General features: G+C 38.7%; 2 long non-coding RNA genes across 8 annotated transcripts; both read left to right on the top strand.

Annotated features, from left to right (window-relative positions):
• The first annotated feature begins 15,325 nt into the window (after positions 1–15,325).
• On the top strand, positions 15,326–75,593 carry LOC147366276 (uncharacterized). Of its 4 annotated transcripts, XR_015132466.1 has the most exons (8): positions 15,870–16,006; positions 18,399–18,454; positions 24,897–24,989; positions 28,822–28,955; positions 54,158–54,290; positions 58,006–58,136; positions 64,629–64,741; positions 75,372–75,593. It is a non-coding gene; the product is annotated as an uncharacterized LOC147366276 (long non-coding RNA). The 4 variants fall into 4 exon arrangements; XR_015132469.1 differs by lacking the exon at positions 54,158–54,290; XR_015132468.1 differs by lacking the exons at positions 24,897–24,989; positions 54,158–54,290 and having other exon boundaries at positions 15,326–16,006.
• Positions 75,594–79,128: 3,535 nt separating this feature from the next.
• On the top strand, positions 79,129–93,256 carry LOC147366275 (uncharacterized). Of its 4 annotated transcripts, none has more exons than XR_015132465.1 (3): positions 79,129–79,820; positions 87,431–87,563; positions 92,205–93,256. It is a non-coding gene; the product is annotated as an uncharacterized LOC147366275 (long non-coding RNA). The 4 variants fall into 4 exon arrangements; XR_015132464.1 differs by lacking the exon at positions 92,205–93,256 and adding an exon at positions 89,455–92,186 and having other exon boundaries at positions 79,175–79,766; XR_015132462.1 differs by lacking the exon at positions 92,205–93,256 and adding an exon at positions 89,455–92,185 and having other exon boundaries at positions 79,183–79,820.
• The last annotated feature ends 38,820 nt before the right edge of the window (positions 93,257–132,076 follow it).

Raw genomic sequence — 132,076 nt, 5'->3', positions numbered from 1 at the left:
CTTTTTCGATGATCCAATGGATGTTGACAATTTGGTCTCTGGTTCCTCTGCCTTTTCTACATCCAGCTTGAACATCTGGAAGTTCGCAGTTCACATACTGTAGAAACCTGGCTTGGAGAATTTTGAGAATTACTTTACTAGCATGTGAGATGAGTGCAATTGTTCAGTAGTTTGAGCATTCTTTGGCATTGCCGTTCTTTGGGATTGGAATGAAAACTGACCTTTTTCAGTCCTGTGGCCACTGCTGAGTTTTCCAAATTTGCTGGCATATTGAGTGCAGCACTTTCACAGTGTCATCTTTCAGGATTTGAAATAGCTCAACTGGAATTCCATCACCTCCACTAGCTTTGTTCATAGTGATGTTTCCTAAGGCTTACTTGACTTCACATTCCAGGATGTGTGGCTCTAGGTGAGTGATCACACCATCATGATTATCTGGGTTGTGAAGATCTTTTTTGTATAGTTTTTTTGTCTATTCTTGCCACCTTTTCTTAATATCTTCTGCTTCTGTTAGGTCCGTACCATTTCTGTCCTTTATTGTGCCCATCTTTGCATGAAATCTTCCCTTGTTATCTCTAATTTTCTTGAAGAGATCTCTAGTCTTTCCCATTCTATTGTTTTCCTCTATTTCTTTGCATTGATCACTGAGGAAGGCTTTCTTATCTCTCCTTGCTGTTCTTTGGAACTCTGAATTCAAATGGGTATCTTTCCTTTTCTCTTTTGCCTTTTGCTTCTCTTCTTTTCACAGCTGTTTGTCAGGCCTTCTCATGTACAGTGTCATGAATTTCCATCCATAGTTCTTCAAGCACTCTGTCTATCAGATCTAATCCCTTGAATCTATTTGTCACTTCCACTGTAAAATTGTAAAGGATTTGATTTAGGTCATACCTGAATGGTCTAGTGGTTTTCCCTACTTTCTTCAATTTAAGTCTGAATTTGGCAATGAGGAGTTCATGATCTGAGCCACAGTCAGCTCCTGGTCTTGTTTTTGTTGACTGTATAGAGCTTCTCCATCTTTGGCTGCAAAGTATATGGGATATGGCATATCCCTTCTTGGAGGAGATTGCTATTAACCCACCATACTTCAGCCAGAACTTACACAGGACTGGGAAACCTACTCTGGGAGGGCACAAACAGAACCTTGTGTGCACCAGGATCCAGGAGAAAGGAGTACTGACCCCACAAGAGACTAACCCAGACTTGCCCGTGAGTGTCCAGGAGTCTCTGGTGGAGGCGTGGGTTGGCGGTGGCCTGCTGCAGGGTTGGGAGGCTGAATGTAGCAGTGTGTGCATGGGACCTTTTGAAGGAGGTCGCCATTATCTTCATTACCTCCACCATAGTTTGGCCTCAGGTCAAATAACAGGGAGAGAACACAGCCCTGCCCTTCAACAGAAAATTGGATTAAAGATTTACTGAGCATGGCCCCGCCCATCAGAACAAGACCCAGTTTTCCCCTCAGTCAGTCTCTCCCTTCAGGAAGCTTCCATAAGCCTCTTATCCTTCTTCATCAGAGGGCAGACAGACTGAACACAACAATCACAGAAAACTAACCAATCTGATCACATGGACCACAGCCTTGTCTAACTCAATGAAACTATGAGCCATGCCTTGTAGGGCCACCCAAGATGGACATGTCATGGTGGAAAGTTCTGACTAAATGTGGCCCACTGGAGAAGGGAATGGCAAACCACTTCAGTATTCTTGCCTTGAGAACCCCATGAACAGTATGAAAAGGCAAAAAGATAGGACACCGAAAGAGGAACTCCCTGGGTCGGTAGGTGCCCAATGTGCTATTGGAGATCAGTGGAGAAATAACTCCAGAAAGAATGAAGAGATGGAGTCAAAGCAAAAACAGCCCCCAGTTGTGGATGTGACTGGTGATGGAAGTAAAGTCCGATGCTGTAAAGAACAATATTGCATAGGAACCTGAAATGTTAGGTCTAGGCAACGTGAATCAAGGCAAATTGGAAGTGGTCAAAGAGGAGATGGCAAGAGTGAACGTTGACATTTTAGGAATCAGTGAACTCAAATGGATTGGAATGGGTGAATTTAACTCAGATGACCATTATATCTACTACTGTGGGCAAGAATCCCTTAGAAGAAATGGAATAGACATCATAGTCAAAAGGAGTCCAAAATGCAGTACTTGGATGCAATCTCAGAAGCAACAGAATGATCTCTGTTCATTTCCAAGGCAAACCATTCAATATGACGGTAATCCAAGTCTATGCCTTGACCAGTAATGCTGAAGAAGCTGAAGTTGAATAGTTCTATGAAGACCTACAAGATCTTCTAGAACTAACACCCCCAAAAGATGTCGTTTTCATTAGAGGGGACTAGAATGCAAAAGTAGGATGCCAAGAAATACCTGGAGTAACGGGCGAATTTGGCCTTGTCGTACAAAATGAATCAGGGCAAAGGCTAATAAAGTTTTGCCAAGAAAATGCACTGGTCATAACAAACATCCTCTTCCAACAACACAAGAGAAGATCTTGATAGTTACCAGTGGTGAAAGTTCTTTGGTTGCAGTTATAAAAATGTTCATTGTACCAATATTTTGTAGCAGAAATATAGTACTGAACATGTTCTGAATTCTTTTCCATCTCTTTTTACTTTTTAATTACTAAGGATATTTGGATGAAAATAATTTCCTTGTTGTTCAAGAGTCCCTCTTGTCAGCTTGTTTCTCTCACCTAAAATAGAAATGTATTTTTAATTGCTAAAATATGCACTTTTAAGCACATTGTCATTATACTTGAAAACTGGAAACTTACAATAGAGGTAACAACACTCAAATTAACCCTGGGAAAAAATGCATAAGAAAACTGTGATGTAATTTGAATTTTACTTCTATCAAATAAGCCACAATATAGGGTAACTTTTATATACCCTCATAACTTATATAGATCAATTTAATAAATACTATTAAGTGCAGGCATTATATCAGTAACAGTAATCAAAACGGTTTCCCGTTGAAAGTTTACACTTGGATCTCCACTCTCTGCCTCTGAAATCCAACATATTATCTCTCCCCAAGAAAACTGACATGATTCTCCTTTTATCAGATTATTCCACCCCTTTCTACTAACCCTTCCAGGAGATTTCTTTTATATTGCTAGTTCTCCTAGTCCCAGAAATGCAAACTTATAATTCTACATAAAAGTTTTGTGTCCTCACTGAAGTTTTTCTTAGTAGTTTGGGAGGGAGGTGGCTGTTTCTCTCTGTTTAATTTTGCCTGCAATTCTCTGAGCTCCCCATTCTTCAAACTACATCCTTCCATATTTATGTATTTGTTCATTTAAACCCTTTAAACCTGAGGGTTGCATTTCTGTTTGCCATTTTTGTATTTGAAGTTTTGTTCTCTGGAATCTCTGGGATGATGGACAATGTTTAATAATTTTATGGAATGCCTACCAGAGGGCTTCATTCAGTAATATTGTTAATAATAAATGTGTGTCTTGATGCTCATATAGCAAGATAGATAAAAAAGTGGTTTATTTGTTTTTCTTCATTTGTATCATTTGCACGAATGAAGACACTAGCTAAGCACCCACCCTGAGCTGAGAGGTGATGCATGCTTTGTCCTGCCAGCATGCTCCAGAATAGCAGCCCGGCAGCAAAAGAATAATGCCTTAGAAGAGAGGAAATTGTTGACCTTGGTTCAGGGCCGGCGTCAGTCTTTCCCTGATCCTGGGGTGAACATCATCTCTGAGCTAACAGTACCACCTCCCTCTGCACGGTCCTCTCGTGTGTCCGCATAGCAAATAGAGAGGATCCTGAAGGCAATGGTTTTTCCATGTCAGTGGAACAGAAATTATCCAAATATCCTTGTCAGCAGAACATTTCTATGTGGATACCACACAGGCATCCTTTTTTTTTTAAAATTAATTCATTTATTTTAATTGCAGACTAATTACAATATTGTAGTGGTTTTTGCCATACACTGACATGAATCAGCCATGGGTGTGCATGTGTCCCCCATCCTGAACCCCTTCCCACCTCCCTCCCCCTCCCATCCCTCAGGGTTGTCCCAGTGCACTGCTTTGAGCGCCCTGTTTCATGCATCAAACTTGGACTGGTGATTTATTTCACATATGGTAATATTCATGTTTTGATGCCATTCTCTCAAATCATCCCACACTCACCTTTTCCCACAGAGTCCAAAAGTCTGTTCTTTATATCTGTGTCTCTTTTGCTGCCTCACATATAGGATCATTGTTACCATCTTTCTAAATTTCATATATATGCGTTAATATACTGTATTGGTGTTTTTCTTTCTGATTTACTTCACTCTGTATAATAGGCTCCAGTTTCATCCACCTCATTAGAACTGATTCAAATGTGTTCTTTTTATTAGCTGAGTAATACTCCATTGTGTGTATGTTGTGTATACCACAGCTTTCTTATCCATTCATCTGCTGATGGACATCAAGTTTGCTTCCATGTCCTGGCTATTGTAAACAGCACTGCGGTGAACATTGGGGTACATGTGTCTCTTTCAGTTCTGGTTTCCTTGGTGTGTATGCCCAGCAGTAGGACTGCTGGGTCGTATGACAATTCTATTTCTGGTTTTTTAAGGAATCTCCACACTGTTCTCCATAGTGGCTATACTAGTTTGCATTCCCACCAACAGTATAAGAGGGTTCCCTACTTTGGATAGCAGTCATTCTGACAGATGTGAGATGGTACCTCATTGTGGTTTTTGCATTTCTCTGATAATGACTGATGTTGAGTATCTTTTCATGTATTTGTTAGCCATCTGTATGTCTTCTTTGGACAAATGTCTGTTTAGTTCTTTGGCCCATTTTTTGATTGGGTCATTTATTTTTCTGATATTGAGCTGCATGAGCTGCTTGTATATTTTTGAGTTTAATTCTTTGTCAGTTGCTTTGTTTGCTATTATTTTCTCCCATTCTCAAGGCTGTCTTTTCAGCTTACTTATAGTTTCCTTCATTGTGCAAAAGCTTTTAAGTTTAATTAGGTCCCATTTATTTATTTTTTATTTCCATTACTCTGGGAGGTGGGTCATAGATTCAACATTCTCATTTCTTCCCTTGATCATGATTCCTTCCTTATGTTCTTCTCCTCAGAAAAGACTATCATTGCTCATCCAGTGACTAAGCCAGGTGGCCAGGGCAGTCATTGGAAGATGTTATATATGTGGAGACAGAATATATGGGAACTCTCTGTATTTTCCACTTAAATTTACTGTGAACCTAAAGCTAGTCTAAGAAATAAAGTTTACTAAGTAAAAAATAAAATTAAAAAAAATGGAATTTGCTTATAAATCCAACTTTCTATGAAACCACTGAAGGAGATTTAATTGGGTTGATTTAATTTGAATTGATTTAATCTTGTTGCATTTACTTGAATTTAAATTATAATATGTGCCTCTGTATTTTATGCCTACATTCCTTAGAAAGTGGGAAAATTATTTTTTGGGTGAGTGTGTACATGTGTGCATGTGCAAGTGGGTGGGCTTACATGTGGATACATAGATGATAGAGCTAGCTACTAGAGATAACAATGTTTCAAGGCAAATGTTTGCCCTTTAAGAAGGTGTAGAGTCTAGCAGAGAGGCAGACATGCAGTCAGGGCCACCTCTACTGATATACATGCTGTGTACTGCATTAACTCCAGGGTGCTATCGACAGAGCTGACAGGGAAATGACTGTTATAACTTGCAATTGCTTGTTTGTCCTATATAAAGTTACAAAACAAAAAGAAAGATGGGCCATGCGGGCATACACAACGAGGCACCCATTTCTTGGAGGCAGTGATGGAGGCTTCGTAGGCCAAGTGACAGAGGACTTGAGACTAACACGATGAAAGATGGAGGGCATCTGCCGAGCATTAGTCAAAGCAAAACTGGGCAAGAGAAGATAGTGCTCCATGTTTCTGGAAAGTAAAATGAAAGATGAGTAGAAACAAGATATACCGGAGAATTAATAAGGGACAACGTGAGGAGGAGTGAAAATTTTATACTGGAGGCAGGGAGTGAAGAGATATGAAGAGCTTTGAATAAGGACATGATAAGATTAGATTTTTATTTTAGAAATTTCCTAGCAAGAAGGGGTTCCATATTAAAAGCAGGAAGCCAGTGAACTCAACACTGCAATAAAATAAGGGCAAATAATGAAGATCCAAAGTAGGGTGAGTGGTGTGACAGGGAGGAGAGGAGGAAACAGATAAAGGGCGATTGAGAAGGGAGAATCCTGGGTATCTAACTGAAGGTGGTGGTGAAAGAGAAGACAAACTCTCCTGGCCATATGTCCAGAGAAGACCATAATTCAAAAAGATACATACACCCTCTGCTAAGTCGCTTCAGTCGTGTCCGACTCTGTGACCCCATAGACGGCAGCCCACCAGGCTCCCCTGTCCCTGGGATTCTCCAGGTAAGAACACTGGAGTGGGTTGCCATTTCCTTCTCCAATGCATAAAAGTGAAAAAATAAAGTGAAGTCGCTCAGTCGTGTCTGACTCCTAGCGACCCCATGGACTGCAGCCCACCAGGCCCCTCCATCCATGGGGTTTTCCAGGCAAGAGTACTGGGGGTGCCATTTCCTTCTCCAAGGGATCTTCTCAACCCAGGGATCCTGGTGGACCACAGTTCATGGGTTTGCAGTCAGACATGGCTGAGCGACTAACACTTTCTTACACAAATGTAAACCTATGAAACCTGCAATACTCATGATAAAAATTTATTTCCTTCTAGCCTTTTTCCTATGTATGTGTATACACACACACACACACACACACAGATATATATATATATATATATATATACACAAAAGATTAGGTCTGTATATGTGAATCATACTGTTCAAATAATTCTGTACACTTTTTTAAAATAATCATTCTATGGCATTCATTTTCTTATGATCATTAGCATTTTCTGAAAATGTTATATTTCATTGTATCTACTGTGATTCATTTAAGCAATTTCTATTGTTGGACATTTAGCTTGCTTCGAATGTATTTTTGCCAGTATGAATAACATTTTTGGACACTCTTGGGTGAGAGGATAGCTGTGCTGACTCTATATAGCTTTTCTTCTACTTACCATGCCTGAGCAAAGTCTCTCTTAGAACATGTGTGTCTTTAGAGTCTTTTTTTTCTCTTAAAGGTAAAGTTTAACAATCTTTTCCATCTCTCCTAGCATTTTTGATTTTCTGTCTCTTCTTGTATCAGTTTTGCTCATTTATATTTTGAAAGACAGTCATTCATATTGTTTTTAAATTTTGGCTGTACCTCGAGGCATGTGGGATCTTAGACCACTGACCAGGGGTGGAACCCACTCCTGCTTTGAAAGGTGGAGTCTTAACCACTGGACCCTTGGAGTCTTTCTATGTCAGTGACATAGAGGTAGAGATGAGAAGGAAGAAATGGTAACATCTTTTGTGGTGCTACAGTGCTTGAGTCCCAGGTCAAGTTCTTACAGACCAGATGAACTTTGGAAAGCTAGTCAACATCTCTTTGTTTAAGCTTCTTTATTTGTAAAAGTGGGATAATAGTATTTTATTCATAGGGTCCTTGTTAGGAATACAAATATACTAAAATATGTAAGTGGTATCTTTTTAAAATTCATCTAGTAGCTAGTGACATTGAATTATAACAGGGTAAAGCACTCTGGGAAGAATTTTCTTTTGAGCATTCAATGTTGCTTCTAGCAGACACATGCTAAAGATGAAAATGCCCACATGTGACACCTTTGGCATATTTTTACATTGAGATCTCTTAGTACCCTAAAACGTAGTCTTTTACATCTAGTTTTATACTTTTCTTAGTTTTTGAAATTCCATTATTGAAAGCTGACTACTCTGATGATTGCTGGATGATGATATGATTTCCCTGGTACAGGGTATGTTTTAATAGGTGTATTGAACAACATGTAAACCAGAGGCTTTATATACTGTTCCATTTTTTTTTTCTTTGTACATAGCAGATGGAATCTCCCTCCTAGATTGCTTTGGAAATATTTATCACATTTAGAAAACGATCTATTGCTAATAACTTGAGTCAGATTCAGAAGTTTACCTTTTTAGTTTCTAATTTTGAGACAATTCCTTACTCACTGAAAGTTGGAAAGCATATTACAAAGAACTCTTATTATATCCTCTACCCAGATTCAACAATTCTTACTATTTTGCCCCATTTACTTCAGTATTGTTCTTTCCCTCTGTCTTCTTTTTTATGCACAAATACTTTAATAGGTATTTCCTAAGGACTTTCTCTTACATAACCAAAGTTCCTCTATCAGAATCAGGAAATGTAACATTTGTACAATGTTATATCTAATTCTTACTTTTTTGTTCCAAGTTCACAACTTATTCAAATAATATGTAGCTTTTTTTCTCACCCAGGATACAATCCAGGATCACTTGTTGTATTGTCATGTTTCTTTCCTTTTCTTTAATCCTAAACAGTTCCTCAACCTTTCTTTTTCTTTCATGATCTTAATGTGTTTTGAGATCTTTTTTTTTTTTTTTTTTTCGTTTTTTGGCCACATGTGGCTTGTGGGCTTTTAGTTCCCCCTCTGCAGGTTTAATCCTGCAGCCTTGGCAGTGAAAGCACCCAGTCCTAACCACTGGACCACCAGGGAATTCCCATGATCTTAACGTTTTCAAAAAGTAAAGCCAATAACTTTGCAGAATATTCTCAGTTTGGGTTTCTTTGGCGTTTCCTCATACCAGCTTCAGATTTCGTATTTTTGATTGTAATAGCATAGCAGTTATGTTGTGCCTTTCTCAGGGTATCATATCAGGAAGCACATAGTATTATTTTGCCTTTGTTATGAGTGACATTAATCTTGATAACTTAAATAAATTTGTATTTTTAGGTTAATTTACTATAAAGTTAATATTTTTTCCTCTTTGTAATTAATAAGTAACTTGTGGCAATTACTCTCAAACTGTGTATTTTCATGCTTGTCAAACTTTCATCCCTTCTTTTTAATATTCATTAGGCTGGATCCTCTGTCTTTTTTGACATGTCCCTATTTTAATAGTTTCGTACTTTCTGGTACAATGAAAAGTTCTAGACTTATTTTATGGTTTTCCTGCCCTACCCTGTTTATTTATACCTCTTCCTGTAAAATTATATACTGTGCATTATGTGTATACATGTCTGTATTTATATAAATGAGTTCAGACTCATTATCTCCAATTCCAATTCAATATCCTAACGATCAAAAAATATTTAAAATGTAGAATAGGTGGGACCTGATATTAATTGACCCTGATGCTGGGAAAGATAGAAGGTGGGAGGCGAAGGAGATGACAGATGAGATGGTTGGATGGCATCACCGACTCTATGGGCATGAGTTTGAGTAAGCTCCGGGAGTTGGTGATGGACAGGGAAGCCTGGTGTGCTGTCGTCCATGGAATCACAAAGAGTTGGATATGACTGAGCGACTGAACTGAGCTGAACTGATACTAATTGAATATAAGCGGAAGGGAGAGGAGGAATTCAAGGTGAATATACATTGTAAGTGCTAGCATGGCACTCCCAATTGCACAGTGTAAAATGTTTTATGTACCAACATTTTTTGTTGTGTGTGCCAAACCAGCTAATGAAGCCTAAGATTGCTTTACTTTTTTAAGCAGCTGTAGCACAGTGTTCCTGCATATTGATCTTGTAGTCAAAGAAGACTTGAGGTCTTTATGTTAACTGTTGTCAAGCAAGATCTGATACTGCTTTTCATATAAGCTTAATTTTTTGAAACTGTGTTGTATGTTTGCCTGTGAAATTTTATCTGATCATCAGATAAATTTCATTTGACCACCATTCCTCCCCTTTAAGCCCCTTTAACCCTGGTGTAGGTAATATATTAATTGTCCTACAAATCATCTGTTATACAAATGTTTTATAAAATGCTTTCTATATGCTTTGGTTGATCTCTGCAGATAAAGCAGATGGTTGAGAGTACAGCATGCTGTTGGTGGTGAGGGTGATAAACCTGAAATTGTGGCAGGAAATGGGGTCATTTCTTGCCATCGTATTTTATGTTATGAAATAAATAAGAGTCAGGTAATCAAGTGCTCAAAAAGCAGGGGGCCAAGATATAAGAAATGTGACTCGAGATTTACAAAAAGAAAGGAAATCTCTCTGACAGCTCTCGCATAGACTGAAAAGGATTATTAATCTGTCCATCCCATTCTTGGCCTTCTTTTCCTCTCACTGTAAACATTCTTCCTAGGTAATCTAACTCACTTCCATGGTGCTAAACTCTCCAACTACTTCTATAGCTGTTCTTTCTTCCACAATTGTAGAATTTTAACTGCTTTGTGTCCACTAAACTAAAGATAGCATTTCCTAGCCCTATTGCAATAGGTATGGGCATGTCATGGTTCTAGCATTGGGGAAGATGATTAAAAGTTACATATTCAACTTCCTCCTTGCTTAAGAGGAAATATCTGGCCTCAACCTTCCACTATTTTCTCTAAGCAGAGAGACTAGAGAAACCACAAGTTGAACATGAAACAGCTGCCATCAGCCAGGGCCCCTGAATAATTGCATGAGGAAGAGCCATCCACCAGCCTGAAATACTTGTCCTAGAATTTCATGTGAGTTAGAAATATTTTCCAATTGCTTGAGCCAATTACCTTTTTTTTGGTGCCTCTCCTGAGCACCCTTCTTGTGTATTCAAGTGTTCACTAGATATTTCTGCCTTAGTATCTCACAGATGTCTCAAGTCTAACGTATTTCTTTTCAAATTTACTTCTTTCTGGCGTCATTGCCATCCCAGATGACTTATCCATTACACGTCGAGTTCTTATCCGATACTTCCTTTTCCTTTTACCCACATAGAATCTGAACGACTTCTTGGTTCTGACTCCCTTAGCACTTGCCTCTCCAGCCCTTCTTCTCCTTACACTTTTCTGTTGCTTTGGATTGAGTCCCAGTCATCTAAGGTTAGGATTCATGCAGCAACCCTATACCTTCTTTTTCTATCTCTATTCTTGCTCCTCTCATATTCATACTAGGCTATGATTTTATTGAGCTGGTAAATACTATCTCAATAGTTTCATCTGAAAAATGCAGATACTCATAGTATCCTTATGGAGTTCTTATGATAATTAGTTGATACGGTAGCATTTAGCATTTAGCATGGTTCCTGAAATATATCAGTACTAAAAAAAGTTAGCCATTGTTAACATTATTATTAGCATTTCCATATCATAACTCTTTCCATATCATAACCTATCTCAATAGTTTCATCTGAAAAATGCAGATACTCATAGTATCCTTATGGAGTTCTTCTGATAATTAGTTGATATGGTAGCATTAAGCATTTACATGGTTCCTGAAATATATCAGTACTCAAAAAGTTAGCCATTGTTAACATTATTATTAGCATTTCCATATCATAACCCTTCTTAAAATTCCTTAAAGGATTATTATTCCTTTAATAATTAATCCTGTAATTCCTTAAAGGATTCCTTAAGAGAGTATTATTGCTTCTAGGATAAAATCACTCCCCTTAATGAGCCTGACTAATATTCTCTAATCTAGTCCCTATTAAACCCTCCAGATTTATTTCTTGTTATTCTCCCCTTCTAACCCTCTGCTTTATTCATATTGCAATACCTACAGTTCTTTAAGATGTCAAAGTCTACAATACATCTTATTTTTGTACATGTCGATTCCATTGCTTTAAACACACAACTTCCTTATCTTTACTGAACTCTTATTGACCATTCATCCTTCAAATCTCAGCTCATATATTACCCCACTAGGAACTTTTCGTTATGCTTTCTGGTCTAGTTTAAGTGTTATTCCATGTACATCCATAATGCTGTATGTTTTCCTTTATTGTAGCAACTAGGATAATGTTCTATAAACATTTATTAACATATAGTAGACGTGTTTTGCATGTTTGCCTGGCCCATCCTCTATCCTGACTTGGTGGGCTTCAGTGGTATTACATATATATATATAAATATTTTAATTTATATATTAACCCTATTTATCATTATCTGATTGAAAGATGCCCAAAGACAGGACTGAGTATATTTGTCATATCTAATGAAAATTTGGATTAAGAGACAAAACTATGGGTGGTTAATATCGGTGCTAGAATAGTAAAATATGAAAATTTAGGACCTTAGAAAGGAAAAAAGAAATAGATACAAAACCACAGACAGAAAACAGAAAAACAAGGATTTTAATAAGCAAAAAAAGAGGCATCTTCAAAGAGGAAAATAAATTTTTTGACAGCTCAAATCCAATATTCCAAAAAATATTTTTATGACTGTTTATGATAGGTTTGGAATTTATTACATCTTTGCTTTGTATTGCCATGCCTTTTTTTGTTCAGCTTAATTTTGTATTCTACATAAAGTTGCTTATTTCCAGAAAATTTATCAAATCCCTAAATGTTGTGAGCTATAAAGGCTGAATAGTCAGAGAATTAAATGTTATTTGAGGGACAGTCTACTGGAAATACATTGAATGAGTCATTAGAAGGCCAAGGTTCTAGACAAAATTCTGCCATTATTTAACTATATGATCTTGAGTAAATCAGTTGACTAGAGAGCCTCTCCTTTCAGTTATCTCATCTCTAAAGTAAAGATCATAATCTCTTTGCTGCTTACCTTGGAGTTGGAATCGTCAAATGTCCACTTGGAGAATGTTAAGAGTTTATAGACAACAAGCCCTTACTAATGTTCGGCAGTAGAAGAATACTGGGTAGGATTGACTGGAATGCTTTCTCAGTCCAAAGATATTACACTCCTAGTCACTAGTGTTGTTTACATAAGAAAGGATGCTGGGAAAGATTGAGGGCAGGAGGACAAGAGGGTGAAAGAGGATGAGTTGGTTGGATGGCATCATTGACTCAATGGACATGAGTCTGACCAAACTCCAGGAGATAGTGAAGGACAGGGAAGCCTGGCATGCTGCAGTCCATGATGTTGCAAAGACTCAGACCCAATTTAGCGACTGAACAACAACAACAAGAAAGCATACTTTCCATTGCCAGAGACATACAAATGTTTACATTTGGAACCTAAGAGAGATATATTACATTATTTATCTGCAGTATGGTAGCATATATTTATGTCTATTCACCTAGGTAGTATTTTTAGCAAAAGAAAAAGAATTGCAACCAAATATAAACGGATAAAAAATAAAACACTTACAAAAAATGATTCTTCCAATTATGTGCTAGAGTTATTAAGGGCACAGACTCTTAGTTTTCTCAACTGTAAAATGGGATTTATACTTAAACAAGCTAATAGGATTATAAAGAATTTAGTACAACTCCTGGAACAAAATAAGGGCCCACAGAATGGTACGTGTAGCAGTAAATGTTAGCTTTGATCTCTAATCTGGAATGAACTTTGGAGAGATTACTGATTAGAAGTGTGAGGCTGACCAGGTGCAGAAATGTGGTCCCAGGTGTAGAATTTCACAGCAAGTCATCCATCTCTTTGTATTAATGTAACAATTCAGATATGGAAGGATTTGGACCCTTGCATTTTGGTTTAATATTGGTCTTAATTCTTCTAAATGGCAGCCAATCAGATGGAATTCCTCTGCCCCTCATTTCCCAATAAAATTTTAGATATGCATGTGTGTGCACTCAATCATGTCTGACTCTTTACAACCCCATGGACTACAGCTCGCCTGGCTTCTCTGTCCTTCAGTATCTCCTGGAGTTTGTTCAAATTCATGCCCATTGAGTTGGTGATGCTGTCCAACCATCTCATCCTTGTTGCCCCCTTCTCCTTTCGCCCTCAGTCCTCCCCAGTATATCAGGGTCTTTTCCAGTGAGTTAGCTCTTCATATCAGGTAGCCAAAGTATTGGAGCTTCAGCTTCAGCATCAGTCTTTCCAATGAATATTCAGGGTTGATTTCCTTTAGGGTTGACTGGTTTGATCTCCTTGTTGTCCAAGGGACTTTCAAGAGTCTTCTCCGGCACCACAGTTGGAAAGCATTAATTCTTTGGTGCCCAACCTTCTTTATGGTCCAACTCTCACATCTGTACATGACTACTAGAAAATCCATAACCTTGACTAAACAGCCTTTTGTTGGCAAAATTATGTCTCTGCTTTTTAATACACCATCTAGGTTTGCCATAGCTTTCCTTCCAAGGAGCAAGTGTCTTTTAATTTTGTGGCTGCAGTCACTGTCTGCAGTGATTTTGGAGCCCAGGAAAATAAACTGTCACTGTTTCCACATTTTCCCCATCTCTTTGCTATGAAGTGATGAGACTGGATGCCATGACCTTAGCTTTTTGAATGTTGAGTTGTAAGCCAACTTCTTCACTCTCCTCTTTCCCCCTCAATCAAGAGGCTCTTTAGTTCCTCTTTGGTTTCTGCCATTAAAGTGGTATCATCTGCATATTTGAGGTTGTTGATGTTTCTCCAGGCAATCTTGATTCCATCTTGTGAGTCATCTAGCCTGACATTATGCATGATGTACTCTGCATAGAAGTTAAATAAACAAGGTGAAAATATACAGCCTTGACATACTCCTTTCCCAATTTGGAACCAGTCCGTTGTTCCATGTCCAGTTATAATTATCACAGTATTACAGATGACTATAGCTTTATATGACAACATAAAAGCAATGTATGGAAAAAGTGATGAAAATTATGCACAATGAACCCTACTTTATAGATAGTCATCATATCCAATGGACTGGTGACAGTAGTTCAGAAAGATAATTTTCACTTTCTTCATCTTTCTAGATGGTTGTTAAATTAGTTTTGACTATTGTTCTAAATATGTTTGTTTCCTAAAAGATATAAATATCAGGGGTATAAGAGTGCTGAGTATCTAGTTGTCTAAATGGAATAGCTGTCATCAAGAAAACAGCTCAAGTTTAATGTGGAAATAATAAAAATGAACTATGCATCCTAGAAATGTAGTGAACAGAGAGATTTTACCATAATAAGAATACCAAAACAATGTAATATTATATTTGTTTTCAGAAAACAAGGAAAAATATCTCCTTTATAATGAAACACTAAGCATACATCCTTGGGATTTTCCAATCATTATTGTTTTAAATGAAAACAAAATTTATTTATTTTTGGTCTTAGAACGTAAAACAAAAAAACAAAAAACACTCTAATTCACCCATAGAGTGCCAAGTCTGTTCTGAATGATACTGACGGGAATAGTGGCTGAGTGACAAAGAAGAGAGCCAAATTTAAGTTCAAATTCTCAAAGTTGGTCTGTGGATCTTCTGTATTTGAAATGCCGCTTGCTGATTTAATGTGTTTTAAAAGTTGTCATGTTTCTGAATTTGATGTACAATTTAAACTCTAACCTGTGTTAATGTTTAATTTTAATTACAGTATTTCTTTTTACATTAAGGACTGAATTAAAAAGAAAAGTGGGCTTTCCTGGTGACTCCTTCAGTAAAGAATCTGACTGCAATGCAGGAGACCCAGGTTCAATCCCTGGGTCAGGAAGATCCCCTGGAGAAGGGAATGGCAATCCACTCCAGTATTCTCACCTGGAGAATTCCACAGACAGAGGAGCCTGGCGGGCTACAGTCCATGGAGTTGCAAAGCCTTGGACATGACTGAGCAACTAACACTTTCACTTAAAAAGAAAAGCAGTGTGTTACAAAAGCATTATCTTTACATGATAGTTCCTTTGCCATTCTTTGAGTTTGAAATGCTCTGGCCTGTATGTACACTCTACTTTCAGAAACAGTATTACATTCGAGCTGTAGGTCTGTTTTAAGGCAGAAAAATACAACTCCTTAACCTAACCTAGGGCTTCCCAGATGGCGCAGTAGTGAAGAACCTGCCGCAGTTTGTTCCCTGAGTCAGGAAGATTTCCCTGGAGGAAGAAATGGCAACCCACTCCAGTATTCTTGCCTGGAAAATCCTATGGACAGAGAAGCCCGGCTGGCTACAGTCCATGGGGTCTCAAAGAGTTGGGCACAACTGAGCACCCCGGCATGCAACCTAATATATGCCAAATGCTTTCATTGACTTTTGAGTAAGAAGACTCATTTTGGGGTCCCTCCCCAGAATTCAAAGCCAGGTGAGCAAGTGACTATGAAAAAATCACTGAGTACACACAGGCGAGAGCACATTTAGAATTTATAAAGCAGACTCAAGTTTGAGATTTTAAAGTATATTAATTTTTTGAATAAATTAAGTAGGAATGTTTTTCCTTATTCTGACAATCCCACCTGAATTATGTACATCACAGATCACAGACATCAGCGATTCTCAAACTTTATTTTTTATAACAGTCCCCTGAGATGTGTACTGAAAGTTCACGTAGCCAATCTCCTCATCACCCAGGAGGTCTGGAGTGAGCTGGGGGATCTGGAGTTTCTATAGACATCAGGTGATTTTCATACAAGTGATTCAGCCATCATATTTGAGAAAAACTGAGAATTTTCAAGTAGTTTTGAGAGGAAAAACAGTTAATGTTGTACGTTATGCATCTCTAATTTCAATACACTTCTAGAAACATGTAGACACAGTATAGGATAGAAAAAATATTTTAATCAATTGGCAATATTAGGTTTGTTTGCCAGCCCCCAGATGTCTAGCTGCACGTTTGTAAATCACATCTCTCTTTGGGCATTGGTACTTCATTGTTAAGTGCAGGGTGAGGTGGTGTGTGGAGCCTGTTAATTCTAATGTGCCTTCCCGTCTTATAATGTGACTCTGTGCTTTGGCACGTCTGCTTTTCTTGGCTCCTGAGTTGGGTTTCACATGAGCATCAGGCCACTGCCTAGCAGCACTTGACAAGATCAGAGTGGAAATAGATGTTCTCAGTCTTGATAAATTTGGCCAGCATCGTTTTTGAGAGTTCACACTTGTCCCTCCTGCCTTTGGAAGAAAGAATTTGGTAGCATGAAAAACATGGTGGGCCTGGCAATTTTAATTTCTTTGCAGGAATATGGGAAATAAAAAGCCAAGTTATGGAATCTTTAAAGGGTAGTGTACCTTCAATTTCTTTGGTGAGCAAATGTGCTTGTGCCACAGAAAATGAGTTTTGTGTCACAATTTGCTATTCAAAAACATATGATTAGGACTTCCCCAGTGGTTCAGTGGCTGAGACTCCATGCTCCCAATGCAGAGGCTTGGGGTTCAATCCCTGGTCGGGAAACTAGATTCCACATGCCATAGCTAAGAGCTCACACACACAACTAAAGATCCAGCATGCTGCAACCAAGACCTGGTGCAGCCAAATAAATTAAAGAAATGTTTTAAAAAATATATGATTGATTCAGTAACATGGATACGATGTCATGTGACCTTCTGTTTCCTCTATTTCTAGACATTCCAAAAAATTGGGAGGGTACCCTTTAAAAAGACAAAAACCTCCAGAATGTGAAAATCATCTTGAGTGAATTAGCATGATAACTTCTATCCAACTCAAGCATCTGTCATAAGTTTCATGCTTCAATCACCTGAAAGAGGAAAATAAAGTCCTTTGATTTTTCGCCTTTCAACTCTGGAACAGAATAGAAAATCTCTGACTTTAAAATGGGTGATCTCCAAAAAAAAAAAGGGAAAAGTGAAAAGATAACTTAACATATTATTAACTCCTAGTATTTTTGGTTCTTCAAAAGTTTTCTTCCTCTCATTAAAATATGCGGTTGTGACATTTCCAAGAAGTGGTGGCATCTGGTGTTAAGGACAAAATAGTGGGAATTTACCACAAGCAGCCTGATTCTCACACCTGTTCTGTCTGAAGAAGAAAGTTTCCTGAGGCCACTTGTGGAGTCAGCAGTTGTCTAATGTGACATAGACCTGTAAATATTTGTTACTTTTCAACAGTGCTATGATTTGTGATTCATAGGTAATAGCAAATAATTAGATAGCACTAACTTAGATTTTGGGCTTCCCGGGTGGCGCTGGTGGTAAAGAACCCACCTCCCAATGCAGGAGATCCCTGGGTAGGAAGGTCCCCTGGAGGAGGTCATGGCAACCCACTCCAGTATTCTTGCCTGGAGAATCCCATGGACAGAGGAGCCTGGCGGGCTACAGTTCATCGGGTCACAAAGAATTGGACACAACTGAAGTGACTGATGGAGAAGGCAATGGCAACCCACTCCAGTACTCTTGCCTGGAAAATCCCATGGACAGAGGAGCCTGGTAGCCTGCAGTCCGTGGGGTCGCAAAGAGTTGGGCACAACAGAGCGACTTCACTTTCACTGTTCACTTTCATGCATTGGATAAGGAAATGACAACCCACTCCAGTGTTCTTGCCTAGAGAATCCCAGGGATGGCAGCGCCTAGTGGGCTGCCATCTATGGGGTCGCACAGAGTTGGACACGACTGAAGTGACTTAGCAGCAGCAGCAGAAGCTACTGGGCATGTACTCTCGCAACTTAGATTTTAAGTACTCTGTGTGTGTGTGTGTGTATTCATATAACTGTCATGATAACTGTCATTAATTATCTCCATCTTAGAGATAAGAAACTGAGCCGTGGAGAAATTACATCTCTTGCCCAAGGTTTCATGGCTGGTAAGTCAAAGATCCCAGACAGCTGGATCCAGAGTTTATATACTTAACTAGCACACAACACTACCTCTCAACTTCAAATGTGTTTTCCTACTGTGTGTTCATCCTGGGAGGCTGTGCAAGTCCATCTATGTTGGCATTACTGAAAAAATTCCTGTGCTTTCTTTAATTTATTGCCAATAAATTAGAAGCCAATCTAAACCGAAAGCAAAATACCCCCAGCAGCTCCATCTGGCAATATAAAAAGGAAGTGAGCTGTCCCTCTAGCTAGATGCAGCCCACAGACATGCTTAGTTTGGTCTGTGGTTTTGGCCTGGACAGTGTTTTACATTTTAATTAGTTCCCAAAATAAACACAATGAAATTGAAAAGCCTTGTACACAAATCTGAATTTCTGCCCTCTCTTAGAAAATTGGATCCTCAACATTGGGTTTGAATCTCTAACTTCTCAGAGTTCTCATCATCTTCATCTCCCAGAAATCGGGGCTCAGGGTCGCTCACCACTGGTCACATCACTTCATTTATGTGCTTTACCTGCCTGGGCCCTGTATACATTTAATTTTGTCATGCTTGAAACAACACTGTTTTCCAGGAGCGGAAATAAAATAATTAATGACGCTTATAAAAGGGAATTTCAGAAAGGTGGCTTTTAGATTAGATGGGTATTTATTCCTCAGAATTAAAGGATTAGTGCTGAGCTTTATTCTGAGCAAAAGAATTTAGGGTCAGATTAAAATCTTGGGACACATAATTTTGTCCTTTCTCTACTCTTCTATGTACCTTCAAGCAAGTTCCTCAACTTTCACGTAGAATATAGCATGTTTTCCAAATTCTAGGTACCATTCACACCATAAAATGGTGAAAAATATTTTCATGCTATGTTTGGAGTTGGTGATAGACAGGGAAGCCTGGTGTGCTACAGTCCATGGTTTCTCAGAGTCAGACATGACTGAGCTACTGAACTGAACTGATGCTTGATGTATATTATTCCAAAGAAGATCAAAATGTTACCTAAATGAAGAGAAGAAAGATTCCATAGCAATATCACAATCCCTTTCTTTCCAAGGAGAAATCACTGATTTTTTTTAATACACAGGATCTATCAAACAGTAATGATAAGAATAGACACTAATTTGGTAAAGTCTGCTGGATGAGAAATAAATGAATGTTTTTCTCTAATGTGCTGCTGATATTTTTATCACGATTAAAAATGTGTTCACCAAGAACCCTCCCATATAGAATTCTACAAACGAATCTGCTTGGACCTCATCTGTAAAATATTTACCATTATCTGTGATACATACAAACTCTTTTAGGCTTTGTTTTGTCTGTACTGGCAGGATTTGTGCAGCCATACACCGGGACCTCCAGTTATTTAGCTAGTAGTTCATCCATACATTTGTTTGAAAGATATTTACCAAGTGCCTAGTACATGCCATGTTCTCAGCTTCCTTATTGTAATTTATAGCCCAGACATGATTCAAACAATGAAGGATATTCAGTTGTTATGAAGGTGGAGGATGCTTAATGTATCCATTGTTATAATTTGTGTTTTGAGTGGGATTACTGAGATGACTGAACAAGTATTTCCTTACATCTGAGTTCCAAAATTAGTAGCAAAGTACCAAACATCTTGGATCTATGTCATCCTCTGTTTGTGAGTCAAGCTAGGAGAACTGTTTCCAAAGCAGTTTGGCATCTCTACATTGTCAGTCGGCTGGCATTGTGGGGGAAGAGATGTTGAAAGTTTAATCTTTATTATAATTTCTGAAAAATTGCCAGTTTGTTTTTCTGGCCTATCACTCCTTAAAGTCTGTCTCAGAGCCTTAGGCATTCTGTTGTGTTCCATTTGTCAAATCCTTCAGCCCATGTAGCGCACTTTGTTTCCATTTTTTCCAACTTTACTCTTACTTGGTCACATTAGAGAAATATATTGGTGTCAAATGTACCAAGCCTTCCTATATTCATTATATAGCTGATGTCGTTGAAGAAAGTTCGAGACGGTCTTCAGTGATCTTGTCTTAGACTAAAAAGGTATATAATCTATGATTCTGTTTTGATCCCTTAAGGTTCCAGAATTTCCATTCAGACAGACATTTTCAGCAATCGTTTATAAGCCTGCATCTCTTCCTTCCCAATGTTAAACCACAGTTAACAGCATCCTGATCACTTATGTACTGAACCCCTACAACAGGTTCCATTTGAGACTACAGCCAGAAGCCCGTTAATACCCTAATGAAGGCAATTTGTATCAACTAAGTCACAATGAAGACACAAAAGGGAAAAGGTTAACCCTGCCAAATGGGTGTCTTATTGAATTAAATGAAAACTGCAGCTCACTCTTCCCTCAGAATCCTGGGTGAAATTCAGAGACACAAGCTACAGCGGCCTGAAGTATTTTTGGATTTTGTTTTCTTTTCATTCTACATCTTTAGTGCATGCTCATTTGAAAGCTCCTCTACTTTCATTTCACTGTCAAGAAGTTTTCTTTCTGATTTTGAATACAGGAGAATAGAATGATTGAAGAGTGTGTGTGTGTGTGTGTGTGTTAGGGGGTGGCTGGAGTCCCAAAGAAAGGAAATTAAGACAGAGCTTAAAGGTCTCTTTTCATCAACTCTTCAGCCATAGAACACATGTTCTATTGGATACTTTCCAAATTCCCAGACTGTGCTATTCATCTGAAAGTTTCAGCTCCATCAAAGTCTGTCTTGTTGGAATTCTTATAATTTGAAATATATTTTTGGGGGAAGATTTATTTTCCTTCCTATGAGAAAAAAGTACAAGTAATGTCCAGGAGATCATTATCACCGTCAACATTCATGAGCATGGTGGATAAGAACCTCATTCCAGGTCTTAGAAATACAAGAAAATGAAAGAGGGTACAGCAGTTTCCCTTAAAAAAAGAAAAACACTAGGAGCTTTACAGTTAATTTGAAAAATTGGTCTTTTGCATGTAAATATGCAACAGTTAGAACTGGACCTGGAACAACAGACTGGTTCCAAATAGGAAAAGGAGTACATCAAGGCTGTTTATTGTCACTCTGCTTATTTAACTTATATGCAGAGTACCTCATGAGAAACGCTGGGCTGGAGGAAGCACAAGCTGGAATCAGGATTGCCGGGAGAAATATCAATAACCTCAGATATGCAGATGACACCACCCTTATGGCAGAAAGTGAAGAAGAGCTAAAGAACCTCTTGATGAGAGTGAAAGAGAAGAGTGAAAAAGTTGGCATAAAACTCAGCATTCAGAAAACGAAGATCATGGCATCTGGTCCCATTACTTCATTACTTCATGGCAAATAGATGGGGAAACAGTGGAAACAGTGACAGACTTTATTTTTGGGGGCTCCAAAATCACTGCAGATGGTGACTGCAGCCATGAAATTAAAAGACGCTTACTCCTTATAAGAAAAGTTATGACCAACCTAGACAGCATATTAAAAAGCAAAGATATTACTTTGCCAACAAAGTCCATCTAGTCAAAGCTATGGTTTTTCCAGTAGTCATGTGTGGATGTGAGAGTTGGACTATAAAGAAGACTGAGCACGGAAAATTGCTTTTTAACTGTGGTGTTGGAGAAGACTCTTGAGAGTCTCTTGGACTGCAAGGAGATCCAACCAGTCCATCCTAAAGGAAATCAGTCCTGAATATTCATTGGAAGGACTGATGCTGAAGCTGAAACTCCAATCCTTTGGCCACCTGATGCAAAGAACTGACTCAATTGAAAAGACCCTGATGCTGGGAAAGATAGAAGGTGGGAGGAGAAGGGGACGATAGAGGATGAGATGGTTGGATGGCATCACTGACTTGATGCCCTTGGACATGAGTTTGAGCAAGTGCTGGGAGTTTGTGATGGACAGGGAAGGCTGTTGTGCTGCAGTCATGGGGTTGCAAAGAGTCGGCCATGACTGAGTAACTGAACTGAACTGATGCAGATAATTTAAGATATATTAAGTGGTATAGACAGTAATGATATGGAGAGAGTGAAATGGGGAGCTCACATGGCGAGTTCCATGGAGAAATATTAATGATTTAAATTTGCTCAGGGTTAATGCTGTGTGGGTAGAAGGCAATGGAAACCCACTCCAGTACTCTTGCCTGGAAAATCCCATGGATGGAGGAGCCTGGTAGGCTGCAGTCCATGGGGTTGCAAAGAGTTGGGCACGACTGAGCCACTTCATTTTCACTTTTCACTTTCATGCATTGGAGAAGGAAATGGCAACCCACTCCAGTGTTCTTGCCTGGAGAATCTCAGGGACGGCGGAGCCTGGTGGGCTGCCGTCTATGGGGTTGCACAGAGTCGGACACGACTGAAACGACTTAGCAGCAGCAGCAGCAGCAATGCTGTGTGGTGCTGGAGAAGACTCCTGAGAGTCCCTTGGATAGTTAAGGAGATCAAACCAGTCTATCTTAAGGGAAATCAACCCTGAACACTCATTGGAAAGACTGATGCTGAAGCTGAAGCTCCAGTATTTTGGTCATCTTATGTGAACAGCTGACTTACTGGAAAACTCCCTGACGCTAGCAAAGATTGAGGGCAGAAGGAGAAAAGGGCATCAGAGGATGATATGACTGGATGGCATCACTGATGCAATAGACATGAACTTGGGCAAACTTCAGGAGATGGTGAGGGGCAGGGAGGCCTGGCATGCTGCAGTCTATGGGGTCACAAAGAGTTGGACATGACTGGGTGACTGAACAACAACAATGCTCTGTGACTTAATATTAACCAGAAGAATGATGACTACCAGAAATCATTGAAGAAAAAACTTGAGGCAGAAAACACGTTTAATTTATTTCCTCCCAGTTTCTCTACTTCTGATCTATTTCTTTATCTAGATTACCTGGGCTCAATCCTCATACCTGAGGCTCTTCACATTGCCCCAACTAGTTATTCTAGGAAAAGGGTCAGTAAATATTTTTTTCTGTAAAAAGAGTCAGATAGTACATAGCTGAGGCTTTGTAAGCCACGCAGTTTTTGTCACAACTACTCAGTTACACAGTTGTAACATAACAGCAGCCACAGATAATATGTAAAAATTGAACATTGTAATATTTCAATAAAACTTTACAAATGATAAAATTACGCTAAAGAATGCTAACGTTCATGTAATTTTTCTGCATCATGAAATAGTATTCCCTGGTGGCTCAGAGGGTAAAGTGTCTGCCTGCAATGAGGGAGACCTGGGTTTGATCCCTGGGTGGGGAAGATACCCTGGAGAAGTAAATGGCAACCCATGCCAGTACTCTTGCCTGGAGAATCCCATGGACAGAGAAGCCTGGTAGGCTACAGTCCATGGAGTCGCAAAGAGTCGGACACGACTGAGCCAACGTAGCACACACACACACACTTAGCACAGAGAATTATTTATTTGTTGGATTCTCATGCTAGTTCAACTGTAAGCATATCAAGGCAAGGATCAGGTTGTTTTGTTTTGTTTTGTTTTTGTTGCTAAGTCATGACCAGCTCTGTGCAGTTGTGTTGACTGTAGCCCACCAGCTTCCTCTGTCCATGGAGTTTCCTAGGCAAGAATATTACAGTGGGTTGCTGTTTCCTTCTCAGGGGTCAGGTCTGATCGTTTATATCACCACTTCCTAGCATATAGCAGGTGCTCAGGTAATAGTAATTGACTTAAAGATAAAATCTGGCTAGTCAGATGTTTAGTGAAAGAAGAAGATACATGATTGGTGACAAATTTGATTTATAGTGTGAGGACAAAGGCCAAAGATGATTTTTTTAAAATACTTTTTGGGCCATACTGAATGCCATGTGGGATCTCAGTTCCTCAACCAGGAGTTGAATTCATGCCCCTTGAATTGGAAGTGCAGAATCTTAATCATTGGACTTTCAGGGATGTCCTAAGGTGACTCTTATTTTTAAATGTTTAAATAGTTGGTAACTAGGAGACTGATAAAAAGAAGCCAAGGAGATTCTTTTGTGGCAAATATGACAAATTTGGTTTTATTTTTCTTGAGCTGAAATGTTTCTTATCAGAAGTTAGAGAAACAAATTGAATTTAAAAAATGAGTCTAAGGTTAATATATATATATATGTTATATATATGTATAATATATATGTATTATGTTTATATATATATTATGTTGTCATTATCATATTAGACCATCTGTGAATCCAAGAGATTTGATGAGATTTCTGAGGTAGACATTGCTTTAAACAGTAACCCCTAGGCCAGATGTGCAATGGGATAACCTGGTGAAAGTGAAAGTCGCTCAGTCATGTCCGACTCTTTGTCACCCCATGGACTGTACAGTCTGTGGAATTCTCCAGGCCAGAATACTGGAGTGGGTAGCCTTATCCCTTCTCCAGGGGATCTTCCCACGCACCTGGAGAGCTGGTGAAAATGCACATTCTTCTGCCCCTACTCCCTGAGACTCTGGTTTGGTTGGCCTGGGTTGGAGCCCAGGAATCTTTATTTTGACAGGCACCTTCTGATGATTCTGATGGAAAATCTCACATCCTCACCTTGAGAAGTTACTGGATACTGGGAGAAGGAAAAGGTTGAAGAAATTACTTCGTGAGTGTTTTGGGAGACTGGAGAAAGATGTATACTCAGTGAAGGGGAGAGGAATAGACGGCTGCAATTTGGAAATGCTTTGCTACTATCTGCAGAAAACAGAAAAACCAGAGTTAGAGTTTACCAGTTACTTTATCTGTCTTCAAAATGACTACTTCTGATTTATGGTCTGAATTTTAAAATAGCTTCATGTCACAGACCTCATAAACAGCTTACTATAAGGACTGAGAAGATATCTGGGAACTCATGTTAATTTTCAACCTGTGATGAGTTAGAATTCTACTGCTCTAAATATCACACTGTTTTCTTCCTCTTACCAAATGCTTTTGAAATAACAAAATCAATTATATATTCAGATTTAACATCCTTTTTTAAAGCAAATTATGTAAAAAGTCTTTATAGATATAAGCATTGTTTTTCACTATATGATACATCCTTTGGTGATGACTCATCCTTATGTGTAGAACTCAAAGAATCTGTCATTCACTGGGTAAATTACTGTTGAGAAGTTTGCTTTTATTGCTAACTCTGGAAATGAATAAAACCTTGCGAATATTTTCCTTAAGCCGTCTAAATTCCATTTTTACTAGAGCCACCGCTAGCTCTATAAAGGAAACAAGCCAACTGAAATTTTGATGGTAAAATATGAAATAATTATTTGTTAAATTCTTTACTTAATTCAGTAAATTAAAAATAAATAAATATTAACCAACATGTGCTAGAGTTAAATTTGCCAACTGCTTCATTACAATAAATAATATTAAGCATGAAAGCTATCATTGCCTGCTATGTGTGGAAATAAAGACTAACCAAATGAGAACAAGCAAAGATTATTTATTCAGAGCTTGTTATAGCAAAGGAGTCGGCTACCAATACTTGTGTCTGGCAGAGACTCAAAGACAAGCAGAGGAGCCAGAAAGATTTATACTGAATAAAAGGGAAGACTTAGGTGTGCTCTGATGGAAGACTGTTGGTATAGGAAAGCTGTAGATGGGTTAAGAAGAATAGGAAATCCTATACAATTGGTTGTGCTGTGCTTAGTTGCTTAGTCATGTTCGACTCTTTGCAACCCCATGGACTGTAGCCCACCAGACTCCTCTGTCCATGAGGATTCTCCAGGCAAGAATACTAGACGGGATTGCCATGCCCTCCTCCAGAGGATCTTCCCAACCCAGGGATCAAACCCAGGTCTCCCACAATGCAGGCAGATTCTTTACCATCTAAGTCACCAGTGAGGCCCAAGAATACTGGAGTGGGTAGCCTATCCCTTCTCCAGGGAAACTTGCTGAACCAGGGATCCACCTGGGGTCCCCTGTATTGCAGGTGGATTCTTCACCCTCTGGGCTACCCAGGAAGCCCATGTGATTGTTCAGGGGTGCCCATTTGCTTTTTCTAGTTGGCCCTAAGTTGGCAACCGGGATAACAGGGAAGCTATCAGTTATGAATCAAGTTCTTGCCATTTAGGGCTGTTTTAGAGATTGTTTTTTGACTCCCTGGGACAGTTGATTGCTGGTTCCTACAAGTCTGACTTTCCTGGAGAAGGGAATGGCTACCCTCTCCAGTATGCTTACCTGGGAAATCCCATGGACTGAAGAGTCTGGTGGGTTACTGTGCATGGAATGGCAAAATAGTCAGACACGACTTAGCAGCTCAACAACAAATAACAACAAACAAGGTTGACTTACAGATACCAGGACTGGTTACTGTAGCTAAGAGCTTGGTTTCCTGAGCTGGTTGTTTCAGATTGTGTGTCAGAGTTCCATTTATATGGCCTGTTGTACATTCAATCTGACACACACAATAATATCTATGGTTTTTAAGGACAAAATCATAGTAAAGTTGGATAGATCTCCAAAACTTATTCTAGAGCAACAAAACAAATTCAAGACTGATACGTTATTATTTATATTACATAAAAAGAAAAGAAATAAAATCCTACGTAACCACAGCTATTGGTGAGTGCGTGCTCAGTCATGTCTGACTTTGCAGCCCCATGCATGGTAGCCTGCCAGGCTCCTCTGTCCATGAAAATTTCCAGCCAACAATAGTGGAGTGGGTTGCCATTTCCTCCTCCAGAGGATCTTCCTGACTCAGGGATTGAACCCGTATCTCCTGTGTCTCCTGCATTGGCAGGCAGATTCTTTACAACTGGCACCACCCGAGAAGCCGAAACAAAACGATAGATGTTTAGTAAACAATTTTAGCAAATACTAGATGTGAAGGTATATGTTCATCAAAAATCCTGGAATGTTATAAAACATCAGGTGATGGAAATCTGAAGAGAATCACTGAGAGACAGGAATTCTACAGTTTATTCCTAGACGCCAGGGATGGCGGACAAGGGAGGAGCTGTTTGTGGAGATGCCCACATGTGTGCGAGGAACAGCCTGTACATGTGCGTGGGACCCTGAGGTGGGAAGAGAATGGGTGTGGGTCATTCTGCCTTGAACTAGGGATTCTAGGGAGGAATTCTAAGAAGTTGCAATTCTGAATTTTTATTTATAAATTCTAAACATACCTTCTTGATGTCCATGAAAGTATACTGAGAAGAACAAAAATGTCTTTTTTTTTTTTTAATGTATTGTGAGTCTTAAGCTTTCTAGTGACATTTCATTGAACTCCATACATTTAACTGAGAAACTGCAAATACTGAGTCTGAATCACAGCAAATAGTAAGAGAATTTGATTTATTCAACTCGAGAATAGAGAAGGGCTAATTTCATTCTTACAGTATTTGTGGTCATTGGGTGTGTAATAAGAGGCTCTTCTCTGGTATAAAGATGCATCTCGATGGATGTAGAATTTGTACTTAAAGTGTCTAATAATCCTTTGAAGAAGACTAAATTATAAAACTCATAAGAATGCATCTATTGATGAGTTTTGTAAATAAAATACTTGTTTTCAGTCATATAAAACAAGTTGCAAGTTGCTAAGTTGGAAAAGAGCTTTTCCACTCTACCCCCAAAGATAAAAGAGGTGAGTCACTAGTTTCCACTGTATTATACAGTCATCACAATATAGTCACAAAAACTCTCAGTGCTCATACACAATTCTTTTTTAGCTAAATCTTGTGTACTTCTTCACTTTGGCTGACACTTCACTTTTGGCTGACTACTAAAATTAAAGCGTAAGTGTTAAGTGTGTGTTTTATACAAATATGCCTTGAAAAGTGGTCTTCTCTATTTTTTCCTCCACAGAAATAAACTGAGTCCATTTAGTGCAATGAACAGGTACTAGTGTTTAATGTGAGCCATATATAATTTTTAAAAATTTAACCAGCCTAATTAAAATAAGTTTAAAAAGGTGAAATTAATTTTAATAATGTATTTTATTCATCCTACTGTATCCTAGATGTTATCATTTCAACATGTAATGAATGAAAAAAATCATTGAGATATTTTACATTCTTTTTTTCTGGAGGAAGGAGGAGGAAGTTGCATATGGTTCCTTCAAAGCAGTAAGAATATTTTTTCAGAAGTAAAAAGTAAGCATTAGTTATAATTAAATGCTCAAAGCAAAAAGGAACTGTATAAACTTTGGTTTCCTACCAGCATCTTGGGTGTCTCCAAAAAAACATGAAGTGCTTAAGGACAGGAACTTTTCTTATTCATCTCATTATCATTATCAGCAACTTTTTAAAAACTTGGCCCTCAGGTAGAATTTCATCATTTCACTTAACTTCAGAGGATCATAGCCAAGTCTTCAAACTAAAACACTTGGTTAAATACTTCATAATGAAAATTTTTATTGAAAGAAATACTTTGTATGCAACTGTATCTCTAGTTCATATATTATTTTTATAATTTCTTTTTCTCTTTCCCTTTCTTTTCAGCTAGTGTATCACTTAAATTCTGGAAAGGATTGAATTCCCCAAAGTGAAAAACTGTTAGGTGCTCAATGTGTCCAACTTTTTGCAACCCCATGAATTATGGCTTGCCAGGCTGTTCTGTCGATGGGATTTTCCAGGTGAGAATATAGGAGTGGGTAGCCATTCCCTTGAGGGGATCTTCCCAACCCAGGGATCAAACCCAGGTCTACACTGTAGGCAGATTCTTTACTATTGGAGCCACCAGGGCAGCCACAAGGAGAAATCAAATCCACAGTGTCTCAAGGAATCAAATGGCTTAAGTTTCAAGGACAAATGAAGTATGTATTAATATTTCACATTTAAAGGAAAACTTTCTTTCTGTAACTCTAACTTATCAGATATTACCTTAATATAAAAACAATTTTACTGAGTATGACCCTGAGTCATCTTTAAATATGTTACATTTTTTTCCTGATATTAAAAATATTCTTCATATGATAAAATATCTACTGAAGAAAGTAATAATCACATACAATTTCACTGTCCAGATACTTTACATATTTTATTGTATTTTTCTGATGTTTTTTTTAAGGCTATAAATGTATACAACTTTTATATAAATTATTGTATCACACATATATCCTTATGCCTCATTTATCATATCATAAGCATTTTGTATTTATAAATGTTATTTGAAAATAAGATCTTATTGACTGCATAAGATCCCTAAGTTATTTGCAATGAAGTGAAAATATGATATGCACATTTTAATTTAAATAGAAGAAAACATTGACAATTATTGGTAGAAAGTCAGTCTCCACAACTCTCCCCTCATTCTATATATATCCAGGGGCTTAATTATTGCTGGTGCAGAGGTTTCGGAGGCATTGCTAAGATCAAACAGGAAGACAGGAAAATAGATTTTGTGTTTAAGTCCTGAAAAGAAAGAGAAGAGAAGATGGAATGAGGCCAGTAAAAGGCAGAAATAATTTGAAGTGGATTTCTGTCTCTTCATTCGTTCTCCTGTCAGTCATCCTTGATGGTTTAGATGATCAGTAGATTTCTATTCAACTCAGAAATGTTCAAGGTGAGTGTCATTTTTTTATGAAAGTTGATGATAATTCTTGATACTGATGGCTCCAGATTAAGTTGACATGAGGTAAAATAAATAGTTTGAGTAGATGCAGGGACTGGGGACAAAGAATCATGAGAAGGTAGACTCCTGGGAATTTGAAGATATGCTAAGAAGGGTTTGGCCATATAGTAGATGGGATCATTGTCTTTGGTCCCAGGAATTTCTCTTTGGAATGGATATATTTATCTCTTTTTTGACCATTTAAAAATATTTACTTCAAACTTTATTTCTTTTTTATTTTTAAGAAAAATAAAATATTTTAATATCAAAGTTGATATTATACTCTAAGTTTATTCTTTCTTTTTAATGTTATACCACAATAATTCCTGAGGTCATTGAAATACTCTATGCAGACATTAAACATCTTAAATATTCCATCTTATTAGTGTTTCATAATTTAATTAATATTTCCCTTCTTTGTACAAGATTGTTTTCTGTTTTTTTAATGAAAGTAACTCTTATGAATTAATTCAAAGTTAGCAGTATTCCTTTATTATACACTCCTATAAGTACAATTACCATGTCAAAGTATCTGTTTTTAAAACTCTTGAAGTATGGTAAAATGAATATATTTCTCTGATTTTCTTCTATCTTCTCATTCTCTCTCACACCCTCTTTGTATTACTGTCTCTTATATCCATCATCTTTGAGTTTTCTATTTTAGTTGTTTTTTTGTACTCTTTTCTTCTTGTACCAGTACTTTCAAAACTTGAAAAAAACCTTCCTCTGGATGTTTTTGGTCCATACCTGTCTGGTCAAAAACTTTTAACGTGACCAGTTTCTGACTATAACATGATAACTTTGTTTCCTTCCTGGCCTTACAGCATATAGCACATCCACTTAAACAAATTAAAAATAGACAAACAATGGTTTCCAGACCTTGTGTCTATATTATCATTTTAATTCAGTTTTGTCATTTGTATCTACCATGTCCCCTAAAGTTATAATGATGTTCAAGTAGAAAATTCTTCTCGGGTTATAGCACTTTGTAGGGAGATGGGAAGAAAATGAAAGAATTTCAGTATCATTGGACGAATCAGTTCCACAATCAGTATACTTAGTCTCAACTTTACATTTTGTTTAGAAAATGAAATTTCAGGGTTTATTGTTCAGTGCTTATGTTGAAGAGTTGGACAGAAATTAGAAAGTGTCTCTTATACAAACACTAACAGAATATAAAATAACTTGCTTTGAGAAATGGTTGCATGTTCAATTTATTCTTCCTTGGTGATTGTTGACTCCTGCAAACCATGTTGTAAGAAGCAATTGTATACAGAGTGGTCTGGGATAAGAGACTATTGTGCAGGCTCAGGTTACTTCATATTCTTTTCAAAAGCTGCGGTCTGTCTTATCAACATGCTTTCTAACCACCATGAACAGTGACTTTTTCTATGCATCCTTTTAAAGATACTTATAGTTACTTGGAAATTTGCTGTAAGGGAGTTGCTGGTGTGAATTACCAATAAAGAATATACTTTTGCCTTCTTCTAGAAAAAAAGGAAAAACATAGCAAAGAGGAAAACTTACCATAATCTTTATTTCCAGCTATTTTCTCTGGCTATTTCTATTTTACCAGACTATGTTAAACATATTTATTGAATGGTTACTAGGATCAGACACTGTGCTAGAAGCTAGAAATAAATAAGACAAATAGCCTCCTTATGGTAAAAATCACAGGAGTTGTGTTTATAATATTTGCCTGGTGACTGGGTGTGACCAGCTCAGCATTTAATTTTTTTAAAACTGCATTTTCATTGCTGTTCATGCCAGCTACCAGTGATCAAATCACTCATAATACGATGTGACTTGGTGGAGTGTTTATCTATTTTCTTGGGCAGTCTGCAAAGAACATATGAAAGAAATCTTTTAGAAAACTCATCCGCTCTGTACTACCTTAATGAACTTGTCTTCAATATGTAGACCAAAAAAAAGTTTTCAGCCTTTTTTAATTTTGTAAAAATATGCTACAAAATAAGTAGTTCTGTCTGAGAATATAAGCATCACATTAAAAAAAATAGCAACACAGAATAAAGGGTGTTATATGGTGGTTTTTTGATAATAAATGTAAGGGTTTACTGTATGAGATAAAAGGATATATTGATGAGATGTAAGACTTACATGATTATGCTGTGATACAGGAACAAAGTCCTAAGCACTTGAGTAAGAATCTTATTCTCTTGTAAGTGACTTCAGTGCTATGAAATCCTGAGGTATGAACTAAGCTCCGTGCACAGAAAAAAATGAGTAGAATCTACCTTCTCATATCCACTCTGAGCCCAAGTTATTCAATCAATTATGTTTCCTACACTGATGTAGGATGTTAGTCTGTTAGTCATAGCCAGTTGGTCTTTTGGTTATGTCATACCTTACTTCTAAATAGTTCTAAGAAATAATTGATCAAATTGTCTGGAGAGAAGAGGTGCACTTCAGTTTTTGATTTGGACATTTATGCCAAGTACGGAGAAGGCAATGGCACCCCACTCCAGTACTTTTGCCTGGAGAATCCCATGGATGGAGAAGCCTGGTAGGCTGCAGTCCATAGAGTCGCTAAGAGTCAGACACGACTGAGCGACTTCACTTTCACTTTTCACTTGCATGCACTGGAAAAGGAAATGGCAACCCACTCCAGTGTTCTTGCCTGGAGAATCCCAGGGACAGGGGAGCCTGGTGGGCTGCCATCTATGGGGTCTCACAGAGTCGGACACGACTGAAGCGACTTAGCAGCAGCAGCAGCCAAGTAACGAAAACCACAGGCTTCCCTGGTGTCTCAGTCACTAAAGAATCTGCCTACAATGCAAGAGACCTCAGTTCCATCCCTGGATTGGGAAGATCCTCTGCAGAAGGAAATGGCAACCCACTCCAGTCTTCTTGCCAGGGAAATCCCATGGACAGAAGAGCTTGGTGGGCTACAGTCTATGGGGTCACAAAGTGTTGGACACAGCTGAGCGATTAAACCACAATGAACAACAAAGAACATATTCTAGCACCTACTGGGTTAAATTTACTTATAGATGCAATCCACATGGTAGCAGAGGACGTCTGTACTTAGTCTCTCAGTCGTGTTTGACTCGTTGTGACCCCATGGATTGTAGCCTGCCAGGCTCCTTTGTCCATGGGGATTCTCCAGGCAAGAATACCAGAGTGGGTTGCCATGCCCTCCTCCAGGGGTTCTTACCAACCCAGGGATCGAACCCAGGTCTCTCTCATTGCAGGCAGATTCTTTACTGTGTGAGCCACCAGGGAAGCCCTTTAGACTTCTTAAAGAAGCACTTAAGATTCAGAAACTCTCCCCTACTCCAACAGTCTTTTAAAGTATTTAGAGAAAATAGACAATTCTAGCAAAAAGAAGTCTCATGTGTTTTTTTCATATAGGCTTTGCATTTATCTTCTTGTTTTAGTAACTTCTTTAAATATGACACCTTATTTTTACACCACATATTATATTTTGTCAACCTACTTTTACATATCATCTAATAGGCTCCTCAGGACAACCTCATGAGAGAGACAGGTCAATGTTTCCCAAAATTTGCACAGCAAGTAGTTTATTAATAGAGTAAGAATTGGAGCCTTGGCTCTAAATTTGAGGTTCCTGAAATAGTTATACAGGCTAGAACTTTAGTTTGTTTTAATTCTATACATTTCTCCTAGAAAAGCAAGGTAAATAAAGGAAGAACTGATAAGCTGTGGGGAATGTACCACTAAAATATAGTACGTAACATTTTCTTTCCCAATGTAACAAACCAAACTCTTTAAGTCCCTTAAAATAGCCCAAAATAACAGAATCAAGGCTTAAAAATAGCTGAGGAAGGATTATAATGGACCATAGAAAACCCCTGGCTCAAAAACTATATAAAGGCTTTCCTCAGGAGTGCCTGAGGTGATGCCCAGAAACTTCCGAAGAAGGCAAATATAAGTCCTTGATCAACTCCTTCTCAAACTGACTCATTGAAAATGATTTCTCAAAAATTTATGAACTATTTCCTGTTGTTGTCCTATTAGCTCAGTTTAGTCACTCAGTCGTGTCTGACTCTTTGCAACCCCATGAATCGCAGCATGCCAGGCCTCCCTGTCCATCACCAACTCCCGGAGTTCACTGAGACTCACATCCATCGAGTCAGTGATGCCACCCAGCCATCTCATCCTCTGTCGTCCCCTTTCCTTCTGCCCCCAATCCCTCCGAGCATCAGGGTCTTTTCCAATGAGTCAACTCTTTGCATGAGGTGGCCAAAGTACTGAAGTTTCAGCTTTAGCATCATTCTTTCCAAAGAAATCCCAGGGCTGATGTCCTTCAGAATGGACTGGTTGGATCTCCTTGCAGTCCAAGGGACTCTCAAGAGTCTTCTCCAACACCACAGTTCAAAAGCATCAATTCTTCGGCACTCAGCCTTCTTCACAGTCCAACTCTCACATCCATACACGACCACAGGAAAAACCATAGCCTTGACTAGATGGACCTTTGTTGGCAAAGTAATGTCTCTGCTTTTGAATATGCTATCTAGGTTGGTCATAACTTTCCTTCCAAGGAGTAAGCGTCTTTTAATTTCATGGCTGCAGTCACCATCTGCAGTGATTTTGGAGCCCCCAAAATAAAGTCTGACACTGTTTCCACTGTTTCCCCATCTATTTCCCATGAAGGGATGGGACCGGATGCCATGATCTTCGTTTTCTGAATGTTGAGCTTTAAGCCAACTTTTTAACTCTCCACCTTACTTTCATCAACAGGCTTTTGAGTTCCTCTTCACTTTCTGCCATAAGGGTGGTGTCATCTGCATATCTGAGGTGATTGATATTTCTCCCGGAATTCTTGATTCCAGCTTGTGTTTCTTCCAGCCCAGCGTTTCTCATGATGTACTCTGCATATAAGTTAAATAAGCAGGGTGCCAATATACAGCCTTGATGTACTCCTTTTCCTATTTGGAACCAGTCTGTTGTTCCATGTCCAGTTCTAACTGTTGCTTCCTGACCTGCATACAGATTTCTCAAGAGGCAGATCAGGTGGTCTGGTATTCCCATCTCTTTCAGAATTTTCCACAGTTTATTGGATCCACACAGTCAAAGGCTTTGGCATAGTCAATAAAGCAGAAATAGATGTTTTTCTGAAACTCTTGCTTTTACGAGGATCCAGCGGATGTTGGCAATTGGATCTCTGGTTCCTCTGCCTTTTCTAAAACCAGCTTGACCATCAGGAAGTTCACGGTTCATGTATTGCTGACTCCTGGCTTGGAGAATTTTGAGCATTACTTTACTAGCATGTGGGATGAGTGCAATTGTGTGGTAGTTTGAGCATTCTTTGGCATTGCCTTTCTTTGGGATTGGAATGAAAACTGACCTTTTCCAGTCCTGTGGCCACTGCTGAGTTTTCCAAATTGGCTGGCATATTGAGTGCAGCACTTTCACAGCATCATCTTTCAGGATTTGAAATAGCTCAACTGGAGTTCCATCACCTCCACTAGCTTTGTTAGTAGTGATGCTTTCTCAGGCCCACTTGACTTCACATTCCAGGATGTCTGGCTCTAGGTCAGTGATCACACCATCGTGATTATCTGGGTCATGAAGATCTTTTTTGGATAGTTTTTTGTCTATTCTTGCCACCTTTTCTTAATATCTTCTGCTTCTGTTAGGTCCATACCATTTCTATCCTTTATCGAGCCCATCTTTGCATGAAATGTTCCCTTGGTATCTCTAATTTTCTTGAAGAGATCTCTAGTCTTTCCCATTCTGTTGTTTTCCTCTCTTTCTTTGCATTGATCCCTGAAGAAGGCTTTCTTATCTCTTCTTGCTATTCTTTGGAACTCTGCATTCAGATGCTTATATCTTTCCTTTTCTCCTTTGCTTTTCACTTCTCTTCTTTTCAGCCATGACATTAAAAGACGCTTACTCCTTGGAAGGAAAGTTATGACCAACCTAGATAGCATATTCAAAAGCAGAGACATTACTTTGCCAACAAAGATTCGTCTAGTCAAGGCTATGGTTTTTCCTGTGGTCATGTATGGATGTGAGAGTTGGATTGTGAAGAAGGCTGAGCGCCGAAGAATTGATGCTTTTGAACTGTGGTGTTGGAGAAGACTCTTGAGAGTCCCTTGGACTGCAAGGAGATCCAACCAGTCCATTCTGAAGGACATCAGCCCTGGGATTTCTTTGGAAAGAATGATGCTAAAGCTGAAACTTCAGTACTTTGGCCACCTCATGTGAAGAGTTGACTCATTGGAAAAGACTCTGATGCTGGGAGGGATTGGGGGCAAGAGGAGAAGGGGACGACAGAGGATGAGATGGCTGGGTGGCATCACTGACTCGATGGACGTGAGTCTCAGTGAACTCCGGGAGTTGGTGATGGACAGGGAGGCCTGGCATGCTGCGATTCATGGGGTCGCAAGGAGTCGGACAGGACTGAGCGACTGATCTGATCTCTTCTTTTCACAGCTATTTGTAAGGCCTCCCCAGACAGCCATTTTGCTTTTTTGCATTTCTTTTCCATGGGAATGGTCTTGATCCCTGTCTCCTGTACAATGTCACAAACCTCATTCCATAGTTCATCAGGCACTCTATCTATCAGATCTAGGTCCTGAAATCTATTTCTCACTTTCACTGTATAATCATAAGGGATTTGATTTAGGTCATACCTGAATGGTCTAGTGGTTTTCCCTACTTTCCTCAATTTCAGTCTGAATTTGGCAATAAGGAGTTCATGATCATGAGCCACAGTCAGCTCCTGGTCTTGTTTTTGCTGACTGTATAAAACTTCTCCATCTTTGGTTGCAAAGAATATAATCAATCTGTTTTCAGTGTTGACCATCTGGTGATGTCCATGTATAAAGTCTTCTCTTGTGTTGTTGGAAGAGGGTGTTTGTTATGACCAGTGCATTTTCTTCACAAAACTCTATTAGTCTTTGCCCTGCTTCATTCCATATTCCAAGGCCAAATTTGCCTGTTACTCCAGGTGTTTCTTGACCTCCTACTTTTGCATTCCAGTCCCCTATAATGAATAGGACATCTTTTTTGGGTGTTAGTTCTAAAAGGTCTTGTAGGTCTTCATAGAACCGTTCAACTTCAGCTTCTTCAGCATTACTGGTTGGGACATAGACTTGGATTACTGTGATATTGAATGGTTTGCCTTGGAAACGAACAGAGATCATTCTGTTGTTTTTGAGATTGCATCCAAGTACTGCATTTTGGACTCTTTTGTTGACCATGATGGCAACTCCATTTCTCCTGAGGGATTCCTGCCCTCAGTAGTAGATATAATGGTCATCTGAGTTAAACTCACCCATTCCAGTCCATTTCAGTTCGCTGATTCCTAGAATGTCGACGTTCACTCTTGCCATCTCTTGTTTGACCACTTCCAATTTGCCTTGATTCATGGACCTGACATTCCAGGTTCCTATGCAATATTGCTTTTTACAGCATCGGACCTTGTTTCTATCACCAGTCACATCCACAGCTGGGTATTGTTTTTGCTTTGGCTCCATCCCTTCATTCTTTCTGGAGTTATTTCTCCATGGATCTCCAGTAGCATATTGGACACCTACTGACCTGGGGAGTTCCTCTTTCAGTATCCTATCATTTTGCCTTTTCATGCTGTTCATGGGATTCTCAAGGCAAGAATACTGAAGTGGTTTGCCATTCCCTTCTCCAGTGGACCACATTCTGTCAGATCTCTCCACCATGACCCACCCATCTTGGGTTGCCCCATGGTCATGGCTTGGTTTCATTGAGTTAGACAAGGCTGTGGTCCTAGTGTGATTAGATTGACTAGTTTTCTGTGAGTATGGTTTCAGTGTGTCTGCCCTCTGATGCCCTGTTGCAACACCTACCGTCTTATTTGGGTTTCTCTTACCTTGGGCATGGGGTATCTCTTCACGGCTTCTCCAGCAAAGTGCAGCCACTGCTCCTTACCTTGGAGGAGGGATATCCCCTCACCGCAGCCGTTCCTGACCTTCAGCGTGGGATAGCTCCTCTAGGCCTCGCGCAGCCACAGCTCCTTTGTCGTGGGGTTGTTCCTCCCGGCCGCCGACCCTGGCCTCTGGCTTGGGGGCGTGGGGTAGCTTAATGGAGAACTAGTCTGTGATTACATGGGGATCTGGGATTGATGTTAATAGAAGTCAAGGGGGAGGGAGAGGTACACTTCTGATGAATCAAAATTTGAAGTCGCATGAATATTCTCAGCTTCCACTTTCTTCCTGGTTTCATCTCTGTGTCTCTCTCCCTTTCTTTTACGCCTTTCTCTAAGGAGGGTTTATTTAGCTTTTGTGAGGTAAGAAGAAGAGTGAGAAGGGCTCAGGCAGTTCAGTCATTTGGGAAAAGCATACGAGTAACTCTTATGTGTGGTGAAAGTGGGTAGAAGAGAAAAGAAGATTCAAGAACTGAGATTCACTGAGAGTTTGCAGATGAATTTGGAAAGATGAGATATAGTTGTATCATCGTTTTTCCACCTAATGACAATATCCAGCCCATCCACCCATCCTGCTCAGAGCTATAGTTGGCACTGGGACAAGCAGGTGGCCATGTACTGGGGGACTCCAGGCTCTTGAGGTGGCTTGACAGGACCTTGCACCTTTCCTCTTGCACCGGACCATGGTTTAGGGTCCAGCACTGGAGGGTGCTGAGCTAAGGAATATGGAGGATTCTGAGAAGACGTCAATTCAGAGATCCGTAGGCCCCCAGGAAGAAGATCAACATCAGCTTGAGTGAGCCCGCTCACTCTTGCTCTATGATACTGAAAAGGACCTGAACAGGTGGCCTGATACTTCAGTTGCATGGGACAGAAGATCAGGCATTACAGAGGCTTTTCTCTGTTCTCCAAGAGTGAAAGATGAAGAAATGAGCTTGGGTTAGGAGTGCAAAAAGCTGTGGTGAAAGAGGGGAGTCTTTAACCTTCTCTTCTTCTTCCTTTTCTGCCATCACCAGTTTCTTTTTACCTGTCCCCTGCGTTCCTAGACCCTGACTTACCCCAGCCTGAGAGACGCAAAGAGAGCTGGGAGGAATCCTTCTAGTGCGGGTGTTTCCATGGCCATGATCACATTTCATCCTGTTTCCAGGCTCGGTAGTGGGTGCGCCAGTCCTGGATTTATTCAAGTGGAAATACACTCAGGGAAGTAAGGAAAACTGCTGTCACCACAAAGTACATCTCCCCGGCTCCTGAAAAATGAACTTTCCCAAACAACGGCAGTGAAATTTGCCTGTTTGTGGAGTGGGGTTGCTGGGAGAGAATGGCATTCTGTTACAAGTCAGTGGACAGAGAAGGTGAGATGAAAAATTCCAAGTCTTATAGTGTGAGGGAGAGAAGGAGACTTTGTACATGTTTTGTCTGTATGTATTAAAGAGTTCAGTCATGTTTATCATCTCCCTCTTCTAACTACAAGCATCTTGAGGAACTGTATTCCTCTCACCACCTAGCATACTCCACAATTTTGGAGTAAACTTGAGCTGTTCATGAATCTATTATCACAGTGTTATTGGTAGATATGTAAAGAGCTACTGAGAAAGTGGCAGGCATTAAGATTCCCAAGTTGTTATACTAGGTAAGGTTTGTGATTGCTGCTCTTAGAGGGGGCAGGAAATACTTCTTAATGATGGGGGGACAGTGGGAAGGGTGGTAATTGTACTTGTTGCCCCATTTAAAGATTGTGTGTGTACTCAGTCATGTCCAGCTCTTTGTTACCCTGTGGACTGCAGCCTGGCAGGCTCCTCTGTCCATACGACTTTCCTGGAGAGAATATTGGAATACGTTGCCATTTCCTCCTCCAGGGAATCTTCCCAACTCAGGGATTGAACCTGGCCCTCTTGAGTCTCCTGCATTGGCAGGTGGATTCTTTACTACTGAGCCACCTGAGAAGCACATTTAAAAATTAGCCATACTCAAAATGTATTAATTTGAGTTAATCTGAGAGATAATAATAAACTGTTTTGGAGATGAGTTAGATAGAGATGATGTCCTCAAAATGGTGAATCATTTACCTTTTATGTTATTTAAGACTATTTATTTATTGATTTGGCTGCACTGGGTCTCACTTGCAGCCTGTGGAATCTTTAGTTGTAGCATGAGAACTCTTAGTTGTGGTATGTGGGATGTAGTTCCCTGACAAGGGATTGAACCCAGACCCTCTGCATTGGGAGAGTGGAGTCTTAGCTACTTGACTGCCAGAGAAGTCCCGCATTTACCTTTTAAAATTAAATTAGCATAAATTAAAAACCAGTATTAGAATAATGTGAAGCCACCAAGAAAGCCCCTGCTCCTTTAATGGAGGAGAATGGAATGGAATTGGATCCAGCTCACAGTGACTTGGGTCTCAACCTCCATAAAGCTTCAAGAAGGAGTATTAGGATCAATGTTATTGGTGGAGAAAATATAAAGAACCGTTGTTCTTGTGTGATATTTGGTCCTTATGGAATTGCGTTTTGTATTTTCCGTCATCTTACATGCATCTGATATCTGTCCTGTTAGGCTATAAGCAACCTGGGACAATTTTTGTTCTTTTTAGTCTGCACCTCACCATTTTTTTGCATGTGGTAGATGTGCAAGATAACCATAATACAACAATCAAAATCAGGACATTAACAATGATACATTACCTTCCGCTCATCTTCATACTGCACTCAAAATTTTGCCAAATGTTCTGATAACGTCCTTTTTAGTAAAAATGAAGGATCTAGAAGGACACTCATGATCTCGCATCTGTCAATCTCATTTAACTACCTCTATCTCAATTTCTATTCTATGTGAAAACTAAACACTCTCCACAAAATAAACTGCAGCTTCTAACCAGGTGTTAGTCTTTATAAAGAGGGTGTCTACAATATGTTTAACCAGGCACACACCCTTAAAAATCAGCCCTGTTTACGTTTGCAATGAACAAAGAAGGTTGAGTCACTACCCATTAAGATGAATTTCTGTAATGTAGGGCAAACAATCTTCAGGATGTTCTTTTCTCAGGAACTTTAATTTTGAGGCTCTGAGTCTGCTCATTACAGTGCTGACTAGAAAAAAATTCATCAGTGTCAAGAATAGATTGTTCCAGTAGGCTGCCAGGCATCTGCGCACTTTTTCTCCGGGGCAGCCGCTGCCTGGTTAAGGAACCAGGAGTGATGGCAGGCCGGCCCTGGGGTCTGTCCTTCACCTTGTCCTTCTCGCTGCTCTATCGTATGTGGTCTTGTCACCAGAGAATATTGAATGGGGTCAAGATGCCTGCCTGTGCAGAAAATGAGAGGCTGCATACAGGCTGCCCCAGGGTGAAGAAAGTGGATTGAGGCATAAGAGAGGGCTACTCCAAGGTCACAGGGGCCAGGCGTGGTAGCAAAATGAAATTTGGCTGGACTACGGACAGGGTGACAGTTATGTAAATCTCTCTGCCTCAGAGAATTGGCGATGAAAGAATCGAGGACAACTTAACTTTTTCATTTCAATTCTGAAATGGTCGCACTAGCATCTGGTCAGACAGATTAAAGCTCAAGTTCAAAATTATGCAACCAAATTTCTCTTTAAACTATCTTGCTGAGACGGAAGAGACCTTTCATGAAAATATTGGATTATATGCACAACAGCTTTCTCTCTTTTTTTTTTTTTTTTGAGTACCATTATGTCAGTAACTGTTCTCAATGATGGGCATCCAGGGATGAAAAACAGTCCTTGTGCTCAAGAGTTCACAGAATTTGTCATATGCCATAGAGCCAGACAGATTAGCCACTGAGCTATGTGCCATTGTCAGGAGTGGCCTGGAGATGGGCTTTGTGAATAGCTGGAGTTTTCATTTTTGTATTTCAGAATATTTTTTTGTTTTTCTATTCGCTTTACTAATTTATCAAGCCTAAAAAGTCTGTCAACACTTATTTTTCCTCTTAGAACCTAGTGTTTTCAGAGTTTGGATTGGGACAGATGACTTAAATACTTGAAAGGATAGCCCTTTCTCTCCAATATATGCCCAGTCTTACCTGTGTAGTGAAAAGCATCACTGGCCAGTCATTCCCCAGAGAGTGGAGAAGAGCTACCTGAGTGAACTGGGAATGGGACCAGTGACAGGTTTTGCACCCATCTGGCAAACTGCAATTAAGCCTCTTCTCACAGGCCACTGGATGTATGCTGCTGGGGGTGGGGAGGGTTGACAATAGAAGAATTAAAATCTCAGGCAAGGGAGGTGGAGAAGGGGTGATTTTCTAGAGGAAAATCAGGCATTGTCATACTGTTATCGGAAGAAGGAGGAATGGAGGGAGAATTCTAGGATTAGATTCCTTTTGGGTCCAAATCCTGCTTTTTCATTGCTCACTGCCTCCTGCAGTGAATTACCTGGTCTCTTTGAACCTAATTTTCCTTATGGCAAAATATGGCAGTTAGAACATTAAATATGTAAGGCCCTTAGCTTACTGTCTGTTTGCCAGATGAGGAGAAGGAAGACGACATAATGAACATGATGAAGAAGATGAGGATGAGGATAATGACAATGTGGTCCTAAGCATTATGTGAGGGATTATGAGGCAGATGAGATAGACATGGTCCCTGATCTCTGAAAGTGTGCTAATGAGGAAAGAGGTCACTACAAGGCAATAAAAAACATGCTGTCGGAGGTGAAGCAAAGAGTTTTGTGTGAGCTTGCAGGAGGTGTCTCAGACCCACACTTGGGAGATCATAGAAAAATTTTTTGAGAAAGAAATATCTGAACACAACCTTTAATTCAAAATAAATAAGTGCAATGCAAGTAGAGAAGGGCCCAGGGTGGAAGAGAACAGAAGAGCCTATGAAACAGAAGAGCACAGTGAACTCAAGACACTGTGGAACTAGAGACATTATGGAAAGCCGTTGTGGGCAAGTGTAAGATGCAGAGTGACCAGGAGCAAGTCTGTGCAATGTGCGGCCAAGGACTGTGGTTCAAGGTACTGGAAGGCCTGGGGAGCCTCTGTGAAGCTTTAAGCAAATGAGACACGACAGAATTTGCATTTTTGAAAACTTACCCTGATGGTGGTGAACTGCTAAAGGGGACAGAGTGGTGGGACTAGAAGCCAGTTCAAGTACTGCACTAATCCAAGGGAGAGATTGAACTAGAAAATGATGTTCACCATGGAGAAATCCTGCAAATATGGGAAATATTTAGAAAGTAGAATGAATAACATTTTGGGAGAGGTTGTATGTGTGGAGAAAAGAAGAGAGCTTCAAATGAGACACAGGGTTCTGATTTTGACAGTGAAGTGCATAGCTTTATCCATTAAACCGTGTTTGGCTGCACATGGTAGGAAACGTGGGTCAGTGATTTTAAATCAGTGGTTCTTAAAGTGCATTTCTTGAACAAACAGTACTAACATCACCTGGGAGCATGTTCAAGATGTGAATTCTTGAGTCCCACTTATATACCTACTTAATCAAAATCTCTGGAATTGGAATTGAGCAGTATCTATTTCAGAAGTTTTTGCAGGTTACGTTTGAGAACCACTGGTTTGAATCACCAAAACCACTGATTTGAATCACCATTCGAGAGAAGAGCAACCTTAATATTATGTGGCAGCCTGGATGGGAAGGGAGTTCGGGGGAGAATGGATATGTGTGTGTGGCTGAGTCACTGCTGTGCACCTAAAACTCACAACATTATCCATTGGCTATACTCCAATATAAAATAAAAAGTTTAAGAAAAAGAGAGAGAGAGAAGAACATCTGAGGAATGGGGCTCTAGTTCTGCTTCTTTGCATTCTTTTTTTTTAAATTTTTTAATTTGTTTTTACTTTACAATATTGTATTGGTTCTGCCACACATCAACATGAATCTGCCACGGGCGTACGCGTGTTCCCCATCCTGAACCCCCCTCCCACCTCCCTCCCCATACCATCCCTCCAAATCATCCCAGTGCACCAGCCCCAAGCATCCTGTATCGAACCTGGACTGGCGATTCGTTTCTTATATGATATTATACATGTTTCAGTGCCATTCCCCCAAATCGTCCCACCCACTCCCTCTCCCATAGAGTCCAAAAGACTGTTCTATACATCTGTGTCTCTTTTGCTGCCTCGCATACAGGGTTATCGTTACCATCTTTCTAAATTCCATATATATGCATTAGTATACTGTATTGGTGTTTTTCTTTCTGGCTTCCTTCACTCTGTATAATAGGCTTTGCATTCTTTTGATTCTGTCTTCTGTTGTTTCATGTGCTTTGTCCTCAGGCAAATTCTCAGGCAAATTCTGGCTGGAAACACAGGATGCCTAACAGTTTTAGGTAACAATCCATGGCAACAAAGTTAAAAGGGCAACCAAGGGGGGAGTTTCTTCCTGTGTCTTTTATTAAATGAGAACCCTTTTTCCAGAAACAAAGTGCATTTCAGTTCTTGTCTCATTGGCCAGAATTTTATCACATGCTCACGCAAACCTACTTACTGGCGAGGGGAATGATTCTATCATTATTGACTTAAAGTAGTTGTAACCAATCAAGACACACCAGGGCTAGAGCTCAGGGGTCTTGTGGAGGAGGGTGAAAATCTGGAACAGACTTGTGTTTCTGTTGAGAGGAGGGAAAGGGCAAGGATGGACTCGGTGAGGCATCCAGGTGCATTTGCTGGCCAGTGGCAGCCTTCACTGGGATACAGACACCGGGAAGAGAAGCAGAAATGATGGGAATAGAAGTGAGTTCAGTTTTCAGTGGATTACATTTTGGATCTTATCAAACATAGAAATGGAGACATTCGGAAGGCAGTTGATTAGGGAGATGTGAAGCCCTAGAGAAAATTCCTGGCTAAAGATTACTTGGGAATCATGAATTTAAAGCTAGAAATTTTTGCCAAGGGAGATATGAAATCACCCATGAAAAGTATAGTATATACAGTAAAAACAGAAGAGTCTCTAGGAGATCAGAGAAGAAAACAAGCACTGAGCATATGAGGTGGGTCTGAGGAGGAGGCTGAGAAAAATGAAGGCAATTTAGTATCATGGAAGCCAAAGGGAAAAAAAATGTTTAATAAGGCGAGTGTGGTCAGTTTCAAGTTTATCTAACTGGAAATTGCTACAGCAATTTCCAGTTAGATAAAGTCTTTAAAGTGTGAAGTGTTGCAGTGGCATAGTTGAGATAGAATCTATATTTCAGTGAGGTCTAGGGACGGTAAAACAGGCAACCCTCTATTGACACACGACTGGACAATGAGTTTTTGAAAATGAGGAATAAAATAGGAGGCAGTCTCAAAATCATATTTAGACAGGACAAAAACATTGTAAAGCTGAAATGTTTCTTTCAGTTAATTAGGTAAGATTTTAGGGTTTCAAAACTGTTTGAATGAATTGCTCTACTTGAGAGAAACACTGGGGCACTTTTTGCCCAGCAAAGAGCTGGCATGGAATGGAATAAGGAGACCTTATGAGTAAAAGAAGAGAGAAGAGGAGGAAAGAGAAGGTGACATAGAAATGTAAGAACTCCTGGAACATATTATTTAAATATGAAGACAATGTTAAAACACAGAAAACTAATAATGGACAATAAATTGTTCATGTTGTAGACGTGACTGTAATTGCTGTGGGAGGTCAGATAAGTGAGATTAAAAATTAATCCACTCTCATGAGAGACGGAGGAGCCTGGTGGGCTGCAGTCCATGGGGTCGCTAAGAGTCGGACACGACTGAGCAACTTCACTTTCATTTTCACTTTCATGCATTGGAGAAGGAAATGGCAACCCACTCCCGTGTTCTTGCCTGGAGAATCCCAGGGACGGGGGAGCCTGGTGGGCTGCCATCTAGGGGTTGCACAGAGTCGGACACGACTGAAGCGACTTAGCATGAGAGACAAGTCAAACTCTCAGAGGGACATTAGCTATTTAAAGCCAAATGATACAATTTAAAGGGTGATCGCAGTCCTCTTGGTTAATCTAGGTGTTTGGGATGACTTTATAGGTACGATTTAGCTCTGTATACACTTCTAGATTGTCTTCTATAATGATGCACTGTCATTAACCAAGTGTCTTTGTTGTCTGTGCCCCCAGTGGTATCAAATTAAAGCGGCCTCTTAAATACTGATCCAACTGAAAGAGCACTTAGTCCTCGTCATTTTAAGACATATTTTATCATTTAATTTAGAATTCTGTGTCTCCCAGAATAGTTCTATTTATCTCATCTACCTCATCGATTGCTGTGAGGACAAATGTGAAATATATGATTTTTAAAAACCTCATTTCAATCAGGGGAGATTGAATTTAAAAATAAACCTCTAGCTGAAAGAAAATGCAAAATTGCCAATACGATGATTAGCAAACAACTTGTTTTCATGTAGAGCATTTTCAGAGTTGGTTTTTGACTTAGTATAGTATACAGTCAAATTTAGATGCTTCAGTGTTTTTCCATTCTGAACTCATTCTTTGTGTAGTAAAGATTTGGTTTTTCTGTAGTGTCAGCAAATAGGAGTGCAGTCACCAAAATATGTTTCTTCTTGGTTTTTTCTTCTATCATCAATCATCCTTGATGAGAGTTTAAGTACAATGTGAATTTAATGTTCTTATGCATGCAGTTTCTAATAAAAAGCCTTTACTTTCATTTTGTTAACTCTACAAGTAGAATTTACTGTAAATTTATTAACTGCTTCTTATAATTTGTTGTCCTAATTTTAAAAATTCTGACTGATTCCTAAAGATCCTGGAGCTGCCATTGGATAGTGATTTTTCTTAAGTAGTCACCCGAGTAGCTTATATTTAATTGTTCTTCATATTTGCAGAAGATATTCCTGTGTCACTATCTGCAGTCATGTTTCACAGTTTAGGCCCTGATTCACACTAGCATATTTTTACTTATTTTAATTAATTAATTAATTACTTATAGTATGTTTTTCCCTTTGTTAATGTGCAAGATTGGATTGTTGTAAAATAACTGGTGAACTGCCTGTATTATATTAGTTCAGTTTTGATAGGGTTAATTTAATGGTGATGTGCAGTGAAAATGACATTCAAAAATGTATCCCTCCATAAATGCAACAACAGCAACAACAACAGACTGATGAAATAGAATCAATTTTTTTTTTTAATTTTTTTTAGAACTCTGGAAATTAACTAAAGGCTTGTAGCAAGCTAGGAAGTATTTATTCAAGAAAAATTACCAAATATTGGTAAGGATAGCAACTCCAACCTCCCACTCCTCAACTCAGCAGTGGCCTTGAAGAAGAAGAACTTGCATTCTCAACAGTTGAGAAAGCAGGACAGAGCTGGGCTCTTTCAAAGCTGCATTTCCAAAGAATTGATCTTATTTGATGTGTTAGATGGTTTTCTGACTGGAAAAGCTTGTCTGTATTTGATCTGACTCAAGCTTGCCCAGTGCTAAAACCCTCTCCTTAAGGGGCATTTATGGAAAACATTTACAGGCAAATGTTTCAAAACCATAATGCCTGAGGTGATAGTTAACAGTTGGCACAAACAACAGATTAACCAAAAAAGCCTGAAAAGAAAATGAGGTGTCCACAGGGGCTTTGAAAAGTGTGGATGGATTCCTGGGAATCTAAAAGTTCGTGCACATGTGTAGAGCTGTGTGCATTCTCAGAAGGAACCTGAGAAAGTCCTAAGCTCTCACCTCTGGCTGACCTTGAAGCAGCCAACCAGGAAGTAGAAGCTAAGACAGTTGTTAACTCAGTGTTGGAGGTTATTTTAACGTGCATACAAAGCTCCTCAGTAAAGAATAGTAGATTTATTGGTTCCAGGAATTTAAAAAATTACTCAATCATAACTGATTCCTAAAGTAAATGAACAGAGATTTTAGTAGCCACACATGACAAAGAACAGAGCCTTTACAGAATTAGCTCAGTCATATCAAGCAAACTGGTGAATTCTACCAAACATTTAAAATATTGCTTACACCAATTATTTACATAATCCCCCCTCAAAAAAAAAAAAAAAGAAGAAGAAGAGAGATTCCATCTCATTCTATGAGACCAGTATTACAAAGATACCAAAACCAAAATATCACAGAAAAGCAAATTACAGACCAATGTCCTTTATGAATAAATATACCATCATCTTCAACAAAAACCTACAAATTAATCCAAAACATATAAAAAGTGAACACCATGGCCATGTGACATTTATCCCAAGAACACAAGGTTGTTTCAACATATGAAAATCAGTATAATATACCATATGAAGAGAATAAATAAAAAAATGATCATGATAATAGATAAAAATTCAAGATGAACATTTGACAAAATGCTACACTATTTCAGGATCAAGCGTTCAGCAAACTAGAAATTGAAGGGAACTTCCTCAGTCTTACTAAGGGCATCTACAAAACCCTACAGCTAGTATCATGGTTAAGGTGAAAGATAAAGAACAGGACAAGGATGTCTACTCTCATCCATTCTATCCAACGATGTACTAGATGTATGAACCTAGGCAGCTAGACAGGAAAAAGAAACAAAAAGCCTCCTGATTGGAAAGAAAGAAGTGAAAGTATCTCCATTTGCAGATGACATTATCATAAATATATAAGATAAGGTATATCATATAAAACACTAAGTATACACACACACGCACAAACACACAAAGTATTAGAACAAATAAGAGTTTGGTGAAGCTGAAGCTTACAATAAAAGATGAATATACAAAATTTAATTGTATTTTTGTACACTAGCAATAAAAAAAACCAAATGAAATTAAGAAAATGATTCTATTTCAATTGTATCAGGAAGAATAAAATACTTATAAATAAATTTATCCAAAGAAGTACAGGACTTATACACTGAAAACCACAAATTATTGTTGAAAGTAATTCAAGAAGACCTAATAAATAGAAAGACATCTCATGCTCATGTTGGGAAGACTTACTATTGTTAAACTGGCAGTATTCCTCAGGGTGATCTATCTACATAATCCCTATTAAAATTCCAACTCCCTTTTCTGCAATAATGTACAAGAAAATCCTAAGATTCATATGGAAACGTGCAAGACCTAGAATAGCCCAAACAATCTTGAAAAAAATAGAACAATGTTGGAGGACTCACACTTCCTGATTTCAAAATTTACTACAGAGCTATAGTAAAAAAGACAGTGTGGTATTTGCATAAGGATGGACACATAGATCACGTAGCATTTAACCTGAGAGTCCAGAGGTAAACGCACACATCTGTGGTCATTTGACTTTTCACAAGAAAATTCAACGAGGGAAAGAATAGTGTTTTCAACATATGAAGCTGGTACATCTTCATATTCACATACAGAAGAATGAGATTGGACTGTGGCTCACACTATCTCCAAATATTAACTCAAAATGAATAAAACCTTTAAGAACTAAAGTAATAGAATTCTTAGAAGAAAACATCAGAGTAAATGTTCATGATCTTAGTTTAAGCAATCAATAGTTTTAAAAATGTAATACAAAAAGCATGAACAACACGAAAAATAGATTGGAATTCCTCAACATTAAAAATTTTTGTGCCTCAAAAAATCAAGAAAATGAAAAAATGATTCACAGTATGGAATAAAATACAGGGCTTCTCTGTTGCTCAAATGGTAAAGAATATGCCTGCAATGCAGGAGACCAGGGTTCGATCCCTGGGTTGGGAAGATCCTCTGGAGAAGGGTATGGCAATCCACTCGGTATTCTTGCCTGGAGAATCCCATGGACAGAGGAGCCTGGTGGGCTACAGTCTGTGAAGTCGCAACGAGTTGAACATGACTGAGTGACTAACACACACACATGGAATTAAACATTCACACACCATGTATCTGATAAGAATGTTACATCTAGTATATATAAGAAACTCTTGCAACTCTAGGATAAAAACAAAAATATCCTAATGAAAATATGAGCAAATAATTTGAATAGATATTTCTCTAATGAGGACATGCAGATGGAAGATTAGCATATGAATGATGTTCAACATCATTAGTTATCAGGGGATAGGAACTCAAAATCAAAATGAGATATAATTTCACATCAACTAGGATGGTTATAATAAAAATATAAAAAGGAAAAAAACAAATGTTAAGGATGAAGAAACATAAGAACCCTCATACATTCTTGACCAGAATGAAAAATAGTGCAGACACTGTGGAAAACAGTTTGGAAATTCTTCAAAATGTTGAAAATACAACTGACATATAACCCAGCATTTTCACTTCTAGGTTTATATTCAAGAGAATTGAAAAAATATATATTCATATTAAAAGTTGTGTACAAATGTTTATAGCAGTATCATTTGTAATACTAAAAAATGGAAATGACCTAATGCCCATGATGAATGGATAAGCAAAATACAGCATATCCATATAGGAGAATAGTATTTGGCAATAAAAAGAAATAAAGTACTGATAAAGGCTACCGCATGAATGAACTTAAACACAAGGCTGAGTGAAAGAAGCTAGATGTAAAAGGCCACATATGGTAGGATTCCATTTGTGTAAAATGTCCAAAATATGCAAATCTATAGAGACAGAAAGTAGATTAGGAGTTGCCAGGGACTCAGGGAGAAAAGGACAGTGACTACTAACTGGTACAGGGTTTCTCCTTGGGGTGACATATTATGGTATTTAGTAGTAGCAATGCTTGCACAACTCTAATATTTTAGAATTCACTGAATGGTACACTTCAGTGAATTTTATAGAATAAGAGTTATATTACAAAATCTTTTACTATTTGATATTGAAGGTGCTTGAAGTTAATGTTTATGTCATTATTTTAGAACTGAAATGGTATTTCCAGCATTTTTAATATTCACCTGAAATTTAATTTGCTTCTTGCAATTTTTTGTAACTTAATCTTGGGATTCATTTTATGTGTGTACTTAACTATGAATTTTTAAAAGTTTGATCTGTTATTTTAAAAAACTATAAATCATTTGATGCTAATAACAAAGAACGAAAATAGTTTTACATATTTCAAAAGTTCTGTGTCCAAGCAGTAAGTATAGATTAGAATTTTCTGTCTCAGACTGAAATTTATTAAGCACAGATTATAATATGGCCTTGGTTTTAAGTGTGACATCAGCTTTTATTAATAAAATTGTGTCCAGTTAGCAATTTGATTTGCTTTTGCTGTATAAAAATCTATCTCAAGACCTAATAGTTTAAATTTCAAGCGATTATTGTTTGTCATGCTTGTGCAGGCCAGTCTGTTTTGGTTTTGTTGAGGGGGATCTCATTCATGTACCTGGGACCTTAGCTGAGACAGGTAGCCTAGCAGTCCCTTCATGTGGTCCTCAGCCTCCGGCAGGCTTACCTGGGTTTGTTTACCTGATGGAGAAAGAGTCCAGCAGCAAAAGAGGGTTAGCTCTCTGATGAACACTGATGGTTAGCTTTATGTGTCAACATGATGGGGCCACGGGTGCCCAGATATTTGGTTAAACATTTTTGTAGGTGTGTCTGTGAGGGTATTTGAGATGAGACTGACCTTTGAATTGTTAATCTGAATAAAGAAGATTACCCTCCCCAGTGTGGATGGGCCTCATCCAATTCCTTGGAGGCCTGACTAGAACAAAAGATGGCGTTAAGAGCGAATTTGCTCTCTTTGCCTGACTGGTTTCAAGTCAGGATATCAGTCTTCTGTACTCAGACTGTGACTGGCACCACCAGCCCTTCTGGGTAGTTAGTTTTCATGTGGCAGATCATGAAATGTCTCAGCCTCCATAATCACCTGAGCCAATTCCTTAGAATAAATAAATCTCTCTCTCTTTCCCTCTCTCTCTTTTTTTCTGTTAAGAGATAGAAAGAGTGTAAGAGAAATGTGATGCAGTCAGAGGAATGAAAGATTCTTATATTAGTAGGATTCCCCCAGTTAACAGAACCAACAGGTTTTATATATACAAATAATATATATTTGTATTATATATATTACAAATATTGGGCTTTATATTATATATATTACAAACATTGGGCTTCCCAGGTGATGTTAGCAGTAAAGAACCTGCCTGCTAATGAGGAGATGTAAGACACATGGGTTTCGTCCCCAGCTTGGGAAGATCCCCTGGAGGAGGGCACAGCAATGCACTCCAGCATTCTTGAGAATCTTATGGATAGAGGAGCCTGGCGGGCTACAGTCCTTTGGGTTTCAAAGAGTTGGACATGACTGAAGCGACTTAACACACATATTATAAACATTATCATTATGGTATACATAATGTATTGAATTATATAAACCTATATATTATTGAATAGTATACCTTAATATGATAATGTGTTTTAGTATAATAATATAATATTTTATATAAAATGATAATTTTTAAATTCTTTTTTTTCTTGGGAGCCTTGACCAACACGAGCACCTTTCATTCTGTGGCTTGTACCAAATTTGCTGTTATCCTGTTGGCCACAGCAGGTCTCATATCCAGACCCAGAGTCAACATAGGACAGGACTCTCCATGGTACAGAGAGGGATATTAGGTCAGCCATTTTTGCAAACACTTAACCAAGATGGGCAAAGTCCTCCTTAATCTGTTCTATGTGGTAAAGTCCATAGTTTCCAAATGACTCTCCTACAGATGACAGTGGTCTCTTACGTTGGTTGTTTCCCTGAAAACTAGGAGCAAAATTTGAATTTGTTTTCTCTATTCCTTAAAACATTTTCAGGCATACTTGCCTAAAATATATTAAATAAAGTTAGACTTATAAGGCTTTCTTTCTAGGTAATTAGAAAGATGAGTTTAATTATGAAATATATCTGACAAGGATCTTAGAAAAAGATGGTAAACTTGGATGTTTCTAGCATCTAGGCTGCATATATGTTTCTGATTTACAAATTCTTTTAAGTCCCACAACTGCACAAGTACTACCATATCTGCATTTCATACTATTAACTACCATAATAACAGCAGCAGTGGCAGCAAGGATAATAGTTACCACTAATTGAATGATAAATATGTTTCACGTAAGATTCTAAATATTTTAACTGAATTAACTAACTCAATCCCCATAACAATACTATGGGATTTATCCTGTTCTCATTTTCAAACTGAGAAAAAGGAAGCAGAGAGCAATTATGTCAGAAGAGTGAAGTGGAAAGGACTTAATAGGTATTTTGCTTGAGAATATGATGAAAAACTCTTTTGTTTAACACTTCAATCTGTCCTAGACTATTGGTGTTCTGGTGCAGATTGAAGCAAAACGCCCGGCAGAAGATGCCTCACATTCCTGCCTCATGCCTAGGGCTCTACAGGTGCTCTTGTCTCACTGAGGTCCCTCACACTACAGTTTTCTCTTTGAAATATTTTGCTTTCTGGAAGATGGGCCTGCCTTTCCTTAAAAGCAGAAGACAAAAGTATAATCCCTTTTTGTAAATTTGAGTAAAAAGTTCCTGTTTAAGCTGTGAGGCCAGACTATAACTTCCCAGGCCAAAGCTGGCAGCAAGATGGGACACTGTGTGAGCATGCCAAGGAAGGGTTATTGGCCCGGGAACAATGTCAGCAGTAATAGAATCTTCTATTACCTCTATTACAAATCTTCATCAGTTTGAGGATTTGTCTTATTACTGGACATTTTACCAGATAAACCTACAGTATTTACTATATTTCCTTAAAATTAAAAAAATTTTTGGCTGTGCCACACAGCTTACAAGATCTTAGTTCCCTAACCAAGGACTGAACTAGGGTCCTGGCAGTGAAAGGGTTGAGTCCCGACCACTGGACCACCAAGGAATCCCCAGTATTTACCATATTTCTGAAATGGGAATGTAATGGGGGTGAAATATCTTTATAGTGTGTCCTATTCAACATTGTTTAAATATTTATGTCCTTGTGCTTTCTTATTTTTACCTAGTCTTATTCAAGTCTTTTTTTGGGGAGGGTTTGTGGATAGCTTCAAATTTATAGTGTCATTCAAAAAACTTACAACAAAAATTAGAAATAACCTACCAGAATGTGTTACTTTATTATGTATTAATTTGTAAAACACACTTCAATTTTATTGGAATTAAATTAACATAAAACAATTCCATGCAGAGTTCCTTTCTAAGAGAAAGTACATTTTTTATGAGGCTGTAGCTGAAAATAAATATTTGCAGTGTGTCTTATTATGGATATATTAAGCCTTCCCAGTTTTAATAAAAGTTCTGTTAAGATGACTTTTTTAATAAGTATAGATAATTGCCTACTTTTATTGTGGAGAAAATCATTGAAACACATCGATGGGATTGCAGTTAAAAGCATAAAACCAGAGCACATACTTCCTCCAAATATAAAATATAGCACTGTGTTTTGAAATTTACATGTATTCAGGAGAATTAAAGCGATCAAAAAATTTCAAGTATTTACATGTTGTTGACCTGGCATAACACGTCATATCTAATTTTACTTTTTTCCTAGAGAGAGCACAGAAAGAGAACTCAAGAATCAAAAGAAGTTAAAAAAGACACAACTACTTTAGAGAAACCACTGTGAGACTGTGTTTGTTAAGTTCCACAGGAAATACAAAGAGTTTTGCTTATATCTGTTTTAACAGTAAGTAGAGTAAGAAGGAAGATGTTAGAACAGAAATTCAGGTGGCCCCAGTGGGCCAGATGGACAAGTTTTTTTAAGAAGCAAGGAAAACATTTCAGAGAGAGCATAATGAGCTTGATGGGAAGAGGTAGGAAGAAGGCAAAAGGGAAGATAAAAGGAAAAAGGGGACGAGGACAGAGGGGGAAAAAAGGAGCATGATCCAAAGGTAGAAAGAGAGGAAGGTTAGATTGGGAGACAGGGAAAAGGACACACACACACAAAAAGAATGATGCCTTGATAGAAATATAAATGTAAGGCCCATATCCAGAAAACTCCATTTCAAATTTACGCTGTAGAAAAGCCAATCTCAGAACTACAGTTATAAAGACATGATCACAGATGTATATGACTTTAACAGGTCTCAGTTCAAATGCCATCTCATAAGTGACTTTTTCCTGGAATGTGAAGTCAAATGGGCCTTAGAAAGCATCACTACAAACAAAGCTAGTGGAGGTGATGGAATTCCAGTTGAGTTATTTCAAATCCTGAAAAATGATGCTATGAAAGTGCTGCACTCAATATGCCAGCCAATTTGGAAAACTCAGCAGTGGCCACAGGACTGGAAAAGGTCAGTTTTCATTCCAAACCCAAAGAAGGGCAATGCCAAAGAAAGCTCAAACTACCGCACAATTGCACTCATCTCACACGCTAGTAAAGTAATGCTCAAAATTCTCCAAGCCAGGCTTTAGCAATATGTGAACTGTGAACTTCCAGATGTTCAAGCTGGTTTTAGAAAAGGCAGAGGAACCAGAGATCAAATTGCCAACATCTGCTGGATCATGGAAAAAACAAGACAGTTCCAGAAAAACATCTATTACTGCTTTATTGACTATGCCAAAGCCTTTGACTGTGTGGATCACAATAAACTGTGGAAAATTCTGAAAGAGATGGGCATACCAGACCACCTGACCTGCCTCTTGAGAAACTTATATGCAGGTCAGGAAGCAACAGTTAAAACTGGACATGGAACAACAGACTGGTTCCCAATAGCAAAAGGAGTACGTCAAGGCTGTATATTGTCACCCTCCTTATTTAACTTATATGCAGAGTACATCATGAGAAATGCTAGGCTGGAAGAAGCACAAGCTGGACTCAAGATTGCCAGGAGAAATACCAATAACCTCACAGATATGCAGATGACACCACCCTTATGGCAGAAAGTGAAGAGGAACTAAAAAGCCTCTTGATGAAAGTGAAAGAGGAGAGTGAAAAAGTTGGCTTAAAGCTCAACATTCAGAAAACGAAGATCATGGCATCCGGTCCCATCACTTCATGGGAAATAGATGGGGAAACAGTGGAAACAGTGTCAGATTTAATTTTTCTGGGCTCCATAATCACTGCAGATGGTGACTGCAGCCATGAAATTAAAAGATGCTTACTCCTTGGAAGAAAAATTATGACCAACCTAGATAGCATATTGAAAATCAGAGACATTACTTTGCCAACAAAGGTCCGTCTAGTCAAGCCTATGGTTTTCCAGTGGTCATGTATGGATGTGAGAGCTGGACTGTGAAGAAAGCTGAGTGCTGAAGAATTGATGCTTTTGAACTGTGGTGTTGGAGAAGACTCTTGAGAGTCCCTTGGACTGCAAGGAGATCCAACCAGTCCTTTCTGAAGGAGATCAGCCCTCGGATTTCTTTGGAAGGACTGATGCTAAAGCTGAAACTCCAGTACTTTGGCCACCTCATGCGAAGAGTTGACTCATTGGAAAAGACTCTGATGCTGGGAGGGATTGGGGGTAGGAGGAGAAGGGGACGACAGAGGATGAGATGGCTGGATGGCATCACTGACTCGATGGACGTGAGTCTGAGTGAACTCCGGGAGTTGGTGATGGACAGGGAGGCCTGGCGTGCTGCGAATCATGGGGTCGCAAAGAGTTGGACACGACTGAGCGACTGAACTGAACTGAACTGAAATGACTTTTTCCAGACCACCTAGCTGAAGAAGCACCCCCAGTTAATAATTCTTTATTCTCTTCCTAGCACTTATCTCCTAAATAATCTTGTATATTTACAAATTTATCCTCCATCTTTCTTCTTCTGAATGTAAGAGCTCTACTGAGAACAGGGACATTGCCTTGTTTCCACTGCATCCTTAGTGCCTAGAAATTTCCCGGCATGTAGCAGATAAACATATTTAAACTGTTAACTAAGAGAAAATCTATTATTTACTTTTTTGTGAGCTCAAGACTACATATAAATTTTATATATATAATGTTTGGGTAATTTCTCCTTCTTATAGAGGCCTTCAAAATTCTCTCCTTCTTAAAATATTTCTTCTGAGGCTAAGAACTGCCACTTGCTAAAATTTTGTCACTAAATGGCAAGGTAATGCCCTTGCTTCTGTTCAGTAACAGAGCAGTAGATATGACTCTGTCATAGTTTACTGGATTTCTACTAGTCTACAATTTTATAAAGACACCCATGAGTAGGGAAATGATTCTCTAAAACCAAGTCTTCTCCTGAGCATATTTATAAAAAGTAAAAGTTACAATAACTAGGATTTATATAGGGGAATGGGATATAAATGGGAAAAGTGACAAGGGGTCATTTTTGGGGAAAGACTAAATAAGACCTTATTCATGACTAGATATTAGGAAGTGTTGTTTATTCCTACTACTCCCAGAGCCTGACACCCCTGGCCATTGTCATCATGCTGCCTTCTAGCCAATGAATGAAGCCATCGCTGTTCAGAACCTGACAGTCTGCAGCTTTCTTCCTGTGATAAAGCAAGGACTCTTAAGCTCTATAAAACCACAGGCTGTTTCCTTATAAATTTAGTATACTTGATACAATCTTGAAAAAAAAAAAGCAGAAACCCAATTTGACTTAGTAGCCCTTCACAGTGGGATGAGCCGTTTTCAGTTTGTTTTAGCTTGGGCTTTAAAAATGAGATTCTACTTCTCAATGTCACCTTTATTTTTTATGTTTCCTCTTTTTGGAGAAGCTTGCTCATTTCTATAATCACTTATTCATTCCTAATATCACTTTGCTGAGCAATAGCGTGACAGAAAAAACAGTGTGTCAGATGAATAATAATTTTTAAAGTTTAAAGGGTTTAGACTGAATGACACTGACAATGTTGCAGGTCCTGAACTGTCCAAATGGTTAGTACAAGAATCAAATCTGTGATGGGAAAAGGGTGAAGCATCACTTACCAAAACTGTATCTATTTGTAGGGTGAAAACTAGCAGACATATAGTGTTTTGGCTATTCTATTTAATAATGAAAAAAAAAAAAGAGTTCGATTAAAACTGCAAAGGCCTACTTTGGTGAACTAAATAAAATTACTCTGGCTGGGAACTAAACAAAATACAACAATTAATCATGTGATTTTGACCTAAAGTTGCAATACATTTTAATGAAAACATTTCTGAGCCTCTGTTTTGAATCCTGCACTCAGTAGGCCAATCTAGAATGACCACAGAAGTGGGCTCTAGTAGAGAAAAGAAGGGTTGTGAGTACCCAGAATAGTCCAGTCTTACACTTTCCTTTAGACAAGTCTTTTAAAAGTCCAATATTCGGCCACCAGATTTGAGTCACTTTTATGGAAGGGTTAATTTTAGGTTAGCTCTGGTCTGGTTGGGAAAGTTAAGTTGTTAAATGGATTGCTTGGTTTGCCCCAGGGCAGACATGTTTCTAAGGTTTGATTCTAACGTAATCTGGCTTACTTTCAGCATTATAGAATGAAGAGGACCAGGGACAAGTCAGATTCCCAGGGCCTCTGAGGAGCAGAACAAGATCGCTTTGGCCAGACACAATCAGGATTGGTTATGGAATTAAGCCAGCTTCCAGAACTGGAGGTGAGGTAAGGTGTAAATAGCTGTGTTGTCTTCTGTATCATGTTGTCTCATGGTTCCATGGGAGTCTACCATGTCCAGTACATATAACCTTGTCTGTACATTTAATTTGAAAGAGACCCCACAGCTTAAAAATGTGTTATCTCAATTTAAGTCCATATGACATTTGATAAAACATACAGTAGCAGTTGTCACAAGTACTACGGCTGAAAGAATTTGTGTATCACAAGATAGCTTAGCTTTCTCTTGTAATTGACTTTCGTGTACATGACTGAGCGACTTCACTCGTACATAAAAGCAACATAACTCAACACTCACACACATAAACAACCATAGACACCAAGCTTTCATTTGCATAAGGTTTTGCAAGACTTGTGAATTACCAAATATATTCAAGAAGTATAGAGCGTATAAATTGGTTCCACTTGCTTTTTCCATTTCACTCAGAAGCCAGATAGGAATTTGGCCAGGCTGGAATTTTGGTGGGGAGGGATTTTCAAGTTAGAGTTTCAATCTGGGTACCAGGCTGGTTCCCTTTACCAGTCAACAGAGGAAGTCTCTTCCTTCCAGTGAATAAGACAGGCACACTGAGCCGATCACCAAATTACGGCATAACTTTATACTTCATCAAGAAAGGAAAAGGGGATACTCACACTAAATAAAATAACGGCTCATATCCTCCAAATGTAGGTTAAAGTTTTTTCAGTGTGGATGTACACGGAGATATGTAGTGTTGAGGGAAGGTCCACTGTACTTGGGAATAAATAAGGTGGTTTGGGGCACTTGAGAGAAGTAAAAATTTTCAGTCTCTCTCCTTTTATCTGCATTTCTACTTGCCCCATCTACTTCAAGGGCCATTGTCTCTAGGTGTTTTAGGACCTTGTGAAGAAACATAAAATTCTAAATTATTCTTATCTTATACTCCTATCAGATTCCTCATGTGCAAGACCTAAGAACACTGATAGGGAGATTATGGGGTGTAACCTTCAGTGTGCAGATGAGAGATAAATGGGATGAATAAAAAACAGCTCCTTCAAAAACTATATAATGGGGGAGCTCAGTTTTCTGTCTGTTTCTTCTCATCTCTCTCTTCATAGTTACCTTCAAGATCCCAAAGTACAGGCTTCACAAAAAGCTTCAGTTCAGAGAGGTACCTTTCTATGCAACAGTAGTGAGGGAGCGAATAACTTTCTGGGAGTATATAGAAAACTACTAGTGATTGTTTTGCATTTCCACATTTTTAACAGAAAATAGTACAACAGAATCCCAGGGATGGGGGAGCCTGGTGGGCTTCCGTCTATGGGGTCGCACAGAGTCGGACACGACTGAAGCGACTTAGCAGCAGCAGCAGCAGCAGCAGCAGCAGAACAACAGAAAGTCTGTTGTAGATGGGGAAGTTTGTTAGATGAGGACTTACTTGAGAAAAAGCTAAATATGTAAATTCTGACTTCAGAAGGCCAAGAACTAAACCCAGGAGACATAAGTGATGTGAAACGTAATTATCATTGGGAAAAATCACCATGTTTGGATTTGTGTTACCAGTTAGTTAATGTAATTTGTGACTGATCTATTACTTTTTATTTTTTTTTTTTTTTTTTTTTTTTTTTATTTTTTTATTTTTTTATTTTTAAAAAAAAAATCACATGCTCCCCATCCTGAACCCTCCTCCCTCCCAACCTCCCCATACCATCCCCCTGGGCCTTCCCAGCGCACCAGCCCCAAGCATCCAGCATCGTGCACTGAACCTGGACTGGCATCTCGTTTCATACATGACATTTCACATGTTTCAATGACATTCTCCCAAATCTTCCCACCCTCTCCCACAGAGTCCATAAGACTGTTCTATACATCAGTGTCTCTTTTGCTGTCTCATACAGGGTTATTGTTACCATCTTTCTAAATTCCATATACATGCGTTAGTATACTGTATTTATGTTTTTCCTTCTGGCTTACTTCACTCTGTATAATAGTCTCCAGTTTCATCCACCTCATTAGAACTGATTCAAATGTATTCTTTTTAATGGCTGAGTAATACTCCATTGTGTATATGTACCACAGCTTTCTTATCCATTCATCTGCTGATGGACATCTATTACTTTTTAAATAGTCTTTCACTGGATTACAAAGGGCAAATTGTCCTTTGAGCTCTAAATCAAGGAGTGCTGAGTAATGGAGTATTTAGAGTGTTAGGAACTGCAGATTGAATGTAAAAGTCACTGACATCTGTAAGATTTCCTTGTAGACAAATTAAAGTGGGTGATAAAGGTTTTGAATATAACAGATCAACTTCAAGGAGGGTCTAATTTTGAGAAGAGATTCAACTTGAATTGAATTGAGTATAAGAATTAGACCAGGATTAGTTGGAGTGATGATTAAAACATTCAAGTTTATAAGTCCTTGTAGTTGCTAGGTATTTCTTGTACTAATTGTCGACCAAATTAAAAAAAAAGTAATACTTAGTAATGCTGGTTAATGTTTTTGTTTTTAGGTTGAATATAATAATCTGTCTTTAAGTTTTTTCTTTTTAAAAACAGATTTAAAATTTTAAAGCAGTTAAAGACAGTACAGAGTTTCTATATAGCCCATACCAATTTTTCCTTGTTAATAACATCATATATTTGTATGGGATATTTGTTGCAGTTTTGAATCAATATTGATATATTATTTTACCTGTAGCCTATAATTTATTCTAATTTCCTTAGTTTCCACCTAATGTCCTTTTCCTCTTTGGGGATCTCATCCAGGTTACCACACTGTATTTAATCCTCATGAGTCCCGAGGCACCTCTTGTTATGATAGTTTGTCAAAGTTACCGTGTTTTGGGTGACTTTTGACCGTTTTGAGGACTCAACTATTTTGCACAGTGTTCCTCAACTGGGAGTTGTCTGATGTTTTTCTCCATGATTAGACTGGGGTTGTGGGTTTTATGGAGGAAGACCACAGAGGTAAAGGGCCATTTTCATCACATCGTATCAAGAGTACATACTTCAACATGATTTATCATTGTCTCCATTTACCTTGGTCAACTGGGTGAGTTAGTGTTTGTCAGGTTTCTCTACTGTAACATTACTATAAAGTTATCTCCTTTTCTACACTGTACTTTTGGGAAGAAAGTCACTATGAACAGCTCACATCCAGTGTGCGAGAATTTATGCTTCACCTCCTTCAGGGCAGAGTACTGACACTAATTATTTGTAAATTTTCTGTCTAGGAGATTTGTGTGTTCTCCCTTATCTCTCTTTAAATTATTTATCTATATCTGTATGGATTCACTGATTTATTTTTTGTTTTGGATTATAAGCTAATACCACTTTACTTATTTTGTTGATAAAAATTTCCAGCTTGACCATTGGGGACTTTTTCAGTTCTCTGCTTGGTCCCTTTGCATGTTCCATTATTTTTTAAAATAGCATTTCCTTTACTTTCTGGTACTAAAAGATGCTCTAGGATCATCTTGTATATTTTTTGTCTCAGTCCTAGAATCTATCTCCAAGGGGCCTTCTTTATATTATTTTTAGTTAGAAAATGGTATTAGAAAGCAAGATCTGAGTCATAGGTGTTCTTGTTGCTACTGAGGTGTCATTATTTCTACTGACTGAGCAAGGAGTTATATGTGTGTGTAGTAACCCATGTATGTACATATTTCTACAATTATTTCTATATGTAATCATGTACACCTATACCAAACTAAAAATGCATTTATGCTCATGTCTCCAATGCTGATCTATTCCCACATGACTCATTTTGGCCTCCTCTCTTTTCTTATGACCCACTCCAGTGTTCTTGCCTGGAGAATCCCAGGGATGGGGGAGCCTGGTGGGCTGCCGTCTATGGGGTCGCCCAGAGTCGGACACGACTGAAGCGACTTAGCAGTAGCACCAGCCTTTCTTATGTATAATCTCCCACTCGAACACTGAGAAGTCTTGCTCCTAACATCCAGTATCCAATTACTTAATTGTTCAATTCCAGTATATATGTATGGCAGTATCAAAATTACTTACATCCTCATGAGAATCAGCTTTACCAGCACACAGTGTTTATATAATGGTTTATTTTGCCTATTATCTTACAGACTCCCTTCATTTCCAAATTTACTTAGGTCATCTTTTCCCCTTCACCCCCCCTTGCGGTGAGTTTGTTTTCTATATTTGTAATAGTTACATTTATTTCATACATTCATGGTACAATTAGTTTAATCACATTCTACACGCTGCCCAGGGATACTCAGACCTCTGATACAGGTTTTTTTTTTTTTTTCTTTTTTTAATGTGCATACAGTGAGGTTCACTGTTTATGTTATAAAGTTTGATATATTTTGCCAAACGTGTACTATCATATATCTGCCATTATAGTATCGTACAGAATAGGTATATCACCTTAAAACGGTGCTTCGTATGTTTGACCTCAGCTAACATTCTCCCTGCCTCAAAGGCCTGGAAACCATTGACCATTTTACCATTGCTATAGTTTTGACTTCTCCAGACTGTCATATAACTGATGTTTTCTTTCTTTATAAGCATAACTATTAGCTTACATTTATTAAGTATTCACCAGGTGGATGTCCCTATGTGATGTGCTCTTCAGGTAGTATATTTTTTTGGTTCGCAGACCACATGATGGAGGGACAGTTTTCATTCTTTATTACAAATGAGGAAGCACAGAACGGCTAAGTACTAGTCCTAAGTAAATAAGAAAACTTGTCAACTTAAGGCGAAGGCTATTTGACTCTGAAACATGTACCCAACCAATACGTCATGCTTCTAAATTCATACTCAGAATTGAGAAAATAAGAAACAGGATGCCTGCTTCAAAATGCTTCTTCTTCGTTTGGGTAGTTCTGTGCATAAAACAATGGGGCTTCTTTAAAACTTCAAACATGCATTACTTTAATAGAAAATGTGTTTATACTAAAAAGGAAAGAAGGACAGTAGATGGAAGGGAGGAAGAAAGGAAGGAAAGCATATCAAATCCAGCAACGGGATCAGTGACTCTGTTAAATTCTACTAAAAGCCAGACATTTCCCCCTGAGGGCGCATAGGAGTGACTGTTCTCCTGGCTCAGAACATCCCTCAAGCCCCACCAGTCTGGAAAAAGTAAGTTTAGAGGAGCATATTTATTCTTGCCTTTTCCCCTAAAGGGAACTGCAGTGTTCAACATTAATACATTTTATTCACATTCTCCGTTTACTCAAGAATATAACAAATGTTTAACTTTTCAGTTCTGTATATTCCTTGCTAATGTGGTTATTAATCTAGATCCCAACTGTGACTCATGTCATGTTTTTGTCTTCTTCCAAAACCTTGGTAAGAATCTTCCACTGTGCTTCCCATCAGACTCCTTAGACAGATGAATTATTAATTGTTGTTAAAATAAAACACTTTCCTGATATTTGAGAATGTTTTTATGCGAACCTAACTATGTAGTGATGGGTAAACAATCCATTCTGAGTATTTAGATGTGTCTTAGAATCCAAGAATTTAAAAAAAAATGTAATGATCTTTTAGGAATCAGGTGTCAGTCTTCTGGCAGAAAGGGACACATTCTTTCCAGAAAAAAAGATTCATCTTCTTTTAGCAACACGTTAGGAAACACCAGGTATAATATCTATGCAAAATTATTTGCAAATTTTCCCCATGAGGCTATAAAATCACAGGTAGAGGTTTGATCTAGCTATTTTCATTGTGAACTGGCTCTATCAATGTGGAACCCAATGGAAGAAAGTGTTGGGAATTGCTTTACTCATTAAGCAAGAAGTTCAGATTTGTTCTCAGATTTCTTGAAGATACTCATACTATTTTTTTAGGGTTGTAACAAAGTACCACAAACTGGGAGGCTTTGCTTAAACAAGAGAAATTTATTGTCTCACAGTTCTGGAGGGTAAACATTAAGATCAAGGTGTGAGTATGGTCGGTTCCTTCTGAGCGTTCTTGAACAGAATATTCCAGGCCTCTCGCTTAGGATCTGGTGATTTGCTGACAATTTTTGACATTCTTTGCATTGTAGATGCATTACCCTAATCTCTGCCTTTATCTTTACATGGCATTCTTCCTTCATATCGTCTTTGCTCTGTGAAATGTCTCTCTCTCCAGGTTTCCTATTGGGAAAAAAGACTTCAGTTATTAATATATCGATTTAGAGTCAATCCTAATGACCTTATTTTAACTTGATTACCTCTGTAAAGACCCTACTTCCAAATAAGGTTGCAATCCAGAGGTACTGGAGGTAAAAACTCTACCTTATCTATTTTGTTGTTGTTTAGTAACTAAGTCATGCCTGACACTTTTGTGACCCCATGGACTGTAGCCCGACAGACTCCTCTGTCCAAGCGAGAATACTGAAGTGGGTTGCCATTTCCTTTTCCAATATCTATTTTGGGGTGACACAATTCAACCCTTAATAGTGCCACTTAGTTTGTTTTGCTATTACAAAACCAAAAGCCTCTACCGTGCTAGAACCATGCTTTTTCTCTAGTCCTTTTCATTCACTTTCCTCTCAAACAGACTTCCTGGATGACTTTTTGCCTCTGGATACATTTACGGAGAGAAAGAGGTTGGACTTACATCATGCAAGAACCTGAGATTATGTGAGGTTAACTAAAAACTCAATTTTCCAGGTAATTTATACTGAATCTATTCCTTGAGCCACAGAAGAAAATATAATCTCTGAAAATGTTAACTATAACATAATGATTAACAGGTGACACTCTGCCTCAACAAAATATTATCAAATCAAATTCAACAGTACTTTAAAAAGATCATATACCAGGGTCAGTGGGACTTATTCCAGGTATGCAAGAAATGATTCAGCTTGCTTAGATCACTCACCATGATACATCCCATTACCAAAATTAAGGCTAAAAATCATATGATCATCTCATTTTTATATACAAAATAAAAGAAAATGTAAGAAGTGGATTTTATGAATATAGGTGATGCTGAAGAACCAAATAAAGGTCATTCAGTTAGTTCATAAGACTGATTATATGGTCAAAACACAGACTTCATGCAGTTGATTTAGAAGATTTAGTTTCGTTCCATGTATATGTCAATAGCCAAGGGTTAGAAGATGAAACGGAGAAGGCAATGGCAACCCACTCCAGTACTCTGCCTGGAAAATTCCATGGATGGAGGAGGCTGGTAGGCTGCAGTTCACAGGTCGCTACGAGTCAGACACGACTGAGCGACTTCACTTTCCCTTTTCACTTTCATGCATTGGAGAAGGAAATGGCAACCCACTCCAGTTTCTTGCCTGGAGAATCCCAGAGATGGGGGAGCCTGGTGTGCTGCCCTCTATGGGGTCGCACAGAGTCGGACACGACTGAAGTGGCTTAGCAGCAGCAGCAGCAGAAGATGAAAACCACATAATCTGTAACCATATGGTTCTCTGTGGGAAAGACATCCATTAAAATACATAGATGGCAGCCCACCAGGTTCCCCTGTCCCTGGGATTCTCCAGGCAAGAATACTGGAGTGGGTTGCCATTTCCTTCTCCAATGCATGAAAGTGAAAAGTGAAAAAAGTGAAGTCGCTCAGTCGTGCCCGACTCTTAAACCCCATGGACTGTGGCCTACCAGGCTCCTCCGTCCATGGGATTTTCCAGGCAAGAATACTGGAGTGGGGTGCCATTGCCTTCTCCGAAAATACTTTGTACTATCTGTAAATCATAAGGAAAAGTTCAGGCCAGAAGGAGAAAGAGATGAGGTGATTTTTAGAAGATAAGAATTATCTAGTTAAATGAGGAATGGACGTCAAGGTAGAAGAAGTATTATCAGGAAAAAGTATTATCAGGAAAGGCACAGAGGTGAGAAATGTAAGGTATGTCCGTGGAAATGCCACAGTTCAGTATTATTACTAAAATGTAAAATAAGAAGTAGAGAATAATAGATCCAAAAGGCCAATTAATGGTTGAGTTTGGTAGAAGAAGAGGGATACAGGATTTTATTACACTTGCTAGATTTTGTACTTTATTTAGAACTTTTATATTTATGTTCATGGGAGATAGTGTTCTTTATTTTTCTTTTCTTATACTACTCTTGTTGAGTTTTTTATTTTAATCAAGTTATATTAATACTAACTTCATAAAATAATTCATTTGAATACTTCCCTCTTTTAAAAATTATCTAGAAGACTTTGTAAGATTAGAATTATCTATTCTTCAATTTTGATAGCATTACCTGTAACACCATCCATGCTTTTGATCTGGGAAGTCTTTATATTTCTAATTCAGTTTCCTTGGTGTTTCTCAGTCTATTAAAGTTTCTTCTTGATCAATTTTGTTTGTTCCCCTTATCTATGCTTTCAAATGTATTGACATAAAGTTCATGGTATCTTGTTTCTTTCTTAATCTCTGTTGTAGCTCTAATTGTGTTCCCTTTGTCATTTCAAATGTTGTTTACTTTTGCCTTGCATCTGTTTTCTTGGTCAACCTTGCTAAAGGTTTGTCAATTTTATTTATCTTTTCAAAGAACCAGGTTGGCCATTTGACGTCCCTGTCGTATGTTGCATTACATTTCCCTAGGTTCTCTTTTTCTTTTTATTGTTTTCTTCCTTCTTCTTTGTGTTCCCTTTGTTTTCTGTACACTACTCAAGGCTGAATGTTTAGATTATCTATATCAGCCTTTCTTATTTGCTGTCTGGACACTGTCCTTATTTTACATTTATTATGTTGTTCTTTGATCAATGACTCTCTCTCATTTTATATCGTGTGCATCTTTAATTTGTGGACCACTTCATTTTTCTGCTGTAGTTTCATATCTAATATTTTGCACAGTGCCTGACTCATAATAGTGGCTCAATGAATATGTGCTGAATGGGTGAATGTTTAGTATGATTTGTAAATAGCTTCACACTGTACACATTATTAATATATTTATCTGAGCTGAAAATAGTCCAGTAGCTTGGAGTATATGAAAATATCAATGCAACTGTCTAAGAAAACTTATAGACCAATCTTTTTGAGAGATATTTTCATTTATAACCTAAGGGAATAAAAATGTCTTCAGACAAACACTTTCTGAACTGCTGAGTGTTACAAAAACAGGAAAGTCAGTCATCAAAAGTATTTATGAAGCCACTCTGAAGACTATCATTGCCTTTCTTCTTCAGTGAAGTATATGGGTGGGATTTTTCTCAGTAGGATTATGATGCAATTTTCAATTTTACCACAGTAACAAGAAATTTCCTTAATTTCTGTCAAAAGATCGTTAGTATTTGGACTCAGATCTAAGTGCAAATGCCAGCAGTGTTCCCTATGTCTGTGACTTCAGGCAAGTGACTCTATCTCCCTGAGCTTCAATTCTCTAATGCAGAAAAATGGGATAGTAACTCCTTCTCTTCCCAATTGTTGTAAAAATTAAATGAGCAAATGGATATAAAGTGCTTAGGACGGTGTCTGGCACATGGCAGGTACTAAGTAAATATTATTAAAGTTGTTGCTGTTACTATAAGTGTGAACTTTTCATGGAAAGGATTGTGTCTTATGCTTCTTATACCTCATGTGTGACACATTTCAACCCCTCTGCTGTGCTCGAGCATGATTGCAGACTTGAACTAAAATCCTCATGTTGATGATGATAGATGATAAAGAAAAGGAGCTATGGAAGAAAGGAATTCTGGCTTTGCAACCAGCAGCCATGTGCTTCAAATTCAGGTGAAAAGAATGTAATGGAGAAAGAATATTTCCCAATGTCTCCTACACAGGGAGATGGATTTAACCATTAAAACTGAGGTGTTAGCAAAGATATTCTGGGGAAATAGGGATAAACATGTGCAATAAAAAGGTGATTTTTTTTTCTACTGTTTGGTTAAAAATAGGCACATTCATTGGGAAAACTTATCTAAAATTGCTTTCATACAAACAGCTCTGTGGGACCTTCTTATAATGTCTGTAATGAGAAAACTGGATTGGAATCATGCAATTATGAGTGTATTCATAACAGATAATGTATAACATTACTTGACTTCTGGAATGACACAATGCATGGAATAATTAGCTGTGTTACTGTAGTGCTCTCTTCTGCCTGGGTCATGTGGATTTCTTATATCAGAAGGTCAGTGGCAATGTTATTTCTTTTGAATAATTTTCATTTCTTTAAAAAGATTAGAAAATGACTTTCAAGAATGACATAAATCAAATATAAAAATCTGCATTTACTATAGCTAGTGTAAGACATTTTTTTGCATCAATTACTATTGTAATTTAGGCTGAATAATGCCAGCTATTTTGCTACTCTGCTGAAGTCCTCTTTTTTGAGCCTACAATGAACCTGTAATACTTATGGAAAGAGTTACCATAGCAACCTATATTGATGTCACCAGCTCAGGCTTCTGACTTCATTGCATAATGCAGTAGCAACTGGATTTGCAGCAGAAACACCCTGCTAAAGAACAAGTATCTTGGTTTACAGCAAAGAGGACAAAAGAAAACAGCAAGTTCTAGGGGGTTGAATGCTGGATTGTGAGTTAGAATGTCTGAGTTCTTATTTTAATCCTGCTTCTCACTTGTTGCCTTGTTTTGAGTAATTGTGTTTACATGTGTGCACTGAGGTTTGAAACAAGAAATCTCCTATATATGGGGTAGGCATAGAAGAGAAAGCTCATTATTTAACGTTTTAGCATTTGGTAGACATCTTAATAAAGCTAAAGCAGTCTAAAAATAACCTGGAAAGAAAGGAATTATTAATGCCTTGTAGCTGATACCTAGCTAGCTCACAAAGATAAAGAAGACACTTTGAAATAAAAAAGCATGTAGCTAGGGTTTTCTTTTTTGAAATAGTAATGGATAAAGTCAAGATTGATGCCCTAATCTTAATTTTAATAAGAATGTGAAGAACTCTTACATAAATATATCATATTATTTAGCTATCTATTTAAAGATGTTTTACATAGTCTATGTTCAGAGTAAGAGGTATCTGTATCTATTAGTGAGTATGATGTTTCTCATGTTTATATTGTATACATTAAATCATAGATGTTTCTTAATTTTATCATGCAGATATTTATCCTTATTAGAAAACAACTGAATATGTGAAATAGTTTTGCTGATTTAAAATGAGATTTCAAAAAATCTTAATGATATCTTTTTTACAATGGCCTAATGTTTTCATTGGAGCCTTTAACCTGTTCATTATGTCAACTGGTCTAACTTTCTTTTTTGTACACTATATTTCAGAATTGAGATAAAAATAGTTGGGGATTTGAAAAGGCATTTAAACTAATAAACTTTGTTGCCAGAAACTAAGCTGAAAGCATGGTATAGCTTTTTATTTGCTCTAAGGTGATAAGCTAGAACATTTTGATGGAACTAAGGCCCTTTCCACCCCCTCTATCCATATGCTTCAAAATCATTCCAAAATATCAGAAGAAATTTAACTTGCTAGAAAACTTCATCAACTAAATTTCATGTTAAAAACCAACTATGTTGGTTGTTAAAAACCATGTTAAAAACCAATAATTTTCCCTTGTGGCTCAGATGGTAAAGCGTCTACCTGCAATATGGGAGACCTGGGTTTGATCCCTGGGTTGGAAAGATCCCTTGGAGAAGGAAATGGCAACCCACTCCAGTACTCTTGCCTGGAAAATTCCATGAATGGAGGAGCCGGTAGGCCACAGTCCGTGGGGTCACAAAGAGTTGGACACGACTGAGCAACTTCACTTTCCTTCACTTTTCATACAACTTTTAAGTTATAGTTGAAAATGAAGTGCCAAGTATAATAAAAGTTATGGCCATATTTTCATTAAGCACTTAAATGCACCTGAATTCCATGTCATACTGTAGCATGAGTCATTTGTAGGAGTCTCAAAGTCTTGTAAAATCTTTAAAAAAAACAAGAATTTAGTATACAATGTTTGTACAGAATATATAAGGATAAAAACTAGTTCTTTCTTCATAAGCTATGCCTATCAAACTAGCTAACGTGATACTTCTTTTATTTTAGGAAATAAACTTTTGTGTGTGTGAATTTAATATAACATGTTTATTGACTTATTAACACAAAAAGAACTTGAATAGACATAGTGAAATTCTGTAAAAAGAAAAAAAAAGGCAGGTTAGTCTCCAAAATTTTTCCCCTCTTTAAGCAAAGAGAACAAGTAGTATTGGTTACCTCCAGAACTGAACTTACTCCTTACCCTAAATTCATCATTTCTTAAGTACAGCCCTATAAAGAGCAGAGAATAAATTTATTATGAAAAAATCACAATGTCAAAGAATTAAAATTATGGAAGGAGCTTTAGTTAGTCTGTTTTTACCAGACTGAGGTCTGCAAGTGAAAGTGAAAGTCACTCAGTCATGTCCCACTCTTTGCGACCCCATGGACTATACAGCCCATGGAATTCTCCAGGCCAGAATACTGGAGTGGGTAGCCTTTCCCTTCTCCAGGGGATGTTCCCAACCCAGGGATCGAACCCAGGTCTCCTGCATTGCAGGTGGATTGTTTACCAACTGAGCTATTAGGAAGCCCAAACTTAGGTCTAATAGATTTAAATAACTTTCCCAAAGTTATTTAGTGGAAGAATTCAAACCTCAAACAACTGTTTGTTCTACCACATCACATTGTCTTAATCCTGCCTCAAGGCTTTAATCCAGAGTCACCTCCTTGGCATATAATCTGATATATAGTCTTTTTTTAATCGATTGAGGTATAATTGATATATAATATTAGTTTCTTATGTACAACGTAATGATTTGATATTTGTGTATATTGCAAAATGCACCCCATGATATGTCTAGTTAGCAACCAAGCCCTTTGTTTCTTTTTTTTAAATGTTTTATTCTTTTTTTCCCTTTAACAAATATCATTAGAGATTACAGACAAATTTTTTTAGTCTTTTCAAGGCATCAACTTTTGACTTTGTTTATTACTCTTATCATCTTTTGCTATGTAACAACCTTCAAAACTTATTGCAGGTCAAGGATTCAGGGAGAGTCTTCCTGGCTCATTCTCTTGCATCATGTGGTTTTGACTGGGTTTACTTGGTAGTATTCAGTTGGCTCTTGGTCTGGTCTGGAGAGTCCAAGATAGCTTCACTCACGAGCCCGATGCCTCGGCAAGGAAAACTACAGGGATGAACTCAGTTGGGTTTCTCCCTCTATTTACATAGCACAGGACTCCTCCACAAGGCCTCTTCAGTCTGCACTTCTTACATTGTAGCTTGGAACACTAAGAATGTTCTACAGGAAGTGGAAATCACATATCCTCTTGAAGGCTAGACCTAGAGCTGGCAAAGCGTCACTTCTACTCTACTCTTGGTCAGAGCAGTCGCAGAACAAAGATTTAAGGGAAGGAGAAATCAGATCAGATCAGTCCCTCAGTCGTGTCCGACTCTTTGCGACCCCATGAATCGCAGCATGCCAGGCCTCCCTGTCCATCACCAACTCCTGGAGTTCACTGAGACTCACGTCCATGGAGTCAGTGATGCCATCCAGCCATCTCATCCTCTGTCGTCCCCTTCTCCTCCTGCCCCCAATCCCTCCCAGCATCAGAGTCTTTTCCAATGAGTCAACTCTTCACATGAGGTGGCCAAAGTACTGGAGTTTCAGCTTTAGCATCATTCCTTCCAAAGAACACCCAGGGCTGATCTCCTTCAGAATGGACTGGTTGGATCTCCTTGCAGTCCAAGGGACTCTCAAGAGTCTTCTCCAACACCACAGTTCAAAAGCATCAATTCTTCGGCGCTCAGCCTTCTTCACAGTCCAACTCTTACATCCAGACATGACCACAGGAAAAACCATAGCCTTGACTAGACGGACCTTTGTTGGCAAAGTAATGTCTCTGCTTTTGAATATGCTATCTAGGTTGGTCATAACTTTCCTTCCAAGGAGGAAGCGTCTTTTAATTTCATGGCTGCAGTCACCATCTGCAGTGATTTTGGAGCCCCCCAAAATAAAGTCTTGACACTGTTTCCACTGTTTCCCCATCTATTTCCCATGAAGTGATGGGACCGGATGCCATGATCTTCGTTTTCTGAATGTTGAGCTTTAAGCCAACTTTTTCACTCTCCACCTTACTTTCATCAAGAGGCTTTTTAGTTCCTCTTCACTTTCTGCCATAAGGGTGGTGTCATCTGCATATCTGTGAGGTTATTGATATTTCTCCCAGCAATCTTGATTCCAGCTTGTGTTTCTTCCAGTCCAGCGTTTCTCATAATGTACTCTGCATATAAGTTAAATAAGCAGGGTGACAATATACAGCCCTCCTATCAATGGGATGAGTGTCAAAGAATTGGGGCTATCTTTATTCCATCAAGGGCTTCCCTGGTGGCTCAGACGGTAAAGCATCTGCCTGCAATGCGGGAGACCCGGGTTTGATCCCTGGGTTGGGAAGATCCCCTGGAGAAGGAAATGGCAATCCACTCCAGTACTCTTGCCTGGAAAATTCCATGGACTGAGGAGTCTGGTAGGCTACAGTCCATGGGGTCGTAGAGTCAGACACGACTGAGCGACTTCACTTTCACTGTATTCCATCACCTTGATCTTGTGTTGTATTTTAGTTTCCTGTTTCAGTAGTCCATTCTTTCTTTAAATTCCTTTCTGTTTTCTTTGCTTATAGTCTATCATTCTGCCTTCCCACCCAAATTCTTAAGTTAGATGTTTAAATCATTAATTTCCACCATTTATTCTTCTAATAAAAGCACTAAAGCATAAAGTTTTCCTCAAATGATTGCTTTCATTGCATTTTAAAGTAAAACTATGCTGGCATTTTGCTCTTTGTTCAGTTACAAGTATTTTCAATGTTCCAATTTTATTTCTTCTATAATCTATGAGTTATTTGGAGTGTGTTTTTAGAATTCCAATCACATGGATTGTTAATAATAAGTATCTACTTGAGACTTAACATATATATCAAATACAATGTATGATCCTTGTTTGGATCCTCATTTGAATAAACTAAGAAAAACTGTAAGATAATTAAGGAAATATGAACACTGACTGGACATTTGAGGAATTTTATGTATTTTAAAATATGTATAATGGTATTATGGTTATGTTAAAGAAAAAAGTCCTTCCTTTATAAGGTTGCAAGTATTTATGGATGAATTTGCTTCAGAAAAATTCAGATGGGAGTGGATGTATACATGATAAAAGATTGACTATGAGTTGAATAATCACTGAAGCTTGATGCATGATACATGAGCATTCTATACGTTCCTTCATTTACTCATGTGTGTTGGAAATTTTTCATTTCATTTTTCATGAGATGATATTAAAAACTTATCTCCTTAAATATGATTTCTGGTTTAATTTCACTGTGGCTAGAGAATGTAATACATATGTAAGCACACAAAAACATACACCACATATATTCTCTCTGTATAATGTAGAGCATATATATGTTCACACAAGGATATGTATTATATATGTAAGATAAGTCTTGTTTTATGGATTAATATATTCAATTTTGAGAAGTGTATCATGTGTGCTAAGAAATCTGTCATCTATCAACATTAAATCAAGATTGGTAGTCCAAAACATTCATATTTTATAAACTTTTTTCTGCTTGAACTATCAGTAATTGAAAAAGATGTGTTTCATTTTAATTTTTATTATGACGATTTGTCATTTTTTTCTGGAGTTCTTGACTGTTTTGCTTTGTGTAATTTGAGATAGAGCCATTACTACCTATCTAGTTGTTCAATTTTACTGATAATTTGAAACCAGATAGTATCACTTTTCCTCCTAATTTATGTTTTTTATCTTAAAGACTATTTTTATTATATTAATATAATTCTTCCCAGCTTTCTTTGAGCTATTTGTTGGACATATCTTTCAGTCCTTTTCTCTTTACATTTTTAGGTTTGTCTGATATGGAATTATGCTTATCTGGCCTTAAAATTCTATTTTTAAGTGGCAGGTTTGGAGTATAACATAAATATTGTGATTAGTCATATATTTACTTATTTCTATAATCTTAATTTCTACTATGTTTCTTTCTCTTCCTTTATTTTTTTCTTTTACTTTCAAATTTGCTTGTTTTATTATTTGATTTTCTCACTTTACTGACTAGAAATGATATATCCTAACGTATTTTAAAATTTTGACATTTTAAGGGGTGTCCACTAACTTAACAATAACTAAGTTTAATCAACCATTTATACGCTCCCCTTTCAGAACAACACCAGGGTTTTGAACCAATTTTTCTAGTTGTCTATTCTGACGTCGCTGCTATTACTCTTTAAGTTCTATCATTTAATTTCCTTAGACATTTTATTTATTATTTTGTAAGACAAAGTTTATATAGACTTATCTATATGTTTACCAATTTCTTCTCACTTTTCTTAGATCTTCCTTCTGGGATCATTTTTTTTTTTTCCCCCCCAGCAGTATATCTTTTAGAAATTTCTCATGAAAGCACACTGTTTTTCTCTCAGATTTTGCTCATAGAAAATGCTTGAAAATATATTTAATCCACTATTTCATTCACTCTCAATCTTGAAGAAATTTTAATGGAATCAAAATAGGTTGACAGTTATTTTCTTGAAATAATTTCTTGACTACTGGCTTTTATTGTGGCTATTCAACGTCTGCTTCTAGACTAATTATCATTGCTTTGCAGAAGAAATGGCAATTTTTTAGATCTCTTAAGCTGTAATCTTCTGAACTTTTACTACAATATGTGTAGGAATGGATATCTTTCACGTATATCTCCAGAATCTTTTATCAGTTCTGGGAAATTCTTATACATTATTTCTTTGACTGTTTCCTCTCCTACAATCTATTATTACTTTATGAGACATTCTCATTCATTTCTTTATGTCTGATTATCTAGTCTCCCCACCCCTGCCCCACCCCCTACCCCCGCCCCGCCACCACCACCACACACGCTGCATTGTCTTTTCTCTGTCTGCTTCATTCCTTGTAATTCTTTTAGGGTGATCTTTTAATTTCCTAATTCTATCTTCAGCTTTATCTAAGCTGTTGATTTATTTACTGAGGAACTTTATGATGTCAATGATTATGTTTTTATTTTAAAAACTGTATTTTTAAAAGTTACCTGATCTTTTGAAAATAGTCCCATAGTGGCTGCTTCTTTTTTTTTCAATTTATTCTTTCTTTCTTTTAATATTTTATTTGAAATGATTTCATTTTTTATAGCTGATAATTCTACAATTTGAAGTTATCAGGGATTAAATATGTTGTTTTTCTTTTTCTGCTGACTCATTCCTGAGGCAGGCTGTCTCCTTTCTTATGATGATTTCATGATCTATGGAAATCCTTGGGATTATAATTGAATTGCTTTCCTCTAGACAAGACTGGCTTCCCAAGTGGCTCAGAGGTAAAGAATCTGCCTGCCAATGCAGAAGACACAGGAGACATGGGTTCGATCCCTGGATCAGGAAGATTCCCTGGAGGAAGAAGTGGCAACCCACTTCAGTATTCTTGCCTGGGAAATCCCATGGATGGAGGAGCCTGGTGAGATACAGTCCACAGGGTTGCAAAGAGTCGGACACGACTTAATGACTGAGCAGGTACACAGAGAAGACTGAGTTCAGTTTACCTGGGTTCTCTGGTTGCTACTAACCTAGGTCCATCTTGTTCACCATCAGGGATCTCATTCTAATGTTGGAGTTTAAGATGCTGTTCACCTAACCCTGAGGCAGGCTTAGTATCTCAGTACCAGGTTTCCCTTATAGTAACTCCAGATTTTAATTTTTCTTACTCCTCTCCAGCTTCAACTCATGGTGTGCTGTCTCTGTCTGGTAATGTAAACCTGAGGTTTTTCCTTACTTTCTTGTGGGTCCAGAAGAATATTTTCCAGATCATGGGCTGTAGTTTATCAAATAACCAGATATATTTTAGCTTTTGTATCTTATCATCCAGATTATCTTGACATACTACTTTCTCCAGTCGCTCTGTTGGCTGATTTGAATTGTAGTCATTTCTTCCCTTTATCTGATCTGACATGCACCATGGTTTATAAAAGCTGTTACATTTTTCTACTTTTAAGGGAAATCTTCCATATTTTCTAACATAGATACATATTTTACCCTTAAAACTTTTTTCTTGGGTCATTTCAATAGTTTTAGGAATATAGAGTTGTTGAACAAATAAGACAGTGGTGTTCTTTGAATTGGAAGTCCATAAATTGTGTTTTAAGAATAAGGCTTGAGGGTGAAATCCTAGTGAAAAGAGCATAAAAGATGAAACTGAGTTTAATATTGATGGACTGATGGAGGAGGGAAGTCACTTAATGTTACATTTATCAAAAAAGGAAAAGTTATTAACTTTTCTCATAGAAGAGAAAATGATATGATGAAACTGTTCAAGAAGGATAGCAATTATGAATAATAATGAATTGAGTTAGGAAGATACTGAGATCAGGGAATACAGATTAGAAGCCCATTTCTTTCAATTAATCAGACATGATGGCAAAAGGCTGAATTAAAATAATGACTAGGAGCTGGAAAGGAAAGCTATTCTCTGAGAGACTTCATAAATGTTGGTAGCATTTAAGGAGTTAGAGAGAGAAGGAAGCAACCTGCCAGTAATACTAATACTATTGGTTATCCAAGGATGTAATCCTGAAGGCTTAATATTATTTTGATACCATTGAGAATTTAAAAAAAATGCTAAGCATCTTTATATTATAGTAGTCCTGAAAGAGCATCCTTTGGGATAAGAAAGCCTGGGTTCCATACTAACTCTGCCAATGATTAACTGTGTGACCTACGGAAATTTACTTAACCTTCTTTGGACCTTAGTTTCCTCATATGGAAACTATGATAATGAGAACCTTGTGGAGTTATTTTTAAGGTTCAGTTCAGTTCAGTCACTCAGTCGTGTCCGACTCTTTGCGACCCCATGAATCGCAGCACACCAGGCCTCCCTGTCCATCACCAACCCCTGGAGTTCACTCAAACTCATGTCCATCGAGTCAGTGATGCCATCCAGCCATCTCATCCTCTATCGTCCCCTTCTCCTCCTGCCCCCAATCCCTCCCAGCATCAGAATCTTTTCCAATGAGTCATCTCTTCGCATGAGGTGGCCAAAGTATTGGAGTTTCAGCTTTAGCATCAGTCCTTCCAATGAACACCCAGGACTGATCTCCTTTAGGATGGACTGGTTGGATCTCCTTGCAGGCCAAGGGACTCTAAAGAGTCTTCTCCAACACCACAGTTCAAAAGTATCAATTCTTCAGCACTCAGCTTTCTTCACAGGCCAATTCTCACATCCATACATGACTACTGGAAAAGCCATAGCCTTGACTAGATGGGCCTTTGTTGGCAAAGTAATGTCTCTGCTTTTGAATATGCTATCTAGGTTGGTCATAACTTTCCTTCCAAGGAGGAAGCGTCTTTTAATTTCATGGCTGCAGTCACCATCTGCAGTGATTTTGGAGCCCCCAAAAATAAAGTCTGACACTGTTTCCACTGTTCCCCCATCTATTTTCCACGAAGTGATGGGACCAGATGCCATGATCTTCGTTTTCTGAATGTTGAGCTTTAAGCCAACTTTTTCACTCTCCTCTCTCACTTTCATCAAGAGGCTTTTGAGTTCCTCTTCACTTTCTGCCATAAGGGTGGTGTCATCTGCATATCTGAGGTGATTGATATTTCTCCCGGCAATCTTGATTCCAGCTTGTGCTTCTTCCAGTCCAGCGTTTCTCATGATGTACTCTGCATAGAAGTTAAATAAGCAGGGTGACAATATACAGCCTTGATGTACTCCTTTTCCTATTTGGAACCAGTCTGTTGTTCCATGTCGAGTTCTAACTGTTGCTTCTTGACCTGCATATAGGATATATAAAAAGTTTGTAACACAGTTAGTGGGGAAGGTCACTGACTTACTTGACAAGGAGTCTTGGTTGGGTCATAGCTGAAGCTTTGATATGCTAGTGGATGGAGTTAGATATATGCCTAGCACCTAGCCACATCTCCTGATTTTCAGGGTGTCCGTGAGTCCATTGGGAAAGAACTTGAAAAAGCTCTCCATTTATGAACTCATAGAAAATCATGAAAAAAACTTGAGATCTTGTTGTTTACCAGATATGGACTACAGAAGGAGAAATAATTGAAGTAGTATGAACAAGATCATGGGATACAAGGGAAAAAAACTTGTAATTTCATTTGTGTGGAAGGTCTAATTGAAGTTACCTGTGATGTTTTCTAGCTGTGCTTGTTATATCAGGAACAGGAATGGGGAAAACAGACAGTGTAGTCTGTTAATGTTGGAACTGGTACTTTTATGCCTGTATGTGTATTATAAAAGGATTAGTTAAACACAGAAATAGAAGTATTTATTATAATAATTAACCATGGGGTACTGACTGGGTGGAGAGCGTGAAGTAAGGAAGGCCAGGAAAGGAAAGAAGGACTGTGATAAAGGAGGATTGATGAGGAAAAGAGCATGCTCAGAAGTGAGGGGACCGGTGAGATAACAGAGACTAGAACGTGTGATAATCAGGGAGAGGCTTCTGAAGGGGATGCAGTCAAGAGACCTGGTGAGGTTTAAGGTGTGGTTTATTGTTTGCTATGTGGAGTGGAAGTAAAATAGCGGAGTGTTGATGGGATTGAGGAAATGCTAGGCGATTCTTGTCTCTTCAGGGAAGGACTGGGTGCAGAGTGTTAAACTTGAGAAGAGTGGGAGAAAAATGTCATTTTTCATTTACCAAAAAATATATTCAACTCCTATGTATGGAAGGCACTATGCCAGGTACTGGCTTACAGTGATGAATGAATACAGTTCCTCCTCTTTCCCCACTGAAATGGAGCCCTTAGACCCTCATGGCTGCTCTGTACCCTCTCTCTTTACAATCTGCTAACTAGCTTCACCTCTTGTTCTGTATCTTCCAGTTCCCTAGAGAGGAATTCACTTAGTTTACTTCATCTTTTCATATGAAGTCTAGAGCCTTGCTTACTGGCTCAGGGTGTGGATTGACAGCCTTTGTGTTAGATGTTCACCCCTGTTCAATCTTCCCCTGAAAAGTGGGAGAGTTACATGGTTCAGGCATGATTGTGTCCCCTTAATAAGGCCTCATGATGCAGGCAGGTGGTTTAGCTTGAGTACTCCAGAAAGCAGAGTCTGATATAAGAATTTAGGCTACTGTTTTTTGGAAGGGAGACCAGAGTGAGTGAAAAGGAATCAAGATAGGGAAGGAGGAAAAGCTGATTGGAAGGTGTGTTGCTGAACTAGTAGCACTAATTTAGACTGCTTCATGCTGTTGGACTGTGCTATGAAAGGGCATCTCAGGACCACATATAGTTGAGGAGAAAGGGGAAATATTTATCTATTTTTCTTGTCAGCCATTGGTTTAAGCTTTGCACTACTGGGATGGGACATCCCTGAAATTCCAGACTGCATTTGTGGGTACTAAGTAAGACCATCCACACCTCAGTGTCAACAAGAAAGTCTGGGGTTGATGAGAGGCATATGGACATGGCCTTAAAATAAGTTTGCCAAGTCTTAACCTGGATCAAATCATTCCACACACATGCAGAATTGGTTGCAATTGAGACAAAAGACACCTGAGGCCAAGAGACAATGGTTGGTCTTTAAGAAAGCAATGAGGAATATGGTTAGTTAAGGACGTGAGGACTTAGCCAGTGGTGGAGAAAGCAGAGTCTGGAGTTTTGAGACATGAGAAGGTCTACACTCAAAGGAGTAAATGTTGGAATGGCTTAAGAAGAAAGGAATGTGCAATAGTGAGTCAATGTTCCCATGGATCCCTCAGCCTTACTTTGCCAGCAGCAGGAAAGGTGGGCAGATCTACTATTATGGGAAGGCACCATAGATGTTTGAGGACCCAAAACATTTCAGTGGAGGAATTCCTCATTTCTGTAGCCTAGATCTTTTCAGATCTCATCTTTTGGTCCAGGTGAGAGCACTTGGCACCAGTCATGTTCTAGGTTTTGGGTGAAGGGCTTTACATAGTTTACCTCTTTAAAAATTTATAACATTGTAAAAAATTATTATCCCTAATGTACAGATGAGGAAAATGAGACCCTGACATCTAGGTGATTTACTCAGCTAATAAATGAAGGAGCAAAGATTGGACTGTAAAGTCTAACTATAAACAAAGCTTTTCCTCTTTCCAGCCTGTAACTGTTGTTCAGTCACTAAGTCGTGCCTGACTCTTTGCGACCCCATGGACTGCAGCATGCCAGGCTTCTCTGTCCTTCACTATCTCCTGGAGTTTGCTCAAACTCGTGTCCATTAAGTCAGCGATGCTATCCAACCATCTCATCCTCTGTCATCCCCTTCTCCTGTCCTCAGTCCAGTCTACAGTATCTGTCCTTTAATTTTCAGATGCTCTGGTCTTATCAGGGATTCTTGACATTGACTTAGGTGCCCTTTGAAGGACTGCTGCTGCTTCTAAGTTGCTTCAGTCATGTCTGACTCTGTGTGACCCCGTAGACAGTAGCCCACCAGGCTCCCCCGTCCCTGGGATTCTCAAGGCAAGAACACTGGAGTCAGTTGCCATTTCCTTCTCCAATGCATGAAAGTTAAGAGTGAAAGTGAAGTTGCTTAGTCGTGTCTGACTCTTAGTGACCTCATGGACTGCAGCCTACCAGGCTCCTGCGGCCATGGGATTTTCCAGGCAAGAGTACTGGAGTGGGGTGCCATTGCCTTCTCCGTGTGAAGGACTAAGGGAGGTCATTTCTTTCTACTTTTATATGAGAAGTCTTTCCTGAGAGCCCATGAATTCTAAGGCTGAACTCATTCTCACAGCAGGAAATGAAGTGGTGGTATGAGAAAAGAGCCTGTGCCCTGCAGTAGTGGCACAGCCACACTTTCACTGGCATCTATCTGGACTTCGTAAAAGTCTTTTGTCATATAATTTTGGTGGCATTTAGGTAAAGCCTATATGTGAAAGTGAGTGGTTTTGTTTTCCTGATGGAAAGTTTAATTTAGCTCTCCAGCATGTTGCTTTTAGCTTGTTTGTAGATATAATCGTTTACTTAATGAGGATGCATCCTCCTTTACAGAGTACAGACTTGAAAATGAATTTCCATAGATTTACATAAATTCCCCAGGGATCACTATAATGTGAGCAATGAAAGAATTGCCCAGCTGTGCACTGATTTAATGGAATTATGAAGCTTTAGGGTGTGGGCTCTGAAAAAGATATCTAGGGGAAATAGTCACTCAAACTGTTGGAGAAATAAACCGTTAAATGAATTTGTTCTCAGTCTGATAGAAGATCACTTTAGAAACCAGCATCAGCCAAGGTTTTGAAAAATAGGAAAACCTTGTGAAAATTCTGTACTTTTCAGAAACCACCTGTTATTTCTGAGAATGGATGTTAATATTTTATTATAGCATTTTTTAGGGGGGAAAGGATTTTATTTTAAAATAGTTTTGTTTGAAATAGACAGAATTAGCAAATGCCCTGTATCTCCTGGGCTTCCCAGGTGGCGCTAGTGGTAAAGAACCCACCTGCCGATGCAGGAGATACGAGATGCAGGTTTGATCCCTGGGTCGGGAAGATCCTCTGGAGGAGGGCATGTATTCTTGCCACTCCAGTGCCTTCTTTGGAGAATCCCATGAACAGAGGAGCCTGGTGGGCTGCAGGCCATAGGGTCACAAACAGTTGGACACGACTGAAGCGACTTAGTATGCATGCCTTTATCACCTGCTATCAATACTATCCTCAGATACACTTGCCTTTAAATGTAATAGAGGTCTTTAACCTCAGCTGGGCCAGAGTTTACTAATAGTGGTCTGAATGTCCTTCATACCTGAAATCACTGTCAGTGGTGTGGAAAGATTTAAGAAGATATCAGCTTCTGGGGCTCAGGGATGTTACCATCTATTTATTTTGACGCTTTCTTTAAATGATGGTGTCCCAAACAATTACGTGGTTTTGTATTCTGTGGCTAGTTCTATAGGTTGTTCAGAATAACATAGCAGCAAGGGGAAGACCTCATGTTTCCCCTGGCCTTGCAACATAGCAGTGTGAATTATGTCCTTTTCAAGATAATACCTCCACTTTAGCCAGCTGTCTAAATGAATATCTTTGGTTCAAAGAGGCTTATTCAAGAATATGAATGGATCAATATTAATTTATATTCTGTGTTGGAGAAACAACCACTGATAGTGAGTCAATAGGTTCATCTTTGTGTATAAATACATACATCAGTCAATAAGTATTTAGAAGTATATACACCATACTCTATGGGGGATGCAGAAAAGGAAGAAATATTTGTCCGTGGCATCAAAGAGTTTTTTTTTTCAATCATATACACCAAAGAAATAATTACAACAGCTAACATGTTTTATGGACTCAGTATGTGTCAGAATTTTCTTTTTTATCATCTCTTAGATACTTCATAATGACTTATGCACTCTGATTATCCCATTTTGCAAATGAGAATGATGGGAGTCACAGAAAGGTAAATTGTTTGCCCCACAGCTAGTGTGAGGGTAACTAGGATATCAATCATGGCATTTTTGATTCCAGTCTTTGTGCTCTTTCTTTTCTTAATTTTTATATTTTTATTGGAAAACGTACATCTTACAAAATTCACATTTTAGCTATTTAAAAATGTACAGTTCAGTGTCATTGTGTCTGCATTATTATGCAACCATCACCAACATTCATCTGAAAAACATTTTCCTGTTTCTAAACTGAAACTCCACACCCATTAAATCATAGCTCTCCATTCCTCCCTCCTCCCAGACTCTGATAATCACTATTCTTTTTTCCTGTCTGAGTGTGGCCACTCTAGGTACCTCATGTAAGTGAAATCATAAACATGTTTCTGTGTCTGGATTATTTCACTTAGCAAAAGATCTCCAGGTTTCATCCTTGTGGTAGCATGTGTCTCAATGTTCTTCCTTTTTAAGGCTGAATAATATTCCACTGTATATAGTACATTTTGCTTATCCATTCAACCATTGGTGGATCCTTGGCTATTGTGTGTAATGCTGCTGTGAACATAAAGGTTCAAATATATGTTTGAGTTACTGCTTTCATTTTTGGGGGGTATATATCAGTGGAATTATAATTAAATATTTAATTTTTAAAATTTCCATACTATTTTCCATAGTGGATACACTACTTTACATTTCTACAAGCAATGCACCAGGGCTCCAGGTTATTCAAGTTTTTGTCAATATTTTTTCCTAATAGCCATCCTATGGTATCTTATTATGGTTTTGATTTGCATTTCTCTAATGGCTCAGCTGGTAAAGAATCTGCCTGCAATGTGAGAGACCTGGGTTCTATCCCTGGGTTGGGAAGATCCCCTGGAGAAGAAAAAGCCTACCCACTTCAGTATTCTGGCCTGGAGAATTCCATGGACTATATAGTCCACGGGGTCGCAAAGAGTCGGACAGGACTGAGCAACTTTCACTTTCACTGATTAGTGATGTTGAGGATATTTCATGGGCTTATTGGCCATTCATAAATCTTCTTTGGAGAAATGTCTATTCAAGTCTTTTGCCCATTTTTAAAGAAGGTTGTTTTGTTGTTATGAAGTTGTAGGAATTCTTTATAGATCCTGGATATTAATCCCTTATCAGATATATAGTTTGCAAATATTTTCTGTCATCCTGAGGGGTACCTTTCACTGTGTTGAATATGTCCTTTGGTGCACAAATGTTTTTAATTTTGGTGAAGTCCAATTCACCTCTTTTTCCTTTTGTTGCATGTGCTCAGACCCATTCTCTCAACTACTCCCCTGAAGCAGAGAGCCAAGACTTCAATGTGCTGAAGTGTTTGGTACTAACCATGTCTCCTGGTGATAGGAATCTGTGTTGTCAGGGAATTTGTGAATGAAGCGGTGCAATGTAGCTCATTATAGATGTGTTTAGTGCATACTCCTCTTTTTTTAAGTGATTTTTTATTGTGGTAAAAGTCACATAAAACATACTGTTTTAACTGTACAGTTAAAACATATTTAACTGTACAGTTTAATGGCACTAAGTACACTCACATTGTTGTACAACTCTCACCATTATCCATCTCCTGAATTTTTCACCTTCCTAAACTGAAACTCCATGAAATTAAAAGACGCTTCCTCCTTGGAAGGAAAGTTATGACCAACCTAGATAGCATATTGAAAATCAGAGACATTACTTTGCCAACAAAGGTTCGTCTAGTCAAGGCTATGGTTTTTCCTGTGGTCATGTATGGATGTGAGAGTTGGACTGTGAAGAAGGCTGAGTGCTGAAGAATTGATGCTTTTGAACTGTGGTGTTGGAGAAGACTCTTGAGAGTCCCTTGGACTGCAAGGAGATCCAACCAGTCCATTCTGAAGGAGATCAGCCCTGGGATTTCTTTGGAAGGACTGATGCTAAAGCTGAAACTCCAGTACTTTGGCCACCATGCGAAGAGTTGACTCATTGGAAAAGACTCTGATGCTGGGAGGGATTTGGGGCAGGAGGAGAAGGGGACGACAGAGGATGAGATGGCTGGATGGCATCACTGACTCAATGGACATGAGTTTGAGTAAACTCCAGGAGTTGGTGATGGACAGGGAGGCCTGGCGTGCTGCGATTCATGTGGTCGCAAAGATTGGACACGACTGAGCGACTGAACTGAACTCAACTGAACTGAAACTGAAACTCTGTTCCCATTAAACACCAACTCCCTGACTATCACACCGAGTGAAGTAAGTTAGAAAGAGGAAAACAAATATTGTGTATTAATGCATATGGAATCTAGAGAAACAGTACAGATAAACCTATTTGCAAAGCAGAAATAGAGACACAGACTTAGAGAACAAATGTGTGGACACCGAGGGGAAAAGGGGAAATGGGAAAAATTGGGAGATTGGGATTGACATACATAGTGCATATTTCTTGATGAGATTGTTTTTACAGACAGTTGATTGAAAAAAAAAATAATGTTGAGTCAACATGGTGGCATCTCTCTGTTCTTTCCCACGTATTTCTGGGCATTCATTAGGAGAGGGGAGGGATGGGAAAGGTTGGTAGCTGCTTGACCGTGAATGTAGGTAGATCTTCCTATCTCTTAGCTGTAGATACATTGTGAGGAGGTTTTCTGGGAGGAGTTTTATTCAACCTAATTTGAAGAGGTAAAATAAAACCTCTCTGCAGCCTTATTCACTGTCAGCCACTGGAAGCTCACCTTGCCTTGTTGATTAACCAAGAGAGAAAGTAAAAGAGAAAAACAATCCTCTCTCTTGCCTTTTCTTCTCTGCCCAAGCCCTGCTAAATTCTGTCCTCCTGGGTATTCCTGGGGCAAAGGGATGAGCAGAGAACTGAGCCCGTGTTGTGCTTCTTTGTCGGAAGAGTGTGTTGTGAGTGACTCATGTTTCACTGAGAGTTCTTTGCTTCTAACTGCATACCCTTTGTTTCTCTTTTAGCTCTTGAACTTGAGAGGCATGTGAAACAGTTTTTTGTCTGTTTGTGAATGATGAATGTTATGCCTCAGTCTCAGAGGGTGGGCACAGCAACTATAACAATAACAATCTGGAAAGGAAATGAGAACAAGTCCTCTTTCCATCCAAGTTTGTGAATAAGCCTTAGGTGCCCATGCTGGAGGCACATGCTTGCTCCAGGCTTGTAACTTTTTGTGTGTTTAACAGAGAAGGCAAAGGAATCATCAAAAGGACTGCAAGCAGGATGGTGATTGCTGGAGAGCTGTCAGGAAACTTGCAGGAAGAAGAGCCCATTTGTAAGCCTCTCCTGAAGTCTCCACAGCCATAGCATTGGTGCAATCATTTCCTTTTGCAATGTTTTAGGTTATATGAGTAAGAGCATATTGTAACGAAGAGAGGAGAGTACAAATTTTAAAAATAAAAGTAAAGACAGGAGAGCCTAAGAAGGGATTTCTGGGCCCTTGTGACTACCTCACATGTGACAATCTCATTCTCATTCAAGAGGCTGCTGTCCAGGTCTCAAACCTCCTGTAAGGGTCACCGTGTCCCGGTCATCTCCAGATTCCAGACGATTTCATTTCATCTTCCAAGGGCTACTCCAGTTTGATGTCAGTCCTTTTACACAAAGGAGCCTGAGGTCTCTGCCACATATAGAAGGCCAAGAAAAAAAGAGTCATTTTGCCAGATATTTTTGATAATAGTATCTATTATTCATTGTGTTTATACTGTGTGCCAAGTGCTTACCAGGGCTTCCCTGGTAGCTCAAATGGTAAAAAGTCCACCTGCAATGCAGGAGACCCCAGTTGGATTCCTGCGTTGGAAAGATCTCCTGGAGAAGGGATAGGCTACCCATTCCAGTATTCATGGGCTTCCCTGGTGGCTCAGATGGTAAAGGATCCACTTGCAATCCAGGAGACCCAGGTTCCATTCCTGGGTTGGGAACATCCCCTGGAGGAGGGCATGGCAACTCACTCCAGTATTCTTGCCTGGAGAATTCCATAGACAGAGGAGCCTGGAGGGCTACAATCCATGGGGTCGCAAAGAGTTGGACACAGCTGAGCGACTAAGCACAAGTGCTTACATATTTTGTTAAATTGTGAGAACCCCCTCAGGCAGATTTTACTGTTCCCTTTTGCTGAGGGAATTGAGGCCCCGGAAGGGCAGTGAATTTTCTCCTATAACTCAAAAGTGTGGAAATCAAAGCCCGCCGTCTGAATAGGTCTCCCTAGCTCCATCGCACAGCCTCCTTCCTCTCTACCCGGGCAGGGGCCTCTTGCGACTCTTGCTGACCTGGGATGCTCTTATTATAGATTCCCGGAAACAAAAAGAGGGGGTAAAAAAAAAAAGATGCTTTATCTGAAATGTGTTAACTGAAATTAGCAACAATTAACACCGTTCAGAGGAGAGAACTGCTGTTCCTTCAGCATTTTAGAATGACTCCATGAGGCCAGATAGAACCCAAACGTGAGTCAGTGGTCCCGTCCGCACGACAAAGGCATCTAGAGCAGAGTCCGTTTGATGCAAATGTGACCTCGTCCACTCGCGCTGTTTACTAAGGAGATGGTGGATGCAGCTTTCACATTGCTTCTGGAAACTGTTGGCAGAAAGAATTGCTGCACAGGTAGAGATAATATCATTCGGCTGCAATGAGGGCAATTTGCAAAAGACAACTGCTCCCACTCACGCCGAGGCCATTGGCAGAAGCTGCGCTTCTCATCTTGTGGCGCAAACTACTTCCTGGCATATTTTTTCTTTCTGCAGCTCAGTTGTTGGCTTCTTCTTACTTGCTTTTATTGGCATAATGATTTTTTTTGGAGTGTCAGTTTCATGACACAATTATTCTCCTGCCAAATCCAGTCATCAAGCGAATTAAAAGCATTATTTATTGATTTTTAGAGAGAATAGGTTTATTGTGCCTTATTTACTTATTTACTCTAATTTGATACCAAAACCCTATTAGTGTCACTAGTAAATATAATTTACCCAGTAATTTAGACAACGTTGTTATTTTCTTGTAGCACACATGCCACAGTTCTGATCATGTTTGGATGTTGCTCACAAAACAGCAAGAAAAGACTTGATTTTGCCCATTGAAACCATGGCAGAGGCACTTGGCAGTTTCTTTTCCTGTGGGGCAGAAACTGCAGTCAGGTAAGGTATTCTACTTGGTAGCTTAGTCCTCACAATCTATTAGGACATAAAAAGGGCAACCATCTTAGTTTCTAGAGGATTAGTAGACACCAGATGTGGCAGAGAACATGTTCTGGTGCTATGAGGAATTTCTAAAGTTAGTGTTGGGGGGGGCAGCATAGTTATCAAAATCATTGTAACTATAGTAATAGCAAACATACAGCATCGTAAGGTGATAGGCACTATTCTGAGAAATGAACATATAATTTATTTAAAATCCTCATGGTAAACCTAGGAAGCACAAAAAGTTTAAGCAATTTGCTCAATATTACACAGCTAATAAGTGGGAGAACCAGAATACTTACCCTAACAGACTGGTTCTAGAGTTTGTGCTGTTAACCACTACCCCCTATATGGCAACATTATTGAGGTCGTATTATATGTTTTGCACTATGTTAGTCATTGAGACTAGAGAGAGAAAGATTCCTCAAGGAGTTTACAGTCTAATGCACAGAGATACAAATCAGGATTATTGTCCATTTGTTAGATGTATAGTGTTACTTGCTCAGTCATGTCTGACTCTTTGCGACCCCATGGACTGTGGCCCTCCAGGCTCCTCTGTCCGTGGGATTCTCCAGGCAAGAACACTGGAATGGGTTGCCATTTGTTAGATGGGAAGACTCTTAAAAAGTGAGCAGCATTTGGAAGCTTATCTAAAATAGGAGGTAAATACTGAAACTGAACCCTAAAAAGCTTTCAGAGTTTGCCTATTGATGCCCTTTTTGGCTTTAGCAGCTAGAACTGTGAGATGTTGAACTGAACAACGCAGGGCTATGAATATCCATGATTCCAATTTGAACAGTTTCAAGATTTTGTAAGACAGTTGGTTCAGAGCCTATATGAGATGAAGGTGAAAAAATCCTAGTTCAGAAGGTTCCCACATTTGTAAAGATGTATCTTTAGCTGTTATAAATTTCCATCTTAGAATTTGATAACATGGGCAATAAAGTATGAAGAACGGTTTTTTTCCCCCTTTGTGTCTGTTTCTCTGTACATAAACATGTACACATATAGATACATATGTAAAGAATATATGAAGGGCAGAATTAAGAGCGTAGATAATGTGATATATTCATATTTTAATTATACTTTTGTATATTGAAATTAAAAAAATACGTACATATTTCTTTTTGAATTTTATCAATCCTTTTACAATAAAGAAGTACATAGTTCTAGAGTACTCAAGATAAAAAACTTGCACTTCCTTTATTGAGAATAAAGAATATTCACAAGGGATATTAGCCATTACCTCTCAGAGGCTTAACCTTCTTTTGAACAAATGCCTATATTTGCATAATGGGGTACTAAAATAATTCTCACATTAAAACAACCATTATTTACCTGACATACTACATGACAAAATAGTTTTTGAGTGATTTTATAATTATACTTTTTTGGTTCTGTGTCTTTGGCTGCCAAAAGACAGACCTGCCAGTCTCATGCACATTTTTACATTACTTTATGTGTAAGCAAGAACTAAAAATAGGTGATTTTTTTTAAAAAAAGCTTTCCATTTCATCAGGTCATCCTTAATAAAATTATAACTCCACAATGGATATTATAAAAGCATCTTTGATAAGACAGTTTTCTATCAAAGTAGCATGTTCTTTTATGCAAATTATCACAAGGATCTGGATCATTGACAGAATATAAAAAAAAAAAAAAAAAGTAGCCTAAATCCTTTGCAATTTTAAAATCAGATCTTTTTTTTTCCCCCCACAATTACCCAGATGTAAGAACATATGTTATTTTGTTTTTAAATAAAAGCAGTTTTTTTAATCTATAAAAAATTCCTAGTTTCCCCCCTTCCAATCCCGTGCTTAGTCTCGTACTCATGTCCAATTCTTTGCAGCCCCATGGACTGTAGCCCTCCAGGCTCCTCTGTCCATGGGGATTCTCCAGGCAAGAACATTGCAGTGAGCTGCCATGCCCTCCTCCAGGGGATCTTCCCAACCCAGGGATGGAACCCAGGTCTCCTGCACTGCAGGTGGATTCTTTACCATCTGAGCCACCAGGGTTACCAATGCTGGAGACAGTTTTAGCTGGGAAGAAAGTGAACTTTGTCTTTATAACATCTGTTTACCTTTATTTTCTCTTTGGATTGTTACTCTTTATGATTTTTAATATTTATGAATCCATGCTTTTTTCTGGAATGCCTCTGATAACCTCATTTGTGCTTAGATGTTCATTCTGATAGCACATTGTCTTCCTTCTAGGGAATATGTTTTTCAGTCAAAGGACTAACTCTCTTATGGCTGAATATTGAAACCAGGAAACAGGAGACAATTTGGGAGATAGTATCCCAGTGACACAGAAATAGTAAAATGAATATGTATTAGAATGTGCCTTTACCTATAATCCTCCCATAAAAACACATCTTGCTAGTATTTAGAGAAAGAATATGAGTTGGATGGATACTCTATGTATTGCATTCTGGTATTAAAATATTTTGATATTCTTTTTTGGTTATGTTTTATTTTTACTAATATCATAACCCTTTTAAAGTTCAGATTTTAGCCTGTGATAATTTAGAATTAACTTGAATTAAAAACAAAGTAGCTCAAATATTTTACTTCAGTATCCTAATATTTAAAACCTTCAAAAACTTAGAATCAATAAGGCATCTCTCTGAAACATTAACTAGTTATTAACAAAAGTTCTTATTGAGTACTTACAATGTGCTAGACACAATTGCTAGCATTGTAATGTGTTAAATTCTGCTTATGGGTTATATTTATTAATGTTTGTAAGAACCCTGTGGGGTGGGAACTGATGCTTCTTCTTTACAGAGGAGGAAACTGAGGCTGAGAGTCCCCGGATGGGTTCAGTCAAAGCTGGTGAGTGGCAAAATTAGAATGAGAGCGTGGTTCTGTTTCATGCCACCACCCTTCACTCCTAATTGTCAAATACTTTAGATCTAATGATATGCCTTGTCTGTTCCTATTAAATGCCAACTGAATACCAGGCACTGCCTTTACATAGCTTTCCTCTTTCATTTAATCATGTTTAAGTGGCATGTCCAATTTTGCACAGCTTAGAAGTAGCAGAGCCAGGGTTCAAATCTAGGTCTTATGATTTCAAATTGAGTAGGGTTTCTAACTCATGCAGCTAATCTCTCAGTCCAGCCAAGTATGATATCACGTAGGGAGAATTCTAGAGGTGGGATCTTCAGTGACAATTCACTTTAGAAAATCCTTAATCTGAAATCTCTTTAGGAAAAAGAAGTATGTATATATAGATAATTTACTGTTTTGCATTTATTGAGTGAGGTCTTAATTTAAAATTGCAGTGAAAACTTATAGTTGTCATGAAAAGTTTCTAGACTAAATGGCATTTTGTGTATATTTATAGCACTTTTGGAGAGGTTATTTTGGTTTATTTGCTTGTTAGAACTCGTAAACAAAACCGTTCATTGATTAAAGTGATTTACTCAACATTAAAGTTTAGCTGTTTAGGGTATTCTGAATAATGAATGAGGAGCAGGACTGTTCTCATGTAATTACAATGAGTGAGAAGTTGTGGTTCAATGAAAGAGAAAGGATTTAAGAGAGGGAATATAATTTCCTTTACTAGAAAATTAGGTGATTATAGCTCTAGAGAGAGTTGACATATAACAAGAGCATATTGGTCTCACTAAAAAGACACTCTTTTTCCAACTGGAAGACTGATAGCAATGCCAGGTCACCAGGGTTTCACATAATTCTGTGTTAAAGTTCCATATTTTCTTTGCATTTACCTCTTTTGTCTGTAACTCTTCACTATCACTTCCCTAGTGGGTTTAGAAACAGCCCTCCCATTCACCCCAATCTTTCCCAAGCAGGAATCTCTATACTATGTACCTCTACAAACACTCTACCCAAAATCTGAAACTGAATTAAAGCATGCTTCTAGATCTACCTACAGTTTACAGGAACATGTCAAATGATGTGATACAAAGGCCGTCAGCAAATCTTAGGAATAAATTACAGCAAATGAATTGCCAGTAGAAAACTGAGGGAGGACGGACTCAGCAATTAAAAGAGATAACCTGTCACACAAATATAAGAACCATGCATCTTGTTTGGATTCATTTCCAAACCAACTCAGTGGTAAAAATAAACACATGATAAGAGAAATTCAAACAGTCTGGATATGTGATGACATCAGAGAATATTCCTTTGTTTGGCGGGGGTGGGGCAAGAGAATAATGACGTTTTAGTTATGTTTTAAAAAGAGTTCTTATCACTTTGACATGTGTACTGAAATATTTATGAATGAAATAATATCATAGCAAATATTTGCCTTGAAAGATTCCCATTGTTGCGAGGAAAGGAAGAAGCAGATGGTGAATAGATGAAAGAAGCAGAGTCCCGAGTTGAAGGGTTTGTAGCTGGGTGACAACTACATGGGAAAATCATATTCCACTTTTTTTTTTTTTTTTTGGTGTTCTTTAGTTTTGTCAATGAAACATAAAAGGGGGGGGGATGGGAAATAGAAGAGAGCACTCCTTTTTGAATTCCAGCTCCTCTTCTATGTCATCCTAAGTGTTCCTGTACTCTACTCTGGGCAGGGCTCCCCTCCTCTGGAGTGGTCACCAAGGTGACGAATCTATTGTGTCTCCAGGCAGGGAACGTGGAGAGTGATGAGGGCAGATCCCTTGAAGTCTTTTAAGTGCTGAATCACCAAGTACCACAGGAAACTGTGAAAGAAGATGGAGACCACAGGGAACTGTGAAAAAAGCTGTGTACCCACTTCCATTTTGTAACAAAACCTACTTACATGCTTTCTAAAGGAAGGATAAACCCAGAAAAGGATGTTCCTGGCATACTTAATTAACAGCGGAGAACATATTTCTTTTTTCAGTACATATAGCAAAGCTAAGCCAAAAGCTAACTCAACAATTTGAACAATGACTACTTGATTTTAAGGATGCGTATTATGTAGACACTACCTTTAGTGAACAATGGACGTTTTCTTTAGACTATAGCTTATATCATTTTGTTGTTGTTTTTGGTAGTGTTGCTGAACAAAACTCGGGCATGAATGCTTCTGTCATTTTGAGTGATCATTTTTCTTCCTGAACTTATTTTCTATTTGAAACTTTAGTCAAGTTAGAGTTGATTTATTTGTACTTAAATCACTCGAATTCCTTTCACATTGTCTGATGACTCTATAAGAAGTTAGATTTGTTGGCATTTTAGAGTCTATCAGAAATATCTTTTTGGTTAAAAATATTTTCTCATGGTTTATATATATTGCTAAAGGCACAAAAGAGACAGTGAAAATATCAATATCTCCTCAATTAGTGTAGTATATTAAGCACATGTGGCAATTGTAAATAAAATCATAACCTTTTTACTCAAAATATACTATCAATTGTTATGCCTTAATAAAATACAACTCATGAAATCAGTTAGGAAACTAAAAGATGCTGACAACACTCAAATTTATTTCCAGCTTTAACCTTTATCTCAAGCTCTAAAATGACAAATTGACTTCTGGACATCTCCACCTGGATGACCTTCCCACAAACAACTAAAAATCAATAAGCTTAATTGAGTTCAATTCAACATTTATTTATTGAATCCCTTTCAGGAGGTGTGTTAGAGGCTGGGGACACAAAGATAACTAAGATCCAGCCTCTCATCCAAAGAGGTCACCAAAAGCCCCACAATTATTTTTTATCCCCAAAACTTTCAGTTTCTCCTGAGGTCCATATCTTAGTTGATGGCAACATACTGTCCCCAAATCTTGAAATATTTGAATCATCTTTGACACATTTTCCCTCACAACTGGCCTTCAACCCAATTCCAAGTCTTTTTGATTCTACTTCTAAAAATTCTCCAAAACTGTGCCCACCCCTGCTGTCTTGCTGTTGCTGATTGGGTTTACACTTTGTCATCCTTCTCCTAAACTATTATAGCAAGAGCCTCCTAATTGTTTTCTCTGCTTTGAAATCATTCCCTCTTCTCCCTGCCCACCCAGGGCCTTTCGTTTCCAGAGTTGCTCCGTGAAAACAAAGATCGTATCATATCACTTTCCTATTTTCAAACCTTTTCTAAATGTATCACATACTTTTGAAGTTGGCAAGACTTCTGCAGGGGCCACCCACAAGCCTTATATCCCAAGCAGGTGGTACAAGGAAGAGAAGAGTAGCAGGTGGAGGATGATGGTGACCTCTATTAAAAAGTTGGAGAACTACTCAGCTTCAGTCCTGTGGGAGCAAACTTTTATGTTTTGCCAAAACTTTTACTTGTTTTTCTCCCATCAGAAGCTAGAAATTCTCATTTTTATTGAAGTCTCTTGTTTTTAAAATACTGGCTAATGTTCTGAAACCATTTTGTGAGACAAATTGTCTCTGTGGGGCAGTTTGACCCCTGCTGTTTTGCTTTAAGCCTCCCATCCTTTGTTAGTATGACAAACTCCCATTCATCTACTAGGACACAGATCGAATGTCCTTTAATCTGTAAAACCTTCTCTAATCCTAGTCAGAATTAATAGCTCAGTGTCTAAAAATCCATAAACCTTGACTTAATAAAAAGGGATAACAAGCTTGATATACACAATAGGTTATTAATGAACATAATCATGTTAATTAATTATTAACATAATGAGAGTTTACTAGGGAATAAAATCGGTGTCAATGTCAGAAGAGAAACTTTTGTTTTTATCATCCTATTCAGAATTTATAATCTAACAAACAGAAAGTTATGACCAACCTAGATAGCATATTAAAAAGCAGAGACATTACTTTGCCAGCAAAGGTCCGACTAGTCAAGGTTTTTCCAGTGGTCATGTATGAATGTGAGAGTTGGACTATAAAGAAGGCTGAGCACCAAAGAATTGATGCTTTTGAACTGTGGTGTTGGAGAAGACTCTTGAGAGTCCCTTGGACTGCAAGGAGATCCAACCAGTCCATCCTAAAGGAGATCAGTCCTGAGTGTTCATTGGAAGGACTGATACTGAAGCTGAAGCTCCGATACTTTGGCCACCTGATGCGAAGAACTGACTCATTGGAAAAGACCCTGATGCTGGGAGGGATTGAGGGCAGGAGGAGAAGGGGATGACAGAGGATGAGATTGTTGGATGGCATCATCGACTCGATGGACATGGGTTTGGGTGGACTCCGGGAGTTGGTGATGGACAGGGAGGCCTGGCATGCTGCGATTCATGGGGTCTCAAAGAGTCAGACACAACTGAGCAACTGAACTGAACTGAACTGAAACAGAAACTTCAGAATACATAACTTTTCGTGGAAAGCAAGAGTTTGAAATGGGGGAAAGAGTGAATCCATTTCAATCAGCCACTTTCCACCAAATGCACTGCAGTGAAAGATAATACATAAAGGCAGAAAGCACAGACACATAGCTGGATTTATAAACAAGATGGATATCTCCATCAAGCAGAATTGGAGCAAGCATAAAGTACAGGCAGGGTGGAAGGAGAAGCAGCCTGGTCTCCTGTTCCTAGTGGGGATTAACCCTCTTGTGGAGTATAGGCAGCCAAATGTATTCAATTCAATGTGGAGAAACACAACCAGGATCTCTCCTCCGGTGGGTGAAGGAAGAGCAGATAGAAATGTTTCAGACGTACAAAGATTAAGAGCGTTTATTCTGCTAATGACAACAAAAATTAGCAAACCTTTGTATGTTAAATAAAAGTCAATCCAGAAGTTATGGATGGGCAATAGAAAACAATGAATGTGAAGCTGATGAAAATATGTTCATTGACCTAACATTTAATATAAACATAACTATTTTTAGAATGGATAAAAGTAAAACCTTTAAAAAGATGGTGGTGAATGCTTTGGTTTCCTTTGGATAACTACGGATTTGTCAGGAGGAGAATTAAAACACTAAATAATTGTTGATTTTGTTTAAAAGATCTTAATGGTTAGCAATTAAAGATGGTTCATGGCTTCTATGGTAATGGAAGAAAAATGAGGAAATAAAAATATTACACATGCAATGGAAGGCAGGAAAGAAGATAAAAATTAAGGAAAAAGATGACAAATAGAAAACAAAGTAAAATGATATATGTAAGTTCAAATACATTAGTATTTATAATATGTACAAACAGACCATATTCTGTTAAAATGCAGTTCCCTAGAATGAATTTTTTAAAGGTTAACTATTTGCTATTTATGAGATGTTGTGTTTTTGTTTGGTTGCTAAGCCATGCCTAACTCTTTTGTGACCCCATCAACTGTGGCCTGCCAGGCTTCTCTGCCCATGGGATTTCCCAGGCAAAGATACTGGAGTGGGTGGCCATTTTCTTCTCTGGGGGAGCTTCAGATCCAGAGATTGAACCCACCTCTCCTGCATTGGCAGGTAGATTCTTTGCCACTGAGCCACCTGGGAAGCCCTATTTATGAGATATCCCTAAAACAAAACTATATAAAAAGAGATATATCATGAAATGCCAACATGAAAATAAACTGATATAACAATAATACCAGACAAAATAGAATTTGAGGTAAATCAATTAAAAATGAAAGAGAATGATTCAAAATGATTGTTAAAAAAACGAACATTACAGGAAGGAAGGTAGAATAATGAACCTTTATACATCTAACGTAAGAGCCTTGGGCAACACAAAATGCAGATTGATTTAAAAGGAGATGTTGAGTTTGGACCAATATAGAGAGTCCCATAATCAACATGGCAATCAAGATGCAGAACATGTCCGTTACTCCTCAAAGTTCCCGTGTGTCCTCTTCCAGTCAGTTCCTACTCTCCCCGTCCTATAGGCAACTACTATTTTGATTTCTGTCACCATAGATTTTTTCTTAATCTTGAACTTTATATAAGTGGAATTATACAGTATTTATTATTTTGTTTCTGGCTTTTTTTTGCTGAAAATGTTTCTGGGAGTCATTTATTTTTTTTATATCAACAGTTATTGTTTATTACTGATTGGTGTACCATTGATGGCTACACCACAGTATATTTAGCTATTTGTCTGTTGATGAGCATTTGAGTTGTTTCCAGATTTGAGCTATTATAAATAAAGCTGTTATAAACATTTCATATGAAAAGTAAATTAATAATAGAGAATATTGGCAAATCGACATTATACTGGATTATTTATGTATATATTCCTCAGATGGAAACAAATCATGCCAAAAATTAATGAGGGTTAAAAAATCTGTATAACACAATTGACAAGGTTGATTCATATACTCAATTTTAAAGAACATACAGCCGTTTCATTGAATGTACATTAAACATTTACAAAAACTAACCATGAATCAAGACATGCTCTAAAGGAATCTCTAAGAAGTTTAAAAAATTGATATCACAGAGGCTAGAATCTCTTAGATTAGAAATAAGGAAAGATAGCTTTAAAAATTTATCTGGAAACTTTAAAAATTCACTTTAAAATTACCCAAAGATTAGAAAGGAAATTATAATACAAATTTCCTGTATGTAGCAAAAACACAACTACATTTTATGATTTTTTTGGCTGTTAAATTTTTTTAAGTTTTGAACAACTTGGAAGTAATAGAACATAAAGGTTGGGGGTCCAGCTTTTAATTATTTTTAAAATGATAAATTTTCAAATTGTACCAACACTATTTATTGATTATAAATGTAACCTTTTAAATGTACTACTCCTACCTATACTTAGATCTTTTACCAAACTCTGTATTATTACTCTATTGGTAAAATAGTACCCAATTAATTTAGCATTAAAGCTCTGTAATATGTTTTAATGAGCTAGTTTTACCTTAATATTCTTCATAAGAATTTTCTGGAATGCTTATTTTTCCTGTTTAAATTTAATATTATTTTATAAAGTTTCAAAGAAAAGTTTAATTGAATTTAAATTTTCCTGGAATTTTTAGATCAATATAGGGATAATTGATATTTTTACAATAATACACTTTCCATCCCAGAACAAGAGCTTTATTTTGATGAATTTGAGTCTTTTTTAATGTTCCTTGGTAGCATTTTATTGCTTTTTGTATATAGACTTATGTAGTTCTTGTTAACTGATTCCTAGACATTTTCTCCTTTTGTTTGCTGTTCTTACTATCATCCTTCCTCTTATTATATATTCTCCTTTTTTCTTTGCCTTGATACAAACTATAGATCTATTGTATATTGATTTTGAAACTAGGCATATTATTGAATTCTCTGTTTCTAATCTTTTTCAGTTGATTCTCTTGGATTTTCCAGAATTATTATATTGCTATGTGAAATTATTGAAAAAGTTTCCTCCTTCTGTTGTATATTTAGCTTTTATTTCTTGCTCTTCCTTAACTACATTGACTGGTTATTTCCAGAAAGTAGTGTTACATAAAATTAAATAGAAGGGTTGGTGTTGGACTCCTTCTCTTGCTCCTGATTTTAGTGAGAATGTTTCTATTTGTTCACCATTAAACATCTATCACAGACAATAACCACAGAGAGTAAAGAAATTAGAAAATAGAAAACACAATGAAAAAGTTGACTAAATTTATCCATTACCTAAATACATATAAATAATATAAGTAACATAAACTTACTGGTCATAAATTGGTTTTCAGGTTGGATGTAAAATCAAACTAAGTGCTCAATGCCAAGGATATATTTTTTAAAAAGTAATTCTGAAAGATTTAAAAGGCAGACAAGGAAATAGAAGGCAAATGATAAGCAAAAAATGATGTAGTTTTGACATTAACATCAGCCCATGCAGTGTTAAATGAGACAAGGAAGTGTGATTTAAGAATAATATGAAGAGTAAAAATCACAAATGGATGTGACTATTTTAAACTTTATGCAGTAAATATGAAAATGAGCAACCAAAGTTGATGCTGGGCCAGGCCATCGCAGTGAGATGTGTATATTCCACACCACCATCCAAGGCAAAAAACTTTCCGAGATAAAGGATACACACACACATACACAATCAAAAAACAAAACAAGAATTCTTGAGTATCCTCTGGAAACAAAGCCTCAAAGCCCTTCTCTGTAAAAGCTGCTGATTCCAGGAGAGAATGGTGCTATCTCTCTGACATCTGAAGATCTGCAGCAGTTCTTGCAGACAGGATAATCATGGGAGGGAAAGGGTCTTTCTTTTACCACCAAGGGGAATAATGAATAAGTAAACTACAACTTTATATTTAATCCTTTATTGGCTACATCCTTTACTTAAGAAACCCAGTCTTCTGGAAAGCTTTGCAGATAAAATACTTTTCTTAATGCTCACATTTTCTGTGAATTTTCCTTTCCTCCAACATCAAGACTATGTCTTGCATAAAAATCAGGAAATATAGCAGAAACACATTTGGACAGAAATGGACAAAAATGTTCAAAAATGGACAGAAACCCAGTGATGATAACATTAACTCTTTTTGTAACCCATGGACAAATTAGGAAAACAAAAATTTTTAAATAAGATGTATAAGCATTTGAAAACTATGACTAACAAAAATACAGAAATTACCAAAAAAATTTATTTCTTACATCAACTTTATCACTGTTGATTACTCACAAAAAAAGATGAAAATGTTCGTGTCCTTAAACAACCTTTTGCCACTAACTCCACATTTTCTTGTACTACTATTGTTAAATTGATAACATCATAGCATTTTCCTCCATAACCTTTTCCCATATATTTATTTGTTGCTCATCAGTAATCTTTTTGTCATGGATTCTCTTGCTATGTCATTTTTCTAACTTTTTTCAAGAAGCTGGTGAGTTCTCGTTCCTAAATGCTCCAGTGTTTGGTAGTGTCTGCCTGAGGATATTTAGTGCAGTTGCTGAGAGTTTAAGCTCTGTGTGAAGGTCTTACTAGGATTGAATTTTAGCTTTTCCACTCACCATGTGACGTTGAATAAGAAACTGTGCTCACGTTTCCTTATCCTTAAAAGAAAGTGTTAGTCACTCAGTTGTGTCCAACTCTTTGTGACCCCATGGACTATAGCCTGCCAGGCTTCTCTGTCTATGGGATTCTCCAGGCAAGAATACTGGTGTGGGTTGTCATTTCCTTCTCCAGGGGATCTTCCCAACCCAGGGATCGAACCCAGGTCTCCTGCATTGCAGGCAGATTCTTTACCATCTAAGCCACCAAGGAAGCCAAGAGGGGACCCTTATCCTCCAGTTTATTCCATTTGTTGGCCCCGCTGTGCACCTGCCCTGGATTCACTCTAGGCTCTGCTTTGCCTCTTTCTGTACCCCAGGAGGCTGAACTGTGCTCTCCGCATCATCTGGGCTCCGTGGCTGGCTGGCTTCCAGCTGGATTAGGCCAATGGAAAGTTAGGCTTGCAGGAAATCAGGTGGGAGTGGGAGAAATGGGTTTTTTTTCTTGCTTTCTCCCTCTGCACTCCTTATGAGGACAGTCCCTGTCTGTGGCCACTCCTCTCCAGCTCCAGCTCCCACCAGACAGTCTCCTCTCCTTCCTCGTCCTGCAGGCAGTAAACATATGCCACTGCTCTTGTCTCTATCTTGCCATACCTTGTTGTTCCTTTAACCCTGACTACCTTTTGCAGTAGTTCCTTTATTCAGGTTTCTCCATTTGAAATATCTGGGGTGAACCATGTTCCCTGCCAGGATCCTGAAAGATACAGTCTATACCAGTGGTGCCCAACCTGCATGATCTAACTCCTGCTGATCTGAGGTGGAGCTGACGTAATAACGATAGACATGAAGTGCGCAATAAATGTAATGTGCTTGAATCATCCCCAAACCATTTCCCATCTCCAGTCTGTGGAAAAATTGTCTTCCACAAAACCAGAGTCTGGGGCCAAAAAGGTCAGGGACCACTGGTCCATAGGACCAGAGATAGCCCTAGTGATAAAATTCTCAGACTGGGTCACTAATACAGCAAGCAGATTAATGGATGACCTGCATGCCTGGGAACATAGGACACAAGCAATAGGTGACATGCTGTGACAGTAAAGATCACTTCAGTTACTCTCATAGTGAGATGTAGAAAACAGAGCCAGTGAGGGTAAGGCTTTGGACGATCATCAGGTGGTCGTACTCTCTGATGTTATGATAATAACAAACATTATAGAGAACGTTACCTGCTTCTGTCTGTGCCAGGAGAGCTTGTGTAACAACAAATGTATTGCCTTACCTACAATTCAAGACAAAAGCAGAGAAATAGAAAGCTCCTATGGAGGCCTTAAGAAAATCCCTAATTGCCTATAGCTGCAGAGCAGACATGAATAAGGATCAGACCTAACATCGAATTGCTCAGTTGCAGAATTACAACTCTGGTTAAGTATGCAACCTTTGAAGGTCTCTTGTGCTAAGGTTAGAGCATTGATTGAGAAGGAAAGATCTTCTGAGACTTTAGAAAAGGACGTTTGTGCAGACATGATTGGAATCTCCAAATCACCTAGCCTCTCTGCTGCTGCTGCAGAGTCCCTCCTCCCCTGACTCAGGAAATCACCCTCCTCTTTCACTGAGACCTTTCAATGATACTCCCTGAGGCATTTGCCTTACTGGGGAAATGCCTGTTTTTCTAGAATCCACAAGGCTTCTATGCTTATAAGTAGAGTTAAATCACATCATGGCACAGGGGAGAACTGTAAATTCATTTCCAGGGGGAGACAATAAATAGATCAAAGGAACTGCAAGTGCTTTTCAGTTCTTTTAGACATGCTTAGACCCTAGGGAGTCCATAAAAGGATGAATTCTAAGGGTTTAGAACTGCTGGTTGGCAACATTGGCTTGTGGGCCAATGGCTCACTACCTGTTTTTGTATGGTATGCAAACTGAGAATGATTTTTACATTTCTAAATAGTTAAAAAAATATTTTATGTCACATAAAGATTACATAAAATTCAAGTATCAGTGTCCATAAATAAAGCTTTATTAAAATACAGCCATGCTTCTTTGCTTATGGTTACTTCTGTGCTACCAGATGAGTAGTCGTGACAAAATGGCTCTCAAAGCTATAATTGTTTACTATTTGTCCTTTACACAAAGAGTTGGCTGACCTCTGCTCCAGAACCTGGAAATGATGGTTGAAAGTGCCGCCATTGAAATGGGATCCCACTTTTTTTTTTTTTAATTTGTTCTTGGCTGTGCTGAATCTTTGTTGCTGTGCACAGGGCTCCTCTAGCTGCAGCAAGCGGGGGCTACTACCTTTTGTGGTGGTGTATAGGCTCCCCTTTGCAGTGGCTTCTCATTGTAGAGCAGGGGCTCTGGGGCACATGGACTTCAGTAGCTGCGATTACCGAGCTCTAGAGCATGGACTCGGTAGTTGTGGCATGGCCTTAGTTGCTTCATGACATGTGGGATCTTGCCGGATCAGGGACTGAACTTGAGTCCCTTGCATTGGCATGCAGATTCTTAACCTCTGGACTGCCAGGGAAGACCTGGGATCCCAATTTTAACCAGAATAATGAAACCCTGGTTAGGCAGAGGACAGGTGGGGGTGCTTAGGGTCAGAGAGACAAAGTGCACACAGCTTCTGTAACAACAGGAAGGATCAAAGTGACCAGCTGTTTTGACACACTGGAATCTGTGGTGGTGGTCAGTTGCTCATGGAGCTATTTGAATGAAATGAATGTATAATCTACTATGATACTGATTGGACTATTTAATCTCATGTTTACTGTAAAAGTCTTCCTCTAAGCATTCCTCACAGGGCATTTATAGGGTGACTGTGCATTGGGCAAAGGAAAATCATCAGACCTTTCATATGTTATAAAATACTGATCCTGGGTTGAGGTTGATCACTAAATACGCAATACACCATTGTGACTTACCAGTCAATGCAGGAGCTTATGGAGGATAGACAGCTAGATAGACAGACAGATAGATAGATGGAATCATTTTTTAACAAGTTACTATTTTGAAAAAAATTCAAACACATATAGAAATGGAGTGGTGATAATGAGCCCCATGCACTCATTCTCCAGCTTCAACAAATATCAGTATTTCGCTTATATTATTTTGACTAACCACATTAACTCTTGTCCCCTACCCCCATCCCTTGGAGGTTTCTAAAAGATCCCAGGCATCACATTATCTTGACATGTACAATAAATAAAGACTTTTTCCTTTTAATGTAGCCATCTTATCTTTATCACATCTAAACAATTACCCATGAATCCAAGATCCAAAATGCTCTGAAAACCCTATGATTTTGTAGGTTTGGCACAAACTCATTTTGTTGGCAAAACTTAGCCTGATTTGAATTGATATGAGTTATTTACACATTTTTTTCCTCTGACTTAGTGTGACTATTCATAGACTTAACTGCAAAATATTTACATATTTGAATACAAAGTGCTTCTTTGAGACCTGTGAGTTTTATATCTTATAGACACGTATACTTTATTCCATTTCTAAAAACTAAGGAAAAAAACAAACCAAAAAACAAATTTCAAGACATGTTTGACTCTAGAATTTTCGAATATGAATGGTGTACCAATAACAGTAGCTATCTTATTGGGCTGTTGTTGGATTCAATGCATTAACATATATAAAGTGCCTAGTGCCTGCCTCACAGTAAACAAGAAATGTTAGCTGGCATTAGTATTACAAGACCTACAGCTGTCTCTGATAGCTTATTTCCCATCATCTGTGAAACTGTTCATATGTTTTAGAAGGTGTCATGGGGCCTGCGTAGTGTATTTTTTGCCTGTTTTCTATTGTGCGAGGGACAGAGTGAAGGATGACAGCTTGTTTGGATTGTGGAAAGCTATGTTTCATGAACCTGTTCTCTGCACTCACTACTCCAGTTTGATTCAGAGTCCTGCCTAGACTTTACTAAAACCTTGTGATGACATGTCCAAGGCCTGGGGATACCCAACTTAGGGTGGATCGTTGACGCTGATCTTTACATAGAGACAAGCTGCACCTTCTTCAGTAGCTCCTCCATCCCAACCGTTCGTTCTTTCTACACCTGTTGCCTTCTTCTACAAGAAAAAGAGTTGGGATTATTCTTTTTTTTTCATTTAAATTGAACTATAGTTGATTTGGGAGTATTTGGGGTTGCACAGAGTCAGACACGACTGAAGAGACTTAGCGGCAGCAGCAGCAGCAGCATATACGTACATGGAGAAGGCAATGGCACCTCTTGCCTGGAAAATCCCGTGGATGGAGGAGCCTGATGGGCTGCAGTCCATGGGGTCGCGAAGAGTCAGACAGGACTGAGTGACTTCACTTTGACTTTTCACCTTCATGCATTGGAGAAGGAAATGGCAATCCACTCCAGTGTTCTTGCCTGGAGAATCCCAGGGATGGCAAAGCCTGGTGGGCTGCAGTCTATGGGGTCGCACAGAGTCGGACACGACTGACGCGACTTAGCAGCAGCAGCAGCATATACATACATACATATGTATGTGTGTGTGTATATATATGTATGTATATATATTATTTTACTGATTTTACCTTCTCTCTTTCTCTCTCTTTTTCACTCACTATTAGTAGCCATACTAGTTTCTGGAATAATCTCTCACTCTCCTTTTCCTTTCAGCTTTGCTTTTTCACAACAGAAGCATAAATCTGTGTCTCTTCTTATGTTTGGCTGCTACTGGTTTATTTTTATGTCTATTTTACTTAAAGTGTGTACATTTCTTTAGTTGTGATGGGAGAGAATTTGATCATTTCAGTCTGCTAACTTTCTCTGAAAACCTCATCTACTACGGTATCGTAGTGTATAAAGGTAGGGGCTCTGTGGGGCAATTCATAGGGACTAATGGGCAAGGGTAACTAGACATAGAGTGGTTAAACTTTTGTTGCAGAAGGGAGTCAGAAAAAGCCCATAGAATTGAGCCTACAGTAACCTCTATCAATTAAGGGGCACCCATCATTCGATCCATATGCTTATTTATTCTACACATATTTTTTGAGCACGTCCAGTGAACTGTGGACCTGTAGATAGAGCAGAACAAAGAAGAGACTGAAAATCCTGCCTTTCTGGAACTTACACTCTTTTGGAAATAAACAGATAACAAACAAAATAAATAAATACATTATACAGCCTATTCCCTGGAGGAGGAAATGGCAGCCCACTCCAATATTCTTGCCTGAGAAATCCCATGGACAGAGGAGCCTGGGGGGCTACAGCCCATGGGGCTGCAAAGAGTCAGACACGACTGAGCGACTGAGTGTGTATACAGCTTATTAGAAGACGTAAGAGTTCTAGAGAGAAATAAATCAAGGAAGGCTCAAAGAACTGGAGGCAGGGGGAGGTTTACAGTTTCCCTTTTGGAGGAAGGCCTCACTGAGAAGGTGACATTTGAGAAAAGATTTGAGGAAGCAAGTCATGCTTATTTCTGGGAGGAAGAACTTTCCAGGCAGAGGAATGGCAAAATAACATTTTTACTCCATTTTTTTTTTCTTCTCTTTTCTGCTGAATATAGCAGATAAAATTCCTTTATGATCTAGGCTGCTCAGAAAATTGTTTTTTCACTTCAGTATTCATGTATAATAAAGCCCAAGGGGCTGCATACTTTAAAACAATTATTAATATTTGTAATATAAAGTGAGTATTCTTTTTGTTTATATGATAATGAGTATGCACAAATTGTGTGTGTGTGTGTGTGTGTGTGTGTGTGAGTTGCTCAGTTGTGTCCAACTCTTTACGACCCCATGGACTCAAGCTTGCCAGGCTCCTCTCTCTGTCGATGGAATTCTCCAGGCAAGAATACTGGAGTGGGTTGCCATTCCCTTCTCCAGGGGATCTTCCTCACCCGGGGATTGAACCCATGTCTCCTGCATTGCAGGCAGATTCTTTACTGTCTGAGCCACCAGGGAAGCATAAATTAGCAACTGTCAATAAATGTATGTTCTAAGAAATTTGACTTGGTGCTTGTTCTTCTTTAGCACATATAGGTATCTGATTAGAAACCCAAGCAGAGGCCTGAGTTGTCATCCAGATAAGCATCCTTGAATTATGGAAGATTCACCAGATTCAGAGAAAAATTTCTTCCTCTTTTCTATTTGTATCTTGTTTCCTCTTTTAACAGTCAAAAGGTGGTCTGGATTTGAATTGCGATTACCTCTCTCTTCTCTGCATTGATCTCCATGATCTAAAAGGAAACAAACTTCTGCTTCACTTGAGCTGGATGGTTTTATCAGGTGATTTCAATCTGAAAGCAAATTGTTCTCTGGAGGATATATGCTTATTGCCAGGTTTTTTTTTTTTTTTTTTGATAAAGGATTTAGCAAATAGCTTTCAACAGATGCCTAGTTCTATTTGAAAAAAACATAATAAAATAGTATTTGGGATTTAGAACAATGATCTAAAAATAGCTAAGACTGTACTCCCATTTGGAAAAAAAAAATAGCTATAAAATGATTTTTTTTTACTTCTCGTTCTGAGTGTGGCATAAAGCAAACCTAGTTCTCAGCCAATAAAGGATATTCTCAAAGAGAAATCTCAAGTCATTTTCAGCTCAAGGCCCTGGAGACCTCATTATACTGCCATTACAAACAGACCTGCAGCAAGTTGTTTATGCCTTGCTGCTAGTGAGTTAAGCAAATGGCACTGGGATTGTTATGCAGATACATTAACCAGTTGCTTGCACTTAGACAAATATGCCCAGTGTACCTCATTTTATGGAATTAATGCATTTTTGAAAAATTGAGTTCTAATTTAATTGTATCTTTAAAGTTTTACACCAATGATTCTCAAAGGGTACATTCCCTGAGCAGGTTTATCAGAATCACTGATGTTTACAAGTCTTTTTGAAAATCTCCATGTTCCTCCCTGCTTTTATTCTGCTCCATCCTTTAAGGGGGAAGGAAAATTCTCCCTGATGTGCTCCCGTGGAGGGCAAGAATCTCTGCTGTAGAGAGTTCCTGATTTTATTTGGAGACTAGAAAGGATTCAGAAATGTTGGCATGGAGACAAGGTTGAAACTGTGAGAAGACTTCCCTTTCTGGGGTCCTACAGAATCGAGTTTGCACGTTGGTCTTGTATAACTTTCCACAGTGCACTGTTATCCTTTATTCTTGTGTGTAAACCACCTCCTAGGAGCATCTTGAGGGTAAAAGCAGTGATTGCTTATTTTAAAACACCTGTACATAGCAACTCCTCAATAAATATTTATTGAATGGATGAAGGAATGGTTTTGAAGACACTGTATTTTGAGGAATCAAAGCATATAGGTTATCTTAGTCCTTAAGGAACTTAAAAATCTAATTAGCAGAGTAAAACATACATATATAAAAAGGAAAAATAAATCTTGGGTTAAAACGTAACAGTTTTTTAAGGAGAATAAATTCTATTAATATAAGAAACCATTTTATTTGGTGGTGCATCTTGCTGAATTTGCATATGCAAATGTAGGCCTGATGCTGATTTTGAGAGTAAGGACTAAAGGAATTGAATTGTTCTATCAAACATAATGAAAAAAATTACAGAAAAAATCTCCTGAAGATGTTCCAGAATGGATGGGGGAGGAACTGAGGGTGACAGAAGTGGGTAGGAGAAAGGAGAAAGAAAGAAACCAATGAAGTGAAGTAAATCTGAGACGCTACATGAGACAATGGCCATAGAAACCCTCACTGTGATTCCCTAGGTTTTAATGAATTATGTTGCTTTTTTTTTAATTGTTGGAATGTAGACCCCTGCTCTGTCTCCTCATGATTTAGTAATGACTGTTGAACACATACACACACACACACACACACACACACATTTCTGAATGAATATGGTGCCAGACACCAACTAGATATTTCTTTAATTGTGATATAAATTTGAAATTGTGGTTAAGTCTGTCACTTATATGAAATCTTGTATGACTAGGGTTTATCTGCTTATCATTGGTTGATTTTGTTTTATCACATCAGGGAAAAGGGCTGACTTTAACTTCCACATTGACCAAGGACAGAATAGGAATAGCAAGTTCAGGAGAGGAAGATGAGCTACACACTGAACTAAGTCACACAAGGAGGGGTTCAGAGCTAGAGATGACTAAGAACACGGGAGACCTCCCTCCCCAGGAATTCACCGGAATCTTGTGGTGTGTCAAGGACTGGCAGGGGTGGGATTTGAAACACACTTAGTTAGATCTTAGTGCGTAGAGGGGCTCTAGCTGACATCTGAGTTACAGATACATGAAAAAGGAATCGAAGCCTCAATGCAATGTATTATACATGTCAGATTAATGACAGATTAAAAAAACAGTAGAGAAGTTCAAAGTGGGGGAAGTCATTTGTGCTGAGGAAGATGGAAGGAATCTTTTGAAGGAATTAGAAGGCTTGTTTAAAGGAATTAGAATTCAGGTTGAATCTTGTGAAAAAGAAAAGTAAAGTTTCTGATAAGTGACTATTATTCACTCAACAAATGCCTACTCACTTATTTTGCACCTAGAGTTTACCAGGCACTAGATTAGACTATCCAGAAATAAAGACCATTAGGACATGATCCTTGTCTTCAAGGGACAGAAACCTAAGAGTGAAAACATTTTCTTAAGCAAGTAATGATAATAGAATGTGTTGAGCCCTACACTGATGAAGAAAATTCCATAGAAGAGTTCACATGGGAATGATTCTTTCTGCTTGGGTTGTTTCAGGGAAGATTTCACAAAGAACTTGTCATTTGATCTGGGTCTTGAAGGGAACATAGACTAGAACTAAGTAAAGAATAAGATAGAAGAGTTAAATCAAAACAAATAATGTGAGTAAAGATAGAAGACCAGAAATATATGGATATATAAAGTATCACAAAGCCTGCTGTGGCCGAAGCACAGGGAGTGTGTTGGATGGAATAAGGCTGGAACATTACCTTCAGGCAATGAGGTGAAAGGCTTGAATGGTGCTATTTATAGACAGAAGGAGCCTTCACGGATTTCCAAGCTGAGAAGTGTGATCATACTTCTCTTGGAAAGATAATTGAATTTGGGAGGAGGATGACAACAGAAGAGAGTCCAATGGCCTTGTGCTTGGGTACATTCTAAGGGTTTGACATACATTACATAAAATAATGCTAAGAGGTAGTCCTATTATCAACCACATTTTATAGATGAGAGAGTTATACAGGCTCCGTGGAAAATAGGTGGTGGAACCCGTTGCCCAGGTTTTTAAATGCTACAAAACCAAAGCAAAGTCTAAGGTAGAGATCATGAGATCTTAAAATAGGGCAATGTGTACAGAATGGTAAAATGGAATATACACCTACTGCAGAATGTGTGGGAGAAAGAGGTGACAACGATGAATGTTTCTTGTTTGGATTGCCTGATAAATGGTGAAGATATGAACCAAATAGACAATTTATTCAGAAAATAAGAAAACTGCAATTTTTCAGTAGATCATGATCTTTATGCCTTCAACAAGTGTCTAACCAAATGGTGATATTGACATATACTACTATTTCTGTATATATGGACAAGCTATAATTCATGGGGATGCTGATATTGCAATTGTTAGATTAAGTTTAAATTAGTGATATACAATGCCAGAAATTTAAATACAAAGGGGAGGTTCAGTTAATCAATCACTCCATTGTTTGGTGTCATATAACAAGAACATCTGGATGATTGAATAAGTTTCACTTTTTATATAGATTCTTTGCCATTCAGTAACTGCCATGTTTAAGAAATGAGGCCAACCTGAGAGATATGTATGCAAAGGAGCAGGCAGTTATAGCATCTGGGGCCGTTTCTGGATTGTAAAAACAATCTTAGCCCCTGGCGTGTGCATATAGATTGCTGAATTTCATGAAATAATAAAAATAATAAGGCTTTGTATTGGCATAATGCTTTACATCGTTTTCAACACTTTCCCAGGAAAAAAAAAAAAAGATGCAAAACCCAAAATGCATTCCCAAATGATCAGTGATAGAGCAATATGCCTGACTCTTTAAAATTTCTTTGTGTTTCTTGAATGCCCATGATGTATTCAGAACTGAAATATAAGGACTATGGAGAGTTCAGTAGAGTCAAACCACACATGTTCTGTTCCTTGTATATTTTCTTAAGCAGGGAAGGGGGTGTTAAGTTGTTTTGTTTCCTACAAGGTGACCTGTGGAGAAGATCATATCCCTTTGCTGAACGTTGCTAACACATGGCTAACGTGCTTTCTACTTATTTAGCTTTTAAATTTGTTTCTTCACTCAGTGTTTGTTCAGCTGTTTCTGTGTGAGGTAGTATGGTGTTGGGCACTTTTCATTTGAAGCCCCTGGAGGACAGGGATCCATCTGTTTTCACGGCACTGAGAGACAGACTGAGGTGTGCTGGTTGAATGACTTTGCTTAATGACAATATGATGAATAATGATTTCTGAAGACCTTTGGGGATACGGAGATAATTATTTGGAATATGAACCCATCCCTTTTAGCTGTAGTATATCGTATGTGTGCATGCTCAGTCGCTAGTGGTGACTGACTCTTTTGAGACCCCATGGACTGTAGCCCACCAGGCTCCTCTGTCCATGGGATTTCCCAGGCAAGAATACTGGAGTCTGTTGCCATTTCCTTTTCCAGAGAACCTTCCTGACCCAGGAATCAAACCTGCATCTCCTATATTGGTAGGCAGGTTCTTTACCACAGAGCCACAAGGGAAGCCTCAGAGTATATGTAGATATATATATATATATATATATATATAAGATTAATATATAATGGAAGAAAACTTGCCTTTGTTTCACATCAAATAGTCAAGAAAAGACCAGTAAAACCTTCATCCCTGAGACATTAAAGAGTGGCACCTGATTATTGTATTCTGATGTAACAATGTCATGAAAAGCTATCAGCTATGGAATGCCTTTCCTGCTGTGCACATTATAGATGAAAGAAAGCACTAAGCATTAAAAAAATTTTTATCTAGTTTGATATCTACAGCAACCTGAGGTGGTAATATTATTCCTGTTTTATAAATAATGAACCCAAAGCTCAAGAGATTGAGGGACTTGCTGAAGGTCATCCTATAGGGAAGTAAGCCTTGAATACAGGGGCTTTGAAGGTTGTGTTCATTTGCCTCGTATAACAACCATGCCTGAAGGTTAACATCTCAGGATGCTCAACAAGAATTGAGGGGATCATGCACTAAAAGGAACTCAAGGAATTCCTCCAGTTAGAAAACAGAAGCCATTTATAGATTATTAGGAGTCAAGCAAAGCCCCCTGCAACACTGAGATTATGACCCATGTTTATTCAAGCTTACCCCCCCACCTTTCTGGACTTGGCCATTTACTTATCTGATGAGCTTGTGGTGTGCTTAGTCACCCAGTTGTGTCTGACTCTTTGTGACCCCGTGGACAGTAGCCCACCAGGGGACTTTCCCAACCCAGGGATTGAAGCCTGGTCTCCTGCATCGCAGGCAGATTCTTTACCCTCTGAGCCACTAGGTAAGCCCCATTTGATGAGTTTGGGGAAGGTAAATTATCTGCAAGTACAATTGTACAAAGTACAAAAAACTGTAAAAACCAGCCATATTTGCTTGTTTTTTAAAATTTATTTAAAATTTCCCCAAATTTACATTTTAATTTAGTTTTAAATTAAATCTTAATTTAAATTTAAATTTGTGGCTCAGCTGGTAAAGAATCCACCTGCAATGCAGGAGACCTGGGTTTGATCCCTGGGTTGGGAAGATCCCCTGGAAAATATAAAATTTCCCCAAATTTATTTAAATTTTCTTTCAATCCATTTCCACAGATAGCTATTAATTGAACATCTATAATGTGCAATTTTATTGTGCTAAACACTACAGCAAGGTTTAAAAAACAACAAGAAAAGAAACATGGTTAGTCCTCTCCTTCAGCTTGCCTGGGGAAGACTAGGCCAGCTGTTCCCTACCCTCTTTTTTGCTTATCCACAAAGCATATTTGTTCAGGTATCTTATAGCATCTTTACTCAGAAAATTCCAACCACTGATTGCAAAGTATTGGATAACTCTTTTAATTTGGCAGACTATATAGAGTCCATGGGGTCGCAAAGAGTTGGACATGACTAAGCAACCAATACTTTCACTTTTATTATCATAAAACTTAATGACTGAAATCACCACATGGTGCTTATGTTTAGGGGAATATTCGGGAAACTAAACCAAGAGAATGCAAGTATGATTACAAGTGTGGGAATACACAAAATGCTGAACAAAATAATTTGAGAATAAGCTCGGAACAGAAATTTAATTGGGGTTAGAAATCATATGTAGTTGGTGAAAACTTCACAGGAAAAAAACTTGAATTTGTGAAATTCAAGTTCAAATTTGTTACTTAATTTTTCCATAAAATTTGAGTGTTTTCTTTTTTTTTTTTCATTGCATTAGATATCAGAACATGAAATTTGTTCCTATTAGGCAAACTTGGTCAAATAATGACTATTCTGATCATATACTTAATCAAGTCAGGGTTTTTCTTGTCTTTCTTTATCGGATTGTGTTTAAGTTACAGGAGGTTTACAGTAGGACCACAGCATTGCAGAAGAGAGGGGATCCAGTCTGTGAGCATTCTCTGTCTATCTTGGCCAGGTCATAATGGTCTTTGTTGAGTTTGGGCATCTACTCCTGCTGTTCAGTGCTATTCATGGGCTTCCTTGATAGCTTAGGTGGTAAAGAATCTGCCTGCATGCAGGAGACCCTGGTTAGATTCCTAAGTTGGGAAGATCTGCTGGAGAAAGTATAGGCTACCAACTCCAGTATTCTTGGTCTTCCCTTGTGGCTCAGCTGGTAAAGAATCCACCTGCAATGCAGGAGACCTGGGTTCAATCCCTGGGTTGGGAAGATCCCCTGGAGAAGGGAAAGGCTACCCACTCCAGTATTCTGGCCTGGAGGATTCCCTGAACTGTATAGTCCCTGGGGTTGCAAAGATTTGGACACGACTGAAGGACTTTCACCTTCTTTTCACTTACTGCTATGCATTGTTCCTGAATTCTAGGTCCAAGTGCTCTGAAGCTGACTCTCTCAAACCGCAAGACCCACTCTCAACCTTATTTACTTCCTCTTCGGTGTCTTGGGAACCGCTTTCCTAGCCGTTAGTGTTAGTGACTCAGTCGTGTCCGACTCTTTGTGACCCCGTGGACTGTAGCCCGCCAGGCTCTTCTGAAAGAATACTGGAGTGGGTTACCATTCCCTTCTCCAGGGGATCTTTCTGACCCAGGGATTGAATCCAGTCTCCTGCACTGCAGGTGGATTCTTTACCATCTGAACCACCAGGGAAGCTCTTAAATAGTGTAGGTGTCCAAGATTTTGCCAGGTATCCATGATTTTGTCTTGTGGATTCATCTGTCTAGATGGCTTAGTCAGCAGAGGGCATTTGGTGCCATTGTCCTTCACCAAGTTTGAAGCTTCTCTAGAGTACATTTTTGGGAAGGGAGGCGTGTATCTTCTCTATTCTGGGATACCAACATATTTAACTGGCTTTTCTGTTATTTCCACAGCCTAAGCTCAGCTCTTGTATGGGGACTGCACGGAATGACCCTCTTTCTCAGAGACCATGCAAGAGTTAGCTGATGATTTCCTTCCTCTCCATTTCTGAACATTCTCCTCCACTAGTCCAGAAATCTTTCCTCCTGGGAGGTTGGAAAAACTGAAGAGGCAACTGTTCTTTCAATCTCTGTTTATGGGTCCTTCAGTATTGGGGCTCTTTATGTTTGAAGCCAAGCTTTTGGCACTTAAAAACCTTATTCTTTAACAATAAAAGCTTGTTTCTTGCAATCAAGAACACCTTGGCTTTCAAAATTTTTTTTTTTTTTTGCTGAGAGTTCCAAAATCTGTAAACTCAGTTGCCTCATGTTCACAGCTCTGTCTACTGAGGAAACACATCCCAAGAGATTCAGTGGATAAGAGGTTGCTGGGCAATCAGCAAAATGCTGAGAAGAAAATGTTTGATTTTCACAGAATTTTATTTCTCCACATTTAACTCCATGCTGATTATTTCTCACCCTGCAGAGAGCACTCCCCTTCAACCTATTCTAGTCATTACTTTCCCAAGAAAATGGCATCAGGGTGCCTGTGCAGAATGTTTCTCCAGATGTGTCCTCTCACACATGAGGCAGTGCATGGCTGTGGAATCATCTTCTGCCCTCAGTTTTAGCATCATGTGAGAAACCTATCAAGTGAAGTTCTAACCTCCCTCAACCAGGAACACTATTTCCTGAAGGATTCCCATGATGCCGTGTTTTTCCTGCTGGCTCAGACATGAAAGTAGGAAGAGCTTCTCTGAGTGGAAGAAAGAAGAGAGGAACAGCAGCCTCTTTAGAAAGGTAGCCCATCCTTCTCGTGGTCCTCGCAGCCAGTGCCTTCCTCTCTGCAGAGTCAGGGCCTCAGATATAAGCCCCAGTTGTCAAGGGTCAAGTTGGAAATGAGTTCCAGTTGAGCTCTGGATCCCTTCCCCCAGTTCCTGAAAACCACAGTCTAATTTTTTTTTTAACTTTTTATTTTATATTGCAGTATAGCTGATTAACAGTGTGATAATTTCAGGTGAACTGTTCTTGATTTTTCATTTCAGTGGAATCAAACAATATTTGTCCCTTTGTATCTGATTAATTTCACCAAGCACAATGTTTTCAAGTTCATCCATGTTTAGCATGTAATAGAACTGCATCCATTTTTATTCCTGACTAAAATTCCATCGTCCATATACACTACATTTTGTTTATCTGTTCTTCTGCTGATACACTTCCCTGGTGGCTCAGATGGTAAAGGTCTGCCTACAATGCAGGAGACCTGGGTTCAATCCTTGGGTTGAGAAGATCTCCTGGAGAAGGACATGGCAACCCACACCAGTATTCTTGCCTGAAAAATCCCATGGATGGAGGAGCCTGGTAGGCTACAGTCCATGGGGTCGCAAAGAGTTGGACAGGACAGAGCGACTTCACTTTCACTTTCTGTTGATGCACAGTTGCATTGTTTCCACCTTTTGGCTATTGTGAATAATGCTATAGTGAATCTTGGCATACAAGTATATCTGTTCAAGGGTCTATTTTCAACTCTTGGGTAATATACTTGTGAGTGGAATTGGTGGGTTTTATGGTAACTACAACTCTACCTTTAGCTTTTTGAAGAACCGCCAAGCTGCTTTTCACCGAGCGTTACCAGTGTGTGAAGGGTTTCAATATCTCTGCAATCTCACTGGCACTTGTTTTGTAATTTTTAAAATATTTTGGCCATACCTCATGGCTTCTAGAATCTCAGTTCCCGGACCAGGGATTGAACCCATGCCACAGTAGTGAAAGCACCGAATCCTAGCTATTAGCCCACCAGGGAACTCCCATTTTATTTTTTTTTATTATAGCCATCCTAGTACATAGAAGGCAGTAGCACCTCACTCCAGTACTCTTGCCTGGAAAATCCTATGGATGGAGGAGCCTGGAAGGCTGCAGTCCATGGGGTCACTGAGGGTCAGACACGACTGAGCGACTTCACTTTCACTTTTCACTTTCATGCATTGGAGAAGGAAATGGCAACCCACTCCAGTGTTCTTGCCTGGAGAATCCCAGGGACGGGGCATCCTGGTGGGCTGCCGTCTATGGGGTTGCACAGAGTCGGACACGACTGAAGTGATTCAGCAGCAGCAGTACATAGAAAGAGGTATCTGTAGCTTTGATTTCATTTCCTTGATATCTAGAGATGTTGAATATAGTTTCACATACTTATTGGCCACTTAAGTATCTTATTCAGAGAAGTATTGATTTTAGTCCTTTGCCTATTTTTTAATTGGATTGTTTATCTTTTTTTGGTGTTGAGTTTAAAAAATATTAAATCTTTATCAGATATATGATTTAAAATATATCATTTCATTCTGTTGGTTGTTTTCTTCACATTCTTGATAATGTCATTTGATACACAAATATTCTTTTAATTTTCATGAAGTTCAGTTTATCTATTTTTGTTGTTATTGTTGCTTGTGCTTTTGGTATCATATCTAAGAATATTTTGCCAAATCTAAGATAATCAGATTTATAATTTTTCTTTCTTCTTCTATGTTGGTATTATTTTAGCTTTTATATGTAAACATTGATCCAACTGAGTTAATTTTTGTATACAGTATGAAATCAGGACCCAACTGTATTCTTTTGCAAGTGAAAAATGTAGTTGTTTTTGCACTATTTCTTAAAGAGACAGTTTTTTTTTCCCCCTAATGTAACTGGCACACCTGTCCAACATCAATTGGCCATGGATATATGAGTTTATTTATGGACCCTTCATTATATGCCATTGGTCTACATATCTATCCTTATGCCGTGTCCTCCTGATTTTATCTTATCTTGGACAGCGAGATTGCTGTTAAATCCTGCTTTGTTTTCAACTCTGTTGTATAGCTTTTACACTGGTGACTTGGATTTTTGTTCCTGGATTTTCAACAAATGCTCCTTTCTCACTCTCAAAAAAAAAAAAAGGGAAAAATGAAAAAAAAAAAATCTCTTTCAAATAGTATATACCTGACTTTCAAGATTATGCTCTCCACTGGGATTGTTTAAAAGTCTGTCTAGAATCTAATTGTAAAACATTAGTAGATTTTAGAATCTCTGTATTTGTTTGTGTCCTTTCTTTGTGGCCAAAGGATACCCTGTGAGAGACTAGGATAGGAGGGCCTCTTCAAAGGGTAGAAGAAGCCACAAGAAACTTTTTGGGGGTCAGGGAGAGATCTTAGTAATTCTTGTGAATTTTGGCCTGTCACCGTATCAGTTGTGTTGCTTTGGAGAAAGACCATATGAAAAAAAAAAGAGATAAATTTTCGAAAAAAGAATGGGAATGAGGAAGGAGAAAGAAAAATAGCAACAACAAAGGAAAATAGAATATACAATTGATGGCTGAATGTTTTCTAGAACACGTCATAAACAATAGTGTCGCGAGTTTTAATATAAACCTAAGAACTTAGTATTGCATGTCATGTGAAATTTCATAGAGGTGAAACTTGATACAGTCAAGACATTAGTAATGAGCACTCATATTTGAACCTCTTGGGCAAAGTTTACATTCTAATAATATAATACTAATACAAACTGCTTATCTATAGATTCTCAGCTTGCTTGTTAGCCTATAAATTACCAATGTATTAATTAGCACCTCTGTATCGAGGACAAGGTCTGAGGTCTTATGAAAGTCTCAAGACCGAAACAGTTGAGTTTTCTTAGAGCCCCTGTGATACTTTTAAATGGTAAATTTGAATCTAGGATAACACTCACTTTGCATTTTTAAAGAAACAAAGTTGAATAGCATTTTAAACAACCACAATGAAAAATAAGATCTTTGATATTCCTGAGAGGTATTTACCTGGTCATTTACAATTGTCAGCCTAATACAGCAAACATGCCATGCTGTCCACCCACATAGTTTCCTCCACCCTGATGAGATTCCGTAGGAGAGGCTTCAGAGAATATCAAGGCTAAGATACGCCTACCTACTTTTGGAGAATTTGACTCATTCTTTGGCTAGTCACCACTTAGAAAGAAACTGCTGTAATCTTAAATGTTGAGGCAAATATGTTTATTTAGGAGGAAAAGAGGAAGGGAGAAGGGGAGGAGGAACTTGAGGACAAAAGTGAGAAATCAAGTACTATTGTCCTGATGCAGACTTTCTATTATTTCCTGAGTTTCCTTAGAAAATACTGGTCTAGGGTAGAAGTTATTCCCATGAGTCAGTAGATCTGAAAAAGATTAACAGATAAACTCTGGGAGTGCAAAAAAACCCTGAAATAGTATGAAAATAGTTTTTTGTCTATGTGAATTTTTCTGGGTAGAGGATTCATGGTTTTCTTGAATTTTCACAAACATTTCTGATTCATAAAAAGCTGTGAATTTGTCTAGAGTTGTCAATTTGTTTAAAAAATACTTGACCATGGGCTTAGGTTTTTAGTTTCCCTTTTGTTATATATTTTTTTATATTGGAAGCATTTGTACTCCTTGAATAAAGCTTAAGACATGTAGAAATGTAGCCCTAAGTCAAGAAATATTCCATGTAGCAAATGCAGTTGCCAAATGCATGAACACAGCTCCTGATTAATTTAATAGCAACTGTGAGTGTGCATTAAAGCCCAGAATTTGGCCCTCAGTGTCTATGATTATGAGGAAACAGAATGGATAAAATATGAAACTCTATTTTCAGTAGATTCATAATAGAAATTAAATGAGCTCTGTACTTAATATTGTCTAAGTCACTGTCTGCTAATCATTTAGGTCTTCTGGGAAACGTATAAACATCCTTCTTTGTTCACTCAGTGTTCCTGGCTTTCCTGATGTCAGAGTAACACAGATCTTGAGGAGAAGAGAACTTCTTATCCTCACTCTCTCTTTACAAGAGAAAGGAGAAGTTGAGAGTGGACAAATACAGTCACAACTTGTTTTTATCTAATGATCATACATGCACGCTCAGATGGTAAGTTGTGTCCGATTCTTTGCAACACTATGGACTATAGCTTGCCAGGATCCTCTGTCCATGGAATTTGCCAGGCAAGGATATTGGAGTGGGTTGCCATTTCCTTCTCCAGGGGATCTTCCTGACCCAGGGATTGAACCCATGTCTCCTTCATTGGCAAGCGGATTCTTTACCACTGAGCCACCAGGGAAACCCATAATGGTAGTGCATCTTTCATTAATAAGGGTTCTTGCAAGTGGTATAGCACCCCAGAGACATTCATTCTTCCCATTTCCCATGGATGAGATGAGCAGCCAGGAGAGGCCCTGCAAGAGAAGATCCAAGATGTTGGATCTTGGATATGAGGCTTCAGTGAGCTAACAGTGCCTATTGATCACACACTGGACATGACTTTGGGCTTGGTGTGTGGACACAGACATGAGTCACTCATGGGTCCTGCTTTGAAGGCTCCTAATATCTAGTACGGAGAAGGCACTGGCACCCCACTTCGGTACTCTTGCCTGGAAAATCCCATGGATGGAGCCTGGAAGGCTGCAGTCCATGGGGTCGCTGAGGGTCGGACATGACCGAGCGACTTCACTTTCACTTTTCACTTTCATGCATTGGAGAAGGAAATGGCAACCCACTCCAGTGTTCTTGCCTGTAGAATCCCAGGGATGGGGAAGCCTGGTGGGTTGCCGTCTATGGGGTCACACAGAGTCGGACACGACTGAAGTGACTTAGCAATAGCAATAGCAATATCTAGTAAAAGACCAAAATGTATTTACCAATCACTCCAATAAGAGGTGGAAAACCATTGTGCCATAGGAGAGTGAAGGTAAGGAACTACACGAGTTCAGATGGAGGATGACCTCAAGTACACTCAGGTCCAGCCAGTCCTCCCAGTTTGCTTACTGACCTCACTCCATCAAGCCCGTGCTTGTGCGGTTACGGGGCAACTCTTCTTCTGGTCAGTAATTTGCTAAAGTGTTCAGCTCCCTGGGTAGCCAGATTGTATCAGCCCTGTCCTCCTTGAGTCTAACATGTTTTCAGGTATTACAGGTATTTTATACAATTTGGCCATTTCTCTAAGCACTCGAGTTTGTCTTCATGGTGGGACATTTTAAGGATTCATTGTCTTAGTAAAGTGCCATGTTAATTTTATTTCCAGTGGAGCTAGGAGTTGTCTTGCTGCTTCAGCAATAAATAAGCCTACCTTAAATGTATTGAGTCAAAAGATAAAAAGGACAAAAGAATATTGTGATATTGTAAGATCCTGCAGGTAAAATATATCTGATGCTATTGAAAATATTACATATGTGCTATAATCAAACTGTACTATTTTGGAGGATGGTAAGGTGAGGCAATGGCACCCCACTCCAGTACTCTTGCCTGAAAAATCCCATGGGTGGAGGAGCCTGGTAGGCAGCAGTCCAAGGGGTCGCAAAGAGTTAGACACGACTGAGAGACTTCACTTTCACTTTTCACTTTCATACATTGGAGAAGGAAATGGCAACTCACTCCAGTGTTCTTGCCTGGAGAATCCCAGGGACAGGGGAGCCTGGTGGGCTGCCGTCTACGGGGTCGCACAGAGTCAGACACGACTAAAGCGACTTAGCAGCAGCAGCAGCAAGGTAAAATCAGAGAAGTGTCAAATACTTGCTACATACCTTCCTTAAAATAAAAATGTATGTAGAGGTCATTTTTAGTGATGTGGGTGGCCCTAGAGTCTGTTATACAGAGTGAAGTAAGTCAGAAAGAGAAAAACAAATATTGTATATTAATGCATATATATCGAATTTAGAAAAATGATACAGATGAACCTATTTGCAGGGCAGAAATAGAGACACAGACATTGAGAATGGACATGTAGATACAGAGGGAAGGGGAAGGTGTAGAAAATTTGGAGAGCAACATTGACATATATACATTACATATAGTGATGTATATAAAGCTAGTGGGAAGCGGCTGTATAACACAGGAAGCTCAGCTTGGTGCTCTGGGATGACCTAGGGGGTGAGACGGTGGGAGGGAGGTTCAAGAGGGAGGGAATATGTGTATACATATAGTTGATTCACATTGTTGTACAGCAGAAACTACCACAGCATTGTAAAGCAATTATACTTTAATTAAAAAAAAATGAGATAAAAAACATTAAAAATATATGTAGAAATTATTAATGTTGAAAAGTAACCTCTAGCAAGAAAAATCAGATGAATATAGTTTTCAATGAAAGTCAAATAATATTAAAAAATAGTTCTGAAACCTATTGCAACTTATTGCTGGGCTCAAAAATTGAAATCCAAAGCCTACTGAAGGAATTCTGCATTTCTTGGGCTATTGAGAGGCTCACTCCAGGAAGAAATTGCATACTGTGTTCCTAGGAGTGAACCAACAACCATTATCTTTTAGTTCTGGGATAGCAAAAGAAAACTGGAAATTGGGGAGTTAATACCCACTCCAGTCTCATGTATTCCATCATGTTATCCTCCTCCTTATCCCTCTTTCGGATGCTGACTCCACCGTAGACTCACAGTGTTCATGGGAGCTGTCATTTTTGAGAAATGCAAACAAACCAGTTTGTCGAATGAGCTGGATTGCTGAGTGTGATTCCCGCTTGGAATGACCTTTATTTATGCTGGAAAATTACTAAAATTAACAGAGTCACCAGTCTGCAAACAATGCAGTCTAATTTGGTTCGGTTATCTTTGACCTTCTGTGTATGCCATGTTTCATTATTCAGCTGCTTTTGTACACAGACTCCAGTCAACCATTCATGCATGTACATGGCAAGAGATAGGTTTGCAGGATGTTTGACAGCCCTGGGAAAGTGATGAAGCAATGTTGTCAAACAGCTGCTTGAAAGGCCCGAGATGTACCAAGTGAACCGTCAATAAGTGATAACGTTGCTGTAGAACAACAGATCAAAACATTTTTGATATGAAAACACTAAGATCTTAAATTCCTAGACTTCTCAGAAATCAGTCACCTGGAATCCTACGGATTTATTTAAAAATCAAAGGTCCAGAGATAAAGCGGGAAATATTCCCATGACGGATTTGAATTTTCATTCTGTTGTTTACAGGTTCCGTGATGTTGGACTGGATCTCCTTTCATTTCCCTTCCCTGTAAAAGGTCACCCATAATACCTGCCCTACCTTTCAGGGTTGCCCTGCAGGTCAAAAGAGAAAATGTGTGGCGAAGGATTTTGCAAACTCTCAAGTGCTGTGCAAATAGTAACTCTTCTCTCAAGCCTTCTGTACCGGGAATAGGGGCTCAATAAACGCTTAAAGAGTAAATGAACTGTGATCCTAACACACCTGAAGCATTGAAACTGTTACAAATCAGGTTGATCTCAATAACCACCATGATAAATTAGAAAACTAGTTTACTGTATTTTAGAAAAAATGAGCAAGAGTGGCAAAAACACTCATGGCATACTTTGGTTTCTCCAAAAGATCAGAATGTCATTCTGATATGCAGATTTGGGATAAAAAATATCATCTTGATTTAGGAATGTTTTAACCTAAATCCAAAAGCTATTGCTTCCTTTATAATCTGAATTTCATTTTCTTAAAATTTATAAAAACCAAAAAGGCAATTAGACCTACTAGTCAACCCACTTTTCTAACAAAGGCTGCATATAAATGATTTTGCTAGATCCTTTGGAAAGTATGACTCCTGCTCTTAGATACCAAGAGTGTTCTAATCAAGGCAGGGCATATATATCATTTAAAAAAATAATTAATTCAAACAACTAGATAGGTTACAGGAGGTCATGAAGGGAACATAAGTGGGATTCCAGCAAAGTATAAAGAAGCTGAGCCTGCAGAGGGTTAAATGGAGTTTTGACTGCTTCACTTATGTAGTAGTTATTTTCTGATGAAAAATTTTCAAAATTATTAGGAAAATTGCATTTGAAGAACAAACTATGATGTTTCTATTAGTAACTATTATGTTTTTTGTATTTTTTATTTCTATTGCCATAGCTTATTTTCAAATTAGATAATGTGGTTTTTATTATTTGAACAATTGATAGACTTGTCAGTTCTTGACTTAAGTATTGCACTGTGATTTTAAAACCTTATTGATAATGCCATTTAACCTCTAACTGGTGATTATATCGAGAAACATATATTCAACCTTAAAAAAAAGTCCCCAATTCATCTATTCATGGTTAACTTTTGCCACATTTTCCTGTGAGCATGAATTCATTAACATTCAGCATGACCTCAGGCAGAATTCTCTACGTTCTTACTAAGAAATAATCACAGCAGCCCCTGTCCCTGCCCTGCCCCAGATGTTCTTCTGAGGTTCAGTAGGTTCTGCTACATTTTCAAAGTATTGATGGAATTTTAAGCCATAAATGTCCAGTTGTGTATTCGTTAGCTCTCTCTGGAAAAGTTAGTACAATATGGTCTGATTCTATTTCATGGATGTAACTTTGAATTTGTGCAGATTTATTCCAATTTTGAGTTGTTTTATTGTGATAAAAATGGCTCCTGATTTTTTACTGACAACTCAAAGCAAGTGCTATTTTTCTCAAGAGGTTCATGGTAATCCACCCTCTTCCCACCTCACTGTGCTCCACTGGACTGGGTGGTTGCAAATGGCAGCTCTCTATGGGATTCCTTGCCTTACTTCTCCAGCAATCAGGGCTCACTTCTCTGGTAATTCTAATAATTGACTGTTCCTGATATTCTCAATGACATAGCACATAAACACCTTTTATTGCCAGTTTTAGGTAAATCACTAAAATCAAGCACCAGGGACTCAGATAGTTGAGTAGTAAGCAGGCACTAAAATGGAAAAATACAAAGAGACGTTAAAGAGATTGAATCTGAAAGGGTCAGAGACCCCCTGCCAAATCCACTTCATGTTGAGAAGGTTTTTTCCTGTGTTTTTTAGCTTCCTTCTCATTTGTCTCTTTTTCGGTTTCTTTGTATGTTTCTCAAGTTTTATCTCCAGCCTTTCTTTACTCTCTTCATATTGTGCTTCTCGGAGGTTCCTATACAGCCGTGTTTAACCTGTGGAGAGAATTCTTTAATCAGCTGACTTTCTTTTATTGACAAAAAACTAGCTCAATATTTTAAACTGTGATAATTTTTACTTGACTAAAGTTATCCAAGAGATATAGGGTTATCTGTGATAAAATGAGGGCTTCCCTGATAGCTCAGTTGGTAAAGAAGCCACCTGCAATGCAGGAGACCCTGGTTCGATTCCTGGGTCAGGAAGATTCCCTGGAGAAGAGATAGGCTACCCATTCCAGTATTTTTGGGCTTCCCTTGTGGCTCAGCTGTAAAGAATCCACCTGCAGTGCGAGAGACCTGGGCTTGATCCATGGGTTGGGAAGATCCCCTAGAGAAAGGAAAAGCTACTGACTCCAGTATTCTGGCCTGGAGAATTTCGTGGAATGAATAGTGCATGAGGTTGCAAAAAGTTGAACACAACTGAGCGACTTTCACTTTCACTTAGACAAAATGAAGCTTTGGTCTGAATTCTGGCCCAAGGTAGATGAACTAGGAACTCTGTTTTTGTATTCTGGAAAGTGGAACTAGAAACAACTGGCATTAGAGGATTAAGCATCCTAATATTTGTGAAAGCGGTTTGTATGCTATAAAGTGCTAAGTAATTAAGTAAAACATAATTCTATTTAACAGTTAAAAGGAGACAGGCTTAGCAGTTACACGTGGTCTTTGGTTGAAAAGAGGAAGAGAGCAGGAGGTTCTCCTGGGTTTTATTATTTGCACGAGATGTAAGGTTAAGGATTTGCTGGAAACATATTTTAAATAGGACAGGACATACTGGTTCAAATGGAACATTTCTCTGAGATATCTCCCTGGGGCAAGCTGTTTCTCTTGCTAAGAAAACATTGCCTACACGGGTTTCTCCTGTCACAGCTGGTCAAAATACAGAAAGAATTTACAGTAGTTTATCTCTCATTGATCTGGTTTCCTGAGTACACTTGTTCAGTTCCCATTTACAAGCATTCTCTGTAAAAGCTTTGGGCAACTGAAGTTTGTGCAGCATATGTGGCCTATTTCCTTATTCTTGGGTTTACCCCTGGCTGTTCCTGCCACAGTTTCCCTTTACCAAGTGTGTGCTGGGCACATTGATGGCTCCAGCAATGGAGGCATGAGGCCAGCCCTTCTGAGCACCTGACCTGCTTTGACTTGGCTTCTGTGCCAGCATTTACCTGTCTGCTAGTGGCATCTCAAGTAATAATGTTTTTGAATCTGCTGCTTTCCCCTTAAAGAAGTCATACAAGTTGAAAACAAACAAAAAAATCAAACAACCTGATTAAAAAACGAGCAGAGGATCAGAATAGACATTTTTCCAAAGAAGACATACAGGTGGCCAACAGGCACATGAAAATATGTTCAACGCCACTGAGTGTTGTTGTTTTTGGTTGCTAAGTTGTGTCTGACTCTTTTGCAATCCCATAGACTCTAGCCTGCCAGGCTTCTCTCTCCATGGGATTTCCCAGGCAGCATACTGGAGTGGGTTGCCATTTCCTACTCCTTCATTAATTACTAGGGAAATACAAATCAAAAGCACAATGAGATACCACCTCATGACCCTTAGAATGGCTGTTATCAGAAAAGCAAGAATAATAAGTGCTGGAGAGCCTTGGAGAAAAGGGAACTCTCATACGTGGTTAATGGGAATGTGAATTGATTCAGCCACTAAGAAAACCAGCAAGAAGATTCCCTGTTCAGTATTTCTTTTTTTTTTTTTTCCGTTCAGTTCAGTAGTACAGTCGTGTCAGACTCTTTGCGACCCCATGAATCGCAGCACGCCAGGTGTCCCTGTTCATCACAACTGCTGGAGTCCACCCAAACCCATGTCCATTGAGTTGGTGATGCCATCCGACCATCTCATCCTCTGTCGTCCACTTCTCCTCCTGCCCTCAATCTTTCCCAGAATCAGGGTCTTTTCCAATGAGTCAGCTCTTTGCATCAGGTGGCCAAAGTACTGGAGTTTCAGCTTCAACATCAGTCCTTCCAATGAACACCCAGGGCTAATCTCCTTTAGGATGGAGTGGTTGGATCTCTTTGCAGTCCAAGGGACTCTCAAGAGTCTTCTCCAACACCACAGTTCAAAAGCATCAATTCTTTAGTGCTCAGCTTTCTTTATAGTCCAACTCTCACATCCATACATGACCATTGGACAAACCATAGCCTTGACCAAAGGGACCTTTGTTGGCAAAGTAATGTCTCTGCTTTTTAATATGCTGTCTAGTTTGGTCATAACTTTCCTTCTAAGGAGTAAGCGTCTTTTAATTTCATGGCTGCAATCATCATCTGCAGTGATTTTGGAGCCCCCCAAAATAAAGTCAGCCACTGTTTCCACTGATTCCCCATCTATTTGACATGAAGTGAGGGGACCAGATGCCATGATCTTCGTTTTCTGAATGTTGAGCTTTAAGCCAACTTTTTCACTTCCTCTCTCACTTTCATCAAGAGGCTCTTTAGTTCTTCTTTGCTTTCTGCCATAAGGGTGGTGTCATCTGCATATCTGAGGTTATTGATATTTCTCCCGGCAATCTTGATTCCAGCTTGTGCTTCCTCCAGCCCAGCATTTCTCATGATGTATTCTGCATATAAGTTAAATAATCAGGGTGACAATATACAGCCTTGACGTACTCCTTTTCCTATTTGGAACCAGTCTGTTGTTCCATGTCCAGTTCTAACTGTTGCTTCCTGACCTGCATACAGGTTTCTCAAGAGGCAGGTCAGGTGGTCTGGTATTCCCATCTAAAGCCTCTTGATGAAAGTGAAAGTGGAGAGTGAAAAAGTTGGCTTAAAGCTCAACACTCAGAAAACGAAGATCATGGCATCCGGTCCCACCACTTCATGGGAAATAGATGGGGAAACAGTGGAAACAGTGTCAGACTTTATTTTTCTGGGCTCCAAAATCACTACAGATGGTGACTGCAGCCATGAAATTAAAAGACGCTTACTCCTTGGAAGGAAAGTTATGACCAACCTAGATAGCATATTCAAAAGCAGAGACATTACTTTGCCAACAAAGTTTCATCTAGTCAAGGCTGTGGTTTTTCCTGTGGTCATGTATGGATGGGAAAGTTGGGCTGTGAAGAAGGCTGAGTGCCGAAGAATTGATGCTTTTGAACTGTGGTGTTGGAGAAGACTTGAGAGTCCCTTGGACTGCAAGGAGATCCAACCAGTCCATTCTGAAGGAGATCAGCCCTGGGATTTCTTTGGAAGGAATGATGCTAAAGCTGAAACTCCAGAACTTTGGCCACCTCATGAGAAGAGTTGATTCATTGGAAAAGACCCTGATGCTGGGAGGGATTGGGAGCGGGAGGAGAAGGGGATGACAGAGGATGAAATGGCTGGATGGCATCACTGACTCAATGGACGTGAGTCTGAGTGAACTCCGGGAGTTGGTGATGGACAGGGAGGCCTGGCGTGCTGCGATTCATGGGGTCGCAAAGAGTCGGACACGACTGAGTGACTGATCTGATCTGATCACAATTTTCCACAGTTTATTGTGATCCATACAGTCAAAGGCTTTGACGTAGTCAATAAAGCAGTAATAGATGTTTCTTTTTGTTTTTAAATGAATTTTTATTGGAGTTTAATTGCTTTATGCTTTTGTGTTACTTTCTGTTGTACAACAAAGTGAATCAGCCATATGTACGTACATAGCCCCTCTTTTTCAGATTTCCTTCCCATTTGAGTCACCACAGCTTTCAGTAGAGTTCCCTGTGCTATACCGTACGTTCCCCTAAGTTACCCATTTTATAGTTTGGGTCATTTGTAGTGACATGGATGGACCAAGAGATTGTCAAACTGAGGGAAATAAGTCAGAAAGGGAAAAACAACTATTGTATATTAGTGCACATATGTAGAATTTAGAAAAATGGTACAGATGATCTTATTTGCAAAACTTCTGTATTTCTTAACAGGTTTATCAATTAAGACATTTGCCTTCTTAGCTAATCAATGTCTTTCTAATGTCTACACAGTATCAGTTAGTCTCAGATGTGCAAAGGATTTTACCACTAATACTCTCGCCTGTATTCCATTTACTGACACAATCCATTGATTTGGGGGGCAAAGCTTTTTGAGGAGTTGATTGATTGATTTGGGCTATAATTTTTTAGCACTAAGCTCCCTCAGATGCCTTGTTTCCTATGCTTCCTTGACTAAACTTGTTTTCAAATTGTGCTTTGAGTAGTATTCCTGGAACCTGACTCCCTGGGTTGGAATTGCAGTTCCATTTGTTTTGACCCCATCTAAATTATGTCCAAGGGATTCAACCAGTCCATCCTAAAGGGGACCAGTGCTGGGTGTTCTTTGGAAGGACTGATGCTGAGGCTGAAACTCCAATACTTTGGCTGCCTGATGTGAAAAGTTGACTCATTGGAAAAGACCCTGATGCTGGGAGGGATTGGGGGCAGAAGGGGAAGGGGACGACAGAGGATGAGATGGCTGGATGGCATCACAAACTCGATGCACATGAGTTTGAGTGAACTCTGGGAGTTTGTGATGGACAGGGAGGCCTGGCGTGCTGCGATTCACGGGGTCGCAAAGTCAGACACGACTGAGCGACTGAACTGAACTGAACTGAAATCATGTCCTGGGCTTCCCAGGTGGCTCAGTGGTAAAGAATCCACCTGCCAGTGTAGGAGATGCTGGTTCAATCTTGGGTCAGGAAGATCCCCTGGAGAAGGAAATGGCAACCTGCCCCAGTATTCTTGCCTGGAAAATCCCTTGGACAGAGAAGCCTGATGGGCTATAGTCCATGGGAACACAAAAAGAGTCAGACATGATTTAGTGACTAAATAACAACAAATTATGTCCTATTTCAATATTATCTGTAAAATGTATGTAAGAGTAATAGCAAACTCATATTTTGGTCAGGGAGGTTCAATGAAGAAAATCCATAAACATGCATGTCAGAGTGCATGTCTGTGCGTGTGTGCTCCGTTGCCTCAGTCCTATCCAACTCTCTGCAACCCCATGGACCGTAGCCCACCAGGCTCCTCTGTCCATGGGATTCTCCAGGCAAGAATACTAGAGTGGGTTGCCATGCCCTTCTCCAGCGAATCTTCCCACCCTAGGGATCGAACCAAAGTCTCCTGCATTGCAGGCAGATTTTTTTACCGTCTGAGCCACATTTGGGATGTCTCAAAGGTGTCTCAGCTGTCATTAATTAAAACTGTATTCCAAACATTTTAGTGTTTGGTGGGCCAGACGATCTTGAGGAAGTTTATGATTTGAATTGGGTTTATGAAATTAATCCAGTCACCCAGTAAACATGGATTGAAGCCTGCTGTGTTACCTGGGCAAGCCACTTTGGCTCTGATGTGACTAACACTGGATCGCTCCTTAAAAAACTTCTTCCTCAACCTTTACCTTTGAGATTTGTCTTATTCAAGGAAAGAGCATTGGGCCTTTGTACTCATTTGTCAACCTGTCGTTGGATAAGTTCTGTCCCAGAGAGGCTGTATAACCTAAAAAAAGACAGTCAATTTTGGCCAAGAGCCACTCAGATGTGAGTTCTGAGGAACCAACACTCTTGACAACTGAAGGGATAAATGTCTTACTCCCCCAAAACGAATTTCAGTGGCATGTATAGCATCCTTTACATCTATGGGTTTACATGGGTGAGATAAATTTGCCACAATTCGTTGACTGTATTCTTAATGCTTTTTATATTTTATACATGTACATTTTTTATTAAAAGTTATTTATATCAGAAAAAGAATCTTTCTTGCTTACCTTTGAGAGGCATACTCTTCTGATTTCCATTCCTCTTATGGGAACCCTCACTTTGCTGTATCTTTATGAACCCACCAGATGGTTTTGGCTCTATACACTGGTGACTGAGGAGTCATTGATGATTGCCACATTTACAGCGCCCCTTAACCTTTTTTAAAGACAGTTTTTAAAGCCACTTAACGATGTTCAAGCTGGTTTTAGAAAAGGCAAGGGAACCAGAGATCAAATTGCCAACATCTGCTGGATCATGGAAAAAGCAAGAGAGTTCCAGAAAAACATCTATTTCTGCTTTATTGTCTATGCCAAAGTCTTTGACTGTGTGGATCACAATAAACTGTGACAATTCTGAAAGAGATGGGAATACCAGACCATCTGATCTGCCTCTTGAGAAATTTGTATGCAGGTTAGGAAGCAACAGTTAGAACTGGACATGGAACAACAGACTGGTTCCAAATAGGAAAGGGAGTACGTCAAGGCTGTATATTATCACCCTGCTAATTTAACTTATATGCAGAGTACATCATGAGAAACGCTGGGCTGGAAGAAGCACAAGCTGGAATCAAGATTGCTGGGAGAAATATCAATCACCTCAAATATGCAGATGACACCACCCTTATGGCAGAAAGTGAAGTGGAACTAAAAAGCCTCTTGATGAAAGTGAAAGAGGAGAGTGAAAAAGTTGGCTTAAAGCTCAACATTCAGAAAACTAAGATCATGGCATCTGGTCCCATCACTTCATGGGAAATAGATGGGGAAACAGTGGAAACAGTATCAGACTTAATTTTGGGGGACTCCAAAATCACTGCAGATGGTGTTGCAGCCATGAAATTAAAAGATGCTTGCTCCTTGGAAGGAAAGTTATGACCAACCTAGATAGCATATTGAAAAGCAGAGACATTACTTTGCCAACAAAGGTCTGTCTAGTCAAGGCTATGGTTTTTCCAGTGGTCATGTATGGATGTTAAAGTTGGACTGTGAAGAAAGCTGAGCACCGAAGAATTGATGCTTTTGAATTGTGGTGTTGGAGAAGACTCTTGAGAGTTCCTTGGACTGCAAGGAGATCCAACCAGTCCATTCTGAAGGACATCAGCCCTGGGTGTTCTTTGGAAGGAATGATGCTAAAGCTGAAACTCCAGTACTTTGGCCACCTCATGCGAAGAGTTGACTCATTGGAAAAGACTCTGATGCTGGGAGGGATTGGGGGCAGGAGGAGAAGGGGACGATAGAGGATGAGATGGCTGGATGGCATCACCAACTCGATGGATGTGAGTTTGAGTGAACTCCGGGAGTTGGTGATGGGTAGGGAGGCCTGGCATGCTGAGATTCATGGGGTTGCAAAGAGTCGGACATGACTGAGCGACTGAACTGAACTGAACTGAATGCTCAAAGCAAAATTAAGAGGAAAGTACAGAAATTTGCTATGAACTCCTAAGCCCACTCATATCTTACCTCCCTTATTATCACCACTCCCCACCAGACTGGTACATTTGTTACAGTTGATGAACCTCCACGCACATCATTACCACCCCAAATCTAGACTTCACAACAGTCACTGTTGGTGTTGCACAGTCTATGGATGGACAAATGTATGATGTATCCATCATTAGAGTATTTCACTACTCTGAAAAATCCTCTGTACTCCAACTATTCATTTCTTCTCTCCCTCCAACCCCTGGCAACTACTGATATTTTTCAGTCTCCATAATTTTGCCTTTTCTAGAATGTCATGCAGTTGGAATCATACAGTATGTCACTTTCTCAAACTATCATCTTTCACTTAGTAATATGCATTTAAGTTTCCTCCCTAGTTTTTCATGGCTTGAGAGCGTATTTCTTTTTAGTGCTGGATAGTATTCCATTATTTGGATGTACTAAAGTTTATTTATTCATTTTCCTACTAAACAACATCTTGATCACTTACAAATTTCTTCAATTATGAATAAAGGTTCTGTAAACATCCATGTGCTGGGTTTTGTGTGGCTATAGGTTTGCAACTCCCTTGGGTAAATATCAAGGGACATGACTTCTGAATCGTTTGATAAGGGTATGTTTACTTTTGTGAGAAACCACCAGACTGTCTTCTAAAGTGAAAGTGAAAGTGAAGTCGCTCAGTCGTGTGTGACTCTTTGCGACCCGTGGACTGTAGCCCACCAAGCTCCTCCGTCCATGGGATTCTCCAGGCAAGAATACTGGAGTGGGTTGCCATTTCCTTCTCCAGGGTTTTCTAAAGTGGCTGTACTATTTTTTCATTTCCCCTTAATCTTCAGACTTTTCCTCATCAATATAATATATGATAATTCACTTGTTTGCCATGGGATTGTGTCTTCCCTTATCTAGAACATAGGTGCCAAGAAGGCAGAGGTGTTTGTCTACTACTGCTTGCTACTTAGATAAACTGTGTTCTGTATGATAAACCCTCAGTAAATATTTTCTTAATGAAGGAGTTTCTTCATTCAGGGCTTTGCAGTGAGAAGTCAGATGCTACGCCATCACCATTTCTCTATGTGCCTCTCCATTCCCTGGCTACATTCTTTTTCTTAATCTGAAACTATCATCTCAAATGTTTCTCTGGTGTATTCTGCAAATAAGACCAGACATGTAGTGGGTGCACCGAGGCAGTTGGTTTTCTTTTATCTTTTGGGTCGGAGCCCCGGGTGTGCTTAATCCTGTTAGGAAATCACGTTTACTCAGAAGGTTTCCTCTTCTGATTTACGAAATCATTTGCAACCAGGAATGAAGTCTCCATGCTGTGCCATCTGGTCTCGGTGCTGGGTTGTGAAGTGCACACTTCCAGACGGATGCTGTGTACATGGATGCTGGCCCGAGAGCACACGGGGAGGGGCCAACAGAAGGAAAATGGACTTTGATGGATTTCTCTTTTTATGAGGAACCTTCTTGTCCCTTGGGCAGCTCTTCCATTTTGATTTTTTGTTTTGTTTTGGTTTGGGTTTCCCATATTTTTTTCTCTTTCTGAATGCTTGTAAGTAATTTTTTGGTTGGAATTTCATTAAATAAAACCTTCCATTCCTATTCTCATCCTCTCAAGTTTTCCTGGCGCATAGAAGAGACAGCCTCTAGGGGACAGGAAGTGAGAAATGAACATTTGGGGAAAAGTAACAGTGAGCCTCCTACGTTAAAAATCTCCATTTCCTCTGAATTTAATCCTCTTTTTGATACCTAAATACTTTTCAGATATGAGTCCCTACAATTATATTAATTACTAACATGCATTTATTTACATGCATCTATTCTATGCTAGTCACTGGTAGGTGTTTTACGCATAGTATCTCAGTTAATTGTCACAGTAATTCTGAGGCAGGTTTTATTTCTGTCTCTGTCTTAGAGATGGAGAAACTACAGTGGCCCAGGAGTGTGAGACCTCCCACGGTTATCCAGCCAGTAAGCGGCTTTGCTGGGTCCTGAACTCAGATGCTCTGGCTCCAGGTCTCTGTTCCCCGTAATGATGTTGCACAATGATTTCTGTGGAACCAACTGATATTCTTAGGAGTTTTAGGTGAAATGTTGTCATGTGAACTTTTCCGGCTCTCTTGAAT

Source organism: Bos grunniens, chromosome 9, assembly GCF_055505025.1.
Source record: "Bos grunniens cultivar Pamir isolate PY7600 chromosome 9, Bosgru_T2T1.0, whole genome shotgun sequence".
In the NCBI taxonomy this organism is placed as follows: domain Eukaryota; kingdom Metazoa; phylum Chordata; class Mammalia; order Artiodactyla; family Bovidae; genus Bos; species Bos grunniens.
Note: the sequence above shows the minus strand (reverse complement) of the source record. Positions and strands in the feature narration are given on the sequence as shown.